This window comes from Ylistrum balloti, unplaced genomic scaffold (genome assembly GCF_031769215.1).
Source record: "Ylistrum balloti isolate Yb309-2 unplaced genomic scaffold, AGI_CSIRO_Ybal_v1 Utg370450, whole genome shotgun sequence".
Classification (NCBI taxonomy): domain Eukaryota; kingdom Metazoa; phylum Mollusca; class Bivalvia; order Pectinida; family Pectinidae; genus Ylistrum; species Ylistrum balloti.
The window spans coordinates 3,719,243-3,863,421 of record NW_026782299.1 but is presented as its reverse complement, the minus strand read 5'-3'; the positions used below and the strand labels follow the sequence as shown (position 1 = coordinate 3,863,421).

The 144,179-nt window shown below is 34.2% G+C and overlaps 8 protein-coding genes across 8 annotated transcripts; 3 read left to right on the top strand and 5 right to left on the bottom strand.

Moving 5' to 3' along the window:
* Nucleotides 1-3,730: 3,730 nt before the first annotated feature.
* LOC132554985 (mucin-5AC-like) lies at nucleotides 3,731-8,914 on the top strand. Its single transcript, XM_060219313.1, has 7 exons — nucleotides 3,731-3,830; nucleotides 4,254-4,468; nucleotides 5,306-5,585; nucleotides 6,120-6,326; nucleotides 6,902-7,159; nucleotides 7,925-8,052; nucleotides 8,687-8,914. Exons 1-7 carry the CDS (start codon nucleotides 3,731-3,733, stop codon nucleotides 8,912-8,914), a joined length of 1,416 nt encoding a protein of 471 aa, XP_060075296.1.
* Nucleotides 8,915-13,158: 4,244 nt separating this feature from the next.
* On the bottom strand, nucleotides 13,159-14,588 carry LOC132554901 (uncharacterized). The gene is made up of 4 exons (XM_060219232.1): nucleotides 14,458-14,588; nucleotides 14,007-14,185; nucleotides 13,669-13,804; nucleotides 13,159-13,411 (listed from the first exon to the last, which is right to left on the bottom strand). Exons 1-4 carry the CDS (start codon nucleotides 14,586-14,588, stop codon nucleotides 13,159-13,161), a joined length of 699 nt encoding a protein of 232 aa, XP_060075215.1.
* Nucleotides 14,589-16,141: 1,553 nt separating this feature from the next.
* LOC132555055 (apolipoprotein D-like) lies at nucleotides 16,142-18,093 on the bottom strand. Its single transcript, XM_060219395.1, has 4 exons — nucleotides 17,980-18,093; nucleotides 17,073-17,197; nucleotides 16,758-16,852; nucleotides 16,142-16,365 (listed from the first exon to the last, which is right to left on the bottom strand). Exons 1-4 carry the CDS (start codon nucleotides 18,091-18,093, stop codon nucleotides 16,142-16,144), a joined length of 558 nt encoding a protein of 185 aa, XP_060075378.1.
* Nucleotides 18,094-20,901: 2,808 nt separating this feature from the next.
* Nucleotides 20,902-23,272, top strand: LOC132555050 (apolipoprotein D-like). The gene is made up of 4 exons (XM_060219391.1): nucleotides 20,902-21,015; nucleotides 21,794-21,918; nucleotides 22,150-22,241; nucleotides 23,049-23,272. Exons 1-4 carry the CDS (start codon nucleotides 20,902-20,904, stop codon nucleotides 23,270-23,272), a joined length of 555 nt encoding a protein of 184 aa, XP_060075374.1.
* Nucleotides 23,273-24,770: 1,498 nt separating this feature from the next.
* Nucleotides 24,771-34,087, bottom strand: LOC132554984 (uncharacterized). Its single transcript, XM_060219312.1, has 12 exons — nucleotides 34,030-34,087; nucleotides 31,263-31,577; nucleotides 30,732-30,863; nucleotides 30,002-30,106; nucleotides 29,535-29,642; nucleotides 28,877-29,094; nucleotides 27,970-28,225; nucleotides 27,563-27,637; nucleotides 26,117-26,176; nucleotides 25,789-25,827; nucleotides 25,185-25,288; nucleotides 24,771-24,788 (listed from the first exon to the last, which is right to left on the bottom strand). The coding sequence occupies exons 1-12, from the start codon at nucleotides 34,085-34,087 to the stop codon at nucleotides 24,771-24,773; spliced, it is 1,488 nt and encodes a 495-aa protein (XP_060075295.1).
* Nucleotides 34,088-45,827: 11,740 nt separating this feature from the next.
* On the bottom strand, nucleotides 45,828-61,002 carry LOC132555014 (terminal nucleotidyltransferase 4A-like). The gene is made up of 11 exons (XM_060219348.1): nucleotides 60,580-61,002; nucleotides 58,393-58,516; nucleotides 58,093-58,139; nucleotides 56,997-57,117; nucleotides 56,436-56,531; nucleotides 53,429-53,569; nucleotides 52,815-53,028; nucleotides 51,951-52,074; nucleotides 51,190-51,447; nucleotides 49,215-49,350; nucleotides 45,828-47,980 (listed from the first exon to the last, which is right to left on the bottom strand). The coding sequence occupies exons 1-11, from the start codon at nucleotides 60,942-60,944 to the stop codon at nucleotides 47,384-47,386; spliced, it is 2,223 nt and encodes a 740-aa protein (XP_060075331.1). The 5' UTR covers nucleotides 60,945-61,002; the 3' UTR covers nucleotides 45,828-47,383.
* A 4,018-nt stretch (nucleotides 61,003-65,020) lies between these two features.
* LOC132554920 (serine/threonine-protein kinase Nek5-like) lies at nucleotides 65,021-65,893 on the bottom strand. The gene has a single exon (XM_060219250.1). It carries the CDS (start codon nucleotides 65,891-65,893, stop codon nucleotides 65,021-65,023), a length of 873 nt encoding a protein of 290 aa, XP_060075233.1.
* Nucleotides 65,894-69,102: 3,209 nt separating this feature from the next.
* LOC132555013 (ankyrin repeat domain-containing protein 27-like) lies at nucleotides 69,103-132,054 on the top strand. The gene is made up of 25 exons (XM_060219347.1): nucleotides 69,103-69,172; nucleotides 70,048-70,228; nucleotides 70,771-70,893; nucleotides 71,305-71,367; nucleotides 71,702-71,795; nucleotides 72,584-72,667; nucleotides 73,055-73,209; nucleotides 73,789-73,845; nucleotides 74,423-74,702; nucleotides 75,211-75,286; nucleotides 76,261-76,326; nucleotides 77,901-77,988; nucleotides 78,759-78,839; nucleotides 79,207-79,396; nucleotides 80,061-80,200; nucleotides 80,696-80,788; nucleotides 81,284-81,392; nucleotides 81,885-82,045; nucleotides 85,086-85,244; nucleotides 86,059-86,181; nucleotides 92,880-93,074; nucleotides 93,244-93,363; nucleotides 100,350-100,511; nucleotides 125,866-125,944; nucleotides 126,811-132,054. The coding sequence occupies exons 2-25, from the start codon at nucleotides 70,127-70,129 to the stop codon at nucleotides 127,734-127,736; spliced, it is 3,726 nt and encodes a 1,241-aa protein (XP_060075330.1). The 5' UTR covers nucleotides 69,103-69,172; nucleotides 70,048-70,126; the 3' UTR covers nucleotides 127,737-132,054.
* The last annotated feature ends 12,125 nt before the right edge of the window (nucleotides 132,055-144,179 follow it).

The following is a 144,179-nucleotide window of genomic DNA, read 5'->3' as shown; positions in this document are numbered from 1 at the left end:
TATCACATCTGGTCAGTGGATTGACTGAAGTTTATCAATATAAGATATACACCAGTGGTAAACCAGCTTGTTTCGACACGAGGGAGAGGATAATGGACAGAGTGACGTTCTACAGTGTCTTTCTAGCCTCTATATATCAAACAGGTAAACAATGATTTATTAACAATTGTTTTATTCATACAACTAAATATAATTTATAAACGTTTAGCATTTATATTAGTTAATAATTTTTCATAAACATTTATCATTTATACAAGTATATTTATGATTTATACAAGTATAATTATCATTTATGTATATTTATGATTTATACAAGTATATTTATCATTTATACAAGTATATTTATCATCTATACAATATTTATTTTTATCAACATTTATTTTATACCATTTATACAAGTATATTGTTCATTTATACAATATTTATCATTTATACAACTATATTTATCATTTATACAACTATATTTATCATTTATACAAGTATATTTATCATTTATACAAGTATATTTATCATTTATACAAGTATATTTATCATTTATACAACTATATTTATCATTTATACAACTATATTTATCATTTATACAACTATGCTTATATTTATCATTTATACAAGTATATCTATCATTTATACAACTATATTTATCATTTATACAACTATATTTATAATTTATACAACTATGTATCATTTATGATTTATACAAGTATATTTATGATTTATACAACTATATTTATCATTTATACAAGTATATTTATCATTTAAACAAGTAAATATTATTCGTAATATTTATCATTTATACAAGTAAATATCACTCATGTCTATCATTATTACAAATAAAGATAATTTATTAATTTCTTTTATGACTGAATTAGTCGTTATTTCGCTAATATTATTTATACATGTAAATATCATCCGTTAACATAAATCATTTAAAGTTAAATCATATATGATAATAATGATATTTTATTTGTAAACATTGATACTAACATTTATTTAATTATTTTGTTATGATTACCACTTTCCCTATTACACATTTCTAAAAGTAACATCAGATTAAAATATTCAAATTATTTACTTGTACACATATTTGTCAAATAAATAGTGACCAATTCAATGTTTATTTTGATGAATTGTTCACAAAAATGAACGAGAAGCTGATATGTTGATAGTTTGTCACACGTATACGTTATGTAGGTGACTCGTAGAGACTTGATCACTCACCGTTATAGAGGCGACGAAATTTGGCCTGCCTTAATGTTTGTTTTTCAAGCAATGCGACACGGTTAATTAACAATTGATCAAATAATGATATTGCTAAACGTATGGTATCATCATATGTGTGTCGTTGTTATAACACCGATACATAAACGGTTTCTATGGAAACATTTGCTTGCTAGGCATTGCTATGTATGTGATTGATATGGCAATGACCCGTGTGTTGGTTGGCTTGATAATGACCTGTGTGTGTAGTTCTTATGCCAATGACCTGTGTGTGTAGTTCCTATGATAGTGACATGTGTGTGTGTGTGGTTTCTATGATAATCGCCCGTGTATGTGGTTACTTTGAAAATGACCCGTGTATGTTGTTGATATGACGATGACCCGTGTGTTTGGTTGCTATGGTAATGGCCTGTGTATGTGGTTAATGTGATATTTCCCCGTGTGTGTGGTTGCTTTGATAATAACCTCTGTGTGTAGTTCCTATGATAATGACATGTGTGTGTGAGGTTTCTTTGATAATCGCCCGTGGTTACTTTGAAAATGGCCCGTGTATGTTGTTGATATGACACTGACCCTTGTATATGGTTGTTACGGTACTGACTCGTGTGTGTGGTTGCTAAGATACTGACCATTGTGTGTGGTTGCTATGGTACTGACTCGTGTGTACTGTTGCTACGATGCAGATATGTATATGATGTTGCTAATGAAACTGATTGTTGTATGCTGTTGACATGAAACTGATAACTCTTTATACGACTAATTTAGCACTGCTTCTTGTGTATGATGTTTGTGATATTAATTTCTAAATATTGGAATGTTAATCTTAATATTTTAATTTAAATACTATTTTCCTGGAATACATAGCGAAAAAACTCTGCACTCTGATGATTTTTAATTGTTTTATTTTCCATCACACAGAAAATATAAAATTCCTGCAGCTATTTCCTAACTTTTAACGAATTTCGTCGTTTTTTAATGTTATTTTTAATGTTCGCCTTGTGCCATATGATTTTGTTGTGTCTTTCCCGGTTTACTCTATGAGAACGTGGCATGCCTTGCATAAGTTCTGAAAGTGTGTAGTGTTTTTAATCGATGGCAATATTCGACGCTGCTGACATTAAGACATTTTTGACATTGTTCTAAATTCATCTGGTTTTATTTCGAATTATAACTTGTGTTTCCCATGTTTTTCCAGACGCCGTTATAAGATGTGGGACATGTCTTCAACCGCCTAATTACGTCAGCAGTTATGTTAGACTAAAATCGCAGTCTATCCATTCAGAGGCTATCATTGAACTTAACATTACAGAAGTTCCGATCAAAGTTGACATCCAGGTTAGACCCATCAGCGGTAACGACACAGCCTATGTCTTTTCGGGACTAGGATCATCCCAACAGGATGATGATAAAAGGGGAGAGTATGGAGGCGTGGTTTACAAGTATAACGAAACAACCGTCAGATTGTATGTACCAAATCGGAACGACAATTCTGGTGATGGTACCGTGATTTTCACAGGTATATTACTGTTGTACTGTTTATGCGTGTTCCATATTCGCTACCCTTATAATCTGTTTAACTGACATTATTCTCATTTGGGAACGTGGCATTACTTTCTTGGTTTGACCAGGATTTATATTTCGTGTGTTGTTGATGAAGCAGAAGATCCTCACCCTTTCAGGAGACCTGGTTTTATTCTCTTGGTACTTTTCAGGAGTCTCCCTGTAAAATCTTTCTTATATATAAATATATATACATGACATCAAGATGTTTCTGGTAATCTGTGATTCTTGTATATTAGCATGCCGTTATGTTTCAGACCACTTGAAACATTTATCTATTACAGGTAATAGCGATGCTTGGTTCGGACCAAAACAGCAGAAAGAGGACGAGGCAGAAGTTCGCGTGAGGGTTTGGACTGAATGTAACTTCCCAGCTGCAGATTACGAGTCGAACTGGTTTCATATGAAAGTGCAAAATGGCAAGTATATAATTATTCATTGTATCTTAAATGGAGAGGGTTCAAACATACACTAGAATAAATCTGCCTTTCTTTCTATACTGTATACAAGATTCGAAGAGAAAGTAAATTGAACTATTTATTAATTCTAGGTACCGACTCGTTCCGAGAAATACGTCATGACCTTGGCTACGCCCCCGACTACGTGACAGTACAAGTATGGAACAATGGCACGAACTGGTATTCAGACGGGATAGGTATGCAGGAAGGAGCGACAGAAATGTACACATAACAGAAACAGTCGGAATATTTTCTGTGTCTGATTAAAATATGTTGCAAAATTTTCATCAAGAAAAACCCTTGAATTCCTTACTTGTCCATAAATGATGTGAACAATATTAATTGATAGGTTTGTTTTGTTTTGATTTATTCGAAACCATTCGCAAATAATGTTCATTACAAAATTACACATGATGGCATTCCATTGGTACTTTATACGTTAGTCCTCAGTTGGTTTCTAACATATTCTATTGGTCTTTTTCTCAGCATCTGGAATGACGCCAAACAATGTAAAGAAAGAGACAGCGTGGGGTGGCGTTGTCTATGCATATAATGACAGATTCGTACGAGTATGGGTACCCGGATTTGACACAGGTAAAGGCTTTGTCTAAGTTCATGTAAATTGTCAATGTCTTAGTCTTTAACTTCCTGTAAAGTATCCTCCTGACAGAAAAAATGACCAAGAATAAAGAGATTAAGATAAACTTATGTCAATTTGAATTCTTCTGTTCATGCCTATTGCGCTTGGCAACGAGAACGAACTATGATTCATTCTACCATTCTGAATGACTTTTAACTTAATCGAAATAAATTTTAAATTGAAATTTAGTCAATGTTTTTGCAACAGCAATGTTTGAATGCATCTACGGTTTATTTATAAGCAAACACTTCACCTTATTCTCTTTGAACTTTTTTCAAATATCTTCGCGTAATCATTTCTTTTGTTGATAATTTTCAATTACTTCTTCTATGTTCAATTTGAATCAAAATGTTATTTCAACATCACGCCTGTTTTAGGGAGAATGTTTAGTGTAGCGGATGGTTGGGGAAGAGGTTCGCAGGAGACGTGGTCAGAAGGTATGGTGAAAGTAAGAGTATGGGGAAATATGCCCGGCGATTCTGTTTATAAATCTACGGCAACGATTGGTCAGATCACAACAGGAAATTTAACGTCACAATTGCATAGCGTTTCCAGAAGTCTAGACATGGATACTGGACTTATCTCTGTAACGGTAATGTTATCATTCCATTTTATTCTTAATCTATAATTATTATGATAGGATCCTGTTTGAATTTCTTGTAAACTCATTATCATTAATTAATTATCTAGATGTATCAACACCAAAATTAATAACAGTTCATCTTCACGTGTCATTTTGTCAACCAAGGATCACCACTTTAATTTCAACGATTGAACTTATGTAACTGAAATTTTGTAATGGAAATAGAATAAGCTACTTCAAGTCTATTACCGCTAATTATTGATAAAGTACTAGATGGATCTTTCTCAAATTTAATATAAATGTTCAACTTGGTCCCTGTTTTATTTTTAAAAAATTGCTTTTGGACTGATCATAACAAAAGGATCGACAGGTGGCCATCTTGGATTTTGACACTTAAATGTTTTGCTATTTCTATAGAGTTGCTGAGATTGTTCTCAAACTTCCTTGGTCCCTAGTTGTGCATTATTGGATTTTGGAACTGAGGAAAAAACTCGCTGACTGTTCATCATCTTTGACTTTTATGATTATACGTTGAGAATCTTTGTTTAAATTCCAAACTGTGTTCCATTTGGTCTCTTGTTACAATCGGTAATCATCCATTTCGTATTGATAGGAAAACAGTCATCAAGTTTTCTTCGTTTATCGAAGTTACCATGTGCTTATTTTGGCGGTCAATACAACATATAATGAAGAACAAACAAGGAAAAAGAGGAATAGAAAGAAAACTAATTAATGAAGATATAATGTTACACAATACGGTGCTCTGCGCTAAGTTCCTTTGGGATCTCTTGTTGAGTGTTCTCATTTAACTTTCTTTAAAGTTCTTCGTTACTTTGTTTTGTGCAGTTGAAGGCTCTTAATGGGAACAACAATGGGTATTCCTTTCCTACCTTGGGTGCCGTACAGAACACAGATCCTAGAGACAAGTTTGGTGGAGTTGTGTACTCATACTCTCCAAACGCTATCCGAATTTGGCATCCCATTGTTCCCGGTGGCGGAAATACGGCACTGTACACTAAAGGATCCATCATATACTTATCTCCGTACTGGGGAGGTGGCAGTTTCTCTCAAGATTCCAAAAATGGATTGGTTGAAGTTCGATTTTGGAACTCCTATACAGGACAATGTGTGTACTGTCGATATTGATAAAATATCTTGTATAATCCTGAGTGGAATTTGTGAAATGGCATTTGCATCCGACAAAAATGTTAAACATTTAAGTTTGTTAACTCAAACACTAGCATGAAATGGTAAAGTATTGCGATCGATAATTACTATTTAAAGTTTTACACGTTCAAATTAAACCTCCTACATTAATGGCAATTTAAGAAATTCGACATTTACATACATAAGGAAAAACAAAGAGAGAGAGAGAGAGAGAGAGAGAGAGAGAGAGAGAGAGAGAGAGAGAGAGAGAGAGAGCGCAAGAGAGAGAGAGAGAGAGAGAGACAGAGAGAGAGAGAGAGAGAGAGAGAGAGAGAGAGAGAGAGAGAGAGAGAGAGAGAGAGAGAGAGAGAGAGAGAGAGACAGAGAGCGAGAGACAGAGAGAGCGAGACAGAGAGAGAGAGAGAGAGAGAGAGAGAGACAGAGAGAGAGTATTATTGATAAGTTAATTTGTTTTGTTTTCACTGTATGAAGACTTTCATGTGAATTATGACAGGTCCGCCTCCAACCACTCCAGCTAAAGCCAGCACGTCCCCCTTTACTGGTACTACATCCAACATGTCTCGTCCTCACTCAACACCTCTCACAACTCGCACGACGAGTCGTTTGACAACGTCTTTCTTACCCATAACATCGGTACCCGTGTTAACATCTACCACCGCAAGGTCAGCAACAGTCACATCGACTTCAACAAAGTCTACTGGTAAATACCACTGATTTACTTTTACTCCCTTTTAGGCGGTGATAAATGTTTCAGGCCTATATCGATCCTTGTTACGACGGAAGAAATGACTTGACATGACCATGTAATTATTTAATTAAAAAGTAATTAAAAAGCAATTAATTTTCGTGAGGGGTAAATTTTGGTTATCATTGTTACTCATAATCCACGAATACATTTGTCCACGAATTGTTAAATCACTGTAAGTATATTTATCGAACGATAATTCTCAACGAAATTAAATGTCCACGAAATGGCAAAATTTTGAAGAACTACGAACATTGAACCCCACGACAATAGATGATTTTACATTGAAGAAAAGAAGTGAAATAGTAGAAATTGCTTGTCCTTATGTTTGGAATCGAAAATGGTAATCAGTAGATCACAAAAAATAAACATAAAGCCCTGGTTACCCAAAATATTGATGTATTCATTATTTGCAGTTGAACTTTGACATCTGAAAAAATTCCAATCTGAGGAAGCTAACGGCTTCATCGTATTTATGTAAAATCCAAAGGGGCGCTTCATTTGTGCTTGCTTATTCTATTTGCAAACAGCGTCAACAAGCAGGACTAGTTTTCACGCACAAAGTTCTAGACATGTCAGCACCGCAATTCCCTCAACCAGAACGAGCTCAGGTGGACATTCGGGAGCGAATTCTAAAACTGTTTCGAGAAGTGTAGGGACTACGACTGGATTCAGAGGATCTAAGGCAACCACTAGCAGCACAATACTCACAGGAACCGGCGGTACAAATTCACAAGCTACAAGAAGTACTTTGAGGGATGGCCAGGATGGACAAGATGACGGAGGCCGTGAGTCTAACATATAACATGTTTCATTGATATTGCCGGAGGTGTTACTTTAGGAACGTGACATTACTTAAATCTGATCTCGATTCACACAGATATCATCTGGCCTTACTCTCCTTTTATTACCGATCTGAGTTATGATAATAGTTTTTCTTATCACTTACATTGTTTACTGTTTTCTGTCATCATTTTCATATTCCAGATTGTCGTTTTTCCGTGAAAAACATTCAAGGCAAAGTGTTTCTATTTATATATATCAGCATTATTTACTTTGTAGAACTATAAATCCCTTGTACCAATTGGTCAGGCTCATTAAATGTCCTGTAGTTATTATTTTTCTTATCTAATATAATATCTACATCGATGTATGTACAATTGTTACGGCAGAAGTGGATCACTTGGCAAAAAACAATACACATTTCGATAAACATCGTACATTTATAGCATAAGATATAGCTTTACATGTCATATTATTTAATAGATGAATATTTGCCATGTAAAGTAAACTTGTAAAACAAAACCGACCGTTTATATGTCTATATCATATAATTAATTATCATGACCGAAAAAATAACAGTACTATGTTAAGCATAACTGAAAGGGAAAACCCCATAACGTTTTAAGTGTTTTATACATTGAAGACACAATCAGAAGACCCCTTCCTTCTTTTTCATTGGGGGTCTGGGTGGAGGGGGGTTGCATTTGTAACTGGCAGCAAGCCTACGTAACTTAGATAAAGTTACAGTTGACAAATCGTTCATTTTCCAGTGTCGCCAGTAGCTACCGGTCTCATCGCAACTGCCAGTATCCTATCTGCCGCTTGTTGTTTGAGCGGGCTGATATTCGGTTTACTAAAGAAGATGAAAAGGAAGCAGAAGGTCGACCCGGAAATCGAGGTGAGAGCTGTTTATTTATCTAGATATCACTGTTATTTCGGACAATCCAAAAGTAGGTGATTTATTTGCTATGTACCAAGTTTCAGTTTCAGGTAATGATTACACACACATATATATATTATCAACTCTGATCACTTCACGATTACAGAACGAAGTGAAATAGAACAACAGTGCTTTGTTTTAGGTTCAATAAATCATGTAGCAGTTTAAATTTGTCTTTTAATTCCCATTATTTCGTAAAAAAGTTTTGTCTGTACGTCCGTCACACAAAGCTTGTCCACAAGATATCTTATAAACGTACGTCCGTCACCCAAAGCTTGTCTACAAGATATCTTATGAACGTCTCCACCAATTTAGTTTATATCACGCTGAACCACTTTCCAAATAAAGGACTTGAGTACAAGCTATCTTAAAACCTTTACAAATCTATTCATAATAACACACCATGGTATCATAACCCCAAGTTCACGTTAAAAAGCCAGGGGTCAGAAACACATACCTGTAAACTGATGCTCCTTTTATATATCATTATATCAAACTTATTCAATTACACCAGCTCCTGTATCTAAAATTTAGTGTAGAAATTGTATATATTTTCAGCAGACCTAATCGCTTTATACATGTTTTGTTACAGAACAATGATGCATTTGGAAGTCAAAAAGCCATTGAAGACAAAGGGAATCCTGCAACAAATAACGGAACTTCTCCAACAGATGACGGAACACACCCATCAAGTACAACAGATAACGGAAATCCTTCGCCGGAGAACGGAAGTCCTCCAACAGGGAACGGAAGTCCTCCAGTTGATACCGGAAGTCCACAAATTGCTACAGATCGCCCACAGACAGCGCGTCCAGAATAGACAGAGTGCCACTGTTAGACACTTGGAAAACATCAATGATTAAATGCCCGGATTTTATGGTAGTACAGATAGTCAGCACAGATTTGTTTTTGCTGCTTGGAATATCATTACGCTCTTCGAAATAAGTAAACATGCTATACAGTTTTCATTTCATTTAGTCACAATAAAATGATTGGTTGTAATTGTAAGTAACAATTCAGGCGAAATATTTGGCATGAAATGAAACCAATTTCGCTTTTATAATCTCTCCACCTCCTGTACATCACTCCCACATATTTTGTCAAATAATTTTATTATGACACATTCAAATTTCTCAGTTAGCGTTTCCAATAGAAGTGTGGGTCCTCCTGAAACAATGAGACCAACGATTTTCTTACTTCCTGTCACTGCTATGTTTTTTTTCCGCTTCACGCGTAGCTACATCCGGTGTGTCGATGATAGACGGTGACGATGACTGCCTAGAATCAAAATTTCGGAAATGAAACGGAGATGTATTTTAATTATTGCTTCATGAAAGACAAATGACAAAGGAAGATAATTCCTGATTTGGACTGTAAAGTCATTTTTTACTGCTTGCTCGCACCGACTGCAGAATTTGGAAATCTTCGATTTTTAGTAAATTTTGATGTGTTTAACATTATCACAGTGGCAAATTGTCTTATGGACGATGTGGATGCTGGACTATTCTACACGTGTGTACTAATCGTGTGTATGGCAGTTGTTGGATTTCTATATGTTGTCTATATCACGCCATACACTTATGTTTGTGATACGGTGTGATAATTAATTAGATATATAAAAAAACAGCTAACATATATTAGTTTATATCGATCTTTGTTGTCTCTACTGTGATGTTTGGACGAATGGTAATAACAAAACCAATGTGTGCAATTTGATTTCTTACAATATAACAATGCTTTACTTTATTCATGACTTTGTGAATATGATGATACAGATTTGAATTAAAATTTGATTGCTATACATATATTTATTGTTATATCCAAACACTTATATATGTGAATGTAAATATAAATAAATACCATGGTTTTGTTTATCAAATTGAATTTAGAAAATCAACTATCTTCCATAGTGAGATGACATTTTGGAAATTCAGTGCAACCCCCTCCCTCCCCTCACTTGATTCAAACGACAGAGCGTGCATAGAGTCTCGTAAGTTTTCGATGAGGTGAAATGCCATGTTTTGTACAATACATTTACGCCTCGTAAATTGCTGATCTTGGTATAGACCGTTTGGTGATAATTGTTCCTGTATATAATTGGATTGTCCCGGCGTTTTGTACGTCATATCAAGTCTTATGTTATGTAATTTGAAACACTACCTGTCCATTTACTTTTACCTTTTACTCTTACCTTGTACCTTATTTTGAATTTACGTGTGTAATTCAAACACACAACATGAAAATTGGTGTGCCTGCAGTCTGTGAAACAGACAGCGTATTTAGGACTACCTTCCTACCTTCATTTAAGCCAGAGTTTTTGTGACATAAAGAACCATGAGAATTTCCATGGTGGTTTTTGTCGAATTATGTCAGATGGAAGTGAAAAACATCACGCTTACATAGACGCAGTTAATTGTTAAACGAAAAAATACAGAAATATGACGGACTTAGATCACGTGTTGCACGTGTTTGTCACATGATCCCTTACACGCCCCTTTGGATATGTACTTTTAATCAGTGACTCCAACGATCTTGGTGCAATTTGTCTGTAGCTGATACCTACTGATAAACGTTCTGAAGATTTATCAGATTTAGATCACTGGTGAAAAAATAGAACAGGTGAACAAGATTTGTTGTTAATATCACTGGAGACATGTACAAAATGTACTCATACAGGTGAAGTCCAACACAAATGATTCCAAGTGACCCGTTATCAGATACTTCATGTACAAATAAAATGAAATCGTCATATATTGGTCATTTTTCATATATGGAATTGAAACTGGTTACATAAATGTATTATAATCATATTAACATGATATCTTTTGATGCCACTAACTTCAATGAGATACATAGTTTGTTGAAGACGATGCTTTCGTGTGTGCTACACAATAGACAGTGTATCACCGACGATCGCGGAAAATTCAACTCTCCCCAACTCAATTTCAACTTCATGAATTATCTTAAAATCTATTTTCTGAAGACGCTTTACGACACCTGTTGACGTTGTAGATAAACACCAAACATACAGCGTAATGAACAAGGAAAGCCAAACAGAAACATCTATGACATTGGGGGACTAGAAAAAACACTTGTTATGGAAGAAAACAACAGTGATTTTATACTAGCTGGTGACTTCAACTGCCCAAACATAAACTGGGAAAAAACAGACGGCGAACCAACAAGCGACAAACAAAGAAGTAGAAAGGAGACTGATTGATAAAATATTACCGATAGCACGACTGCATGAATACCCAGCTAGAGACAACAACCAGCTAGACCTTATCTTCACCACCAACCCTATTCTAGGTAAGAATTCTTCCAACATACTAGGAATTTCAAAACATGTCATGTTGATTACTGATATATATCCTGTACATTTTAGACACAAAACCACATTTTGGAATATAAAAAAACATTGCCATCTAGTTTTTTTAAGTGTACATTTCAAATTTTTTCGATAGATTGGAGGGGTCATTTTCACATTTCATTTATATTTGGTTATTGGGTTGCTATGTTTGTAAATACTCATTGAAACAATTTCTCAATATCATCAGTTGGCTCATAATCATTGGAGTCTTTTACTAAACTAGGTATGAATGAAGATTTGTTTGGGACATAACTTCTTGTAATTATGCCAATAGCTTTTGTTATTATTATTTTTTACATTGATCTAGAACATTCCTGAAAAATGAGATTTTGAAGATCTTATCATAGAAGTTACTGTATTTCTCCATTTACAGTACAATATGTCCCTCATGCCCGTGTTTGTTATGTATTTGTATAGCTACATTTATGTCATCATGCCACAATTCTCGTATTTTCCTTTCCCAAATAAGGATATGCTTATCAACAACAACAAGGACCAAATATTTTTAAGTATGTAAACATGTCTTTTACGTCATAAAAACATACAAAACATGACCACGGTACATTTTCAATATCTGCACCGAAAGGGTCGATTTTTTTGCATAAATCTATACTGAATAATGTTCTTGGTTTTTCAACTTTTTAATTATTAGTTCTTACCGCACTCCCAGGAAAATGGTCACACGGAGGTAAAATAGGATCTTTTGTACGCGATATCTTCTCTGGTTTGGTAGTTCATATATAAACTATACACGGTCCATCATCTTGCTGAACTCTTGTAGCGACTGTTATAAGGTTTGTCATGTCGAAATTTTTACACATACTATAACGATGCTGATTAACGATAAAACGATCCTGTAAACTGTTAATGTAAAAATCTTCCATGACAATAAATAGTTCTTTCAAAATCACAAAACACTTTGTCAAGCACCGTTTCTAGAGATTTCATCCAACTCATGTCTGTGTTTGTAAGCAGTTGTAAACATTAAACCTTACAGGAACTGCCAGAGAATGTTAACAAATAACTGAATACAAAACGGGCCTTGTCAAATAGTGAAGCAGTTATGAATAGACCGAGACTTTCTGTCTTTAAATAAATAAAATAATGACAATATTAATCAAAATATTCCTACAACGTACTCAGAAATCTTGGATTCTTTTCTAAGGAAAGCAAGTTTATTTACCTCACTAAAGTTTACAGGCTTTATGGTTTGATATCTTTAATATATAACAGCGTGTTTCAGTTTCTCCCTCTGCTTCGTCTTAGAAAAATATGTTGAAGAAAACGGCAGGCAATCAAGTCTATGGTTGATAAAATATCATCGCGCGTGCTATCTTTGGGCTTGCATCTCAAGGGTTGCTAGAGCTAGGCTCGCTAACATTCTCTTGAAATTAATCATAATATCCTGGTTTTATACATCGTATACATACTGTGTATTGTTTCAGTAAACGAAAGCAGCAAACATACATGGAACGTTAAAGTTCTTATTTAAAATGTTAACTGTCATATGAAATCATGCGTCAACATTACATTTTTCTGGGATATATGTACAAAAACAATCGATTAATATATATATATATATATTCTTATAACTCCTTCATTGCGACCCTACAATGTCCGACTTATCAATAAGATTGAGTTTTCTGTGGTCATCAATCCAAGTTTAAGAGTTAATAAAAACCTGCTTCCGTTTTTCATAACTTTGATTTCGTGTTTCCATTGTCCAATTGAGTTCGAGGGTATAAATCTTTCTTCATCACTTGAAGCATATCGCGGTCGAGGCCAGTTGGGCCCAAAGCTCCGAGTATCAATTTCTTGGCGGTTTCTATAAGGGTAGATAACTCTCCCACCTCGTCGATCAGACCGAGGCTCTTGGCTTCACTGGCTGGTATTGATCGGGCGAACAGGACTGCCTCTCGTACTGCTTGTTTGTTTTTCATTTTTACACTGTTGAAATAAATAAATAAATAAATAATAGAAATAAATAAATATGGTGATGTATAGCGGAATGTTTCTTCTTAGGCTGTCAAAATAATTAATACATATGCACCTCACCATTTCACGACAGAGAATATAAACAAAACCAGTCATGTTCATCTCCTACATAGTAGACACCTGCACATGTTTAATGTCACAAAAACTTATAAAGATTTGTATAATCCCCCCTACCCGTCCCTCACCGTGTTACATTGTGGATTATTCACCTGAGGACCTCCAGCGTAGCAGGGGGAATGCGCATCCCAACACGTGTTTCATTCATGGAAAACCAGCCTTTTTTGGAATTCATCACAAGGTAGTCATGCGCAATAGCCAAAAAAGCACCACCAGCAAATGCATGGCCTAAAACGAACGAATGATATAAAACGGATACTTTTGCGGAAAAAATATAGAATGATAATGAAATATTAGCAATACTGAAGTAAATAAATAAATGATAATAAAAAAAAAATATAACAAATCAAAAGATATCCCCCCTCAAAAACAAAACAAAACAAACATAAAACAGACTGCCTGGTTAACGGCTGACTTAATTAACACTCACCATTAAGTGCAGCAACTGTCGGGAGTGGAAAATGAAGGATTCTCCAAAACAAACCCTGGATTTCGGTGCGGAAATTCAAATGAACTTCTTTGTTCTGTTTCATCATCCATTCTAAATCTACACCATTGCTGTAGAATTTACCTTCACCAGTTGTTATCAAACCTTTGCAGTTTTTATTTCTGAAAGTTGTAGAATATTTCCAATATCTTAAAATGATTTTTACAAATCATGTGGCGTCTCAAAACTAGAAAATATGTAGATGAGTGTTATACCCTCACTCCAATGCATATAAAATATCATTTTGTAAATGAACTTGCAGAAGTTTACTTATTTGACCCCTCAATATAGATGCTAAAAGCAAGATAAAAATGATTTAAAATGTAAACAGTTTTCGTAAACTTTTCAGCTGATATTGATATAAAAATTACCTCCCCTTATCCACATTGCTTACCTGAGAACCTTATCGAGGTTTTCATTGAGAAGCTGTATAAACTTGCTATTCAAACGATTCTGACCATTTCTCATCGTCAGGATAGCAAATCCATCTTCAGTGAATTCCACAGTAACTTTATCTGTCGACATCACGAATAAATTAGCCTCCAGTCGATCGACTGTAGCTGTCAAATTAACACTGGAGCGGTTACTAAATTTAGTAACACTGTGTTTAAACTTTGAACGGTCATGTGACCGGTGTATAATCGGGGACGTCCATGCCTAGTCACACATAAACTAGGCCTTTTGTCCGGTGTGTTTTCCAGATGAGATATCAGTTATGTATAAAAAGGACTTGATCATTATTTTTATTTCTTTTCGTTTATTTAGGAAGTTATTTATCTGAAAAGAGATTTCTGATATATTCTGATAATTTTCGACTTTAAATTTCAGTTTTCCCCCCTGACAATCAACGTTGTTTTTATATCAAGTACATAACAGGGCTGTATAATCCAAAAAAATTATGTCAGTACATGTATTTGTTTGGACGAAGATAACGTTACGAAATGTTCACGCCGAGAAATTTTACTAATTACAAATAACTGAAATTTAGATAATCAATGGTATTATTTTCTGATTTTTGTTTTGTTTTTTTACCCTTTTCTTTCACCGTTTTCTTTTTTTGAACTTTTCCTATAGTTTGTAGTTCAAGCTGAGAATGAATGTTGATTTTGTTTATGATTTTGTTTCAAACATATTTCTAAACTCAGAAAGCTGAGCTAAGCATGGAGTTGTCTTGGAATGACATTCACGGTCGTCATACATGACAGAGCTTAGCAGACAAACATACCTTATTGCATGCAGTATGATAATAGATAAATACTTTAAAAATCTCTCCCTTTCTTTTCACGTATGAAACATTTACGCCTCCATTAACTCAATATCAACCAAAATCTGTATAAAGTAGGAGAAAGATATGGATATTTTACGTACGGAGATTAAGGTCCAAATCAGTGCCTATATAGAATAACTTTGTTGTTGATATTTTGTAGTTGTATGATTTCTGTTCAATAAATATGGTCACCTTTTATGTACCTTTCGAGAGCAATAGAAAGTAAACCTATTTGTTGTCACAGACGCTAGGTACTTTTATCAATAATCTTATCAATGAAAACCTCCGTGTAGAAACAATGTTTTTTATGATGTATGCTATTTTCGAGGTCAATAACTTTGAAAACGGCAAGATTCATAATTTTGTCTGCTTCTTAATTACATTTGAATTCATGGATACTGTAATTTGCGAATTCGTATTTCCATATTTAGATAAGCATTTAATTTTGACATAAGTATTAAGTACCCGTGGCATTCGTGAGTACGTTTAACCTCCGAAATAAAGTGCCAACAAAGAAATGATTATCTTTTTCTCACAAAATGAGAGCACCACGAAAATGTATGTTTTTTACAGTTTACATAAGACAAAGAACTCTAACAAAAAGTTACTATATTAAAAATTTATTTTATAAATCATAACATTTTTAAAACGTTTCAGTATTTACAGTGCAATAAAAGCAACATGATGAATTTACAGGTATGACGAGAATGTTGAACATCCCGGTTTCCAACATTTCGTGACATTATATATATAGAATGCTTTTGTAATGTTTGAACTATGATAAACAAAATGTCTGTTTTAAAATTTGTGTTTAGCAGTTAGCCTGGTCAGCTTTCACAAAGTGGTTTGTATCAATGTTAAAACTTTTGAAGACATTCATCAACTCGTCAATCTTGGCTTGTGAGAGAGATCGTTCTCTGGACATAATCCATGCTTGTTCTAGATGGCTGATTCCGACGATGTCGATACAAGAGTAGATGAGTGTATATGACGTGTAATCTGTTTTCAGTACCCAGTAGTTTCCGTAAGGCGTATCTGTAGCAGAGCAAAATCATTTTTTTATAGATACGATTTTTGATTTCTCGATTTGTTTTATCGTCAAAAAACTTCATTTAAATGTGTGAACTTTTGAAAAAGGTCGTAAAAATGAAAAAAAAATGTAACGTCGATTTCAAATAAAGGAAGTTTCGTATTGAAAACTATATAATTCACAACAGCAACAAATAAATGAACACGAACACCGATTTTTGTGACATCACTTTCCTTGACATTCGTCCTGTAACGTTAGTATCGACTTCCGGTTTTAGCTAATTAGCAATCAATATAATATTCAATTTATTACATACGTACGATTTCTAGAGAAATTATCAAATCTAACTTTCAGTGATAACGGAAATTATAATTAATGAGGTCAGTAGGTAACTTACGTGCTGCGAATCTAATTTTGAGTTTAGAGGGAGAATTCTGGACATCATTTTGGTAAGCGTCACCGATGGCTATTGAAGGCTTGCCTGATTTAGGACTGTAATAGAGAAAAAAATGTAATATAGCAAATTGTTTTGAGAAATTATAAATTAAAAATATTCCACGGTAGATCAAAAGCGAAAGCCGGATTTTGAGAGAGAGTGAGGGAGAGGGAGTATGTGATGAGTTTAACTCCAATTCATTCCAATCAGAGAACATGAAGTAAAACTACAATTATTGACTCGCTATGATGTTGATCGTGACATTTTTTAACTTACTCGAGTCCCTCATTGTGTACGTATACATGGTTATTGGCTTGAAGAGTGTAGTTGGCGGTGATACATCTCTGTCCGGACTCGTAACTGGTAGGGAATCTGTATAATTCATACCATATCCCAAGATACTGAAAGTAAGATAGTCAGAGTTAACAAAAAATTGATGTAAACACAAGCTTACTTATATATTGGTCTTAATTCAGTAAACAGTTATCACAAAGCCTTTGTCAGTTCATAAGCTCAACAACCGGTTTGAGAGTTTCTCTTAGTGTGTAAAATACTGATTAAGTATGAGGCCAACGGATAGTTTGCTGAATCCTAACACTGAACACTGTTGCCCAAGGAATTGCAGACAGAGGGCACAGTTCGAATAAAAGTGGTTTCAGTTGAAAATGTTTCGGTACAATATTGATACGTGTGATATTTTCAGATATTTAATATCGGTATTTTTAACTCTTTTTTTTTCATTCTTATTATCATAGTAAGAATGGTTGATGGCTTGTATGTGGCAATCCCATCTATCAATATATCTATTTATACAATTAACGATCCTTATATAAAAAATTTCAAATTTAAAGATTTTTCTCCTTTAAACAGTCAAGGAATCGAATAATCCCGCCACACACACAAAAGAAAAAAATAACAAAATATAATTTCGTTATGTTCTTGATAGGTGGGGTATGATTTTCACTGTGGTGGATTGATAAAACCATACGCATGGAAACTGTACACGTGAACTCTATCTATGTGATTCACTGTAAAATTGGGATGAGTTATACTAATTAAAAAGAAATTGAATTCTGGCTCTAAACAGTTTGAAAACTAATTTGGTTTTTTAAATTAGGAATATCGCAAATTCTGCATTGAAAAAAATAGCTGTACCCCGTTACTTGTAAATGATATGACTTACCTGATTGAGGTCAAAACTTTGCTGGGTGGTCACTGTAGGACATCCCCCAAAACTGAATGACTGTGCCGAGGAAAGGGCCACGAACGCGGCCAAAAGGAAAACCTGTCTAAGCATTGTTGTGTTAAAACTCGAGTCCTGGAGAGTGTGCAGTTTTACCGAAATTACGCTCGTCTTATATAGGCGGTGGGTAGTTCCAGTTCACATGTTTTGGAGCGTGTTTCCGAAATTTGAATTATGCAAGTAAGGTTATGAAACATTTTCACCTGAGAATTGTACGTAGACAACCATGATCACATTCCAGTGTTGTCGCCGTGGAGGGCAAGGCTTAAAACCGGACATATGATCGGACAATATTGATAGATTTCGCGAACAAAAGAGCATAACATAGGAACGGTAACAAGATCTTAAGGTGATGAAATAAAGACAAAATTTGTAAGGACAAGGAAATGGCACCGAAACCCATGCCAAGAAAGTGGAAGAAAAATAATATGAGGTATTCTGCAAGGTAATCGTCATTTAAATATTGGTCAATCCTATGGAGCGATGATGCGTTCCATTAGAGAACACGGTAAATAACTATGAAATCACTAGGTATATAAACGAGCATAGGATAATCTGGTCTCGTATTACATAAGGAAATTAAATATTTCCCAATGAGATAATTTAAATTCCATATACTTTTCATCTTAACATTTATCTCTCGAAATACTGTGTTGAGTGACAAATTCGACTGAAATCGTGAGATTGGGAACTAACAATTGAATACAGAATCTACTGCGAGAAATTAACATCATATGTTGAAAAAGTAAGAACGTTACTATCAATAAATGTAAAATACCCATGACAACAGGGAATTTGAAATCTCCTAACACTTATCACCAAGAATTGTGACAGGCTGTCCGCATTTAGTTACGTTGTACGTGGTTGGTAAAAGTCGTGTCCTTGATTTCCAATTTTGATGGGTATATACAATAGACATAGTCAAAAAACGCTATTTATATAGAAGACGTTATCAATATGTCTAACAGTGTTATCGGAGGACTAGACAAGGTATTTTTAACTTGTATTGAAAATATCTTCAATGCATTAATAAAATACCCTTCATCAAATCAACTGACATATTTATAACCAAACATCCTATAATTCAAGGAAAGATGGTTTTTACCATAAATGACGGCATTTTAAGCTTTGTTGTTGTTTTGAATTTGTATTCGTATTTCGTTATCAATGGAGAAAAACCTATATATATATATAAATGAAATTTTGTTGGAAAAAAATAGACATGTTTGTTAAAATGATACTTCGTTTTGCTGTTTTCTTTAAAGATATGGTCAGCAGGTTTCATAAGTGTGACCTAGAAAACAAGGTAACTGATAGGATTCAGCGTGAAGGGTCAAGACCCTTCCGTACATACCGGAGTTGTTGGGTTGTATTAGTAGCACTTTGTAACTTTCTCTAGTTCACGTGTCCTTACGAGTGAGTTTGAACAGTTAATGTTTACAGCATAGTTTGTAGTCATAATACGCTTTTCTGCATCGTAAGATCAAAATTATAAAAAAAATGCCTTACGTCATTGATAGTTCGTTTGATAGATGGACTTAGTGAACAGCCTTGGTCATTTTGAATCTGAATCTGCTTGAAGATCTTGGTGACTACATCACTGAACAGCATACGAGAGACCCGACGCAAGTCATCCAGAGAAATTTGGAGTGAAGCGATTTGCCAAGGACAAAACCATATCAGCACATGCCGTTCCGTTTCTCACCTTTTTAAGAAAAACAAACAGCCAAGGGAGAGGAACGTGGAACAACGTTCCTCTGATCTGTTTTCATAGGCACAATACTCTACAGAATGAACCATCATCAAGATCAATCATTAAGCATGATTCTATATTTCCCCCGAATTTAGAAAAGTAAAGGATTGACTTTCCTAAAGTTATTGTCGATTTCAATATTTCCTTTCGTTTCAAACTACTCAAATACTTTCTGTTGCAAAACAAAACTTATCCATCCCTGAAATCTTAATCGTACACACGCGGAAGCATTGAACGTGTTTCTGTCAATAAAAAAAACTGATCAATTGATTAACGGATAATGTTTGAGTGCACCTCTCCATCTAGATTTCGATTCTAGATTTCTTTTATTCAATTTGGATTTTCTTCATTTGCCTCCAACTTAAAGCATCACTGACGAGTCCTGGAAAGATGAAACAGCTGTATGATGTAGCATCATTGACGAGACCTAGAAGGACGAAACAGCTGTATGATGTAGTATCACTGACGAGTCCTAGAAAGATGAAATAGCTGTATGATGTAGCATCACTGTCGAGTCCTAGAAGGACGAAATGGCTGTATGATGTAGCATCTACTTTATCTTATCTGGATATATATTAAATGGTGCTATTTATTTTATGTCATTCTTCTTTAGTATAAGTGTTTATTTCAATTACAGCTTGATTTCATTGTTGATCCTACATATTAGAAAAACATTTTTGTTAATAAAATGTTTTGATGAAATGATTAACGAATATGGTTACAACAGTGATTGTATGGACAATTTAATCTGAAAGCAGTTAAGTTGAAATTGATTTATGTTTAAATCTTTACACGGTTTTAGGATACTAGTTTCATGTTTTGTCATCACAGTTTCTATTAATCTTATGTTGAACAATACTTTAACCTTTGGCCTGAAACAAACAGACCTAATCTCCCAATAGCGGCAATGACCCCAACTCCGGAATTTACTGGATCCTTATCAGGGACAACATTTCGTAACTGTACGATTTGCGTAAGGCTGGACAAAAATTCACGCGTAAAAACATGTGAAATATCACGGGCAGCCGTGTTATATAAAGACTGAATTTTACGAAAAAAATTCAGATTCTTTCCTCAGTTGAAATTGAAGTGATTACATTTCTACAGTCATGCTTAGACAAGGATTGGTACTCGCTGTCGTTGTTGCTTTCACTTCGGCACAAACTTTCAGTTTTGGACATTGTCCTGTAACGCACACGCAAGATAACTTCGATCTTTCTAGGGTAAGTTTGAAATAACTGGTGTCATTTTATATGTTAGAAAACAAATGGCATAACTATCATTCATTTATCACTGGTTTGATGTTTTTTATTTAACATGATTTTATATTAAATGTAAAGAAATGTTTATAAATTATATGTAGAAGGAAGTGATGAGAACTTGAAACAGAAATAGCATTAAGAATATGATACAAACTACACTGCTGTTCTAATAGATGTAAATCGTGACTTCAGCGAAAAGAAAACTTCAAAAAAGATATCTGTTTTCAATTTTTGGATTTCGATCTACGTTAATATCGAAACGCGTAATAATCTGCAAACATGATTTTTTTTTGAAAAACACAATCAGACGAAATCAGTACTATGATTGTTAATGTCAAAGGGAAAATTATATTTGTTTTATCGTTTTTATGGCACTTCATAAGATACAATGTACGTCGGAAACTGTACTTAACAGACGTACAGCTCAATCATCATTACTATTGTAATATCATGTATTTTTTTGTGGGGTACAAATTTTATGATTCCTAAAACTTTCTATTTGCTGTATTCTTGATTTCTTGAACAAATATATCTAAATAAATCTTCTTATACATGGGCATATGAATTCGTTGAAAATGCTACAATTCGTTAAATAACAGCACCCACGATTTCAACGAAATTAAAAGGAAACACTGTGTATTACATTGTTACTAATTTGAAACTGAAGAAAATAGTCTAAAAGGAAACGTATGCATCTTGTTAACACTATGATATTAATCACGGATTATCAATCTTGCAGTACGTTGGAGACTGGTATGAACTTTACAAATTCCCAGCCAGTTTCGAATCAGGAGAGAAATGTATAGTAGCAAACTACACTCTGACACCAGACAACCATATCAAGATCAAAAACCAAGGAATTGAGTGAGTATACAAGGATTTTAAAATTTAGTCATCATCAAATATGTTATTGAAATGATGGCATGTAGCCTAGCACTATTACTCGTAGATCATTTTGATAAAAATATATCAAACTTGATTTTTAACCAAATGAAATGAATAAAGTAAAAAAAAAATGTGCGTGTTCCTTTGAGATCACTTACCTGATGAATTAAGTAATACATCCACCACTAAGACACATTTCCTTTTCCACAGTCCCAAAACAAGAAACAGCTCAATTGCCTTCGGAGATGCCATCCAAACGGACCCCAATTCACCTGCTAAACTCAAAATCAGATTCGCAGCAAGTGAGTAATTGCGATTTTCTATTTTTCCCCCAGTTTTTATTTAGAGATATAGCAGTACAAGCAAATACAATTATGAATAGATCGAAACCTAATAATTAAAACCACCTTGGATACTTAACGAAAGTGGTCTTCACGGCGATTTGTTCTGGATAGCGAAGATGACCAGGCAGACAGAGTATACTCTCAGTCAGTAAATAAGTTTGTAGGTTTTATAACATTAAACATACCGTAATTAAAACTAAGGTTGCCAGTTTGACACCTGAATACAGTTAACTGATCTGACACCTGGCAGATGTACATAGTGGGATATACATCAGGTAAATTTGTGACTGGTCAGTGGTCGGACAAGCGAGATGAAATTCAGTGCAAAACTAGTCTTAGGGCCTTATTCTAAAGCTGTCTTAATTTCGAAAAGATCTTGATAATGAGATTGTCTGAACAGTGAAGACAAAAACCAAAGATAGAGGTTTTTGTGACGGAAATAAAGTGGTCTTAAGATCGAGGTGGTCTCAATTCCTATGTGATCTTTAAACACAGTTTCATTGTTTACATTGTACAATCTTTGAGATTGCAGGTGGTTGACACTGCTGGTGGACTATTATTTATTCGAATATTAGCACGGTTCAGAACTTCTAAAGTTATCATATATATTAAATTCTGATTTTCCTCAGTAGCAGCATAGGTTTAATAGGTTTTAACATCACTGACGAGTCTTAGAAGGACGGAACAGCTGTATGATGTATAATTTAATTCATTGTTTGACTCTACTATATCTTATTTAAATTTGAATTTAATTTCTCTTTCCAGACACACCATACGGCAATTACTGGGTTCTTAAAACAGACTACACGTCATACACTCTCATTTACTCCTGCACTGATATCATTGGAATCAGCCATCTTGAATTTGCTTGGATTCTTTCCCGACAGAGGTCGCTTCCACAATCGAAGATTGATGAACTCTTTAATGTTTTCAAAAGTTTTAACATTGATACAGGCCATTTCATCCCATGTGATCAAACTGGTTGTTGAACAAATAATTTCATTTAAAATACAAATTTTTGTTTTAATGTAATGCTCTCAAGTGATGTATGTTGATCTCGTTTCTGTTTTTGTCTTTGTTATATTTTTTCTGTAAAGCACAATAAATTTGAATAAAATAATGAAACTTTCACCTGTGTCGACGTTATTTTAAGGAAATGGGTACAGCTGTGGTATTTAAGGATGTCTTGGTGTATGCAAGATAAATTTATGTGTGGAACGTATGTGTTATGGGAAGCTGGGTGGATATTCTAGTGCTACTAAAGTACAGTATACTAACGCAGGCACAAGAAGAACATCCTACGTATCCGATTACGTTATACTAAAAAGTAGATGATCGACTATAATGCTGAAAGTTAAGAAGGAAATGGTCATTACCATTTTAAAAAACTTTGATATGCCTCGGTCAGTGGGTAGAATCTAGTTTTAGTTGCATTTCCTTTATGGTATGAATGTGGTATTTTTTATATTTTACTCTTCCTAAATACAGCAATTACGTTTGCCTCAGAAAACAGGAGTGTAAAGCACATTAAGAGACAAACTTAAATGGATTTGTAACAACACATCCAAGAATTTTAGTTACACAGTTACACTGCAAATCAGAAACTATGGGTTAGGACATCTGATTATATTCTGATAAAATTAGTAACGATTTATCATTGAATATTGAAATATAATGTATCGATAAAAAGAATAAACAAACTCGTAAAAACAAATTTAAAGTCTTTAATTAGTAACTCAAAATGTTTCACATGAGAAAATGAACAAATGGATTAATAGAGAAAATTGAAGTCTATGGGTGAATAATGATATAGTAGAAAATGATGAGAGAATCTGAAAAACATTACACTGCTACCTGTCAACAAATATCTCGATTGCATTCATATACTGCAAAGGTTGTTTTTCGATGGTTGAAATTTTAAAGGTTTTACCAAAAGCTTTCATTGTCTAAATAACTTTTGAAAAAATGATATTTTCAAGGCAATAATTTTTCAGGTGGTTCGAGGATAAATTTTCGTGGATGTCATGAAATAGACTTTAATTTCAATTTTATTTTCAAGGAATCTATTTTCATGGTTTGATCCATTCACCAAAATTGTTAAAAATAAAAACGCTCGAAAAACTACTTTTACGGTATCATGTCATTTTAACGACAGTCGTTATGTGATCTTTAATAATTACAGAGATCAGAATATCAGTAATAGGTAACTGGTATAGTTTTGTGCTATGGCACAACATACATACTATATGATACTGTCTCTAGTCCTAAATGAATTACGTTTTACAAGATGATACCAATTTATAGGAACATAGATTTACATAATACTAAATATTCAAAATATGCAACAACGGGAAAATCAAAAATACATTTTAACAGACAGCATTTCAAATCTGCGTTCATAAATCTGTACAATGTGTATTTGTTGCCAAGTCATAACCGGGTAGAACTCTTCATGAAACATGTTTTCGTCATTTTAACCAAAAATTATTATCCATCGGTTGCATTCTGAAAATTGTAAATAGATTAAAAGAATGAGAAAATACAAACGAAATATCTTATGAAGGATGATAAATTTTGAGACATTCATAAGTGTATAACTGTATTTTTAATGATCTTAACACAAACTTACATGAATTAATATTTTTGCATTTGACCATGTACAACAAAATCATATATATATAAGACCTAAATCTGGGAGAGGCGATACACTAGAGAAAATATGCTGATATATCAACTTCAAAATATCAAATTTTCATATACATAATTTCATATACATCTTTGATTTATCAAGTACTGACCCTACTTTTACACCTTCTTGATAAAGTTATGTATTATTCAGTTACTTCATGTTACAATTCGCCTACCGGTCAAATCAAAGCAAAACATAACTGGTTTCGTTACCTTTTCTCCAATTTTCGCCTTTTTCTTTTTGAAAATGACGCACAAAACCCCAGTAGCCACACCAACCACCACTAACAGGCAGGCTCCAATGATGATTCCTAATACTAGGGAAAAATAAGTAATTGAACTAATTGGAAAACAATCATAATCTTCTACAATATCGCGGTAATAGGTCTGAATTCAAAGTTTAATTATTGCTTTTTGAATTTAAAGCTGCATACAAAACAGAAAGTTTTTGTGAATTAAAATGGTTCCGAGTTGCAATCCCCCATATCAAAGGAAGTAGGTATGCATGTTCGTATCTATAAAAATCTGCCGAATATGAATAACGTCATCATTAACTCAATTTTTACAATATCAGTCTGAATTATGACACTAAGGTAGAAGAAACAAAGACTATTCGTAAAAGATAATTTGAAGGATATTTGCTCCTATCTATTATAAACGATGTCCATGATTTATTGCAGGTATTGCAGATGATTTTACGCAAATGTTGGAAAGCTATTGTACCGTTAAGTGAGTTATGTTCACAGTAATTCAGTACAAACACAACGTGTTGGTTTTATCTTGTCGTTGGTAAGTATAATTTGTTATGATAACATACCTGTACCGCTCATTCCCTGAGATGCTTTTGATGTGTTCGCTGAAATGGGATGCATTTTCGTTATTTTATTACAACTATGAAACCCTCTTTAACTGGTGAAAATAACTGAACACCTCTCAAAAAGTGACGATCACTTATAACTTTTGTCTCTTAAAAGAAGGGAAACGATTATTCAAGGAATAAGGATTCGAAATTTGAATAAGGTTTTAACATTAGAAATACGATCTAGCCGCTATTCATAGAATATTGCAAAATTCTTTTTATTCCAGAGTGAAAACTGTTTATCACTATTAATGTTTTGTTTATAATATAGGGTATCAACATTTACCTTGAGATAAGACTGTGGTATTTCCAATAGTTGTATGGGGATTCATCGAGGGTTGGGTGGCTACAAAAAATTCAATAAAGTAAACCAATTTAACAAAATAAGCCATTTTTGTTTACAACAACCGTTTACTTGAGTCATTTACATAAATCCACTTTTAAACAAATTTATTAGATCATTGCCAGAGCAGAACAGAACAATAATTCAGCCCTTGTGTCGAATTCATACCCTGGCTTTCATAGGACGATGAAAACAGCTGTATCATAATCACAAGGTTTGTCTTTGATACGATACACAAAATACAATCATGATAATATATAACACAGAAGTGCGGTTCAAGTTGATTTTTAAAATGGCATCGATCTACAGGGTAATGTTAAAAACAGTATACAAATGCGCATGGAAGTGGTGAATTTTGAAAATGATGATACATCTTTATACAAACCATAGAAACTAGGTATGAAAATATTTAATAATAAAGAATTCTAGATATTAAAATTTGAATGAGTTAAGATGCATGTGTTATTCGCATATGCTAGAATATTGATCTAGACTATGAAGAATTTTGTATTTTGATGTTCCCGTGAATGTTAAACTGTGCTTTATACAATACCCTAATTAAGTGTAAGATAACCAGATCTTTAAAAAAAACATACATGTGATTTAAAACAATTCATACAGTAGTGCAAATTTCACCTGGTATAGCAATGCAAGTATGTTTTATAAAAAGCAATACATAGTTTACACTCTGTTATGCATATGCATGTAACCCTAATTTGAATCGCGACGTCAATGGTGTTCTGGAGGGAGTTGAAATTTTATACAAGATGAAAAAAGATGCTAAGGAAATAGGTCATGTAAAAGGATTGCTACTAAATGCGAATGTATAGAAAAATTAAATGTCGCCTTCAACTGTGAAAACATACATCATATTAAACAGGGGAACATATATCAGAATCCCCTATATTTTTTCACATGGTGATGATCCTAACAGTAAGGGATTTAATTCACAGCACAGCTTTCCATCTGTGGTTGACTATCATTTCGATTTCATTGAATTACCTGTGGATGAGACAGATGATGACCTGACCCCAATTGTCGATTGGTGAGTAACTGATGATAGTATTGCTGCAATCGAAATGGAAGTCAATTTAATTTGGGTGAATCAGTTCGTTTTGAAAGTTTGACTATTTGTACGAAAATTTTATACATTAATTTTACATTTAATACAATAACTTAATGATCATTGTCTTCATAAAGATATAATTGATATGCATACAATGGGATTTAGGACCAAATTAGAACATGAATTATGATTTAACATACATTGCACCTTGATTAAAAATCATATAGATAAATAAGGCTGATTCGTTGTAAATGTGATATATCATATGTATGATAAAGGACATGATATTTCGTTGTATCGTTGATAATACACCATTTGTTTACCTGGTCGGGATAATGTAGTAGGATTTCCGCCGTCGAGGTGAATGGTAACTGCATGGGATATTGGGGAGGTTGGACCTACGACACCAGTTCAAATTATATTTCTCTTTAGCAATATTAGAACCAGATATATTATCTTCTTACAGTAACAAAGGACGATAGATGATAATAAATTTCCTTTACTGACCATAATTAAACAAAATTCAACCAATTAAAACGAAATAACTATTAACTAATAATTTAAATTATACTGGTTGTTTTAGAATTGGTATCTCAAGATACATGAAATCGTTTTCGTTATATGAAGCATAAAACAATTTACATAATTTAAACTTCTTTCTTCAAAATACCTTGATTTAGAGACATTAAGAATCAAACTATTGAATCGCGACAACAAGAAGTATACATACAGCTACCGGAGTAGGGTTCCCAAAACCGCACTACCATACTGCCATTGTTGGACTTCTGAGTCATTTTACCTCCACCCCAGTTTTGGTTGATGTAAATCAGATACTGGTTGCTATGGTGGACGTGTTGCCATGGATATATAATTCTTGGACCATAAGCGTACACGATTCCGCCAAACGATTGTAAGGGGTCGGAGTTCTGTACCGCTCCCATTCCAGGGAATGAAAATCCGTCGTTAGCGCCATCATTTGCCTTTACCTATAAAAGAAATAAATAGATATAACATTCACTGAATCAATTATTTGAATATAACACTAGTTTTTTTTTTATCATATCATGTTGCGTTATATGGAACAATCTCTCGAATTGAATCACTACAAAATCAATTAATTGCACAAAGTACAGTTGTTTAAAACAAGCTCAAATAAATACATTTGCGAATAAATAAACGGAGCATGTCCCGTGTAGATAATGAGTATTAATGTAGCTTGTAAAACATTACGTACTTGAAAAGAAGCAAAATTATATTGAACCCAATCTGTTGACGATTTCGTTATATACCCTGTTTTTTACTTTTATTTCAAAGAGGTCAAGCATCCCCACCCTCAACACATTCACAAACCGCCAACGCCCACTCCCATCCCCACCCTCAACACATTCACAAACCGCCAACGCCCACTCTCATCCCCACCCTCAACACATTCACAAACCGCCAACGCCCACTCCCATCCCCACCCTCAACACATTCACAAACCGCCAACGCCCACTCCCATCCCCCACCCTCCACAAATTCACAAACCGCCAACGCCCACTCCCATCCCCACCCTCAACACATTCACAAACCGCCAAAGCCCACTCCCACCCCAACCCTCAACACAAACAGAAACTGAACACATGATTAACATTCACCGTAAGGTAAATCATTCCAGTGTCGATGTCCAGCAAGTTTCCTTTTTTCTGCGATGGTTGAAGTAGAGATCTTTTTCTTTTGGTATTACTCAGTTGTGATGCTTTGTAGTATACCAGGTCACCGTTAAAGTGGCTCCATACCCGAACTCTTACAAAGCCTTCATTCCAATATTCCTTTGACCCTCGACCCCAACCATCAGCAGTACTGAACAAGCTTCCTACAGTAGGAAATCCATAAGAAGCATTGCCACACTTTAAACATAGTGTCAAGAATGTGAAAACGTTCAGCCAGACGATACAGAAAAGGAATGAAATGCATTGTACCATGATGAATAATTAATTAAATTTCAATAAATGTACTTAAATTATTATCATATAGTGCAAGACTAAGTATAAGATATTTCAAAAATTCAGTATGTCGACACAAAAACAAAAACAAAAGGAAAATCTGTCATATTATTTCACACGTTCAACAGAAAATATGGGATAGATTTTAGCATTACAATAATATGCAAATGCAGATGAATGTTGGAAGTTAATAACAAGGAAAGGCATGAGATTCGTCACATCGATATTTCTTCTCTGTTCCTTTTAAAACAATATTCCATTATAAGTAATTTTAAATCTGTAGTTAAATGGTACTAGATATTGATTTTACCCGAGTCAAATCCTGGCACCCATATTCTAACATGGCTGTCATTGAATCCGTAAATGACACCTCCCCATGCAGACTGCTGGTTAAGTGATTGAATATTCATTGCAGACCCTGTAAGTAATTTTATTATCTTTTGAATAAGTAGAAAATGTCGATACAGTTGAAGTTTTCGAAAACAACCATTGTTCTAATACAAAGAAAAAAGACTAAAACTGACACTTAGTAAACGAAATCAGCGTGTGTGTTGAATAATTTTGTAGTTTTAGACTTTTATTGTTCCTTAAAACTTTGTGATATCTCTATCGTTTCTATAAATGAGTAAATGTATGAAAAAAAAAAAAAACAATCAAATACCTTAAAGATATGCCATCAGCAGACGACAACCTCTTGATAAAAACTAAGGCAGAAGACAAAAACGATTAAGAACGCATTAAATTTGACAAATTAACATCAAAGAAAAAACACCTTACCAATGCCATCAGAATACCAATTAGAATTCTTGTCTTTTATCTGCACAGAAACATATTCTGGATACGTTCCTAGCCCATGTGGAATTTCTTTAAATGATCTGCTGCCTGAAACAAATATACAACTATGAAAAGTAAAGAGACATAGCGTTTCCCTCGGTTCCGAGTCTATATTGACAAATGAAAATGACCACGGCAAGAAACGAGTAATAATGCTTCAAAACTCAATAACTGAAAATAAATTAATAAATAAAACATTTTAATAAGAGAACGAAGGCGTTCCTTTAGATTGCAATTATGGTATTGTGGTGTAGAAAAATATTATGAAACATTCCCATAGGACTACAGCATACATCAGTTTTCGTCCTTATTAGTGTTGCTAAAGGCTTTAAACTGTGAAACACAAGAGGTTACTTCGGACAATTCAAACTCGAGCACTTAGTATCATTCTCATTGTACTTTTCTAGGAAACTCCGTGTAAATCTTTCTTTTGTTCATATTTTTATTTATTGTATTTCATTATTGCATTTGCATTGTAATTAAAATCCTGTAGACCTGTTGAAATTATCTCTCATTAATTAATGTAAAGACTGACTAAATGAAAATCTACCACGTTAAACCTCTCACTTTAACAGTACCAGTAATCCGAAAGAGTTTTGCCAGCGTTGAAGGTGTCCGAACTATCGAGTGTCTACTTTATACAATTACGGCCGATAATTAATCGTACACTCACCATTATTCACTGATATCGGAAACCAGTCAGAATCGAATTGTGGAGCAGGAAAACTACAATTTGTCCACACTTTTGCCCTCACCTCTGCCCTATTTTCTGTCATAATGAAGGAGCCAGTCCATGTGTTGTTTCCTATACGTAGATTAAGAAATAGATATACTGTAATAATATTTTCCGTTATGTTTGTTGAAATAATCGTGTCTATATGGAAATATCATGAAGTGTCATATTTTTAAAAGGCTATATACTGAGAAAAGTAACTACATCAATTTTTTTCTACATTTAATATATTCATGTTGTTTGTACTTTACTGCCTGTAAATAATATCATTATGCATCTTAATATTTTATTCTTATTATGTAGTTATAAATAAAAGTTTTTTTAATCCTTCACAAGTGTTTCAATAACATTTTGCAATTTTTATTGTGTATCTTAATATTCACTGAAAATAGAATTTTGTCTTCAAGCATTTTTTTTCATTCAATTGAATTCATATGAAAAAAGTCATTAAATTATTTTTTTTATATTTACCTGTATAGATGATTGTTCCAGAGGAGCTATCATCATTTCTATTGGGAACATATAACACAACCGAGATGTCGTTATACTTGTAGACCACGCCCCCGTAAGTACCCGGCTCGTCATCATCTCGTTGGGCGGAGCCAAGTCCCGGAAACACGTAATCAGATGTATTTATAGGTTTTACCTGTACGTCTACTTTAATTGGCACTTCATTTAATCCGTGTTCTACTATTTCTTCAGACTGGTCTGTTTGTGCCTCCATTAAGATGTACGAACTAGTGAAATCTGGAGCTTTAAAACATCCTCCGCAAACACCATCGGCTTCTGTACAAGTGTTTAATTGTAGGTTATTTTATTGTTATTGTTGAACGATAATAACAGTGAAAATTTATCGAGGACATGTACTGTTATACAATACCAAATAGGTAAATTAAGATTTTTGTTTTTAATTATACGTATGAAGATCTTTCAAAGATAGCCAAGAAAAAAATATCCCTTTTAAACGGTTGCAACACAGTAAATCAAGAGCCAAGACACAAAACAAGTAAAAAGATGCCGAGAGGCGAAACACATACAAAACACTGCAGTAAAAGTAATCTGGCGACACCCAAATAAGTTAAGCATCATAATCATTTACAAACGTGCAAAGGCTAATTTAGAAAAGTTTATTTTTCCTTTTCATTAAAGTTAGGAATCACCACATTACACTAGTCAGTGTAAAAATAAAAACACATCGAACTTGGTGAAAACAAGGCTATAATCGTGTGTTTTTTAACAGCGTAGTTTTGGATACCACCGGTAGAAAACCCAAACTTCGAAATTTGCCCCGTCAATCAAATAAGAAGAACAGTGCTAAAAGTGGAAATCATTTGAATGAAAGGATTAATTTTGTAATAGCTGAAGTATATATACAGCTTCAAAAGAATGCAAAACGGAAGTTTTCTTCTTGAACTACACTCGAGTGATGTTAATGACTTTGGACTTGGAGTTCGGGAATACAGAACCGTTTTCATTTCTTAGACAAAATAATTCACATTTCAAACGTTAAATTCGATCAATTAGGGACGGTGTATGGTGCAGTTTAAGACGCAGTTGGGCAAATAGCGGGCGTGTTTATTTTTGACGGATTTGTGTCGACAAGGGTTATCTATCTGTTCTGTATTTTGTTCAATCTTTTCAGAATCCTCACCCCGACAAATGATAACATAAAACACAGCAATAAACATGCGAAAGACACACAGTACATTGAAATATTTTCCTACAAATTCTAACATAGAATTAAGCCATTATCACGTACACGATAGGCTTACCATTTCTATTCGTGTTTACGTGGTGGCATCAGTGATCATAAGGGATCAAACTCAAAGACTGAAAAAAAAAAAAAATTAAAACTCACACAGACACACACCCACACACGAGTGAATAGCAGCCTTAAAGCAAATTTTGAATTAGAAACACTCGTCAGTAATTCTAAGGATCAAACGTTTGATACTTATGAGGCGGTATGGAAAACCCAACTTTAATGAAAGAAATTTCACAATCTATGAAGGAAAATGAAAGAATCCCATAAATCAATAGATTTAGTAATTTACATCGGCTAAAGTCCATCCATTTCGTTCTCAATCAGAATCAATAGTAAGTACTTGAGCACTGGCCTGGTAACCGCTTAACCCATCAAAAGGGGATATTATACCTATCTCGTAGTGAGATATTTAATAATGACACATAAACATAATTCATCTCCAATATAGCGCTGAACGTTCCGCAGTAGTAAGGTCAAAAAGGTCATTTATCAGATCATATGTGTTCTATTATATGTAGCGATGTACTTTATAAGTATAAGTGTTGAATAAGCCCTGAGTTTAACGTTTACGTATTTTAAGAGTTTTGTATTAAAGAAATCTCACTTCTAATATCTCTTGATGTTTAATAAATTCTATGTATAATAGTTCTTATAATAATATCCATTCTTCCTAGATTTTCGATTCCTATACAACTATAACTGACCACTTAGAAGGACTAAATCGCTGTAAGAATTCTTTAAGAATGCGAGATTATTCGTCATCTCTTCAATATAAACTAGTGTACATTATTTAATCAGTATTGCGATTACAACAACGCTTTTGTTAGATATATGCGACTCGGTAAATTTATTACGATCAAAGTTACAGAAGAAGTGCGCTGTCGTCCTAATGGTAAAAGTGTCACGATATAGGTTTTGTTATACATCATATATGTACTGGAATTCTACTGTGTATCAATGTATATAATTATTTTTACATAAGCCGCTACATGCTGTTTGATAAGCCTAATGATTTCAACATCCGTATTTACCATTTCCGAAGAGAAACAGTCCTGCATGCCCAAGCTATCCTATCTAGATGTCGGAGTTGATTCGATAGTCAGGGTCTTGTTCAAGATTTTCAACCAAGATGTTGGCAATTTACAGACTACTACGGCTGGTTTACACCCATTTCATTGGTCATTAGGCAATAAAGGACACAATCAAGAAGGTTCGATTTCTATTAATAGATATCTTGGTATAACCCTACTTTACTGTCAAGAAATTGTAATCGAAAAATCAAATTACAATGAGCAATAAACATCATTTAAGTTCTAAACGTGTGATAAATCTACAAGTCCTTTTCTCATAGAATTTTGATGGGTCTGGGAGAATTTCTACACATACTTTAGTTTTACGTTGTAGGACACATTATTTTTAGCATTAAAGTTCAAAAGGACACATAATAATAAATTGTAGATTGTCATTTCTTACCTGTTAAATATTCCACTGAAAGTGAAAATACGGTAAAAATCCACAGCCACTTTTTCATCGTGTTTCACAAATTTCGACTTATCTGATGTCAATTTTCCGAATACAGTGAGCAACAGTGTCCTTTATGTGTCCCTATCTACCCAGATAAGGAGACATTAACATATAGAGAGGACGTTTGTCCGGGGATATTATATTTTTATCATAAATGATCTGACGATTTATCTTATCGCATATGTACCTCATATGTTTTACAAATCCTTCTGATCTCGCGAGATATTTACTTTAAGAATTAATCTTTTTCTGACTTCGAATTTAAATATTTCGTGAATAATTTGACAAGATTGACAGTTGATCAATTTGAATGCAATAGTTAGAGCAAAAAGCAAGGAGAAATATCGGGAAATGTTCTTGCCTAAAATGTCATGTTTTTTAAAGACATATATTATTTTGTTGGTTCTTGATTTCTCGCTATGACTTTGAAATGTTGATAAAAAATATCCCCTTATACCAAATCTTGTATATCAATAGTGGGCATATAAAGTCCCATCGAAAATAAGGACCCTCGAAAACGGTAAAAAAAGAGTAAAATTTCGATTTATTGCATGATGTTTAGCTCAGCCATGTTGTTCCTATCGGATTAAAAAGCTGGATTGTGTGTAGATGTATATTTTTTGCGTTTTTGTGTTTTTGTTTCATCATCTAAAAATAAAAAAGGAATAAGCGAATTGTTGATGGGATATATGTCTAATCAATGGATTCAGCTAATGTAGAAAATTTTGTCTTTGCGAATTATTAATTTTCGCGATTCAAATATACATTACCATATCCTCCTAGTTGAGCATATCGTCAATGTTACATTATAACACATGTGTTTTATATAATAACTGTGGCAGAAAGAGTATATTTCGCCAAGGACCAGGATAGTACAAGACCTCACAAGTCTGCAAAAATACTGGTGTTTTGATAAGGCAATGATATTGGATTGGGCACGGTCACCTGCATCTAATCTACAATATTATTTACGAAGTCTTTTCCTATACAATATCGAATTTGCTTATCTAAACTTCGCTTTTCTGCATTTAATTTGGCCATTGAAACTGGCATATATAATAACATACCAAGAGAACGATGACTTTGTCCGAGTCGTAATTTCGACACCGAAGATGAATGTTATTTTATTTTGATAAGTAAGAGAATTACCGAAATTAAAGAATGAAATATACAAAACCATTCTATTGGCGAGTTTCTTCCGTGTATAAACTTTTACAATTGCTTAGTGTCGATACCATAAACGATCTTCGTAAACTAGCTAGATAATATTTAAAGCCAATTAAGTACGACCATAAATGGTATACTAATTATCATAGCTCTTATCTATATTAACTAGTCCGTGTGGAAATTATAAGATTATGACGAGTATATACATTGTAGTCATTTCTTGTTTCGTTAATAACACTGTATTTGTTGTTGTCGATATATACATGTAGTTGAATATGATGACATATGCACGACTATTTTTGAATACATATTATGTAATATCATTTGTAAAATTGTATGTTTTCAACAAGTTGATGATGATGAAATAAGCACGACTGATGAATGTATGCTATATTACATTCCATTTGGAAAAATCGTGTGTGTCCAATAAGTCGCTTACGGAATAAAATTGAAATGAAAACGACATTTTGTCAGCGTAGATTGAATCCTTCCCTATAATAAAACCCTGATTTTATCAAATATTTATCTACATTTTTACCGTGACATGTTGTTTAATCTTTGAAATAACTTTCCCATTTTTCACATTTTATATTAATTCGGATAAATAATGCAAAATCGAAATCATTCTATATAAGCATCCATTTGTTGATAGAATCACTCGAACAATTTTAATTTGAACATATGACGTATTCCGTAAATTTCACCTAATGTGTCCAGTATATAATTATAGAAGGTCTTCTCCCGCTTCACTTTCAATAATGGAGATTAATCTGGGTGTGTGGATTTGGCTGGAGATTCAGGAATGCTAACACTACAAAAGATATTGGCATCTACATTATACATAGCGAACTAGATATAAAATCATCAACATTTCACACAGTGTATCAAATTATAATACACATGGCTTACCTGGACATAAGGCTGATTTAGGCGTTCTATATTGAACGGTGTCTGATAAAGACATCAGAACTTTATTAGATACTATATAAGGAGGATGCGTATTGTCATGTGCACGATTTTTATGGGATTTAATTAAAATGTGCAGGGAGATCAGTACAGCTTAGATGTGTTGGCTTTACCAGTTCCATCTATATACTCCAGATGTCTTTACCCGCAGTCAGGTAACCATGCATTGCTCGCCGCAAAGTTTGCTTGCTGGGTTGTTCGTCATTCACAGTCATTTTAAGTCAATTTTGAGGCAGGATCGCCTTGTGATAGCTGGTTGATACTTCAATGAGCAACATAAGGAGGCCCATTGCATGTCATCCAGAGCAGTTAGGTTAAAAGTGTTTTTCTTAAGTAGACAATCGCGTCAGCACACACTGGTCCATTTCTCAGCTCTTTAAAGAGAAACGAAGGGCAGTAACTTTTGGAGATCAGAATGAACTCCCACAGAAATATCGACGGGTAGGGAACGTCCATCCCTACACCTTGTGTTGACCTTTGTAACAACACCAAAGAGCTCCACTCAAACCGAATACATGTTGAAACTCCTGATAACTCATTTATCATTTATATATGTGTCACACAAAAGACTAGTACCTTTAAATTCATAATTAACTACGCTGCAGTCGAAATAAATATATGATTTATTTCTGTCAAACTCTTTATCTCTGAAAATTAACCATTACATGTTAGCTGGGGAGAAGTTGAATTTTATTGATATATAGAAAATTTGTACTATTCATACCATCCATCCCATTTAACTATAAGTGAGGAAAACTTATATTTATGATATACAAGAACAATATCTGCATTTCGATTCTATTTAGCCGAAAAGTTATTTATAAAGAGAGGATTTTATAACGAGTTTCCGTTCCAGATGGGATTTATAAAAGAACTTTCCATACGTTCAGCAAGGAGGTAAAATTAACTAAAAGGTTCCGGAAGCCTTAACGGTCGTCTTAAAATTCAAGAGAAGAGGCAACGGCTTTAAGGCATTGTGACCTTAAAATTTTGCAAAATAATCCTCACATTAGTCTCCCTAAAGCTTTCAAATGCATGCGGCTGTTCAAAAGCCAGTTTTACTGCTAAATGGCTTTATTAGAACTTCTAAGTGCCGTTGACCTTTGAACCCATAACTTTGAAAGATTGCAAAAATAATCTCAGCATTTATCCCTATAACTTTCAAATGAATATGCTAATACAAGAGGCCAAAGGGCCTTAACGGTCACCTGGGGTATGTCCTAGAAATATTCTTGTTAACAAAGAAAGACAACTTGTACTACATTGTACATTAAAATCTTCCAACAGACTATTGGCATATATATGGGATCCAAATGTGCCCCCTCTGTTAGTGGACTTGTTTTTATATGAGACTGAATTAATTGAAGAGCTTATCAAAACAGGTAACAAACAAACAGGTCGCCTTCAGATATATTAATGACGTCGTCATTAAATAACAAGAAATTTATTGACACGTCCATCGTACACATATATGTATATATCCACCAGAACTGGAAATCAAAGGTAGACAGACTCTTCTACAACAGCTACTTATCTCGATCTTTTCCTGTAACGAAACCAAAACTTCTTATTATCGTTCATCCGTGACATCAAATAGGTCAAGGGGAGTTATACAAGGAAACAACACCGTCCTAGTTACCCGTTTCAGGATCACAGAGTTCCTAAGAAGAATGGTCAGGACATATTTGTCCAACAAGTAACTGGGACGGGATGCTGGAGGTTACCTCTATGAATGGCCTTGACTTACTTTTAAAAACATTCCATCCTTGACGTCAGTTGGCAAAATACCCAGACCTATATACTAATAGTTGTTGAATAGACAACAGATGCTATACCATACAACAGCGAAGTGTAAAGATAGCCATTGTATGAAAATAATAACAATAAACACATATGACGTAGTTTTTTTTTTTTTTTTTAAAAAAGAGATTTTATTTGTATAATTTCAAACTATTTTCACCTCCCTACATACTGTCTGAAATTGAACGCATACTTTCATCAACCTTCATATAAGTTGGAGAAGGTTGTCCCTTACCATGTACTCAAGGGGTCAGATTCTATTTAAAGATCACAAAAGCAAACATTGATTTTTGTAGCCCTAATCAACCTTCATTTCATTTAACAGATCTTGGTAAATGTGATCAAACTACAAAATGAAATTCTGTATTTCAACTTAAATGGCCATGCCAAATGTAAAACTTTGTAATGTCAATAATTTGTCAAAAAGGTGATAAAAATCATATCATAATTTAATTGCGATTGCATGTAACATCATATATTTATATATGAAATGTCCAACATGTTCCATAATTTAGAAAATACATGAAAAAATATTTGCATGGACACAATCCCGAACATAAGAATTATTCAACCAAACAAACCTTTGAAAGGTACATAAGAATATTGTGTATTTTGTTAAATAGGTAATATTTCCTACCAACCAGTTCACTGGTGCAGAACTGTCATGGATAAGACATACTATACCTAAATAGACAAAGTGGAAAAAAGGCATTTTGACACATTTTCTTAAATTCTTACATAACACAAAAGCAAGATGATTATAAATATTAAATACATTTCCGCTTAGTTACCTTCTAAGGGAACAAAATAATATTTTGACATTTTTATTGTAGTGTAAGAAATCATTGAGCGAAATGGTTGGCTTGGCCAGTCCAGCACCCTGAATGACATTTAAATACACTGGCAAGGTTAAAATGAATGGTAACTAAAAACAAAACCAAAATACTGGCTAGAGGCACACAGAGGAACAGTATACATCTTTAAAATTGTATTAAAATAATGTAAAACAACATAGTAACAGGTGGCAACTACTAAGACTAACTTCCAATCTTTTTCCTCCACATCATAAAATATTCAGGTGACAATCTCACATCACAGTGATTCTCACGTTTGCATGCCTCTGTGATTACAATGAATAACAATCAAATAAAGTATACTAAATGATCAGTCTCATTAAAAAAATTGCTCAAATGCACCTCCAATAATTTTGTTTGAACAATAATCAAAAGTTTATTTTATAGCTCGGAAAATGGGTTTGTGTCTTGTTGTATGCATGTCATTATAAACACATGTATGACATCTTTTTTTAACACCAACATTTTTCATTTTTAATTTCAGAAGATTTGTGTCTTGCTATAAAAAAATATACTGAGATGTATGTCCACATCAATATGCCAATTTTTCATTTTAGTTAAATTTTGTTTCACAATATCCTAGAACTTAAAAGATACATTATAAAACTATATTCTTTCAGTGATTCTAAGACATCCTGCTGTAGATTCCAGTTATATATATATATCTGAGAAAATAACGATAAACCTGACTGAAGGGGAAACTGAAAATTATTTGAGCTATTTTGTGGGGTATTAAATAAATAGCATGGCTTAAGCTGAGAGAAAACAGTAAGACCTGAGGAAATGCAGAGATGGAAATGACAGGATAGAAAGAAAAGAGTAATCATGAAAAGGGTTTGATTCCCTGGGAAAGTATCAACCTTTTTGTGCAAAATGCAAACAAAACTTTACTGACATGGCATCATATATGATAGGAAACTTTCCAAGACTATTGTTATTATCAGACTCCTACACACTTGTCAATGCAAAAATATCTGTTCTCTTTCTTGCAATACTACCTCCTAAACAACTATATACACCTCACAAAATATGTATCAATAAATAATCCGTACTGGAAGCGTTCAATCTCTATGATAAAAATGATCACTGATTGATGCATGTCCTACAAAACAATCACATTCACTATTACAAGCCTACAATCTCGCAAAACAACCAATCAAGTCTTTTTATGCTCTACTATGTGCTCAATCAAATTCATCATCACATGCTCTACCATACAACCAATCAGAATCGTCAATACAAGTTCTATTAAATAAATGTTGTTTGATCCTTAACTATATAACCAATCAAAGCCTTTGTTGCAAGTTGGTACCTTTGATCACACATTCTATAGTTTTTACCATGGCTACATCTGGAGGCCCAGTTTCTTGAATCTTTGTCTTTTATCTCACAATTAATAGCTGGTCTTACAATAAGCATTACTTAGGAAAGTGGCTCCAAACCCAACAGCACATATCTAGCCAATATGTAGACAGAAAATCTCCTGTCTGATCATTTGATATTTTGCCAAACACTCAGAAATGAACATCGAACATTCATGAAGTAGAATTGCCTAGCAATACTTAACCAATTCCAGGATCAACTCGAGATACCAGATTCTTAAGTGTGCCTTTATCAGATTGTTCATGTAGAGAGCTTAATTCCACACATCCTTCAAAGCAGCATTCACTCTCAAGAGCTCACAAGCCCAACCACTCAAAATGCTACACTTGGATTACATAATAAAAACATGTTATCTAATACAAGACCAGTGTTATTGTATAATCAATGGCAACAATAACAATCATACAATTTAAACATTCACAATATATATATATATATAGATATATGTATAAAAAAACTTTCCTCAAAATGGAACTTTCAACCTTTAAGCCAGCACTGTTTCTGCAAGGCAAATTATGAATTCCATTTTACAGTCAACAACTGAGTTTAGAGACAACATTGCATGTAGACTGTGTCAGACAACCAAGGTGAACAGGGATGCATAAAATATGTCAGAGCTAAGTTCATACTCATTCCAACCTATTTGGCCAAATAACATGTGCTATCACAACTTCTGCATAGAAACATGAGAAAATGTGCAGTACCTTTAATTTGTAAAGACAAGCTCAGAACCAAAGCAGCTGACATCATAACATTATCTTCGAGTAATAGTTTTAACTAAACTTTAGAATTCATTATATTTGCAGATTTCAATAATTCAGTTGGCCTGAATTTTGTCTGGTAATCAAAATCTTTCCAAATATGGATACATTTGTTCAATCATTTTCTCTTCTGGCAAATTTCAAACGAGTTCACTCCACCATCAGAATATATCTGTGATGTGTTTACAATGATTGAAGTGCACACATTTCAATCCACTCCAACAAGAGTGAATAAATATAAATTGTTGCTACTTGTTGATTGTCAAATATTGGCATGTGTTAATAAGTAGAAAAGTCAGTGCTAACAATATCTCAACCATCACCTGATGAACATTAATGACTTTTGCCTTGAATGAAACTGTACCCACAGGGTCTTGTCTATCATTCTAAAGTCCATATTTAAAACATATAGACAGTTGGGTTGGGAATGTGAGCCAAGTCCCTGTGACGGTGTCTATGGTATTAAAACCAAATTTAATCCCATCAATGGCTGACATTTGTTTAGATTAGGAAATTCTCTTATTGTTTGTTGTCAAAACCGCTTTGTGTTGCCCAAGAAGTATAGGCCAAAGTAGCTTCAACTGTTCACCATTGCCTGAACACCTTGAGCAGCACAGCACACCCAAAAATTCTCACAAATTAAGTAGAAGCCTTTTACAATGTAAAAGAAAATGCATTTGGGAGAGTTCAGGTTTAAGTGAACTGAAACATGAACTATAGGAATATAAAGTTCATGAAAAACAAGACTTCGAGGCACAATAAGAAAATAACAATGAGCAAATACAGGATTTCTAGAGACCCGATTTATCATTACTGAATGTAATTCCTCTCATCATAATTCACTACTGATATTACCATCACTGATATTATAATAACTTTTATTTGAACTTCTGACCTGTCCTTACAAAAGTTATCAGCTTTTCACTAATGTAATTACTGCATAAAATAGAACAGTATGGCCCTACCAACCCTTTCTAATTCTATAATTACTACAATACTCAATTTGTGCATGAAAATGGACACAACATGCTAACAACTTAAATACCATCCTAAATGAGATCACAAACTGGACATGTTTATTTCATAATGCCACTTTTTGCCCTCCATACATATAACATACTTTTTCTATTACGTCTAAATGAGAATCTTCTTTAAATGAAAGTTAAAATGTTCGCTGGTATGAGTTCAGGTCAGACCCTTGGTAACAAGACATTCCATCAATGATTTGTAACAGAAAATAAATATCAATAATAGGGGGTTTATCTTCAAATAACAAATATCTCTCCTTTTAGGGAGGGAAGGGTCTGAGGTAAGATGGCTAAGTCATTGACAAAAAGTTTTTACTTATGGAAAACAAATTTCGATCCATCTTTGGGATAGAATCTTGAAATTTTTTTCCCCAAATGCCCATAATTCAGTATTCTTCTAAATGAGTACTGGAAGCTGAGAGTTCGTCTGTTTAACATTTAATACCACAACATATGTCTTTTAAACAAAGATATGAGAACTGTTATACAAAATAAACATGTGATTAGCCAGTCACAGGTGTGAAAATTTGTCTCTGTTCATAAGATTTAAACGCATTTGTTAAAGTTTACTGATTACAAGGTTAATTTCATGCACACGTAAGATGTCCTATACAAAAAACTTAACTTCACACTAGAACTTGCACAACGTATTTACTTAAAGCTTTTAATTTTCAAGAGCACCTAGTGTATAATGTGTTTATAGCACTTGAATGTATTTATCAACATAGTTTTACAATGTTTAAAGACTAAATGGAAAATACCCTGAACAAATTAAACAGGACATTTATAAACAGATTTTTTGATGACGATCCTTTTTTTCAAATATGCAGGTTCCCTGAGAAATAAGTTTAGTACAAAACAGATTAAAGCTTAATGAAGTCTTAATCTCAAAGCTTAATGTAGTCTTAACCACAGCTATTGTAACCTCGAAAAGTCTGCAGGCTGTGTGTGTGTGAGTGTGTGCGTGTGTGTATATGTGTGTTGTCCTGTGGAATAAATGCACAAAATATGGCACAAGCACAAGTAACATTACAGCACTATGTTAAGAAGTTACTTCTCACCAGTATTATCAATCCTTCCTTTAGCATTGATGTTTACGGATGGAGAAAACAGTGAATTTATAATACTGCTGTAATGTATATATATTAGTTGATAATCAAACTTAAGAGCAACAGATTTCTGTTTAAAGAATTGTTTGTGAACTTTAACATTTATGAGTTGATATTGGTAAAAACCATAGGTCTTCTGTTTCACATTGTTGAGTTTGACGGTGTTTTGAGTATCACGGACAAATACTTAAGTGTCTATATATCTAGTCATTGAATTCATTTCAGAAGGAAACTATATGAACACTGGAGTTCTTTTGGAGAAAAAAAAAAACATTAACATATTGAAATTTTAAAATACAGTCAATGTGACCATATATGGAATGTGATTTACCCATGTGATGTTAATGCTATTTCAGCATACCTTTCACAACATTACAATTTTGTCTACCTAGTGTTTCTCTGAACCAAAAAAATATATACATTTAGAATATCACTAAGGATATACCTCTAATGATACAATTCAAATAAATGACAATTATTATACATCTGAGGAAAAAAACCTGGAGCAGTAGCTATATTTCATTTACAGAGAACATCTGATCTTTTGTCTTCTTTCTGTTACAATTATGTCACATACATACAATAAGGCAGTGTATCGAGACGTCACTATAGACATAAATTATCGCAATTACTGCAGTCTGCAATAAAATTAAATATGAACACAATTAAGAAGGGGGGACAAAATCAACAATTCATCACAAAGTATCAACATAAATGTTTTAAACAAAACAGAAGGCAACAACATCATTATGTATCATCAATAAAATTGCAGGTATCACAAAAAATTTACACTTCCTTCATCAGCAATGATCACTGAACAGCTGTCCAGGCTTCAACCTACTCCACTTCTGCATAGGACCTAACACCAGTTCAGTTTAAAATAGTTTTTCTGATTTTTTTTTTTATCTATTTTGTAAATTTCCATTAATCCACCTTTTACCTTTGATAAATATTGAACACAACACAAAAAAGATATAGACATGGCCCTCATTTAGGGTCTTTTACTAATACAGACACATTTTTAAAACCATTTGCTTTCTACTCATCTCCACATAGTTTGTAACAATTCAAACATTTTGCTTCAGGCTTGGGTACATATTTAAATTAAAACAAATATTTTCTTTATTGTCCAAATATCTGCCCACATCAACATTTTATATACCAAGTATCTACGTACAGTAATTGGCACCATTATAATACTAGGCTGGTATACAGCAATGGAGAGAGACATTCAAGAATACATAGCTGACAATAAGTATAAAAAAATCTTCAAATTAAAATATTAATTTTGTGTTTGTACAAGTATACTACACACATTTCTCAAATTGAATTTACAAAAAAAGGGGAAAAAACTTCCCTATTATTTAGTTTCCACATTTGGCCATATTTTCATCAAGACCTTGCTACAAGATTAGCTGTTTGACAATGGAAAGGTCTACAGATTAAATTGTATAAATTAACTCAAATTTAATAACAGGCAATGTATATTTGAATGATATTGTTTGACAAACTGAGTTGAAATTTCATTTCTAAAATGAAATTTTTGTGTCATTTACTTACACATCTCATATTCAAATTAACACCCATCACTCATCACATTTAGATTCATACCTGTGCCACCTGTACTATTAAGAAACAGCATTTTAAAACGGTACATAGCTGACAGAATACAAATATCTCTTTTTTTTATAATATCAATTAGTTTCATGTCAACATTTGCAAATGATATTTTACTGAATTGAATTGCACAAATCATATTTCGTCTGGCAGGAGATCATACAAATTTATAAACATGTTATACAACACAATGAGACATTGCAACACTACTGTGTATTCATAAGCATCGAGATCCTTGTCTTCTTAAGCGTCTTTCATGATGTTTCTTCATCTTAATCAAAAGAAAATACAATTTCCCTTGGTGTTATCATCTATATTATTTATTTAAAACAAAGTACAATGCATTCCCCCCAAACAATGTCATTACATGCAAATCTCATTTCAATTTGTATATATTATTTGCAATTTCCTTTTCATTACCATATTGATACGCACATGTGCACTTTGATTTTTTTTCATTATAAAAAAGCAAATAACTATAAATAGATATCTAACAAATTTTTTGTTAATTTTATCATTTTTCTTTTGTACAAAAATCTTTTCTAAATACATGTTCCATAGTATACTACCTTTGCTTATACATGAGAAGTTGTTCTGCTAGTTGAGAACGACTTCGGTTTTATTTGCAATGCCTCAATCATTTTGACAAAACATTGTCCTGCTTATTTACATGGACTCCAATAAATTCACAACTTGGATATATATAAAGTACACAAACATTTTTTAACTTATTATTTTTATGGAAATTTCAGATTCTTGCATAAAATTCCCAGTTTGAAAACTTAAAAAAAACCAAGTAAAATCATGTTTAAAACCTTTGATAAATTCAAATTGATCAAAATTGAGTCCAGTTGTGGAAAAAAAATCTTAAATTTCAATGACATGTATTGCATTTTTGATAACAGGTAAAACTCATCTGTAGAATGCCTCTTAACACTGCCAAACTAAGTGGTGTCCACAACCCATAGCTAAAATTATTGAATTTTATCAACAGAATCATTAAATATATACATGATCCATGTTATTTTTCCAAATATACAAAATCATAGCCATGTCATCGATGAAACAAAAAAAAAAAAAAAAAACAAAAATCATCCTTATATATATGCTATAGTAAGTACTGAGCTTAATGACCAACTTCATGTAAGTGGATATCCTGCAAACCTTTGAAAATGAAATTTTCAATGGTTTTTCTTTCCGACTTAAAAACTGCCACACCTGTTTTCTTCCTACAGCAGGATATTACATCCAAAATATTTTCAGACTGTAAATACAGAGAAAATATTACCTTTGCAAATTACTTACCTCTCATCAAAATACCAATACCACAAAATTTACAAATCATTCTCTTAAACACTTAAACATACACACGCATCATACGGAACATAAAATGGCTCCAGATACACTCTGTTATCCAATCAGTCAGTACCTGATCCAGTCAACACTGCCGTTCAACAGTCTGATGATTATCAATACATTACTATTCTGAAACAATGCCTTATGGAGTATGATGTCTTCAATATGCTGCCATAAATACATACTGAGTTACTCATGGATACAAGATATGCATAAATAAAATGATTATTGTCTTGGCTGATGTTTTCTCTTTTTTTTCTTTTTTTTTTTAATCTGCGACAACAGCAGAGCCATTTTTTTTTTTTGTTTTTCAAAACATTACACCATGGCGAAATCTTCCCCGTCTAAGGACGAGAACAGATTGTGAACACTAACTTCACATTCTCATGGACACGTGGATTTCACTGTGATATTCAAGGTCTTCATAGAGAAGTTTGTTGAACAAGACACATGCAACTCTGCTCTCAATCTTGCCCAAGTGCTTTATTCTGCAATGGATCCTGTATAAACCAATGTCATATCTATCACGAAAACCAGGATCCTACATCCTTGATCAACGCAGTCGAAGCTTGTATCAATAATTCTGTATCCATGACCATGGGATTTATCAAGAATTTATCTATATAATTTTTTTTTACAATGGTCAGAAGAACTGGAACTCTGTATCTACAATGACAGTGATCATGAAAAATGGGACCCAATATTCATATCCACACTCAATGCAGTCCAGATCTTGTGTCCATACTTGAAGTAGTCACCGGTCAGAAAAACTGGAATTCTGTATCTATGATGATTGTGACCATGAAAAATAAATCTGATATTAATATCCACTCTCAAGGCAGTCCAGATCTTGTGTCCATACTCGAAGCAGCCATTGACCTCAATACTGGCACTTAGTAGTTAGTTTAGGGTTGTAGATTGTTTTTGACAATACCAACAACCAGGCCTGGGAAGTACATATACACTCACAAACACACGTAGATGGGATTGAGAAATAAATGTCAGTTGATTATGTACAGATATCACAAAGTCTTTCGCAGATATCACATGGTTCTGTGAAATACACATGAAGAAATCGCTCAGGAAATTTTCGTGTGAATTCCTTGTTCTCCTCCTGTGCACACATTTTGTTTCTCGAACAAACACATAAACGTGAATCAGCCAAACTTATATATATACGTATACAATATATATACTAGCACATTTTCACACACAAAATACTGTTTTTTTAGTCTTCACACACTCTCTCAAGGAGGCCAGTGTTACCTGGCGCTGTTATTATTTTGGTTGAAATCCCTACGGCCACCATTGCCACCTCTGTTGTAATTGTTACTAGGGCCGCCTGAATGTAACATATGCGCACCCTGACCTTGCCCTATACTGCCGCCACCGACACTGTTTTTGCGGCGCTTGCCTTGAGATCTGCTGTACACTTTGCTGCCCTGGTGCCCGCTGGGGGGATAGCGGTTCCCTTTACCCCCAGGGACGCCACCCTGGGGACCAGATTGACTAGAATGTCCTGTGTGACCCCCGGAGCCAATGTTGTTTTGGGGTGTGTATTTTGGTACGGCCTCCACCACAACCTGTTCATGACTGGGCACTGTAACTGGTGTATTACTGGGCGTACCCCGTGGTGTATAGGAACTGTTGCTGGACCGTGTTGATGACACGCTGCTAGAACTTGCGTCCCGCGACTTGCTGGGACTACCACGTTGCTTGCTGAAGTCTCGGCTTCGTACAAACTCACGGGTGGCGACGACAGTGGAACGGGGACTGGACTTGGTGGTGGTAGAATTGGTGGGCTGGACTGTGGTATTCTGGACAGATTCTTGCTGATGCTGGGGGTCGGGCTCGGAGTCCTAAAACACAAAATAATATTCAATATTCTACTGTTGTTCCTTCAATTAACATTATTTTGACATTCACTATAAAACTTGTTACAATTGTGAAACATTTCACGCCTATTCTTAAACATCTACCCCCAACCCCGGACTCCAAGCTTCAGAGGTACTATACTTAGAACTTAATGGACAATTTTCAGAGAAGAAATGAGCTGTAACCAGAACCATAGATAGAATTGATTTATTTGGAGTCCTGGGGTCAAGTAGATATTTTCCTGGAATAACTGTATAATCTCATAAAGATAAAATACAGAAACAATCAAAGACAGCCCAGACTGAAGAGTCAAGTAGGTGACAGAAAAACGCCTTTTAAACAACATAGAAAATATACTTGCTACCATCTCTAATAATGCTCAATGTAGTTATTTCCGATAGCACAAATACCTGTGGAAATATGAAGTTGTGTCTACCTGGAATACATCTAACTATGGTCAAGATGATCATTAATGTATTATGACACTGAAGGCACATATCACCTCATATGTATCCTGAAATAGGCTGTCAAACGTTTTAAGAAATTTTATTTTCAAACTGTTTTACAAAAACACTTACCAAAATGGATCGCTGATCACATAAATCACAGATGTACAAACAACTATTCGAAAATTGAAACCAGACAAACAGATTCTAAAGATAAGTAAAAATTAAAGGTAAAACCCAAGGCTGTGAAGTGCTGGAGTCAGTTATACTGATCTACCAATACCTAACTAACATGACCAAATGATACAGAGCTAAAATCACCAGTGCTGTCAGTATTAAGACTGTGCAATGTACAGTCATGATAAAAAGTGCTTTATTGACTTGGTATTACACCCAGCAATTCATTTTCGTATTTCTTATCAATGGTTATTATACAATTAAATATAGATCTGCATCTAACATAGAGTTAAAGCATTTTCGAATATTTTATCAACGGTTATTATACCATTAAATATAGATCTGCATCTAACATGGAGTTAAAGCATTTTCGTATATTTTATCAATGGTTATTACACAATTAAATATAGATCTGCCTCTAACATGGAGTTAAAGAAGATACCAGTGAAAATATTGATTCTTCTTTTTCAGAATTGAGGGATGGGGCAGAACCAAGTGGAATCAAAGCCAGGTTTAGAGTACAAGTTCCATTAAATGGCCTATTATGATTACATATGAAGTGAGGTATAACTATCTTGGGTGCTAGTGTACTCACTGTGTCACTTGTGAGACTGGAACTACAACTGTTGTTTGGGGAGGAGGTAGAAGAGGACTGGTAGGGCGAGCTAGAGTCCGACTGCTCAATAGATTCCATAGGACCATCAGAGATCTTCACACTACCACTGCTTTGCCTGTAAAACAAACAGGTTGCTTTAGTAGTTGAATCTTACTTCCCCATCACCGGTCACTATATTGGTAGCTGAATTCAGCTTTATAGACTACAGGCTACTGTTTCACAGCAGTCACCTGTTGGTCTACTCTAAACTGTTAGTATGGTTAAGTTAAGTTTAAACTACAGTAATTCATGTTAATTATACTGATAAATTTGTCTACGATCACAGGTCACCGTAAGAAGCTAAGATACAACCACAAGTCAAAGTAGCAGTTAAACTTGTCCATGACCACCAGTCAAGCATTACAGTGAAACTTGTCAACGACCATCAGTCAAAGTTTACAGCAAATTTGTCCATGACCAAATGTCCAAGTTTGCAGCTGAACGTGTCTACAACCACAAGTCATAATTTGCAGCTAAACTTGTCCACCACCACAAGTTAAAGTTTGAAGCTAAAGCTGTCTACAACGACAAGTCTCCAATCACCAATATTTACATCTTAATTGGCCTTGGAAGAGAAGTTAAAGTCCAAAGCTAACCTAGGATACCTTTGACTACTAATTAACATAAACAACTTAATTTGCTTCTGGGTAATGAGACTGGCAAAGCCTGAAAATACCACAGATAATTATCAATACCTAACTTTCATTGACTCTTTCTCATTTTGAGAAGAAAAAAATCTAAAAATATGTCAAGAATTTCATTTTGTAAAATCAAATTTTGTTTAATTTGTCCAGCATTCCTCCATATGATTACTCCAACTTCCCTATATACTGGTTACAAGATGATAATAATAAAAAAAATGAACATAGGTTTGGAAAAGCTTTAAATTTTGGATTTATTTATTTTTTGCATCCACTTTTATCATATACCTCTACTGTAACTATCATCAAAATACTGAGTCACCAGCCAGTAAGTATTTTGTAAGCCAGACTCGTAACACTGATATCATACTGTTAATTTTTCAAAAATTCATTATTTTCTGCAAGTTCTCAGTCGCTTCTATGAATTTCTGAAAACATCATTGGTGTGTATACTTCACTTTCTACAAAGCAACACCCACAAGTGGGTCTTGCACACTGAGAACAAGGTTGATTAATCATGTTTACCCTTATCTTATTCATTTTTAGGTGTTTGATGGTTCTTTTCTAGAATTTTCAGGTGTTTATGTGTTCATAATGTTTTATTAAAAACTTTTGCCTAATTTATGTATTTCATAATGTCAAAATAATCTGACATTTAACCGTTTCCTCAGCCTTACACCTACAAAGACCAGTCTAGGGAATGTCTGGGCTTGAAATATTCTAACATTTACCACGAAACATTAGTGGGATAGTGGAACTATTTAAAAATCTACATGCTGGATAACAATACCCTTAAAATAAAATGATACATTCCAATTTTTAGTTATAGCCTAGCATACATTTTTGAAGAGAAAGAACAACAAAGATCCTTCAAACCAAAAATCAAAGGAACACGCCCACTGTTAATAACTTACATATCCTGTCAACAAACAAGGATACAGATTAGAATAGGATTACAAATTCAGAACATATGTAGCAATAGCAGAGATTAATTTTTTTCTAATGTGTTTCGAAACTGATTTCATAAGAGAACCCGAGTCAATCCTTGTTAAGGGCGACTTGTGATATATATTTCACAAAATGTGCTGAGGATTCCTTATCTTATGACAATAAGTGTAGAAGCTGTAATCCAAGGTGGAAAAGAAACAATTCCATATCTTGGAGATTTGCATTAAAATAATCTATTATATTAAAGCATAGGAATTAAAGGCCTGTTTTTTAAAACATCCAAAAATTAAATTACAAATAAGCATCTAAGTTAGCTTCCCACTCACCTGTTTTTCGCATCAACTGCCTCTGTACTGTGCTTTGGACTGCTATTGGCCACGCTGGCATAGCTGCGTGTTGTATTGTTGTTGTTTGCGTTGATCACGTTATTGCTGTTGTTGTTTCTGTTGTCATTGCTGCAGGTATGATTGTCATTGCTTGGCTGTGTCATGGGATTGTTGGGGATGAAGATAGGGAAAGTGTCCTTGATCCACTTACGATAGTCTACCACCTCATCTGTTACTCTTACAATCCTACCCAATATACTACAAACAAATATATCAATAATCAGCATATTGTCACATATCACAAAAAGTACAATGTGAAAAAAAAGGAATACAAATTAAGGGGGTTTGACAGAAATATTTATGCATAATAATTTATTAATATGCATTTCATTTAATCAGAAGTCAGAAGTTTTGAGCCATGAGGCAAATCTAATATAATGTGTGTAATAAAGGGTTCTTTGTAGGCACATTTCTATCAAAACCTTTGACATACTATGTGTTATTCTAAGACATTGTTTTTTGTTATTCTGATAATGAGTCAGTATATATTCTAATTTCATTCCAAACCCTAACAGCTTTCAACAGCTCCACCATTTTCTCATTCTTTCCCAAAAGATATGTCAGAATTTTGTAAATACAAAGCTGACTTCCTGTCAGAATTGATAATAAATGTTTATTTTTCAACATAAGTGGGTTAATGACTGTACAAGAATAAAGGATTGTACATTGTAATGTTCATGTTAGAAAATGTGTATTCCTACCTGTGGTTTGGTCCGAGAATATGACTGTTTTGAGGCATCACAGTATAAGTCATGACTAGGTAGGCATATTCAAATGACTGCTTTACTTTCATAGCACCATACGAACTACGACCAATGTCGTTACCTTGAAAAAAAGACAGATTCTTATTAGCCCAGACACCAGTATCATAAACACAGGACTAGAGTTATTCAAGGACTTCTTCAGAGATGCATACCATAAACAATGAGCAACATAGTTCATACTTACCAGACATTTCCTACTATTTGTAAGCTAACAAAGCATTCCAATAGCTGTGTGAACCACTGTATTATACCTATATGCATACCCATATATTACAACATTTAATAACAGGTATATTAGATTCCAATTTGGGTTTTTTTTTATTATTTCAAATGAAAACAATGTTTACCTACTCTCAGTGAGGGGATCCTCTCTATAGATAAGGGTTACCTACCCTCAGTGAGGGGATCCTTTCTATAGATAAGGTTACCTACCCTCAGTGAGGGGATCCTTTCTACAGATAAGGGTTACCTACCCTCAGTGAGGGGATCCTCTCTACAGATAAGGGTTACCTACCCTCATTGAGGGGATCCTCTCTATAGATAAGAGTTACCTACCCTCAGTGAGGGGATCCTCTCTATAGAAAAGAGTTACCTACCCTCAGTGAGGGGATCCTCTCTATAGAAAAGAGTTACCTACCCTCAGTGAGGGGATCCTCTCTACAGATAAGAGTTACCTACCCTCAGTGAGGGGATCCTCTCTATAGATAAGAGTTACCTACCCTCAGTGAGGGGATCCTCTCTACAGATAAGGGTTACCTACCCTCAGTGAGGGGATCCTCTCTATAGATAAGAGTTACCTACCCTCAGTGAGGGGATCCTCTATACAAAGAAGGGATGGCCTGTAGCCGCTATCCATGTTTTTCTGTATCTCCTCCTTCCTGATGTAGGCCCCACCCTTCTTTATCCGTATCCCAGTGTTGATGTAATTGAAGTTCCTTCCATAAAGTTCAAAGAATTCTATCAGCAGCACTCCAAGATTTGCTTCTGGACTAGTGGCATCATAGCGGGGATGAAGCTAAAAAACATGTCAAATTATACATGTGAAATACATTTGCCATTGGCTAATTCTTGACTGTGAGTTTCTACTTGTATATTCAAGAATTGATTCTTTTTCTACATGATGGCACAATTGGTACCTGAAGGTTCCAAGACCTTCAATGCCATTTTATCGTGTATATATTTGAGATGATAAAAATAACACATTATGAAGACACCAGGATTTAGACCTCGAGGAATGAAATATATCAGATTACTACTGTAAATCTGCACAAGCAAAGGGAGTGTGAGCTGTGCACTTGGATTATCAAAGCAGTTGAAATCATTTAAACTATTTTTATATGTAAATGATGAATAGTGTGAAATTTACAAAATACAGTTGTTTAACCAAAGGTAATTGACATGACAGTGACATTTACCTGGAGAAAGCTGACAGTAAGATAGATAAGACTGTAGGAACTGATGCCACCAGTAAACACCTCGTTGAGGTCCCGTTGTAGAAGGAACTGCTTCAGAACCAACACCAGGTACTTCAGGTTGGGAAACTGCTCCATAAATTTCTGGCAAAAAATATATTCATATTAGTCAACATCATATAACAAGCGTGACAAATATACCTATACAACACTAAAATGCATATTATGTGTGATTGGTGCAATTACAAATCAAATTATATGGGTGACTGGTTCATTTGGAGCCCCAAAAAATTCAAATGTGGGGTAAACTTGACACAGAAAATAAGATTTTGTGGGTCAACAATTTAGTTGATTGATTTTTAATGAGATTGAAATTTAATCTTCAATTTATTTTTTCAAATATGCATTTGTTCCCAATCCAAAAGTTCAAGGGATATAACTCATGTTGGTTTTAAAAACTCCCATGGAATGCATGAACTAATGCAACTTCAAAAAAAGGGAAGGATAACTGGAGTATACATGAGGTGGCCACATGGCTTTGCCAATATGGCCTTGAATAATTAATGGGCGTTCATTAGTCCAGCTGATTCATGCTTGTTCGTAATCCAAAATCACATCAATACACTGTAGTGGACTAGCCATAAGCAAGTCTCATTTTTGCCTGGATTTAACATTATGAGAAAATAATGACAACATGTGAAATAAAGTGAAAATGGCATATAAATTGCATTTCTGTCCACATGCAAACTTTTGAGTGTGGCAATATTGTGATTTCCCACCCCCAGTTTTGACACTTCTGTATTTAGTGTGTATATGCAAGCAGAAATAGGAAATATTCACACAGCTTGGGAAAATATACTGACATTTTTATATCAAAATTTGGGGAAAACAGACAATGTTTTTGCTCTGTGAAGCAACATTTATTTGGCTTTGAAAAAAAGGCAACAGAACCAAATTTTGTGCACGTAATGATAACACGGGAAACAAGATAACACAAATTAAAAGATAGACACACAATCATATATATATATTAATACTACAAGTTTAATTTCTATCTATTATTCTAAATTGTTCCATACAATGTATTTAAAAGGAAAACTTCTACCTGAGTACTAGCTTGATGCCTGTTTACCTTGAATGGTTAAAAAAACTGAAATTTGTGATTTGGCCTGTTTCCATGGTAACAGAAAAAGTATTCAAATGGAAACCCTCTCCATACCAAAAGATACTTCTAGCTTAATAAGTGTAAAAAGTTTTGAGCAATTATCTTTAACAGTTTCAGAGCACTGGTCCAGAAAAACTGAATTGTGTGATGAAGGTTATCTGTTTCCATGGTAACAGAAAAAATTTTAGCTTGGGGACTAACCTAATATATACAGAAAGAATTGTGGAGTTAAGTGGAATGGTTTTAAAGTTTTGCCGGGAAAGGAAAATTAACACTAAATTCTGTGTTTTTTGACTAGGTTTCCATTGAAACAGAAAAATATGGAAATGAAATGTTGTCAATAGCAAAAAGTACCACTGGGGCACTAAATTAATATATACAGCAAGTTCTGTAAAGTTGAGCTGAATGGTTTTGAAGTATAGCCCAGAAAAGAGGGACACAAGCATACACACACAGAGCCCAAATTAACAGAGCACAAATGTGTTTCACATTGGGTAATAAAATTTTATTGGGGTTACTTAAAGTAACAAATTTAATTGTGTGAGGATTTGGATTTGGCAAAAGCTCTATTGTATACATGCTTGGGTATTGAACAAATTTTATTGTATGGGTGGCTGGGGTAAAACATAAGGGCCTCCCGACCCCCCATACATTAAATTCTGGCTATGGGTGGCTGGGGTAAAACAATAAGTGCCTCCTGACCCCCTGCAAATTTAATTCTGGCTATGGGTGACTGGGGTAAAACAAGAAGTGCCTCCGGACCCCCCCCCAAAACATTTAATTCTGTAACAGCCCTCACTGAAATCATCGAAACATTGTTCATGATACTATCTTACACATTTCTATTGGTGCCATCAGCATCTGTCACACAAAGATGCATTGCATAGTATTTTATGTTATTTTTACCAAGAAAATCAATACATTAACACCTGGCACACCTTTCATATTCTACTACAATGAAGGTGATTATAAAACTTGTTGTCACAGTAGGATTTCAGTGACAACAAATCTGTTGCTATACCAACAATCTGTAAACTTGAACCGATTTCCAGTTTCTTGACCTTATATCAGGATTATTTTTATAAATATTATCTCTCAGCATGTAATCACAAGCACTGGTAATGAGGCAAAGTTCAATGCAAGTGCAATGTTCTCACTAAATTCTTTAAACAGGTCTTTTGATATTCTAGTATACATGTCAGAAATATATTTTACTTGAAATTTTTGTTAAAAAAAATCAATGAAAGATAATCTAACAGTTTGTGCAGGCAAGCTGTTGTTAATAAAAACAATTGGGAGTATGGCAAATAATTACATACTGATGTATAATGATCACTAATATCACCTTGTTAAATCATATTAGCAACATGTCGTACAGATATCTGCTTAATCCTTTGACAAAATAATTATTCAATTTGAATATCAATGTGCATGCATGCAGCATAAATTGGAGTTTTACTTAACACTGTAAAAGTGACCTGAGCGACTTAAGTTAGTCTTACCCAAGGGTACAATGAAAACACAAGTGTTTCTTAACAGCTTTCTGAGAAACGCAAACTGATCTACGTAAGAATCAAACATTCTGAGTTACATCCCACATTGTAAATAGGGATTTAGGCTTTAACCTTAACATACAACCTTGAAAGTTAGCTCCAGAAGAACACATGATTACCTCTCTAAGGTTTATGAATTTAATTGAGAGCTTCACTCATGGTAAATGTTGGCTGACAGATAAACATATGAATGGTTAGACATTATCAATATTTGTTGACTTTCAGGATTTATGCTTTCTGCAGTGCTAAAATCTAGTGTCATGTTCACATCAACTTTAATAAGTTCTGTTACCTTGATTAGTGCAGCACTTTCCACTGAGTTCTTTGTATTAAAACTGATATCCACTTTAATTTCAGTCTGCAAGTCTGTGAGTTTGACAATAGGGACCTGCAAAAATAAGTATCAATGTATTTACAAATGAACTGACAGTCAAAATCTGCTTCTGAAAGTTGAATAAACCACTGTGGATTCATTTATTTCTGTTGGGTTCAAATTTCATTGTTTCTACAAATTAGACAGTTTCGTGGACGTGAACGTTAGAATTTTCCCTAAGAAAGATGTTTTTACTTGCGTTTTCAGAAGTGTGAGTATTGAATTCCAACGTGATGCCTACAATAACAATTCATATGATGTTTCGCTTCCTTGTCGAAAATTTTTTGAAAATAAATCTCACACAAGCATTTGTCAAAATTACAATGTACTCATATCCAATAAACAATTTCAACATAATCAAAGTTAAAATCAAAGTACTGTAAAAAGTTTACAATACCAAGAAAAGCGAGTGCAGTCCTCAGATGTGTTAGGGTAGATGAACATTTGACGCTGCTGTCAATAAAACAGGTGTGTACTTACGGAGGCCTTGTCCAACACCTTGATGGAGGCGTGGTCAGTATAGCCCTTGTCAAGGAGGGCCTTCTGCAGCATAAACAAGGGAGGAGATTTCCACTTTCCAAACACAACCAGATCTATATCACTGGACAGAAAATAAAACCAATTATTTACATAGCTACTGATTTCAAAAGAAACCCACTTGAAGATCTAATTTCTATTCTTTTCATGGAAAATCTTGAAATATAGTTCATGTCATGTTTCATTTGTAACAAATATCACAGCTTCCTTATAAAATATGAGTTTTCTGAATATATTCATAAGGACTTGAAATGCTCAAATAGTTAATGCCATTTTAAAAGTAATTGTCAAGAAAATTACTCACAGTAATGTGCTTTACTTCTTAAATCTATTTTTTAAACTTTTGTTAAATCTACCATTAACAACATATCCCAGAGTTATCTTTATGCCACCACTCAATAATAGTTATTGGTTCTATGCATGACCAATCTTTTCTCTACTCTTCCATTCTTAGAAAAATATCCAATTGATAAAAGAACTTTTATCACTTCCATGAAAAAATTGTACTTAGCTATTTTTCATTTGATGCAAAATGAACCTTTAGAAAAATGCCACCGAAGTGAACCGAGATCATTTTTTCTTTTTGTCAAACTAGTTAACCAAAAGTCTGATACCAAATTACAAAAAAGACAAACAAACAAAAATAAATAAAGGGAAAAAATGAGAACAAAAACTCATTAACAGAATAGTTTTCAGTATTAATGAATATATCTCAGTCATGTTGAGCACTAATAGTGTACCCCAACACCCTTAAAGAAGGTTAAAAAAAAAAACACCCAAAATTAGTAAAATTCAAGACCAACTTTTACCATAAAATAAAGGTAAATACTCTGCCATAAAAACCCTCCAGTTTCATAACACCAAGAGGAACACTGCTAATAATTTGGCATAGACACTCGGGTTGCAGTCTCTTGAAAGAGTCTAAAATTAAAAACCCACAAACTTCAAATATATGTTATTACTGAAACCAATGTTAGATATCCTCTATATACATATACATCCATTCATTGCATGATCAAATCCTTCAATCTCCTCTAACCTTGTAGGTAGGTATAAGCCGGTCTTGAAGCTGCCAAAAATTTCAACCTGTAAGAGAAATTAATTCTCAATTATCATTATGAACATCACAACAGTGTATTCTTAAGAATTGTCTTTCAATGTGTTATCCGAATACAGTTCCTTACAATAATATAAAATTGTGTATGAAGAGATACATAAACAAAAGATTTGTTCACAATCGAACATGCATACATATATGATTTTGATGTTCTCTTATTGTATTACTTAAAATTATTTGCCAGGAATTTCTCAACCCACACTTTGAAAACATAGGACATACCGAAGCATCTTTCCAAAGGTCTTTGACCACAGACCGTATCCTTTGAACGACCTCTGACCTCATATTTGCTTCCTCCGGTGTAGGAGACATGTACATGAAGAAATCTTTGATTTCTTCATGAAGCCTGTAAAGAAAAAAGATTATTTTTTTCTTACTTAGAAGATCAATTGAAAGGACATATCTGTTGAATGATGCAATTTTAACTCAGCTACAAACTGTATCTAATTTTAAATTTGCGTTGAAAGATGACATTCCCCGAGTGTTTTTCATACAGCCACTAAGTGAAAGTCTTGTCTATACATTGATGATTAGGTCTGCTTATCCCATTACAGGGTCTAAGTTTTCTCGATGAGCAAAGCCATTGACAGCTTGACATTTTAAGTGATCAATTGATGGCTACATATCAAGTAACCTTAGACCAATACTATTCAGAATAAAGAAATATTACAATGTATCTTTACATAGCCTATGTTATTCAATTTTATACATATCAGTATAAATTGGGAAAATATAGTAAAAGCTTTATCTCATATAGCAAAAACACCTACATTTGTCGCAGAGACAAAACCTACAAATATGATGGGTAAAAACAGACAGAAAACATGCAACCAACCAAAAATGTATTAGAAATGAGGTAGATATTCAGGATTTTCCTATTGAATTTTGGTAAAGTAACATACTATGTGTCGGAGGGAAAAAAACCTTTTACAGCAATGACATATAGTGGTCAATAATATAACCTAAACTCCCCCCATGTGAAAATAACAAAAATGGAGCTGTATGACCATGTCAATCAAGTAATACAAAATAAACCTCTAATTCACTGAACATGTCTATAATTCATCTTCCAGGATCAAACAGCTTATCAGTATTAAATCATAAGAATAAAGAATATTTAAAGAATCATTTCTGATTTTCTTTTAGCTCTGTATATCTTGTATATCTGGGTGAAATGATTCAATGTGATTTGATATGCATAATATCTGCTATTCTATTTAATTTTCCATATTGTTTAGCTATTTCAATACACCATTTATCACTTAACAGTCAACCAAACTAGATGATAAACATTACCTTCTGACTGCCATGTCATTAATATTTTTACAATTTTCTTTCTTATTTTTGAAAGCAAAAAAACTTTACATTTTACTTCTTTATCAACTTGTTGGTCAATAGAAAGTAAACATTTTAAACGCACTATACTGATCTTGTTCCAATAAATATTACATAGCAGTTGACTGTAATGTTCCTTTTAAAATCAGGACGAAATATTACTCAAAGCAGCCTTAGTGAATGGTATCATAAATCATATTGTATCTGAGCTACAATGTATCATTAAAGCCCTTATTTTTATGCAATATTTTTCTTTTGGAAAGTCACAGCTGTCTGACATAAATACAAAGGAAATTAGAGCATTATTTCCACAGAGACAGGTAAGATTATCGCAAAAATTTTCTCTTTCAATAAAACACTTAAAAAGATAACTAGAGCTACCAGATTTAAAAAAAAAATTATCTTTGAAATGCAATGTTATTAATTTATTTTTAATGATATCACTGACATTTGATCCAGAGATAGAGTTATGAAACCGGTTTCCCTTTTTAGAAGTCACAAATTATATAATGAAACTAAACTAAAACTGAAAGTGGTTGCATTGGAATCAAATTCTAAGAAAAATACTCACAAAAAATGTTTTTGTATTTAACAGGAATGACTAAGCGGCACGAAAACACATATCTATAAAAGTTTAGCTCCCTGAGACACGTAAAACACATTAAGCTAGCAACACGCGTTATCCGTTTATGTGTGTGTGCTGTGCAACGTGTGTCACCGCGTGTGTCTGGTTTTGGTTTATTGAGGTTAATCAACCAAACAGGCAAACACCAAAACAAATTCATTTTTTAGATATCAAAACACCACTCATATCAATAGGCACACTGGTTTTTACTCACATCACGAATAAGATACCAAATTTTCAAACTTTTGAAAGCCAAATAATCTGTTATTAATCTACGGACGATTTCCCCTATGGTGCCCCGTATTTTTAAAGTTCTTGCACAACACATGTGCACCCATGTTCCGTCTATTGCCAAGTCAATGACGATATAAAGAAACACACAAATAGTACACCTAAACAAATATGCAATTTCGAAGCAATCTATATAACCCATGATTATCTTTACAAACCCAATAACGTCCGGTTGATACTTCTTTTTCTTGGGCTTCCAAGGGGTGAGGCCGCCATCTTCCTTCAACAAATGCTTGTACGACGAATGGTTCAAACCGTATGTACTGGCACGATTGTCTCTCTTTCGTTTGAAACTGTTTTCCTGATTATGAATACTATTCTGTCGATTCGTCGGAGCAGACTTCTGATCAAAATTGTTCGTTATATCCAGAGGAATAAACTCGGCAGGCTTATGATCCAAGTTAGGATTCGAGTTATTGAGAGACATGTTATCAACGCCTATCTGAGCTTCAATTATCCTTGTCCACACATCATGAGCGACACCTAACTGTTCCGGCGGATACCAAGCAATTCTTGGATCCATATAGTCAATTTGAATGAAATATTCAACTCATTCGTTCGTGCCGTTAATTTGCCAGGAAAACTTACTTTAGTGAAGCGGCTGTCACTTTTTTTTTCGAATTTGCAGAGGATGGTTGCCACTGCGCAGGTCCAAAGGAGATTCATGTATTTATCAGAATAACAAAATAAAATTATTAACGAAATGATTTCAAAAATAACACAAAATTTAAGTCTATTAGCAAAAATATGTTCAAGTAGTGTTAATTTTCTTTATCCTAACATTCTAAATCTAAAATATTTCAAAAGTACACAGTTTGCGAAATATAAGCCTTTCATACTTATCGAGTTGCTTTTCGAAGGTAAAAACCACAGTTGTATAAATGAAGCACACTTCACGGGGGAAGCATGTAGCCGGATCCTTTTTGACAGGTCTATAATTGAGGCCCATATGGGGTCTTTTAATACGATTGCTTTCATAATGGTATTTGAATTTGCGATATTTGAATTTTGAAATCTTGGACACCTGCTTTCTACGGGTAAACGATAATACATAGAAAGTAAAATATGGCATGTCCAGGGACATGTGTAGTTTATATATGCGGCATACGTATACTCATTAAGAAAATCTAAAAAGATAGTAAACAAAACTGAAAATGAGATGATATTTAACGGAAATATTAGACAGAAACATATTGATAATTGATAACGACAAAGGTCACAAATACGCCATCAAAAGATAGCACACTACAACCAATATAATGGTATATGCTTATATCTAGTGTTTTTGTATACATACAAATGTACGTGTACATACATTCAGACAGACAGAAAGACAGACATACAGTTGCCTATTGTCATTGAATTACGTAAGGTCTAATGAAAATAACGTAAGAAATTTAAATTAATCAGATTAATAATTGATATGAGCATAGACGATACGTCTCTGATAAGAATACATTCCAAAAGTTTGGAAGAAGCATCTGATAAGGAAGGAACCCTGGATGAACAAGATTTATATATTTATTTCAAAGAAATGTAGAAATTGGGCAAATATTGTATATTTCACCGGCGTGGAATACCTTATTAAATTGAACGGAATCAGATAGATTATTCCGTGCATAGCATCCACGTGTTTATCAAACGGAATTTGATCAGTGTGAGGTGAGGCACCCAGTCACCATTGCATCTGAAATACCATAAAAAGTCACATATTGTATAATTTAGATTCTGATGATAATACAATAATGTGACCGCGTAAAGTTTTGTTTTCGAAAGCAGTTAGTAAATATTCATTTCATCGAGAAAAAAACAACTTTTTTTGAAAACAACTTTAGGTTTTCATGTTTATGTACAATGATCTTAGATTGCCCCCGCTGTGAGGCTTCATGTGGGTGTGTACGTTCAGAAAATACTTTTTCTGTGTTACCATTGCAGCGCATTGGCTTGTCATGGTAAAACTTAGTCTTTTAAGATATTACTGAGCAAAGATTTCGATCGGGTTTGGCACGAGAGTCATCTCTGCAAACTTTCTAACCAGGATTTCGAGGCTTCTTCATAACTGGAGATAAAAGTTGTTCTTGAAATTAGCCTAATATTAATACTGATGTTCTACAAAGTTCCATCCTTGGTCCTCGTTTTTTTCTCATTTGTGACAATTAGGAGAATAAGACCAGATGTTCCAAAAGAGTAATCGTCTTTCGCCTCATCGACGACACCCGCCATATAATAAATCTTGGTCTGTTCAAGTAGTTGAAACTAAGTTATGACATATTTGCAAACGGGAACAAGGGTTGAAAAAAAACCAACAGCTTCACTAACCAGCGTGAAATACGTCCAACTTCACATCGCATACTGATATAGAATACTTCCCAATGAGATCATTACATCGACCGCAAACTTTCCTATAACCCCTGTACTTCTAGAATAGGTGCAAACAATTTGAATTACGATCTTTAAAATACACAAACAGACAATGATAGTGTTAGTCAATTTTGATCCTTACAAAGCTGAAACCCATTTCAAACGTGCTTGGAAATTGCACCCTCCCTCCCTGAATATGAATAATACCAATATTTTTTAACGGTCACGTCACAGAAATCTCGCTATACTTCTTTCCAGTAATTGGTGCTGAAATGATATATTAATCACGGGAACTACCTAATGGAACAGCATACAATTCTGTTATATAAAATGGTTCATGAACTTATCCCAACTCCTTCAGGTCTCAGCTCTCGTGATAACAAAGCTCCTGACCTCAATACTAGTGTTGCTACTAACTTTCGTCTCGGCATCGCTTGTCACACAATTTAATTCGTACATGATTTTTTTCGCATTTCGTAAATTACTGACTCCTAGATTTACTTACCTGACATCACAAAGTGTGACCCCGACCCTTCTACCTCAAAACTCAGACTAAGAAAAACAAAAGTCCCATCTATCTATTATAGTGGTGATAGGATGCGTCGGATTCGGTGTCCAATGCTGGATCAAGGTTAGATTGTAGTTCTCCCAAAATTTTACTCGTTTCATAGAAATCCTAATAATAGTGTTGTATGTATAGAATACTTCTTCCTACGCTTCTTCTTACGATGTGATATTTTTTCTCAACTTCGTTAATCCGCTTGTTTGGAAATGACTATTTACAAAATGCTGCGTTATTCTTGTGCAATTGTGCATTTCAATGAGCTTGGATTCGGGATTTTGAGTTATGTGTCGATACCCCCAATTTTACATGTAAGATTTGTATAAATATGAGTGATGTGACATACATTATTCAAAGTCCCGAAATCGAGCTGCGGTGTTTCTCGCCTCTTGCACTCGAATGCACGGTTCATATGACTATGGGGTTCGAATACTCAGTTTTCATCAAACATTACTTCTATCGATCTTAATGTATTGCAGTGGAATGCTGGGCAACACCCCCAACACCCAACCTAAACATTAATCTGTTACAGGGACTATGAACACAACTAAATAAAACAAAACTTATCATTGTGACGTATAGTGCAATCGTGTCATGATAAGCTTTCCGGTGATATCATTCATACAAGTATTTTATATATATCATATTGTAATGAAAAGGGCTAAAAAAGAGGGGAAAATGTGTCCAATCTGTTTAATCAGCAATAGAATATCTTAAAAAACAAAAATCATGCAATAAAATCTGATTTCCAAATTTCCTTTGAATCATGTTTAGCACCATGGTATGTTGTTGTTATCGTATTTAGATATGATGGTTGTTTGATAAGAAGTAGGTATTAAGAAAAATCTTTAATTCTCAGAAGCAGTGACATATAATAATTATATGTCACTGTCAGAAATTTTATTTAGAAAATATCACTCGGAAGGGAGAGAACGGATTCACGTAATATCAGTTTAGTACTCGTTATAAAATTGTATATATATGAAGTTTGTCAATGTCTTTCTAGTATTAACAAATGTGACAGAACGAAAATATTGAAAATTTCGTATTATAATGAAATGCTAATATTCATTTTAATTGCAAATAAAAATTTAGCACATTACTATCCTGTCATCAGTATAAAACCTATTACATACCAAAATATAATATTACCTAGCGGGAAATGTGTTTGGCTATTGTTTCAATGTGACGTCATAGCTTCATGTCGTCATATGCATTTTTATGTCATGAAATAAATACAATTGTGTGGGGTTTTTTCACGAATGTTTACAAGGGTTACGTTGTAACGTTGAGATTTATGAAACTCGTTAAGATTTTGTTTTTTTTTTTCAATTTGTCCAGCCGGAAGCTCTGTAAAATGGAAAAAATTCTGATGTCCATTTGATATCATCTTAGAATGAAAACCCAAGTAAGATTCCCAACTTCTTAAAAATCCATATCACGGATGCATATGGAAAACAGTGAAGTGAGCGACACAGGTAGCCATTACCTTGAGGTGTGTTTGGAGGAGATGTGGAGATGGATGTTGTTTGTTGTGACCTTATTCAATTGTTTCACTGTTCAACAGTGGCTATATTTTTTCTATAAAGATGACCTTACATGACTCTCAGAAAGTGTTGACGGATATCACACAATATATCACCGTTTCTAGGTCTCTTACAGAATTGAAATTGAAATCACTCATCTACTATGTTTTCAATCAGGAGTCTAGTAGCATGTGCCGAAAGTCTCATCTTTGGCGCATCTCGTGTGCACATATGACTGATGAGCAGGAGATCTTTGATATTTCCGTACACGTTGATCTGTCTCAAAAGGCAGCCTAGACTATAGACATCTGTTGTTTCGTTTGTTCGAAACCCCTTTCGAACTTCCGGTGCCAAATGGCGCAAACGCGCCAGTTTTTCTGATGGGGGATGAAAGGCGCGCCCAGAACGGTAAGAAGCTAGTCCAAAGTCTATGTATTTTAATCTTTGACCTTGCTTACGGGTATACATAACAATATTGTTTGCCTTGATATCGTTGACAAGTATGCGTTTGTCATGGAATTTGTCAAGTCCACGTGCCAGTTGAAACGCTATGCTGATCCAATCAGCTTTGCTTATTTTGTTTTTACTTTGGCGCAAAAATCTATGAAGAGTCTGTCCTTCACCGATAAATTCTTGAATAATACCAAAGCTGTCTTGGTTTCTTGCCTGGTTTGTGAATTCTACAAGTCCAAAACATACCGGTACATATCCGGTGTCGGAAAGATATAACAATTTTCTTGCCTCTTCAATTGCCTCTGTTTTGGATCCATGCTTCTCTGTGAATTCTTTGATACATATTTTCGTGTCTGAACACCGTCCATCCGTGAACCGGATCCGGAACACATCACCAAACGATCCATGGCCCACGTGCACCGGAAGTCCATTTTCTTCGCCGATATTGTAATCAATATGGCGCTGATTGACAAAATGCGGCATTATCAAATCGTAATTGTCATAAAGATGAAGACTCTTGTTAGCAACCACATTTGATATTGATAAACCGCCAAATTTAATGATATCCATGATAGATATTTTTGTGTCTGAAAACAAAAAACAACAAAATCCAATTTTACGACAAATTATTGTTATATGGTCTCGATCCCTGAATTTTAAAGCATAAATGTGGTTTTAAAAATGACAAGTTATCCGCTCTTATATCAAAACAAAATCCTATGACCATTCAACACCATTATCTTTCGCAGAGCCAAATATATTGTAACGGACCGTGTATATGAGGTGTATTACGCTAAACAATATCTACAAAATGTCTTAATCAATCGCAATTTACGGATGGATTCCATGTTCATCTACATATAATCAATATCATTTCCGACATGTAGCAATGTTATACATATCCCTCACTGTATGATGTCGTTATATAATCATCTATACATATTGTACTTTTACACCTAATTACGATACTGTTATGTCCCAAAATGCCTTTTCCAACCATAAGACACAATGCATATCTGACTTAACATGCCAAGACGCGTGCTGTCCAACCATAAGACACAATACTTATCCTTCAGGTACACGGTCACCTTATCTCGATACTGTTACGTCTAAAGATGCTTTGCCCAGTTATCCGTATCTGATATTAACAGTCACGCTCGTAATTCATCAATCTACATGTACATAGTTGTATACTCTGACCTCTGACCCATCAGACATGTAGAATTAACCTCGGGACGAAAACTCGAAAACAGCGAGAACAACTATTGACAGTCATAAATGATGATAATAAAGCTAATAGATATAAATGCTGTCCTCAAAGTTCATACCTGGAATTCATTGTGACCTTGACATTGATCAGGTACGTTAATTATAAGTATTTATGGTATTTTTTTTACGCCGTGGAGCAACACTTTGTCATAACAAAAAAGATTATCTGCTATCGTGACAAACATTTTATATATAAACGATTCAATATGCTGATAGATTCAGGTAAACTTTATAAAATCGTATTTTTGATTGTATTCAAAGGTGCCAGGTTTACAATTGATTAGATCTGAGTAAACAAGTTGCATCTATTCAGATTCGTTATATTGAGAATTTGAATATACAAGATCCAATTAATTATATCTCAGTTGCTAAAATACAGGACATGGTGATTTCTGCTTTGCTGACATACATCCATATTGTGATAATGTAAAAATAAAGAATAGTCTTAAAATGAAACTTACCCGGTACTCGTTGTGTCCTGTCCTTGTGTTCCGTATCCTGATTAAACTGGTCAGTATAGAAAATCAGTTATGCGGACATTTGTATTTCTCTTTAAGTCATGTATGTGGTCATTTGACGGACAGTTGCGACCATATGACAGACTTAATGCATGTACATGCTAATGATGGTCCGATGTTATACATAATTAATATGTGAGGTAAGTAAGGTAGGATGACAGCGCGACCGCGCACTGCTCAATGGTTCTCATGGTGAAGAGAACAATTCAGTACAAATTAAGATATACTAGTACAACCAAAAAATGAAACTGCAGCATACAGGTGCTTTGTCCTTATATGACTTGTATGTAATGCTAAGGGCTTAAAGTTGGAAACCTAGGAGGCGAATTTTGAAGGAGCGGAGAATATTACGCGTATTTCACGACCACAGATAGATTTATAGAGAGGGGAGGCAGCAGGTTTAGCGCTAATTCATGATATTGTTTAAACAAGAAAAAAATAGACGCAGCTATCCAGGCTCTAAATACTAAATTTAATTAGAATTAATCATGTGTTTATCACATGTTTATCAAAAACACGCTGAAATCCTCTACATAATTCAGCTGATTTACATAAATTTCTGTTATAATTTGGTGTAATTTATGTTTTGTTGATATCATAAAATAGAATAATTTTCCCACGTGAGTATTATAGATATCTACATCAGTTTCTGAAGAAAAATGTTAATTATAATTTCATTTAAACAAATTTTATTTGTTAAATATAACAAATGGGATTAGGAACAAGTAATCACAACTTAGAAACGCATTCTCCCAAAAATTACATTTCACATAGATCTACACAAATGTATATGCTTTATTCAAACTTGATTTGCTACATGCATATATTTTAGACGAGAAGAGATAAAAAACAGAAAAGAAATTTAATAAAGGAAGTAAAGAAGAGCGGAAGCGAAGGAGATAGAAACATGTACCAATGAAGTGAAGATATTTACAGAAAACCTATTACTGGTTTAAATAAAAGTATGAAGCAAAATATTTGAATTTAGCACATCGGACAGGTTTTGAGAACCACATGGAAGGACATTAATTGTGACGTTACAACCTGGTATAGAAATTAATTTGATATTTGTTCAATCATTTCTATAAATCTTCATTTTTTCAGTGCAGCTTTTTACATTAAATATGTTAAACTATCCTTGCATATTGATTAGACTTGCATTTAAGTAAAGTGATATTTTGGTATATATTTCTCTCTTCTACGTTTAACTCATTCCTTTTCGCAATTAAATAAATAATGAAATTAATATCCGATGTCGGGGTTACATAATGTACAGGTTCTCTCTGGACGAGGAATACCTAACCGTCTTTCCGTAGCGTGTCCAGGCACAAGGTGATATCATAACCTCGTGTGCGTTGAGAGACCACACCTGTTCACACCTATATAATACAAAGCGTTCTAGGTACAGTGTCCTGGTTGAGCAGTTAACTGAGACAGAAAAGCTACAAATATGTTAACAGATGACATCATCAAGTATTTAAGACGCGCCAATTCCTTCTGGCTGATTCCACGATTCCACACTACTTTTATCGTTGGTTGTAAATGTTGGCTTCATTTCTTCACCCCGTATTCCTTTATAACATAATTCCAACCGAACAATTCATTATTGTTATTATTATTTTTTGGCAGAGTTTTGCAAGTACTTCACATTGGACACATTTGGATGTCTACATTCTGGTTAGCATACTGAATATTTTTTCGCGAAACCAAAGGGAAATAGATATCGAAAACTAGGGATGTGTGTGTATTTATATGTACATTGAAGTTTCCAGCGATATAATATTCGAATTAATATATTGCTAACAAAACTGAAGAGGGGGTTTATTTCTTATCTGTTGCTGTTATAAGTTATTTTTTTCAATATTAGGGACTTATCTTAAACTTATTCACACATTTGTCTGTAGCAACATCCAATATCCGGGTCATGAGTTGTCTACCTTTTATCTCCGTCTTTTCTCTGGAGGAAGGAAAATCATTTTGAGCAGAAAAGAACAAGGTACGATAAGAGAGTAAATACAACACTAACGCCCGTACGGAAGAGGGTGAGACAGCACACAGACACGTAAATATTTACAAACTTATATTCTATGATGTCAAATAAACTCAAAGGTATCGATTTTTCAGACAGGCGTAAATATATTTGTTCGAAGAATTAGAAATGTCATTTAGCGAAAAAAACGCTATGTGTTTCACTGTTTGGCACTCTCGGATTTTTTTCCATTTCTTCCAAGGCCAGTTTTCACGTTTTCAAACACAAACATCATTATCTGTATTGCCTTGGGCATCTATTGACATCATACGGTAACTATTCACTGACAATATGATGTTCATAAACTGGGACTGATTGCCCAAGGAAACTTACTAATAAAATAGTTTCGTTTTCAAATTTTGAACTGAAAAGCGTTAACATACATACAGCAGTATTTTTCCAATAAGAAAATAAACGTTTGTAAATTTAATAAAATTTGAGATATGTTGTATTTGAAGAGTAAATTTATATAAGGAAAATTACACTTTGAGCACGATTTGCTTTCCGTTAGAGAAATTCAGATGATAGTTTGATACTTATTGCACATATTGACTGTGGCTGATGCCCAAAGGAGTCAGGGACCTAATGAATATGATTAAAATTGTCCAATGCAACTTGATTAAATTTTCATTAAGTTGCATTACATATTTGAGTCCTAGACTCATACTTTTCTCATGGGACTCACTTAAACTTTGAGAACCCATTATATTTCTAATAAAATTTTGGAATCAGTACTCTGGAGTCAGCAGAATAAGTCTGACAAAAAATACTGTTTATCATTACTGTAGTTCTAGTTATCTTGTTAACAAGGTAATAGTTTCAGGTGACTATTTAGGCCCATAAACTGGGCCTCTTGCTTTCATGTCCAAATTCAAACAACACTGGATTTTCCATTTTTGATACAATAGGATGCTGAACAGTGTCATGGGTTGACAAGGAAGGGAAATCAATAAACTTAAGACTGGTCACTGTCTCCAGACATCAAGGATGGACAGATATGATGAGGACATTTATGACAACCCCTTCTTTGTCACCCTCACAACAAAGTTTACAGATGTGTATGAGGAGGCCACTAGCAAAAGATGGACAGTAAGTATAAGATCACACTTGTTTTCAATCATGACAAATATCATTAAAATGTAATCTCATATTCTTAAAATTTTACCTTATATGTAAAAGAAAAAATGAATTGATGCATGGAAAAGTCTTTTGAATCTTTTCCTGAATATCTTTACTATTGTCTTATTCATGCTTTGGTTGTTAATCTAGCTAGCAGCAGCTAAAGTCATGTATAAAATATCTTCAGTTTTGAAGTCATTATACAGATCTACAAAGGAATGTCATTTTCATTTTGTAATATATTACAAGTAATAATGATTTAATAAAAACAAAATATTGCTTGATAAATATTACTGTAAGAAAAGCCTTTTAAGTAATTTTCTCAACATATTGAGAAATGTTTATTATAAATGTTTACGATAAACCTTCTGTCAGTCCGAAAACTCTTAACTCTAGACAGAATATGATTGTTTTTATTGAAAAAAAAATCATGTATTTGAACTACAAGCCTATAGGCTTCAGAAAGTTTGGTTTACATTTATAAAGAGATTTTCTTTTTACTGTGTTTTCAGTTGTGTGTTCCCAAGTATTCGTCTGTGGTGAAGGAGTCCAATTTTTCTCGTGAGGACATCATAGAACATGTTGTGTTATCATTAGAGGATGGTGGTGAGGAATTCAAGAGCTGGTCAAACAAGGTATACTAATATTTCCAATTAAAGCTACAACTATATTAAAACTCCAGCATTATATCTGATGATGTTTACCAGAAATTTCATTTTCTTTGCTGTATTATTTCACTTCTCCATTCCAGTACCTTTGCTTTTCTAAGGGTAACCTTGCCACATTTATCTAGTTATAAGCACATTACAATGCTATTTCAATGTCCACTTTCTATGTTTGAGTGAGAGTTAATGTGTTGACTCCTGATGTTACTGGGTAGATAGAATACTCATTGGTTTTTGGGACTGAGGTATTTGAAATTGACCACCATCAGATCTTCAAATGTTAAAGTTAGATGTTCTACCATGGTAGCTTGAAAATCATACTTAATCTCACAGCCTTCTTAGTTAAAATAGACTTAAATGTGAAATTTCATTTATTTTCAGAAATTGACTATCACTAACGGAACTGTTAACATTTTACCAACAAACTCAGAACCAGGAAGAACGGTAAGTAGAACTTAGATGCAGCATCAGCATTAATAGCCTGGAAAGTTAGAAAGAAAAAGAATGAATCAACCTATTTATCTCTTATTATCATGTACAAAAAGGGTAGTTTTTGGGTTTGGCATGGAAGCTGGAGTAGTTTTGAATGTTATATTTGATTAAAGGGTAGTTGAAGTGGAAGTAGCCGTTTTGTGTATCTATGTTAAACATCACTTCTGTTTTAAAATCTAAAATCTAGACATGAAATCAACTTATGTAATAGGCAAAGTGTCGTAATTGTTGTAAGCAAGGTCTAGTTTGAGAAGAAAATAACAGCTAATGCTGTTTTGTTTTCCAGGTTCCAATCTTATTTGAAGAAATATTCTACAACAATAACAATGAGAGTTTCCGGGTTCTGTGTGTCAACTGCCTGCTCAACAGAACTGGTGTGGGTAAGTTATTGTCCTTGTACAATGTGACCACTAGAACAGATGTAAGTAAGTTATTGTCCTTGTACAATGTGACCACTGTCAGAGTCCTTTATGTCAATTGCCTGAACAACATACCTGGTGTGGGTAAGTTATTGTCCTTGTACAATGTGACCACTGTCAGGGTCCTGTATATCAATTGCCTGAACAACATAGCTGGTGTGGGTAAGTTATTGTCCTTGTACAATGTGACCACTGTCAGGGTCCTGTGTGTCAATTGCCTGAACAACAGAAGTGGTGAGGGTAAGTTATTGTCCTTGTACAATGTGACCACCAGAACAGGTGTGGGTGAGTAATTGTCCTTGTACAATATGACCACCAGAACAGGTGTGGGTGAGTAATTGTCATTGTACAATATGACCACCTGAACTGATGTGGGTAAGTTATTGTCCTTGTACAAGATGACCACCAGAACAGGTGACAGTTTGACCACTGTCATGTTCCTGTGTGTCAACTGCCTGCTCTGCAAAACTAGGTTAGTAACTTATTACCCTAATACAGCATGAGTAGGTGTTGGTAAATGTGTAATGTAATTCATCACGTAATGACCTTGTTTTCAGTATTACAGTATTATATTTTGATGCTCTCACAGAAAGAGAATTAGTTAGCTTATCACTAATTTTTGTGTCAGAATTATAAAATGTTTTGTGTTAAACTCCATATTATTCAACTAAATACAACAGGTGCTATCATCACCAAACCTGCTTGACCAGTATGAGCAAACATCTTAGTACATGTTACTTTTGTTTCAGAATCTGGCTATGACCAACAGGAGAAGATCACAAAGCGGCCTACATCATTTGATGAATGCAAAGAACTTTTGTTTGGACATCCAGGTAAGACAATTTCTTAGTGATGTAATTCATTATGCTGGAAACAGAGCTTTGTTTTGTATGAAAATTAATTAATGCATGAGTAATTTAGTACAAATAGATGTTATTTACCAAAAAACAAAGAAAGGGAAGATAACAGTTACCACAAGGTAACCACTCCTATGAAAATGTATTCACAGGATGATAAAAACAGCAGAAAAAAAAGACCAAAAACTTCCAAGATTTTGGTGGGTTTTTTTGCAAGAACATTTAATGAGTAATTTTCAAAATTATTTACATTGCAAGAAGACAATGTGTATCTTTCAACATGTGAATAGGCAGTTTATTTCTTTAATTGAAAAAAATCCTTTGTTTCTTTGAAGAAGTTTAAAAAACAATTTCTTCCTTTAGGTGGACGGAAGACTGAAGAAATGCTCACTAGGCTGCTGGAATCATTTAGTTTATCATACAACAGACTGCGGGGTGAAAGTTTCAGGAGTTTAGTGGATGCTGCCAGTGCCCAGTTTACCAAATCCATGCAGACTGTTCTGAAAGATGCTAATGTAGTGAGTTGATATCATTAATTTATAATTGATCTCTTGTTACATTTAACACAGTAATATCCAAATTTGTGTTTCCTTTAAATTCCTGTATACAGAAACTATATATAAATTATATTTCAATTTCAATTTTAGCAGGACATTTGCCTTTCTATATCTTTTGTGTTTGTAATCACATTGCATTTTCTTATTAGTTGGAATCAGAACAAGCTATGAATTATTTAACATTATGAATGGGTAGTTTGTAATGACTGTAAAATAACACAGTATATTTTCGTATTATCATTTTCATGTAAAAAATAAAACAAAAGAGTTCTCCCACATTTATGATGAAAAAAGGAAATCATTCATGTGTTAAATAAAATACTTGTTTGGTTTTTAGAAAATGAATCTGCATATCTTGTTTGAAAATAACTGCATGAAAATTTAAATGATATTTCCTCAAACAATTGTCTCAGAAAATGTTACGCTTGTTTATGTAAATTACTATGCCTTCATTTTTGTTGGAGAAATACTCCTACTTTATTATAAGAGGAAATTGATATCATATGATATGTAGTGATGTCTTTTTACGTTTGAAAACAGAGACGCACGGCACAGCACAGTCAGACAGACATGGATAATCTAAAGATGGCTGTTGAGGTACGTATGCTCATCTATTTCAAAGCTTGAAAAAGACTTTATAAGCTGTTGATAATGTTTTAAGTAAGCTTATAATGTAAGGTCCCACAATCAGTTTTCATTATGTTCACTGCCATCATCTTACAAAACCCACATGTTTTTTAATTTTCTAGGGTCTATTGATATATTGCTAAACCCATAATAATGACAAAGTCTCAATCAAGAAGTTATGGTGCAGTAACAACTTTGTATAGATAAGATGTTGTCAAAATGATAGTATGTTTGTTGATAAAAAGCCATTTCTAGGTGATATTCCAACCCACACATATTGTCGCCCTGTAGATTTATCAACAAATATGAGTTCATCACTCTGTACCTGACTTTGAATGAGGTGTTATGTTTTTTAAGCCCTGATTCTATTAGAAAACATAAGTATGGTAATGCAAGATAAATGTGTTACCAGGTAATACATTTGAATGGTTTTAAATTATAGATTTTTAGCTGAATACATTTATTACATGAATTTCCATCTTTTCAAAACTTTGACAATTGGTTTTGTTTTCATTCAATGAAAAAATAAATGAATTTCAATTCTTAGACATACATTATGCATGCATTGCATCGCCACCTGTTCCAAACACTGACAGCATGTATGTCGAGTGAAGATTCTGAAGTCAATAAGATGGTACGAAATAGCACAGATGTCAAGCCTCATGACCTTGGTATAAGGTCAGAGTTTGTTCGGAACATTGTATATGCCAAGAAAGAGCTGGTTAGGATCAACAAGTTCAGTACTCCAATGGGGCGCCTCTCTTGTTTGAAACGAGTCGTCACCAACCTAAGCAAGCCGCTATCTCAGAACAATGGGGAAACTAAAGGCAAGTAAATCCTAATATACAAACTACATCATAAAAATAGGTTGAGACACTTTCTATTTTTCAGGAATCCTTATACCTCCCACTTATGTAGGAGGGGTGCATATAGTTATCACTTTACACATGTCTGTGTGTGTGTGTGCATCTGTCTGTCCAACCGTCCTTGATAACCATGTGTACAAGATATCTCATGAATCCATGGACAGATTTCGTTCATATTCACACCATAGCATCATCCTACCAAAGTCTATACCTGATTAGAATTGAGTTGTTATTTTCTATCTTTTGTTTCTGTTTTTGTGTTATATGAGAAAAACTTTTTTTAAGTTAAAAACTGTTTGACCAATTCTTTCCTTATTTCATTCCAATAGAATATATAAAAGCTAAATTGTTGTAAAAAGATGTGGATTTTAATCACTCAAACGATAAATGAAAATGCTTCACTATGAAGTTCTGGCATTTTATAGTAGATCCCTGTTTAACAGCCACATTTTCTTACTGATTTTAACAGATTCCTTGTTAATGACGACAGATGACTTCTTGCCAATCCTCATCTTGTTGGTAGTGAAATCCGAGATTCCTAACTGGTATGTGTGCAAGACAAAGTGATATCAGCTGTTATTGTTTTACAGTAATCATAAAACTAGCTAAGAGTAATCTCTGCTCTCTGTTCAGATCAGAATTTGGGTCTTTATAATGGATGTAACCTTGACAGAAAAAAATTGATCAATAGATCTGTGACCTGTATAAGTTAGAGATTAATAAAAATGATTAACTTCCTTAAGATGAGATAGGGGATCTCAGCCTGAGGGGAAGGTTATTAGGTTGTCAAACATGAGGAGTGCCAAATGTATGACCACTCCCCATGGGTTGATATCTATCTCACCCTAACGGGGGTGAATGATTATTTTCTCTTACCTCGTTTTCCTTGTCTTGAGTGCAAGACCAAGTGTATTGAGTGCAAACAAAAACACCAGGTTGGATATAAATAGTGGTGAGGCCCACACCTCAGACACTTCAGGCCTTTTGTTTTAATCTTACACAAAATATAATTTTAGCGTACATGCCAGTGAAAAATCTCATGTACTTATACTCTTGATACTTTATATATCTTTTTAATGACAACTTGTGGATTAAGATGAGTATTAATCATGATGATAACACAGGATTCTCAGTTTCGAGGATTACTCCAGATCTCAGTAGCAGATGAACTAGTGTATATGTGTGACCTAATAAAGGTAGTTCCATTTCTCGGTCTCGTCATTGTTGCTTGTCTCAACCCTAGGGTAAGACAAGGAAATCGTGCACTGGTAGGTATCAGGCTGACATTTTGTAAAATCTTATTCAAAGTGAAACTCAGGATGAGATCAAACTCGATGTCAGTTGGAAACTTCAAGATAAATTGGATCAAAGATTTGTATGATAGATTGTAATCTTATTAAGTCTATGATTTGCTCAATTCAACAGACAAAATGTAAAAGGTTTTACTGAATTAAGCATGAAAAATTGCTAAGTAATTCAATACTGATATCTTAATCAACTTTCTTTGATGATATTGCAGGACTGCCAATCTGATGTACATGAAATACTTTCACTTCTCAAAGATGACAGAGGATGATGAATACTCGTAGGTATTTGACTATGTACAAGTTACTATACATGGCAGTGACATATTGCTATGGTGTAAGTTACTGTACATGGCAGTGACATGTTGCTATGGTGTAAGTTACTGTACATGGCAGTGACATGTTGCTATGGTGTAAGTTACTGTACATGGCAGTGACATGTTGCTATGGTGTGTTCTTTGGCAAGATACCTTTCTCTCAATGCTCTGGATATCATGTGGCTGTCTTCTGCATGTACATGTGTTCTTTCCATTAGCCATCCGCCGCTTTGAGGAGGTTCTGCCTCAAAATGAAAATGGCTGTTCTAATGACAATAAACCCAGCAAACAAGTAACACAAACTACAGTCAAAAACTTCGTTGTTTCGAAGTTAAATTGACTACAAAAAAAACTTTGATACATTGAGTCTTCGAATCATGCGTGGTTGTTTATATCGACGTTTTCATGTTCATGGCTATATATAGTTGATGACACAATATTTCTATGTGAACAAACACAACAAATACCAAAACACAAGGTTAAATGAAAAGATGCATTTTAACCTTTAAACAAAACATTTTTAATCATGAAAAAGTAAACTTAACTTTAAATAGAAATCAACGGGAAATTGATCTTTTATGTCACTCAGTATATGCATTTTACAAGTTTATCTATAAATGAAACGATGCACAGCATAAAAGTGGACTTCACATGTTACAGTAATTATTTGAGGAGTAATACGTAAAGGTTATAGGCACTATTGAATTTAAAAGAAAGCAAATTATAATGTTTTCTATCAAGAAACAACAGCACTAACATCACACATCTTCAGCTGTAGAAATTACAAGAGTGTTTTGCCGATGTTCTGATAACGGCCAGCTTGAATCTATCGGAGAACGCATGACTGACAGACAAATCACTGTGTTTCTCTTGTCTTAATGCTTAAAACTAGAAAGTGACGCTTAAGGAATAAGTGTTATCATCATACAAGTGATAGGATTTCCTCGGATTGTTTTCCGTAAATTCCGTAAATAATTCCGTAAATAAGACCTAAATAAATGCCATCACCACAGTGACGGTGGTGAACATCACACGATATCCCATAATCTTCCATTAGATAACAAGTAAACAATTAAATTTAAAACAGTCTCCAGTCATTAATTAACCCCTTAACACAAAGCTAATGATAGTGGGCTACCGAAATCCCATTGTCAGGTAGCACTTTTTTTTGAAATGTGTGAAATTTTGCCAAGGGGCGAAAATACCTGTACAGTGTAGGTTAATGTTACGTTGGAATCATGAGGTGTCAATGACTATGTTATCATATGTTACATTCCGTGAAAAAACTTCGTTATATCGAAAAGTTTGATTAATAAGGGGCCAATAAGTAGTAACATATAGGAATAAAATTCGGGACCAGACAAAAACTTCAATACATTGAGAAATTTGATTCATACAAGTTGGATTGTAATTAATTCTGCAAATTCTTATGAATGTAATTAAGAATCAGTCAATGGTGAAAATATTTCATCATCTTCTTCCATATTATTTACCGGTATTTACATTTAGCTTATTCTCTAGTCCTGTTCTTTATTTAGGTTTTACCTGACGACAGTGGAGGCAGCTTTGGAACATATACGCAGTGGGCGCCTCAAGGAAGAGGCCATTAAGGCACACAGAATCATGGTTTGTATGCCATAGAAAATTGTCTGCTGTTTTGTTGTGCATTTGATACTGAAATTTCAAAAAGATATTGTGAATATTTTGACTCATTCAACCCATGTTTATATACATGTACAACTTATAGCAGAACAGAATGTTGTGGTAAAAAAAAAAGAAAAATTCAAATTCTTATTTGTATATTATTCATGTAAGTAGCAAAGTGAAATTAACATTTTGAAAGTGGGAATAACTCAATTAAAAATATCAAGTTTGTGAAAGATTTTATTTTTAAGTCTTTAAATAAGAATATGCCGTAGTGCGGCATCCATCCGTCATCCCCTGTCTGGCATCTGGCATTAACTTTCTTCTCAATAACCGATGGATCAAATGTTTTGATATTTAGGTTGTATGTTCATAGGATGAAGCCCGACAAAGTTTGCTAAAGGAAATAACCTTTAAGTACTTATATTTAAGGTCACAGGGGTCAGATTTGTTAAAAAATTTAAATGACTTCTTATGAACATTTGGCTGGTAGGTTTATAATATGAGGCTTCAACACATTTTGTGAAAAGAAATGACCTTGCCTTATATTAAAGGTCACAGGAGTCAGATTTGTTTAACATTTAAATGACTTCTTATGAACTTAAAGGCCTAGAGGCATGATATTTGGGTGTTATGTATTTACAAGGTGAGTGCTGCAGGCCCATTGAGCTTCTTGTATTTAAGAGGGGAAAAAAAAATCACTTTTATATTTGATGTAATGAATATTCAAATCACTCTAATATTTGATGCAGGGAACGGATACAGCTGACCAAAAAACTGTAGTGGGTCGATCATTGTCAGGCGGAACATCAGTTGTTGACAAATTCTTTCAGGTATTTAATACAATGTCGAGATTAGATTAGGAAATTAACTGAAGAAATTACAAAATTTTACTGGCTTTCCAAGGAATAAATAACAGGAATGAAGACAATTGTATGACATCATTATCTGTTTTAAATAAATATGATTCAGCAAGATAGAAATTAAGAGAGCTTTATAACTTTTGCATGCATAGTATTACATAGTATTAAGTCTGGAGTTCCTAAGGTTTGTGACAAAGAGGGTTGGTACCAATTGGGATATAGATATATCCCTTTCCCTTTAACTTGGATAATATATTTCCATCTTAACAAACAAGCAACAGATGCATTCAGCCTCCTGTTTTAGTTGTTGTTTTATTTTCGTGCTTTCTGTCGCTAGTATGTACAGTTTGGTGACGAGATCGCAGTGACCCAGATGTTGCGACGACCTCATGACTGTCAGGATCAGGTTTCTCTCAAGTTGTGTCACCCATTGTGTAGCTGTGAAAAGTGTGCCAAACTGACCGCACAGCACCGCACTGATGTCAACCTTGTTACTGCATACACACGTGATGATCGTGGTTATACAGGTACAGATGTTTAATAGTCAGCTTGCTACAATTCCTTTGTTTTGATTTTTTAAATTCTGGAGTTGGAAAAGGAATTCACCTAAACTTATGACTGCAAATAAGTTACCTTGTTTTCCTACAACTAAAAGAGTATAAAAAGCTTGCTTTTCTGATGTGATTTGATTTAAAAATCAATGCATAAAAATTAATTGTATTCAAATATCAGTGAACAGCATATTAGCAAAACAAAGTTTTAGGGTTATTTAGATGGATATTTCTAGATATTGCAAATGATTCAAAAGATTATATAAAAACTCCAAAGAGAGAGCCAACGCCTGTAGTTTAGAGTTCAGTGATGTTCAGTCATCCTCCGCTTGGATACCTAAAGGTATGCAGGGCATCCCACAGGGAGAAATAGAAATCTAGGGAGGTGGTAGCACACAACAAGTCAGGGATGGTAAGTTTTAGGTAAAGTAAACCTAAAACTTACCATCCCCGACTTGTTGTGTCCTACTACCTCCCTAGAAAAGATTATATAGGTATAGCACAGATGTACTTCTTTCATAAATCTTATTTTTGGAGTCAGAATTTTTTACTTTGTATTTGTACAAAGAATGCTCTCTATTTGATTAATTGACATTTAAAAGAGATTGACGTTATTTGCTGTTTTTACTTTTTACTTAAGCTCTCCACATTGCGGCCTTAAATGGTCAGGCACACCTAATAGATGTGCTGATAAAGCATGGAGCAGTTGTAAACGCCAGTGACTACCTCAGCTACACGCCCTTACATCTGGCCTGCCAGAAAGGTCACCAAAACATCATTGTAAGTTGTAGGTCAAAAGGTCAAGGTTTGTAGTGGGTGTAACATGTTGTTGTAAGCTCATGAGTTCAAGGTTGCTTGATTAAAATATGCCAGACTTGCAGTTCACATGCAGCATTTTTAATTATATTCTGTTTGTACAGCAGACAAATAACAAGTGCCAGGGTGGAAAATGATGTGCTAGTGTGTAGAGACAGGCAAAGTCTCTTGCTTGAATGTAACAGAACATGCTTGTGTGATCTTGATGCGGGCAAACAGCAAACCTGGCACTTCATAATTGAGTGCTCTGAACGGCACAGGGAATCATTTTGCAATAACTAACACATTTGTACCTGTTTTTGGGAACACATTTCTCAGCAATATATATACAAAAAATCTAAATAATTAACATCTAAGATTGAAGGTTATATATAATGTGAATGCAATACCTAAAGATGAATGATATTAGAATTAATTTTGAACAAAATAAACTCTGATCTTTACTGATGATTTTGACAGTTATTGTTGGTGCACTTCAATGCTGACTGTACCCAGACAGACGGGGAAGGTAACACACCATTACATCTGTGTGTGGACAATGGACATGAAGATGCAAGTATTATATTCAGGGCTCTCACACCCCATTTTGGGACTGGGGCCCGGGGCCCGGGGCCCTTAGAATTGGGAAAAATAATGGTGTTTTCCTAGAATTGGGAAAACTTGGGGTCTAAATTGGGAAAAAAAGATACTATTTTGCATAGGGAATGGGGCCGATATATTCGGCCCCAAATCTGGCAGATCGAGAGCCCTGATATAGGATGTATATTTCACAGCAATCATGAAACAACATTTTTCCATCCTCAAACGTAACAAAAATAAAAATCACCAAGGTGAAGCCAACAGATAATAAATAAAAATTACTATACATACTCTAATTTATGAAGTACCTTTAAAGAAACACATTTTAAAATACAGTTGTATTTAGAAATAGAAAACAGTAAAAAAAATTACTTTCAGCATCTAAATGCCTTTAAAACCTTCTAACATTTTGTGAAAACTCAAATTTGAATCTCTTACATACTGAATATTTATTTTTTTATTTGTTAGTGTGTGAAGGCAATGGTATTTCTGGAACAGGCCAAAACCAAACTGGACGTCAACTCCCAGAATGTCCGTGGTGACACAGCACTTCATCTGGCAGCTAAATGGGGTTATGGTGAGGATATTGTTCAGAATATTGTTTGCTAAGAAGATCAAGTGAGGTTTATGAAAAAAGGATTGTGAATTATGTGGGAAAACATTGTTTAAGGAATGTCTACATCATGATAAAAGTTTTTAGATGGAATCATATCGTTCACATTAATTATACAAGTGAGTTAAGGATTTGTGAATTCTTGCTCTTTATACCATTGACTTCTTTGTCTGCAATATTATAAGGATATTTAAGGTAAAGGTGAACTCATGTAAAAGTGATATGTCTTGGTTAGCCTGAATTTAAGACTAAGGAATTGAAATTTGTTTTAAGTAGTCAACCACTATCCTACCACCGCACTGCTCCCAATATCTTTGAATAGTTAATATGTACTAAACATTTTACATAATTGATGTTGATTTTAAATGTTCAGTTCTGCAAGTTCTAAAAAGAGTTGTCTTTCTTATGTCATTCTCCAGCACAAAATTTATCTCTTGTGTTTAATTAAACATCCAGAGAACATTGTGAACATCCTACTCGAGAATGATGCCCAACCAAGCTTGAGAAACAGGAAGAAGCAGACACCCTTTAACATTGCTCAGAGTTCTAAAGTCCAGGAATTTCTCAAAATGGCTGCCACCATGCCCAAACTGGAAGTGAATAAGAACAGAACAAAAGTAAGTTCTGACTTCAGCAGGATTGGTCAGTTCTACTGGTCAGTTTTACTGGTCAGTGCTACATAGTTAAGATCTCACCAGTTTTTTCTAAAAGTTCTAAAAGAATTTGTTATCGTAAATAATCGGCATAGAATTTAATGTGCATAGTTTAAGAGAAGCTGCTGTGATTCACTTTCTTATGAAGTCATGGAAAACTGCATCACTTTCAACAGTTATTTATGTTACATGACCGCAACTTCAAATGTAAACATTAGGAATTCAGTTTACTTTCTATGAGATGAATTTAGTACTAATTGTTCATGTCACAAGGCCATTTAAGTTCATTACTCTCAAATTTTGATCACATTTTTAATATATAAAGGACAGTGTTATGAAGACAAAACCAAACCAATCATAGTCGTTTTCATCCTAACAATATATTGCACTTTAATTCATTTACCCAAGATTCTAATTGTAAATTGAACTACATCTGTATTTCAAATCATCCAATTTAAAATGATCCTTTATGAAATATTGACGAAATAAGCAATATATATATCGCATGCCAGGGCCCTTGATAAACATATTCATAGCCAGTATAAGTTTAGATGTTGTTTTACATTTGTGTATGTCCAATAAAGTTACTTATTTCAGAGTGTAGTAGACTATAAGATTGTTTGTCTTCTGTTTCAGAGTATGGTAGACTATGAGATTGTGTGTCTTCTGTTTCAGAGTATGGTAGACTATGAGATTGTGTGTATTCTGTTTCAGAGTATGGTAGACTCTGAGACTGTGTGTATTCTGTTTCAGAGTATGGTAGACTATGAGATTGGGTGTCTTCTGTTACAGAGTATGGTAGACTATGAGATTGTGTGTCTTCTGTTTCAGAGTATGGTAGACTATGAGATTGTGTGTATTCTGTTTCAGAGTATGGTAGACTATGAGATTGTGTGTATTCTGTTTCAGAGTATGGTAGACTATGAGATTGTGTGTATTCTGTTTCAGAGTATGGTAGACTAAGATTGTTTGTATTCTGTTACAGAGTATGGTAGACTATGAGATTGTGTGTATTCTGTTTCAGAGTATGGTAGACTATGAGATTGTGTGTATTCTGTTTCAGAGTATGGTAGACTATGAGATTGTGTGTATTCTGTTTCAGAGTATGGTAGACTATGAGATTGTGTGTCTTCTGTTTCAGAGTATGGTAGACTATGAGATTGTGTGTATTCTGTTTCAGAGTATGGTAGACTATGAGATTGTGTGTATTCTGTTTCAGAGTATGGTAGACTATGAGATTGTGTGTATTCTGTTTCAGAGTATGGTAGACTATGAGATTGTGTGTATTCTGTTTCAGAGTATGGTAGACTATGAGATTGTGTGTATTCTGTTTCAGAGTATGGTAGACTATGAGATTGTGTGTATTCTGTTTCAGAGTATGGTAGACTATGAGATTGTGTGTATTCTGTTTCAGAGTATGGTAGACTATGAGATTGTGTGTATTCTGTTACAGAGTATGGTAGACTATGATATTGTGTGTATTCTGTTTCAGAGTATATAGACTATGAGATTGTGTGTCTTCTGTTTCAGAGTATGGTAGACTATGAGATTGTGTGTATTCTGTTTCAGAGTATGGTAGACTATGAGATTGTGTGTATTCTGTTTCAGAGTATGGTAGACTATGAGATTGTGTGTTTTCTGTTTCAGAGTATGGTAGACTATGAGATTGTGTGTATTCTGTTTCAGAGTATGGTAGACTATGAGATTGTGTGTATTCTGTTTCAGAGTATGGTAGACTATGAGATTGTGTGTATTCTGTTTCAGAGTATGGTAGACTTTGTGTGTATTCTGTTTCAGAGTATGGTAGAATATGATATTGTTTGTATTCTGTTTCAGAGTATGGTAGACTATGAGATTGTGTGTATTCTGTTTCAGAGTATGGTAGACTAAGATTGTTTGTATTCTGTTACAGAGTATGGTAGACTATGAGATTGTGTGTATTCTGTTTCAGAGTATGGTAGACTATGAGATTGTGTGTATTCTGTTTCAGAGTATGGTAGACTATGAGATTGTGTGTATTCTGTTTCAGAGTATGGTAGACTATGAGATTGTGTGTATTCTGTTTCAGAGTATGGTAGACTATGAGATTGTGTGTATTCTGTTTCAGAGTATGGTAGACTATGAGATTGTGTGTATTCTGTTTCAGAGTATGGTAGACTATGAGATTGTGTGTCTTCTGTTTCAGAGTATGGTAGACTATGAGATTGTGTGTCTTCTGTTTCAGAGTATGGTAGACTATGAGATTGTGTGTTTTCTGTTACAGAGTATGGTAGACTATGAGATTGTGTGTTTTCTGTTACAGAGTATGGTAGACTATGAGATTGTGTGTTTTCTGTTACAGAGTATGGTAGACTATGAGATTGTGTGTTTTCTGTTACAGAGTATGGTAGACTATGAGATTGTGTGTATTCTGTTACAGAGTATGGTAGACTATGAGATTGTGTGTTTTCTGTTACAGAGTATGGTAGACTATGAGATTGTGTGTTTTCTGTTACAGAGTATGGTAGACTATGAGATTGTTTGTCCTCTGTTACAGAGTATGGTAGACTATGAGATTGTGTGTATTCTGTTACAGAGTATGGTAGACTATGAGATTGTGTGTTTTCTGTTTCAGAGTATGGTAGACTATGAGATTGTGTGTTTTCTGTTACAGAGTATGGTAGACTATGAGATTGTGTGTTTTCTGTTACAGAGTATGGTAGACTATGAGATTGTGTGTTTTCTGTTACAGAGTATGGTAGACTATGAGATTGTGTGTCTTCTGTTACAGAGTATGGTAGACTATGAGATTGTGTGTATTCTGTTACAGAGTATGGTAGACTATGAGATTGTGTGTTTTCTGTTACAGAGTATGGTAGACTATGAGATTGTTTGTCCTCTGTTTCAGAGTATGGTATACTATGAGATTGTGTGTCTTCTGTTACAGAGTATGGTAGACTATGAGATTGTGTGTATTCTGTTACAGAGTATGGTAGACTATGAGATTGTGTGTCTTCTGTTACAGAGTATGGTAGACTATGAGATTGTTGTTAAGAAAGAAGTGGCTTTGGAAGCTCCTCAGCCCCAGACCCCAATTACCCATGTAGTTACCTCCCTTGACCAAGAAGAGAATCGACAGATGGAAAAACTGTACAATGCTATCAGTGATGGGGATCTACCAATGGTATTACTCATAATGCTTAGATCTTTATAATGTTTCTATTTTTGTCTTCCTATTGCTCCAACGTAGCGATAAAAATATTATCAAATATTTTAATATTCTTCTTGAAAAGCATGTTTAGTCAAACCTGTATATAAAGGCCATTTAAGACAACACAGAAAAATGCAAGTGTCCCTTTCATACAGGTTCAAGTAATATGAACTGTATGACATGGGAACCCTTAACCACTTGCCTTCTTAAGGCAGGTTTACAGTATTTCTGTTATAATATTTTCAAACACATTGTCATTCAAAATTTGAAGAAAAAGTTTTGTGATTGACTGATTTTAAGTCAAGACAAAACTTTATGATAATCACCATCTGAAAATTTCATTTCAAGACTTCTTCATCTGTCATATCATGGTGATATTGAACGAGCTTGTTTATTTGTTTGTAATGTATTGATTTCTTACCTGTGTTGTAATGTTTGTGGAACAACCTGAGAACAAACTGAAAAGATTGCTTGATATTGTCTATCTTACAATCTTGTAATGTGTACCAGGAACAGAGAGGCACAGAGAGGACAAATTTAAGATGGGGGCAAAACTTTGTTGCACTTCTTCTTGAATAAAATTCTGAGAGGGTGAAATGAACATGAGATGAATTTGTGTATCATCATACAAGGGTAGAAATAACCTAGGGTGGAAGTAACCCAGTATACAGTATTACCTGTGTAATTTTTATTGTACTTCTGAATTTTAAAATGCATGACATGTAAAACAGTATAGAGCCGGAAATGGGATTTTGATATTATGTAAATAGTTGTTTTAACCGTTCAGGTGAAGTTCCACCTTGGCTGGAATGACTTTGATGATGAAGATGATTTTGAGGTTTCACCTGCAGTTGGTGTGGAGCTCTGTCATCCGCTCTGTCAGTGTGCTAAATGTCTCCCCATACAGAAGGTAAGACCACTGCCAATCTGTCAGTGTGCTAAATGTCTCCCCATACAGAAGGTAAGTCCACTGCTACCCTGTCATTGTGCTAAATGTCTCCCCATACAGGAGGTAGACCACTGCTACTCTGTCAATGTGCTAAATGTCTCCCCATACAGTAGGTAAGACCACTGCTACCCTGTCATTGTGCTAAATGTCTCCCCATACAGGAGGTAGACCACTGCTACTCTGTCAGTGTGCTAAATGTCCCCATACAGAAGGTAAGACCACTCTGTCGGTGTGCTAAATGTCTCCCCATACAGAAGGTAAGACCACGGCTACCCTGTCAATGTGCTAAATGTCTCCCCATACAGTAGGTAAGACCACTGCTACCCTGTCATTGTGCTAAATGTCTCCCCATACAGGAGGTAGACCACTGCTACTCTGTCAGTGTGCTAAATGTCCCCATACAGAAGGTAAGACCACTCTGTCGGTGTGCTAAATGTCTCCCCATACAGAAGGTAAGACCACTGCTACCCTGTCAGTGTGCTAAATGTCTTCCCATACAGAAGGTAAGACCACTGCTATTCTGTCAGTGTGCTAAATGTCCCCATACAGAAGGTAAGACCACTCTGTCGGTGTGCTAAATGTCTCCCCATACAGAAGGTAAGACCACTGCTATTCTGTCAGTGTGCTAAATGTCCCCATACAGAAGGTAAGACCACTCTGTCGGTGTGCTAAATGTCTCCCCATACAGAAGGTAAGACCACTGCCGCTCTGTCAGTGTGCTAAATGTCTCCCCATACAGAAGGTAAGACCACTGCTACCCTGTCAGTGTGCTAAATGTCTTCCCATACAGAAGGTAAAACCACTGCTATTCTGTCAGTGTGCTAAATGTCTCCCCATACAGAAGGTAAGGCCACTGCTATTCTGTCAGTTAGCTAAATGTCTCCCCATACAGAAGGTAAGACCACTGCCGCTCTGTCAGTGTGCTAAATGTCTCCCCATACAGAAGGTAAGACCACTCTGTCGGTGTGCTAAATGTCTCCCCATACAGAAGGTAAGACCACTGCTATTCTGTCAGTGTGCTAAATGTCTCCCCATACAGAAGGTAAGACCACTGCTATTCTGTCAGTGTGCTTAATGTCTCCCCATACAGAAGGTAAGACCACTGCCGCTCTGTCAGTGTGCTAAATGTCTCCCCATACAGAAGGTAAGACCACTGCACGATTCATCAACTTCAGTGATATGTAGGAGATTTGTAACAGAGGTATCTCTATAGACAATTTTCTAAACCAGATTTTTCAACCTCGCATTGAACTTTTATTTCTGCCCACTGTTAAATTCTCCCTAAAGGTAAAAGAAACATTTATGTCAGCTTAAACGTTTATCTTTCTATGTCTTTGCAAGAGATTTCCCTTGAATATAAGGGTCATACAGCAGAGCTTTGGACTTTGCCCCCTTCAGTTGAAGATTCCAGTTACGCAGACATAGGCATGATCTCTACATTAAGAGTAGTGTGAATGTCTCAGAAAGCTGTGTCTAGTGCTGTCGTGGTTATGTCCTTGCACAAGACTTATAACCCTCAGTGAGATTGCCTCTAGCTACTACGAATAAAAATAAAACATGAAATCAATTTCAAATTGAATGACTTTTCAGAAATGATATACAAGCTGATATCTACTGGTAACCAACATCCTTCAATACAAGGATGGATAAAAGTATGCCATACTTCCGAATCCTTCAGTCATTTTCTAAGTGAAATACTACTTATACCTGCTATTTCAAGAAAATTATCATCATTAAAGTGATGACTTTATTATCAGAGAAATGATTGAGATGCAATAATCTTGTCTTTATAAAAGTGAGTGTTTTTGGGTTCTGACTGTATCAAGGCCTTCATTCCTGTTTTAAGAAAATCATTGTCACAATCTGATGGATATCCATGATTTTGTCCTATTTCTAGTGTGATTATTCCTTTTACATCCTGTTTCAGGGTATGGAAGATCTATGTCGATATATTAAGTGTAAAAGGATTCTTTTTCAGAAAATTATAAACACTTCCTTATAAGGAAATGCAGTATTGATATTGATTATGTCTATGACATTTCAACATTTATGCTTGAGCTGTGTTTCCGCTGTTTTTATCCTAATCTTGGTTACATAATGCAAATGTGTGCTATTTTTATGTATCATAGAACTACTTTTTATTTCATTTTTTATATTAACTATTTCACAGCCTCTGTTTTATGTGAGTAGATATTTTGTATCTCTCTCCAATTCATATGCTATACCCTTATATACAGCAGCTGTAAAATGATTGTTACAATCAGGTGCATAAAAATACACTGATAAATGGTCAAAAACTTTAAATTGCATGAAAGATTATCATTGAGAAAAAACATATCCTAAGTTAAAGGAAAAAGTAACTTCTGGAAATGAATTTTGATGATTTTTTTCAAATTAATCATTTTTGTAGTTTTTATTCCTTCATCAAAAACAAAGTTCTTAAAAAAAATCAGTGAATTTGATAAACAATTTCACATCCCCTCCCTCTTATTGGCGGGCAGACATTTATAATAAATCTTTATTTAAAGGTTAACTTCAAAAATACTTTCGTTGAATTTGTATTTCAGGGTTCTTAGGTCGGGTTAATTGTTACTATTTATAGAAATTTGTCAGACATTGATGCCAATGAAGGAAAGGCTGAACCCCATTTATGTCTTACAAACATTCATGTCATGACATGTATATAAAAATGATTTTAAACTAGTTTTAACTAGATTAATAAGAATGATTAAGTACTTCATATTCACTTCACTTTTAATTAAAATATATTCATAAAGACTAATATGAATATAATTCCCTTAATTCACATTGTTCTGATGTATGATATATTATATTTAAAATATATACATTGTACAATCATTATTGCTTTTTCACATTTAATACCTCCTTATTACTTTGATGCTTTCAAAAATCCATCACAAGAAGTCTTGAAAGAAAAAGAAAATACTATTCACATATTGTATGCATTTTATATTATTGTGATGAAAATCTGTTTGGAAGTCATTTTTTTTATGATATTTGTCACATTAATTGTTTAAGATAATTTGATATTGTGATATTATCGGCAGTAAGTTTGAGTCACTGGAATTTGACTGTGGATATCAGAATAGCAAAGAAACATGACTGGAAGTGTATAAAACATACACAATCAATAACAAGATCTGTGTTTTTACCTTGATGTCCCTTTAATAGTTTCAAAACATAATTTTAAAAGAATTAATGAAGTATCTTTTTAGTAAAAAAGATAGAGAGACTTCATAATTTTCTGTAACTTTCATATTGTAATGTTAGATTGTTTCTCAAGCCATTGACAAGCATTTTCTGGTAATTGCAACATTTCAGTTTTAACAATAATGTTGGAGTTGTGAGGCTAGGCATTCCCAAAGTTTAAAAAAAAATCTTTTAAAATATTTTTGGGAATGACCAGAACAATATGGAGATGTGCCACCCCCCCCCCCTCTGTACCAGAGAGTTTTCCCCCTTTTATACAGAAAATAAATCCAATATTGTCTGGCTATTCATTTTGAGAAATAGCTGCTTTCTGAGCATCAAATTGACTTGAAATTTTTATCACACCTTCATTGAACAGTACCATTTAATATGAAACATGGTTTCTTTTTCTTGTTTTGTTTTTCTGAAATTTTGGTTGTCCTGGTAACTGAAAATAGGTTTTAATATAAATGGTCATTGCCCCTTAGTCATTCAACAGATTTTATTATTTAGCTATGTTCAATTGGTATAACCAATTAAAACCTATATTAGGATACATTAGGTGTTTCAGTTACTAGTTACACAATCCTGGCCTCTGATTGTCTTTCAACCATTTTTGACTTTTCAAATGGAGTTTGGACCATATGGTCCAAATTTAGTAAATAATCTTTGCATATTTGTTGGAAGGGGTGGTTGGTATTAGTAAGTTCAGGATGACGGTTCTAGTTCAACCAGCTTTTATCATGATCCCTCACTACTAAAATAATACTGCAATAAAATGTTTCCATTGCTAACATTATTTGTAAACTTTGCAAATGGATACCTACTTAAATATCCCGCTTGCTTATGACATATGTTTTAGCTTGGACAAAGAGCTTCATTCAAAACAATGCTTGATATTGTCAGGGTTATTTTTTAGTAATTGCACTTTTTTTTTTTTTTTTTTTATAAAATCCAGATACAATTTGTTTTACATCATTAAAATCATTAATTTTAGAGGAGGATGTATGCCATTGAGTCTTGTGAACTGTCATAATTAGTACAAGCACATTTATAGAGCTATATTTATTCACAAAATCAAATGTTTACGAATCAGGGGTTTTTTGAAAATCATGAAAATTGATCCTCACTAACATATATGGTTTTACATTGTGACTGTGTTGATATGTTGTTAATAGATAATGTGTGTGTCAGCTAGCCATACAGCTCAGGTTTATTTAATATAATCAGAGATTTGCAAATTTGTGACCTTGTTCCAGTAGACGTAGCTTTCAAAAGATGTAAATTCCAACAGGGGTCAATTACTGTAATATTTCATTCTGCAGATATTTATCCACTTAGGCTTAGTTTTATCTTTCCTTGTTGTTATCCCCAGTCGGAGGGATATTCAAAAGGGTTCCGTCTGTTTGTCCTTCCATCCATCCTTCTGTCCATCCTTCCATCTGTCCAGATGATGCTTTCTGCATCTTTTGAAGGACTGGAAGGATTTCAAAGAAACTTTGTTGGTACACTTGTACACTAAATCTCTTGCCCAAATTTGATTAACAGCAAATTCAGTGAATATTTAATTAGGCTGCTGTGACCTGATTGGCTGATTTCTTTCATCACTTTATGGGAAATCTGTCTGCACATTATCTTATGATGATATGATAAGATCTGTAGGAAACTTGCTTTGTAGACTTATTACATTATTCCTTGTTCAGGTTCGATTATTGGCAAATTCTATGCACATTTTATGTGGCTACTGGGATCTTCGGGCACTCTTACTGAATGCTTTTACGCATGCTATCTTTTGAAGGAAGAAATGAATTATTTGCTTGGTAGACTTGTTACCTTACAAATTCTGTGTGTGTTTAACAAGCTTACTGGGACCTGTTTCTTGTTTTCCTTGTTAATATATATTTTACAAATGAACATGGCGGGGGATCGTGATGACTGTGTCCTAGTTGTTACTTGAACTGATTTAAATTAGGTTAAAAAAACCTGATGACATACATTCTTTAGACCATCCTTTAAAAAGACCACTTGTGTAAAGAAAAAAGAAATGGTGTACATAAATCAATTCCATTGTTTGCTTAATCATGACCGACTGTGTTAAGATATCCAACTATTAGGAGTCAACATGCAATAAAAGATCACCTGAATTAAGGGACCACCTCTATTACGAGGGTTCTCTTTTAAAAGATCTCACAAGATGCTAGCTTTATAGAGTTCAGCCATTAATGAAAAGATCACCTTTATGAAGAAACCACTTGTATTAACAGACTGCCCCTGTTGAGAAACCATTCAACGAACCTCCAGAGAGTGGTCTTAGCATATAGATGTAACAATTTTTCTTTTAAAGAGATGTTCCATCCCAATTGCAAAATTTCTGGCTGTTCTGTATCATTTATGAACCCATTTTAATGACTTTAAAAGCTATGGTTATCATCTCTCTCCTTTGGACAGTTTGGATCGATGAAATTGGCCAAACTGTCAAAATAGAACGCATCAGAAAATCTGGAACTGAAAGGTCACCAGAACATAGATATTATGCAGAGTATTGGATAAATACACAAGTGTGTATGGGCTTCACTTCTGCTCGGGGTACAGTTTTATTACTTCATTTTCTCTTGATTTTATGATTTACACAAATATTTTATTCTGTACAGCTTATAACAATTCAAACCTGTTATGACACAATCAGGGCTGCACAAATGTTTGTAGATTGATCTAGCAAGATATGTAATAATTTCTGCAAAATAAACATCCTATGTTTGTTTTAATGGTAAATTGAGGTGTACAATTTCCATTAGTACGTGGATGATTTTGTACAGTTTTCTTTATAATATCCCATAAAATCCTGACTTGTAATGAATATCCGTTTATTTTAAAACATACTCAGCAAAAGCAGTTTACTCTTATTATGTACATGCATTGAAAAAAGCACATGGATCTGATGGTGTGTGATAAAATAGCACTGTATATCCTTCAATGATATTCATATATATGTAAATGGAATCAAACTTATGTATGACTCTTTGGAATACCAACATTAATTTTATGAACATATTTATAAAAGCAGACTGTAATAATGTTTTAATAGCTGTCAGTACATGTGATGATGAGTTTCATGTACAGAAAATTTTGCAGAAATTCCTACAATCTGTCTCCCATGAGTTTTGATGATAATTTGAATATTTTGACCAGAGTTCAAAGGCAGATAATTTGTACCATTGTATAACTCTTCATTGACTTAGTTCAATCAAAATATAATTGTTTATTGTAAAAGTAATCCCTTGTTGTTTATTTAAAATTTAATCCCCTGTTTATTTAAAATCAAATCACTTGTTTATTTGAAATTTTATCCCTTGTTTATTTTAAATGAAACCTATTGACACTGTAAATATAATTCCTTGTTGGTATGATCCTAGCATTTCTTGACAAAGTTGTGATTTGTATTTTCCTAGATGTCAAGCTCGGGAAGGAACGGTATCCATATCAACACCCAGGATAAAGCCGGCTACTCTCCACTGCTTCGTGCCGTTTTATGTGGGAACTTGGAATTTATCAAACTGTTCCTGAGGAGAGGTGCCAGTGTCAATTGTCATACAATAAAGGACATCACTCCTCTCCACCTTGCCTGTTTCCTTGGTTATAATGAGGTAAGAAGTTCATCTACTGATTGGTTGTCTTGTATTTCGTTACCAGCTGATTGGTTGTTTTGTATTTTGTGATTTGCTGATTGGTTGTTTTGTGCTGTCCTGTATTTATAATCAGCTGATTGGTTGCCTTGCACTTTGTCATTTGACATCCTCACATTTTCATTTTTAGATTGCCAAGGTGCTAGTCAAGAATGGTGCCCAGACCGATTTAAGGGACTTAGCCGGAGATACCCCTGTTCATATATGTTGTGCTAAAGGCAACCTTACACTCCTCAACTTTCTAGTGCAGGTAAGTTGTGATTATATTACTTCTACAGAAATGTCAATCATTTTTCTAAGGCAACCATCCTTTGGTGACCTGTATCCTAAATTTAATTCAGATAGGCAAGTGACAAATAAAATCAGTGTTGCTGCAGTTATTCAGGTCATGTCATCCTTCTGTCAGAGTTTCTCCTTTAATTGATTTGAGTAAAGCAATTATGTCTTACCAAAGGGAAGTATGGCCTGAACAGGACTTAGAGGCTAAAGGGGTTATGAAAATAAGTTTGGTGTTGCCCATGCCAAGCGCTGAAATCAAGTCTATTTGAAGGTATGTCATATATCCTTGTATTTAAGAATGTCATATTACAACAGTCATAAAACAAGTTATTTCAATTTATATTAATCAGAAGTATGAAATTGATCCCTCTCATTAGCCTGGATGGAAGTGTGCAAGGGGTTTCACTGTAGGAGGATACCGGAGTACCCAGGGAAACCTCATGTGGTTGGGCATGTGGCACCATTACTTTACTTTCATGTCCATTCAGAGAGTTAAAACCTGTCTGTCTAGATGAAGGGATGTGTGTTACAAGTGCCCCACCCTTAAGAATAAATTGTCATCAATTTTCTTGGTTGAAAAGATTCTGAAGCAGGTATAGAATCAGATTGATGTATCTCGTAGATCTATTTGATTTATCAACCTGAAATTTCAATTGTTTTTTTGTTACTGCCTAGCACAAAATCTTTGCTATGGGAAAATATTTGTTGTTTTCGTAGTTATAGACCAACCTTAAAAATAGATATATTACCAATTAGGCTTCAGATGATAGAATTATGAGTGCCTCTGTGGGACATACACAAAAGGTTTTACTCAAAGTGACATCCTGAGCTTAAACCATGAAAGAAATTACCAACAAACGTTTTGTAATAGATATACATTAAATGCCAAATTCATGGTAGCATGAATTTGCTTTCAGCACAACTTAGTGTACTCCTGTTTTCTAATTGTCATATTCCCTATCAAACATAGTTTTAATGTATCATGTGATATCATTTGGTTTGATTGGTTGGAATGGTTACATCTGTCTTTGCTAAATAAATCATACAATTTATACCTTAAATTACTTGAATTATTTGTCGATGTTTGTGGATCAGAAAGTTTCTATATCATGAGAATAAAAAAATTTACAGAAAAAATCTTGGTTCTTGTTGTGTTAAGTTCTTATTTTACTTGTCACTTTCAATATTGAACTGTACGTACCTACACAGGTTTTGATACTGATAAGAAGGTCAAATTTCCAATTCATTAAGAACACCTTTTAGTTAAGATATTTGAAGAATAGTGGGCCGTGGGATTAAACTTGCACTGGTGTTACCAGTGTCTCCCTTCAAGCTAGAGATTCTTGGCAAGTTTTCTTGTCCCTGTGTTATCACAGCTTGTACCTATATTTTGACACCACTATTATGAGCTAATGGACTGTTCAGACTTCCCTTTTGTGGTCCGCCATATGTTGTTAAATAGTTCTTAGTTGCTTCTCAGACTTCAATCCAGGCTAAGATGCAGAAATTTGATTGGTTGAGAGGTCAGGTTTTGCGACCATACCATATTTGCAGGGAAGTGCAGGTTGCTAACGTAGATGGCATTGACTAATTTTGATATAGTGGCTTAGCAAAACATCAGGTAAAGATCTGATAGATGAATGAGGTAAGATGTAAAAGTTACCTCCCTTCCACCATGTCATTCAATGAAGTCAGTGTAAGCTGGTTGCACCAGAAATCTTCACCATGTAACCTTAATTATGTAAAAAAGGATCAGTGAAAGTAAGTTCTAGGATCATGGTTGTTGTCAAGGCTATTTATAGAGAACATACCTAATAAGGACAAAACACATTAGTTAAAAAAATCTTCTGTTGCTTTAATACATAAATAAAACTATATTACTTAATCACTGAACCGAAAAATGGTTTGTCTTGAGATCTGGTTCTTTTGATATGAACAACATTCTAAATTGGTGAGTTTCGCTTTGGTTACTGGTAATTCTTGGCACTTAATAAGCCAAAATGGTTGTGTTTGTTGGGTTCATTGGGCCATAAACAGCCAGTCATTTTGAGGCGGTGTCTCCTTGTAGTTACTGGTAGCTAAACCACTGAACAAAATAAGGGAGGCCTGTTGTATGCTACCCAGAGCAATTAGGGTAAAGCGTCTTGCTGAAGGACACAACCACATCAGCACAGACTAATCTGTTTTTCAGCTTCCTGAGAAACACAAACTGCCATGGATGGTGAGCATCCAAACAGGCGCAGTGGCTTTTCATCTGAGATTATATATGCTAATGCTGTAATCAACTGAGCTATGGTGGCCCCCAAAGCCAGAATGTTACTACATCCCAAATATCCTGATTTACAGTACAACTTACACCAATCAGTTTAATGCTTATTCTACCTCAAAGTTAGTAAAAGAAAGTATGTAGTAAAAACTTGTACAACAGGGGTCACACCAGCAAGTTGTACACCTATTTAGATTTTGGTAGTCATTGGTCAAGAGTAAAGGTTAAAGGTCAAACTTCAGTATTTTTTTTTTAAAATAAAAAGCATATGTATTAGAATGTATGAACTCCTAGACACAATTTAACATGACACCCTCAAGTTCTAAATCTGATTAAACTTTGGTGGTGATTGGAAAGGGTTGGAAGTCAAAAGTAACACTTGACTCTTTTTGAAATAAAATGCTTGTGCACTAGATATCTCATGAACCCCTGTATTTATAAAGAAATAAAAGATTGGGGAGTGGGTAGATATATATCTATATGAACACTTGCTCACTTTGTTTTTATAAGACAAGGAAGAAATATTAATGCCGCTAGGATTAATCAATGGACTGAAAGGCTAACCCTGGGAAAGGTTTCCTAACAATATTATTGATGTCTCATTTAACATTCAAGATAATTATTATACATTTATTTATAAATATGTAATGTAGGACTTTGTTTTGATGGTCCTTAAGAATTACTATTATTGGAGATGAGGATAATACCTAAAGATCTTCTAATACTTAAAATTAGTGTATCTACAGTTACTGTTGTAATTAACTCTGTAACCCTTGTAATGCTCATTATCATTATATATGGGTAATAGTCTCTCTCTCTTGTAGTGATATCATGTTATGAATAAAGGACACTTTGGTATAATGCTATCATATCCCATACTGGGCTTGACAGTAGGTTACACGGAGGTCGCTTGAAAATGTTTGATTCCCTATGCTGTTTAAGATGATTGCTGTAACTGGAACACATAGTTGATAAAAGACAAGTTGGAAATGAAACCTGATGATGTTACTAGATGATGAAAATGCCATCACAGCATTGACTTATTGGTTTGTGGTAAGGATAACAGCCATCACTTATTGGTGTGTGGTTGAGATAACAGACATCACTTATTGGTTTTTGGTTTGAATAACAGCCATCACTTATTGGTTTGTGGTTGAGATAACAGACATCACTTATTGGTTTTTGGTTTGAATAACAGTCACTTATTGGTGTGTGGTTGAGATAACAGCCGTCACTTATTGGTGTGTGGTTGGGATAACAGCCATCACTCATTGGTGTGTGGTTGGGATAACAGCCATCACTTATTGGTTTGTAGTTGAGATAACAGCCATCACTTATTGGTTTGTAGTTGGGATAACAGCCATCACTTATTGGTTTGTGGTTGAGATAACAGCCATCACTTATTGGTTTGTGGTTGAGATAACAGCCATCACTTATTGGTTTGTGGTTGGGATAACAGCCATCACTTATTGGTTTGTGGTTGAGATAACAGCCGTCACTTATTGGTTTGTGGTTGGGATAACAGCCATCACTTATTGGTTTGTTGGGATAACAGCCATCACTTATTGGTTTGTAGTTGGGATAACAGCCATCACTTATTGGTGTGTGGTTGGGATAACAGCCATCACTTATTGGTTTGTGGTTTGGATAATAGCCATGAGTTATTGGTTTGTGGTTGGGATAACTGCCATCACTTATTGGTTTGTGGTTGGGATATCAGCCATCACTTATTGGTTTGTGGTTGGGATAACAGCCATCACTCATTGGTTTGTGGTTGGGATAACTGCCATCACTTATTGGTTTGTGGTTGGGATAACAGCCATCACTCATTGGTTTGTGGTTGGGATAACAGCCATCACTTATTGGTTTGTGGTTGGGATAACAGCCATCACTTATTGGTGTGTGGTTGGGATAACAGCCATCACTTATTGGTGTGTGGTTGGGATAACAGCCATCACTTATTGGTTTGTGGTTGGGATAATAGCCATGAGTTATTGGTTTGTGGTTGAGATAACAACCATCACTTATTGGTTTGTGGTTGGGATAACAGCCATCACTCATTGGTTTGTGGTTGGGATAACAGCCGTCACTCATTGGTTTGTGGTTGGGATATCAGCCATCACTTATTGGTTTGTGGTTGAGATAACAACCATCACTTATTGGTTTGTGGTTGGGATAACAACCATCACTTATTGGTTTGTGATTGAGATAACAACCATCACTTATTGGTTTGTGGTTGGGATAACAACCATCACTTATTGGTTTGTGGTTGAGATAACAACCATCACTTATTGGTTTGTGGTTGGGATAACAACCATCACTTATTGGTTTGTGATTGAGATAACAGCCATCACTTATTGGTTTGTGGTTGGGATAACAGCACTCATTCCATCACTCATGATCGCCATTGTTGAAGTTGCCATAGAACAGACTACTACTCGTTAGTATTCTCTTGGTGGGGTTACTGTAGAGAGAACAGAACTTAAATTGTGTTTCTGTGTTTCTGTGTTTCTGTTGAGTTGAGCATTCTCTGTTGTAAGTCAGGTGGAACTTTCATTGCTATGTCTGGTCATGTACAAGATGTGTGTAAGTTCAAACCCAGTGTCATTCAATGCTTGTATGACATTATCAAAACATGCCAAAATCAATTTATTAAAGAACAGAAGTAGAAGATCAGCAGAGTTAGCAAACCTTTTTATTGGTTCAGATTTTTGATGATAAATGTGCAGTGTACTCTACGAACAGGTGCTTTGAACAGATCAAATATGGTACGTTATTGAGGTTTAATTGTAGCAAGGTTAATGATTAACAAATTGGATAAATAGGTACAGTTTTTCACTATAAACAAATGTCATGATGCATTGAGCTTCAGAATATATATTCAACTTACCGCGGTATCAATCTTATTAAAGAACGGTGCAGAGCAGGAAAGAATTTACCTGCTGTATCTAACTGCATGTCATAAGAGGTGTGGCACCCCCTGCTGGTAAGGGGTTGTTCCTCCGATGTTTTCTGTGTGAATGGCCAAGAATACAGACTGCTGTATTCTACTGCAGGATCGTAAGATTCAACTAAAAGTGGGCCCATCGCTGGGTTTTCTGCCAAGGGAGCTTATGAGAAACAAACAAATCTGCTGTTCCCATTGCGACACTTAGTTTTTTTTAATCTTTACTTTGCTATGTCCTCTTTCATTCTGTGCCTTGTTTTCTTCTGTTGTCTCTTTGACACATATCTTCATATGACAATGCATGGATATTTAATCTGTAAATAAACAACTCTTTTGAAGAAATCAATATTCTCTGGACCATGATTTTTCAATTATACATTTATTTTCATTTATCAATTTTAAATCTGAATGTTCCTTCAATTTGCTTAAAAATCTAACAAACAGGAGAAGGAAAAGAAACAGAATTAAAACATATTTTGTAAAAATTGTAACATGTTCCTCACTGGATTCTGGAAACATTCATGAGTACATTTCTTTGTGTGTAATTGAATACCAATATCCGAGGTCTTTAGCTGTGAGCCTTTATTGACTTAAAGAGTTCAGATCTAGTGCTGTTGGGGAATTGTACTTTTAAGTAGAGATGATTAAATTCATTGTCAATAAATAGGATGATGACATGTACTTTGGATCATTCTGAATAAAGAAATCAGGTTAGAAAAGAAAAAAGGCAGTTTGATAAATTTTATTTGGTGTTGATTAAGAGCGTCACAGGCTTGTTCCTACATGTAATACATTTGTCTAAATGTTTTGATCAGAGTAGGATTAGAAGATAAGACAATTTCAAGACATAGATAATGTTTCATTGGTATTTAATTAACACATGATTGCATGAATAGCATTGAACAGACTGCCTGTTTGTTGTGCTGCCTTGGAGTACAGACCTAACACAAATGATCTGATATTACAAGAAGCAGAGTTCTCCAACAAATTCAAATTTCATTACATGATGGCTGTCATGAAAACATTTCTAAATCAATGAAATTCACCGTGATCGTAGAGACCATGTATTGAAAAAATACTGGTTATTCAATAAAAACATTTATTTGTTTGGAATCGGAACTTCTCAGAATAGAAATTTTGTATAAATTTCTGACAAAGGATGAAAAAGCTGGTTAGTGTTAACACAGAGAGAACTTTTAAACAATTTCTTGTTTTCTTTCCCAAATCAATAGCAGTTCAATCACTTTTGTGAAACTGCATAAAGAAATACTGTATTGGTGGAACAATAAGCCCATGTCTGGTAATAAGCCCACCCTAACCTATTTCAGTTGCAGTAGAAATGCCAGCATTCAATAAAATGTAATTAACCTGTACTAATACCACCCCAAATTAGCCCCATAATTAAAGGGAACATTACTTCTTTGGTTTAGTTGGTTGAGTTGGTAGAGTTGTGCGTAAATTGAGACTGAAGTTTGATGTCTGATGAAGTAATTGGAGACCCATGTCTTTAACTGTTTATAATTTCACCATATAGTTTTTATTGAAATAAAAAAGAGAGCTGCATGGTATATGAAGGAATGGATCTGCAGAAGTCATTGTTCTAAAACAGATCTGTAGGAAATATATTATGGGTCAAAAGTCAGTCTTTTCATGCTAGTGTTAGAGAGCATTTGGTCTCATGGAAATTTGTCTTCTGTTACAACAGGACTGCCACTAATTTTTTAAACTCCGTTTGTGGTTGTAGAATTCAGCTGACATCACTCTGTCAAACCTGCATGGTAATACACCCCTCCATTTGGCTGCTGCTCAGGAGAAACTGGACATTGTCAAGCGTCTGGTCAGTCTTGGAGCGAAGGTGACTGAAGTTAACAAGGACAACCATACTCCAGTACAGCTAGCTGTCAAGGTATGTCTCCTTTGTCACTGCTGTCCAGTACAACTAGCTGTCAAGGTAGGTCTCCTTTGTCACTGTCGTCCAGTACAGCTAGCTGTCAAGGTAGGTCTCCTTTGTCACTGTCGTCCAGTACAGCTAGCTGTCAAGGTAGGTCTCCTTTGTCACTGCCGTCCAGTACAACTAGCTGTCAAGGTAGGTCTCCTCACTGCCATCCAGTACAACTAGCTGTCAAGGTAGGTCTCCTTTGTCACTGCCGTCCAGTACAACTAGCTGTCAAGGTAGGTCTCCTTTGTCACTGCCGTCCAGTACAACTAGCTGTCAAGGTAGGTCTCCTCACTGCCATCCAGTACAACTAGCTGTCAAGGTGGGTCTCCTTTGTCACTGCCGTCCAGTACAACTAATTGTCAATTTAGTTTTCTTTGGTCATCACCATCTTTGAGGTTGTACAGCACATGGATTTCATTCAGAGTAGGGGATGTAACAAAATGGAGAAACATCTTGATTTGTCAAAAAAGAATCAGTTAATATTTCTGACAACACTGGTGGTACCTTTTAACGATATCTTCCTTCAAATAATTTTTTAAAAAAATGCTGATCATTTTGAATTGACAGAGGGTTTGAATACCTACTTTGATATAGATTGAAAATGTGAAAAAAATTGCAGATATTCACAAGGTTGGAAATAACTTTTCTTCTGGAAAGTTATTATGGTCATGGTCATTTTGCATAGTTAAATTTACTGCTGGCTGGATCACTGTGCTTGCTATTTTTTCTCTCTTTTTTTGCCCACCATCAAATCGCAATGCATCCGTGTTCTGTCCGTCCATCCGTGCGTTGAGAATTTTGGTTATCACTATTTCTTGAATTGCATATGTAGGTTCCTCTTGGTCACTAGTTGTGCCAAATGGATTTTGGCCTGATCAAAAAAACAAAATGGCCGAAAGGCAGCCATTTTGGATTTTTACTTGGAAAGTTTGGTATTGCTATTTCTTGAGAAGCACAGGATGGATCTTTCTTAAATTTCACATGTAGGTTCCCCCTGGTCTCTAATTGTGCCCATTTGATTTTGGGTCTGATCAGAAAAACAAACTGGCCGAAAGGTGGCCATTTTGGATTTTGACTTTGAAAGTTTGTTATTGCCATTTCTTAAAAATTGCTTGATGGATCTTTCTTAGATTCAGATGTAGGTTCCCCTTAGTCCCTAGTTGTGCCAATTTGACTTTGGGACTGATTAGAATAGTGAAATGGCTGACAGACGGACATCGTAGATTTTGACTGTGAAAGTTGTTTCACTATTTCTTGAGAATTACAGCATAGATCTTTCATGTGTATGCTTTCTTTGATCACTAGTGGTGCTTGTTTGATTTTGGTACTTATCAGAAAAAATAAAATGGCCCACAAGCGACCATCTTGGATTTTGACTTTGAAAATTTGTTACCACTTTTTCTTGAGATCTACTCTTTTCACATTTCTTATAAGTTTCCTTTAGGTCCCTAGTTGTGCCTGTTTGAGTTTGGGACTGATCAGAAAAACAAAATGGCCAAAGAAGTACTGAATGGATATCTCTCAAATTTCATACCTTTGTTCCCTTTTGTCTCTCTTTGTGCTCATTTGATTTTGGGACTGATCAGAAGAAACAAAATGGCTTTCACCTGGCCAGTTTGGATTTGGCAGGTAAAGATTATCATTACTATTTATGAAAATGAACATTCAAATGTCTTATGAATAAGACGAAAAACAGAAAAGAGAAAAAGAGGCAAAAGATCCAACATTTAAAGAGCACATAAAGATCGAACGATGGTGGGCGCCAAGATCCCTCTAGAATCTCTTGTTCCTTTTGTTGGTGTGTATGTTGCTGTTTTATTGGAAGTAATTTTTGAACATCTGGGATTGTGAACATTGCTCTTTTTTTGGTTCAGGCCTTTATTCCTCCCAGGGATGGAATTCTCTTTTCTGGATTTTATTTGGATGAGTTTGGCCAGATTTCTGTACATGGTTTTTGGCTAAGTTCAATTCAAATCAACCTTAGTTAGTTCACCTTTTCCGTAGGTGGAAGGAGTGGAGCCCCGTCGGAAAGTTTTGCAAATCTTTTAAAATTCTACTCTTCCTGTAGAAATGATTTGATTTTGCCCAAGTATAGCCTGAAGTATTCTTGGATGAAGGGGAATCATTTGTGTATAATCAAAGATTCCGGCTCCTGTGGCTTGAGGGATGGGGCCCATATGGGGAAATGTAAGGTTTTTTTTAAAAATCCTTCTTGCATACAAGGATATTGTCCAAGTTTGGTCTGAATCAATTTTTATCAATAGTGAAGCTGATTTCTACTTGACCACAAGGCTGAGATGAAATAGGAAAATTATTTCAGAAATTATTTGTCATATTTGAAATTCTTTTTAAATTTGAATAAATAGTTGAATTAGTCAGGTGAGCGATGCAGACAGGCCCATTGGGCCTCTTATATTCATAATTAGCACCAGTTACAATACATGCATACATTTACATTAATATGATGTAGCTGTAGTAATATCATCAGACACCTGTAGATATCCAGTCTTAACTAGCTTGATAATGTCAAACCGTTTGACCTTTGTTAGTATGTAACTGGGTGGGGTGTCCAGTGCTGGAGGTGTTCAGCAGTATACTTCAGACTGATAGCACTGTGAAATCAGCTTCATTTCCACACTACTACAAGGAGGCTTTCACAAATATATCACGGGCTCTTAAAAACATTTGCACCGTTAACACATGCATTCACCTCAGATAATATAAGGGAGGGTGTCCTTGATTGACATTCAATGTTGATTAAACTTTAAACACACATATATTCATGGGTCTCATATTTCATATGATGTGGGGATGCTTAATTGTGTGGGTAAAGAGATTTTATGAAATTAATTGGTACTAAAAATAGAAGTAAATTCTTTAAAAGCTGATTGATTTGTGAACATGTGAATTTTTTGATAATGAATACCCACTGATTCAATGACACACTGCCTTCAAACAATAACACTTTTGCAGAATATCCATAATATTTAAGTTTTTGAATGGTGTGAAAACATCCTGTTTAATCACATCCTTGCTGTATGTGTAAACACACCCAAGAGTGATGACATCTTCAGTGTAACTGACTGTGCTAACAGGTCATCAGGAGCACTCTAGGATGTGAAGTTATATTGTTGAAGCGTCCAAACAACCTGTCTGAGTAGAGGGTACAGTTGTCCTGGTGACAATATCACCACAGAAATCAGGTCAGATTATTGTGTGAAAATAGAACGTCCAGTTATATGACCAGATCTGTGAGTGGCGTGAATGTTTGAATAAGGATGAAAGACCTGAATACTTATTAGATTTTGTTGTGTTTTATGTGAAAAAAAGGGTCATTGGAAAGTAGAGTAAGGTATTTAGCACTGCAGATTTTATAAGAGTCCTGCACTGTATGTGAGGTTTATACCATATTTATTCTAATTAAGTTCCTGTTCTTAGTAAATGCCTTTTGAAATGTACCAATATGTTTATTTTCTTAATATTCTAATCCGAGCAGAAAATCTTGTGTGGTCAAATCTCACTCTGTTACAAACTCAAACTATGTAGGCTTGCATTTTGCTTTCCAAAGAGAGGGCATATAGTTGTTGCTTTATCCATCAGTTTGTCTATCCATCATAATTTTGTTTGGACTGTAACACAAAAACTACAAAGAGGTATCAGGTAGATAGATCTCAACAAGGAGAAGTGCAGTGCAGTGCAACAGAACCATCACTATCTTTGGCATAATTTAGGAGTCATTGCCCTTTGTTACTTTTCATATTAAAATTTTGTTTGGAGCATTACACTAAAACTGTAAGAGGCATCAACATGAAACTTCATACGTACATGAAGCTAAATCTCAACAAGGAGAAGTGCAATGGACCAGAACCATCACTCTTTTTTTGAATGATTAAGGAGTTATATCCCTTTGTTATATTTCATACTTAATTTTGTCCCGTTTAGGGAGCATAACCCATCTCTGACAGCCCTTGTTAGATTTAAATACTGTTATTACACTCTATTGATTTTAGTATCAATTGAGGCTTGCTAATTCCATTGTATCTTCTCCATTCTATTCAATTATACTTCTGTGAAATTTGGACATTTCCAAGTAAGAAGATTATATTTTTGAAGGGATACATATTGGAATTACTTACAGTTTACAAATAAAATTAAGTGCATGTATTTAATTTTGAATTTAACAAGGCATCAGGTAAGAATGTTCTCAACATTAACCAGCTCCACAAAATAAGTAGGTAATATACCTCTACTGCTTGCCGACCAGTTTCACCAGTATATAAGTATATTACCTGTTTATTTTGTAAAGCTGGTTGATATTGAGAACACTCTTACCTGATGTCTTGTTATTGTAACCATTGAATGACTCTCTGTATACCTCGTGATATCTATTTTCCAGCGATTTACTACCTAAGGACCCTTCCTATATATTTGACTGGTGTTGGCTCATTCCCCACCCCCCACCCTTTTAATTTTGAATTTGAATTAAATTTTGTCCTATAATTCTTCGTAATGCTTTGAATCTTGAATATCTATGAAAAACCAGCTTACCTTATTCATCCTTTGCTTTATTTGCATTCAAACAGGAAAATTTTCAAACCCCAAATGCTTTACTAACCCAAAAGCACTTCTTATTGGTCAAAACTGCAAAAGTTATACCATCACTAGGAGATCACTGCAGTGATGATATAGAAGTTTTTACCAAATTAAATGTAATGAATAGTTTTGGAAATACCATGAGTGCCTTATAAAATGATGAAACCCACATTGATTGTACCTTATAGTTTTTTAATCAATAGTTAAATGAGATTTGATTAGTATAGTAGTTAGTAATCATGAGATTATTAAACTACTGTTAATGAGAAATTGTTGATGTCTAGTTATGACAATTGTATAAAAAGATAAAAAAAACACATTTTTGCTGATTAGAATTAGTGTAACCTACCTTCCTGCCATGCTCATCATGTGTATAAAATCATAATTAGAGATCTTCAGTATAATTATTTGATAGTCTTTATGAAAGCTGCTATTTATTACCACAGTCTGATTGAATGATCCATTTCTTACATCTAAATTGTATCAAAGGATTTTTATGGTGATGACTGTGTTAAGAATTGTTATATTTTTGACAAAGAGATGAAGATTGATTAGAACCAAGGTGTGTAATGATGTTGATGTTTATAATTTACTTACTACTGTGTGTCTTTTTGTTTATTTCATATCCATGAGCTTATCGATCTTGTAAACTTGGAACTCTGAATAGCAGTTTTTATTTTCTAGTTTTTACTAGAAATGTTTATGAAAATATAAAAAATCAAGCGTTTGAATTAAAAGGCTCACAATATTTGATATAAACTGAGAATAGAAAATAATTTTTTTTTCAAAGATTCAAGTTAAACTTGTTTAGGCATTATGAATCTTCCTGTTCTTTTCCATTAAGTATCTTAGTCTCAAAGGACACAGCTAGATGCTTTATGCTGTCTGTTATCCAAAATGTTGTCAGTTAAAAAAAATGTTCTAAAATTGATAGAAGTTTAAAAATATTACATATATATAGTCTTTAGGAGATAAATCTCCCATCCATTTACATGTTGACTTTTAGTGTTATCTAGAACTATTTTTTAGAAACAATGTACATTAAATTACTGTAAAGTTGATAAAGTACAATTATATCATGATGGGCCCTACTGTTTTATTACTACTATGGTGGTCTTTCATTTTTTTGTTTCTTTTTGTGGGGAATGGAGACTCCTGAAGTTAAAATGTTTTATTTTCCAATAACATGAGGATCATTAACCAGTTGTTATGTACGGGGGTATATTATCTTTATGAGATAACCTTGGATGTAATAGCATTAGCTACTTTCATTGTTATGTCATAGTAGCTGGTAATAAACAGTAACTTGTTGTGTCTTGGGGAAGACTTCTTTTTTATAAACATAATGTAGGAATATGTAGGGAAAACAAAATTTAAAAGAATGAATAAAAAATCTATGGCTTCTGTCTTGAAAAAATTCATACCAGAGATTTCAAACTGAGATTTTTTTCCAGTTTGAACCTATTTTGCAATTAAGATAAAATTTTGGAGGGATGTTAAGGGAACATTATATCTAAATAAGATGTTTTTATTTACATCCTGTACAAAAGTGGCAGCTATTATGCAGATTTCTTTAGAGGTATTAATCTGAAAACTAACTGGAATAATCCTGAGATGGTTCTGCCTAAGTGTTGTTGTAATGTTTTGGATCACACTGGATAAATCCACCGATGATTGGCTGGTCCCAAATTGTCCTGTCCCTGAAAGGTTGAACAAAAGACACACAAGTGATTAGTACCTTTCAATAGAGTTTAGTTTTAGATACAATAGAGCCAATCTATTAATCAAATTTCATCAAACAGCTGTTTTTTCCATCTTAGACTCATCAAGGAAGCTATTGGCCTAAAATATGAAGCCTAGGAGGTGTTTGAGGAAATTCCAAACTGACCAGAATAAAAGTCAAAATCAAGATAGGGATGTTAACTCACCTCATAATTCAATTAACTTTATAACTTCCCCCATTCCATCAGAGCAATTTTATTGAACTATAACTTGGTGATGATGTTAAAGAACTTCATCAGTGAACGAATTCAAGTCAGTGAATTTTTTTCTTTTATATTAAAATTGACCTTTGTCCATGCTTCAGTCCAAGGGGTTGTTCTTGGCCTACAAAACTCTGTATACATATCAGATTACTGACATAGTTGTGCTTTTTGCTATTGGTGAGAATTCATCTTTTATATCTTCTTTGTTACCATGAACTTAATGTAATAAGTGACAAATTTGCTGTTTATTGAAGCTAAAATGTTCTTGCTTCAACTCCAACAAATCTTTGAATGTATATCTGGCTAATGGCCTTGCTATGGCCTTTGCTATTGGTGACTTTTCGTTTTAGATACTTATTCCTCTGAAATCAGACCTTGGCTGCTTGTAAACCACTAAACAGATCTGTTGTTGAAGATATTTCATTCTTGATATTTTCCTTGTTACCATAGAAACAATGTCAGAAATACAAAATTTACACATTTGCAAGATTTTTTGGGGTAACAACTTTGAATCTGTTCAGCTGATCTCTAAGAGACTTTAACATAAACTTTTTGATGGTTATTCAACAGCTGGGCTCTGGGGACAATATGCCAGGTATGGTGGCTCCTTGTTTAACTTTAATTTAATTGCTCCTACTTTCTTTAATATTGTTACGGTCTGGTTAATCAGGTCAGTGAATCTGTTATTAAATCAAACTTTTGTGTGAAATCTAATTGATTCCTTAGGAATGTAGAATTCACATTAACTAGATATATAGAGGTGCTCAGCTGTATTAACTGTTAGAGAATATAGGGGCTAAATTATCTAGAACTTTCAATAAAATCTAATATTGCAAAATCAGATATTTTTGAGGGGCTAAATTTTTATGTTTTTTTAGAAAATAACTATTTTATGAACACTTTATTACATGGATATAGGTCAATAAATCTTCTTATACAATATGTACCTATATTAACAATTTGTTTACCTATGAATTTCACAATATAAGTCTACATTTAGGCACTGTGATCATCATGTCTTATACAATATATACCTAAATGTTTATAGTTTGTGTACATACAAATTTCACATCATAAGTCAACATTGTGGCACTGTGATCATCATGTCTTATACAATATATACCTAAATGTTTATAGTTTGTGTTCATACAAATTTCATATCATAAGTCAACATTGTGTGTACATACAAATTTCACAATATAAGTCAACATGCAATATATACAAATGTTTATAGTTTGTGTTCATACACAATATAAGCTTTCATCATCAAGTCTTATACAATATATACCTAAATGTTTATAGTTTGTGTTCATACAAATTTCATATCATAAGTCAACATTGTGGCACTGTGATCATCAAGTCTTATACAATATATACCTAAATGTTTATAGTTTGTGTACATACAAATTTCACAATATAAGTCAACATTGTGGCACTGTGATCATCAAGTCTTATACAATATATACCTAAATGTTTATAGTTTGTGTACGTACAAATTTCACGTTATAAGTCAACATTGTGGCACTGTGAACCTCATGTCTTTAAGGAAGAAGTTATTAAATTGTTTCCTCCCAGCACTTTCCTAAAATCATATTAAGGAATAATTAGTGACTTGATATGAATTAATCTAGAATGAATGAAAGACGAGTGTGTCAGTGGAATAGCCATCAATAGGACGTTGACAAACTGTCTGCTAGCTGTAAGGCGCTATCAGGCATCGTGTCTTCATACCAAAAGTACAGTGAGGTTTATCAAGTGCAGGGTGACGATGAGTGTAGTGAGACTGACCGTAAAAGGAGTTTAATCACTTCCATTATATGCTTATGGCTTCATTTGCTATTACATATAAGTGCCATCTAAGAACTATATATATCTGATTGACTTGTCTATAGACCCTTGGAGGAAGAAAAATTCAGTATCAATATAATATCTCTTCAGATTGTTGATTTTTCTTCTATGTCGCATGGTTATTGGCGATATTTTGTTGACCATGTCCGTGTTATAGTGCCCTTAGATAATTCTATAAACTCAATGTTTTGTATTTACCATAAATAGCAAAATAATTACATTTGATAGACAAGAAAGAATGTTTAAATGAAATCTTATATAGATACTCCAAGTCCATTGAAAAAACAATGGTAAGTTTTCACCTGTTAGCCTCAATGTGTCTAAGAAGAGATGTAAAACCAAGCATTACTTTACACAGTAATGTTATTTAAATACAAACTACCCCAGATGGAAAATGGTGTATAAAAGTGAGTAGTCGGATTAGCAAAATTTGTTTTTGTTTAGTTTATGATGCTGTTGTAAAATTCTACAGATAATTGAAAATAATTATAAAAGAAACCCCCAAAAACAAAGAACAAAACCCCAAAAAACAGACACAGTAGGTATGTTTAGGGTAATATTTTCACCCAAATATATAGCAACATAACAACATATACAGCTGTCCTTGTAAGGTAGAAGGTAAATTCAATATCTTTTCCTAAGTGATAAGTGATGATAAAGATTAACATTATATATATGAGGGGTTGGTCTTAATTATGTCTTTCCCTAAGTGATAAGTGATGTTAAAGATTAACATTATATATATGAGGGGTTTGCCTTAATTTTGTCTTTCCCTAAGTGATAATTGATGGTAAAGATTAACATTATATATATGAGGGGTTGGTCTTAATTATGAAGGTTTTGGGGTTCAGTGCTGAATTTACACAGCTACAAGCCCTGTGTATGGAAAGAAGTCCATCCATATCTATGACTGTATAATCATCAGTGAACTCTATATCATTGTCCGGCCCGTCACTTTGCAGATTGCAGGCTGCGGTGACAGAGTGGTTGAGGTGTCTGGCTGTCTCTATCATTAATATCTCTCTATGATAAAGCATTAAAACACAGACTTTCTTATTAACAACTGCCAAATTTTCCTTCTTAGTGTATAGGTTGGTTCTCGATTCCATGGAATTCTCAGACTGGGGTTTTCAAAGCAGGTAGTGGCTACAATTATATTTAAAGTTATGGCCCTTTAATTTTTTACTGAAAATTTGGTGGAAATTAGGAATCGGAGAGGGTTTGATACTTCATTTGTTTCTCTTCTATATTCACAAAGGAGAGAATGATACTGTTATTCTGGTTTTGATCTGCTGAACTTGTTGTTCTGGCAATTGACTGTTTCTGAGTTGATGTCAATTTTGCAGAGATTACTCCAATACCTAAATGAGTAATATACAGGCCTCCTGGACCTCTTGTTTCTGAACTTAGGATGCCTGATGTAGTTTTCTCAACATTTTAGATATTAGCAGATAGATAAATATGCTTCAGTGCTTTGATCTGTTTACAAACCAGACTGGAAGCTGTTCTTTATTGGTGTTCTGTTTGCTGTTTGATGTACTCTGTGTGTTCATGTCATTTAGTGTGCTCTGTCACTTAAGTACAAAAATAACAACTTTAACCCCTTTTCTTTATTTGGTTTAGGGATTTTTTTATTTCATCTTTTGGACTTTGCTGACTTTATCCATGTTTCTACCAATGAAGTTATGAAATTATACAAGTTTCATTTCGGGCTGTACAATTGAAGGTAATGTCTTTTGTCTTATCTGAACTCAGTTAAGTTGGCTTCATTTTTAATGTTGACCTAGATATATGTACTAGGTCAGGAAAGTGTTTCAGGAGACAAATCAGAATTTTCTGAATGAAAATGTGACAGTAGTCCAGTCATTGCTCAATCCAGCCATATAAGTCTAAAAAGATTGTAACCTGAGTATTTTAATGTATTTGCATGCTATACTGACAATGACATACAGAGAATAGATGGAACCTGTGTGTTAGGATATTGAGATCAAGCTTTGAATGCATAACCTTCTCCTCCACTTCTGGCCTTGGAGAAAAGTTCTAAATTCTGTCCTGTCTATTTGTCTGTCAAATAAGCTCCTTCTTTAGTTTTAACTGGGTTGACTTCATATTAGTATAAATTGAAACTGTGTACCTCCCATTTTCATGGTGTTTTAAGGGATTATGGCTATAACTTTTCAAAATGCCATACATCAGGTTAAAATGATGTGATATCTCGTTGCTCGTGAGAGGTCAGAGTGTTGCTTGGCTTTACCTAATAAGACACTATTACACAGGTCACAGCTGTATTCATCTAGAAATGTTCAAAATTATTATAAAGTGAAATGTTCCTTTCATATAAAGTTATTTTTTATGTAATGATGTATAACAGCAATAACTGAAGCTTTGTTTTCTTTCTTTTTTTAATTTATTTTGAAAAGGAAGCAAAATTTGGACAGGAATGTAAATGACCTTGTATCAAGTATCAGGAAATATTTTAGAAGTGCAATATTGGCGATAATGCTATTTAGATTATGATGTAACAGAATTTAACGAAAACAAAATCGTGGCCAAAACCCTTGAATAGAGTTCTGCCCCTTTGCTATTTCATGTGTAAGTAAAACTTTATATATGATATTGCTGAAGGGGAACTGGTCATCCACAGTAGGCTCTTGTTTGAATGTCTGTAACATGAATTACAATGCAATAGAATTTCTTGATTAACAAGTAACTGGATGATTCTATAGTTTATTGAATCTGTTAACAACTCCATGGAGTTCCCCAAGCTTTCTGTAATGAAGTTATAACCCAAATTTCTTTATTATGGAAGCTAAATAGATTTTTGTGATATTTATCTTGTTTGTTCCCATTACTTGTAACAAAACACTCTATTACAGATCTTACCACCACCAAAAAATTGTCAAGATTCAGTGCTCACCTGATTAGGGTTTGAAAAGCCATTGACAAATCTATTTAAGATGAAATGAATGTGTCCGTTTTTCTTTTATCAAATGTGTTATACGCCCTTTGACGTCCCAGAGGGAGTCACAATGACACAGGATTTTAGTACTTGTTATATCAGTAATGAAATAACATTTTCCCCCACTAGAGTAAGTCATGGCAGCTTTGGCAGTGTAGTGATAGGATTTGTCATGACCTTATAATGACCTTGTAGATTGTATCTAAACTGTTTAGACATGAATCTGATAATCAGGTCTATGACTGTAGTGTGTTCGAGGGAATTCATGATCTGTATTCCCACTGTAATTCACACTTCATTTTTTTTAGTCCACCATCATCAGATAATGGGCTGTTCATATCGCCCTACATCCCTCATCCATCTGTCACTTATCTGTTCATCCAATTGTAAACAATTTTTGTTAACACTATTTCTTGAGAAATACTGAAAGGATCTTGCCAGTTTTATTTTGGGACTGATCAGAAAAATGAAATGATGGACAGGTGGCCATCTTGGTTTTTTTAATGAAATTTGTTATGGCTTTTTCTTGAGAAGTACTGGTTGGATCTCGCTCAAATTTCATATGTAGGTTCCCCTTGGTCCCTATTTTTTTTTTATTGTGGGACTGATCAGAAAAACAAAATGGCTGAGAGACTACCATCTTTGATTTTGACTTTGAAAGTTTGTTATCACTATTTCTTCATAGATCTTTTTCAAATGTCATGTGTAGGTTCCCCTTGATCTTTGATTGTGCACATTTGATTTTGGAGCTGTTTAGAAAAACAAAATGGCTGACAGGTGGCCATCTTTGATTTTGCCAAGTAAAGTTTGGTATTGCCATTTCTTAAAATTTGCTTGATGGATCTTTCTCAAATTTCATACGTAGTTTCCCATTTCTCCCTAGTTTTGCCCGTTTTATTTTTTGATTAATAAAAAAACATAAAACAAAATGGTGACCATCTCGAATTTAGTAGATCACATTGCTCTTTCTGCAAAGGAATGTTGAAATTTCTTATCATTTAGCGCAAAAGCCAGAGAAGAAAAGAAAAAAGAAATGAAGGGAAAGATCAAACAATGGTATGTGCCAAGATTAATCTGGGATCTCTTGTTTAAGTTTAAAAATTCGATAACTGCTGAAGTAGAAATGAGAATATTTCAATACATGTAAGATCCACCAACTCATATATCTGATTCAGTGTCAGGGGATAGGCTTTATTACAGGACACTAAAATATAGCATGTGATAGTAATTCTGCTGAAAACCTTTCAATATGGGCGGGCTTATTTCCAGGCATAGGCAAGTAATGTTCCTTCTTAAAATGTCATCTTCGGGAAAGTGGTAAAGAGCCGAACATATTTGGGGTGAAATATATGTATGCTGAGGAAACAACTTGTAGATTCTCACCAGGAACTTAAAAAAAAATAAGAGCTCTCAAATATTTTTCCTGTTTAATGTTTCATTTTTGGACAGATTTCTCAGCATTTCCTGTGTAAACATCTCATAAGATTCATAATGATTCTTTATTTTTTCTGTGAAGGCAACGAAAGGTCACAGATATTCACTATCCCAATTTGCCATTGTCTACCCGTCTTACAATGTAATTTGGTCATAAGCCTTATCAGTAAAGTGTCTTTGACTCCAATTTTTCCGGTAGATTAAGATTGTTTAAGTTTGCGTAAAGACTAGACTGACGGATTTCTGACTTTTCCCCTTTCAGAGAGTTGGATTTCTGAATTGAATTTATTTTCTCATATATCATATACCCTTCAACTCAGCCTCACAATCATCTTTATTGATTAATGGTGTATAATTACGTTTCTGTAATTGGCTTATATAGAGTCATTGAATAAGGTCGTCTAACTCAGACTATACTGTCAATGACGATGTAGATGATACCTTGGAGAAAAGTTTGACATCATCATCCATCATCATTTAACTCCTAATGATTTCTCTGAACTACTCGATTGGGAGATGTTTATAAGATAGAAAATATTTGATGAGATCAATAAATCTCATTATTTATCTCATTTCCTGTATTCTCTAGAATATCATATTTTGTGACAAAATTCTTGATTGTCTGTAATATGCACAACACAAGCGAGACGAAATACTTTAATCTCTCGCAGACAAGAGAATTAATTTCATCCGTCTGTATGTCCAATTGTAATAAATATTTCAGAAAAAGATAATTTTTTTTACCACTTTGTGCAAATATTATTTCCGTAATGGCTTGTCTAATGTATAATCCCGTTATAATTGTTAGATTGTTCTCAATCAATTTACCTGAGACTTCATTGTGTTAAATTCTGTTCCATTTAGCCCTCTGGTTGTCTGATTGACATTTGCGCCTGTCACTTTACGAGCTGCACTTGACCACAGAGTACCAAAATACATGGCATATACATGACCCTATAGCCAAAGATCAGCCTTTAAAAGATACTGCAATGTGTATCTCTGAGATTTTTGGTCATTATCACTGGTTTACTTTACAGAAAGTCTCTCTTATCCATCACATCTGTTTCCATTTTGTTGCATGATATCTTACCTGTCAATAGATCTGAACATTTTCCACTACTGTTTAGTTCCTTTAAGTATTAACCACATTTGGTGTAAATCTTTGTTATAATCCTCAGATGAATTGATACTTATATTGATACTATATGGCCATTATATTAAAATATTTCCAACTTTTAAAGTGTGAGCATGGCAGACCCAATGGACCTCTTAGTATTTTGCAAGTCTTAGGTTACCAATACCTGCCTTGGAAGTCTTCTTTGTCACTTACCTTGGAAGGTTTCACTTTCGACAGTCTTGGAAGGCTTCACTTTCATCTGCTTGAAAGTATTCACTTGGAAGTTGGTTTTTTCAACTGCCATGGAAATGTTCATTTTCACTTGTTTTTGAAGAATTTATTTTCATCACTTTCAGTTGAAAATCTTGATTTATCAGATGTCCCTTGGAGGTCTTCATTTATTTTCATAGAGACCTTAGGCTTTTAACTTTTGTCCGTCTGAGAGATCATAAATCAGAAAAGTTTTGTGCAGATCTTACTGCAATTGTGAAGTCAGCTCTTCAGATAATGATTTTTTCCCCCAGTAATTTAAAAAAAAAAAGCATAGGCACAGGTCAAGGTAAATTGTCACCACAAGTGCAAGTGTTGTCTCCCTTTAATCAGAAAAATTTCTTGTAGCTAATCCCTGCTGACATCTGTTGTCTCAGATTTATGTCAATCTAGACTTACATGTCACAGTACTGTAAGGCAGGATGTTGATATAGTACAGTATGGTCTGCCATTTCTACTCAAAATTCCTCTCGTTAAAACTAAAGACAATCTGTCAACATTTCCATGCTGGATAACAAGTCTACAGCTTAGATGTATACGTGATATCAATTATAATAATGAAACAGTTTGATGAATCAGTAATTTAAAAAGAGATTTGTATCTGTTTTGTTGACTAATCTTTAATGATTTTGTATAAGTTGTGATTATTTTTTGATAAATCAAGTCTGAAGATTCATCAAAGGATGTAATGTTGTTTTCTAAAGGATGTTGTGTTTTATGTTCTGACGTCTAAAGAACACTGATTAAGAATCATTAAATTGAGCAATTAAAACTGATGTGAGCTGTTTAGTTAAGATATATAACGACAAATATGACTTAATGTTATATAGCATGCACACAAAGCAATGCTGATATTGTGAACAGATAAAGGTTTACCTTATTCATTCAGCAATAAGCCCATGTGTGGCAGTAAACCCATATAGACATTTGGTTCTTCTGTTATAAGCCCACCTATGTGTAGTGTTTTACAGTAAAATTGTTTAAAACACCATTTCATTGTCCTGTAATAAGCCCACTTGTGTGTAGTGTTTTACAGTAAAATTATATAACAACACAATCTCATTGTCCTGTAAAAAGCCCAGAGATGTGTAGTGTTTTACAGAAAAAGGATACAAAACACCATTTTATTGTCCTGTAATAAGCCCACCCCTCAACTTTGCATTAAATGTACAGTAAAACAAGGATAAGTCAAAGTCGACGAGACCAAATGAAATATTCGACTCATCTGATGGTCCGTGGTTCTATGAACGGTGACGTTGTGTATCAAAGATCAATTCTATTTTCATCAGTTGTTTACTGAATACGTGTCTCAAAGCATGACATGATAGTATTGAATAAGTAATACACAAATTAAACATGTTATACTTTTATACACTAACAATATCTTTTACTTAAATAAACAGTTATTAGTACGAATAAAAAACACAAAATGTAATGTGAAATTGAATTCCAGCATATGCAAGGATACCCACTCACATAGCTTAGTGAAATTTATACGTAAAGTAATATAAACATTGTACTCACATTTATATCCTTAAGAATAACAAGTCCCATCAACAATGATTAAAAATAAAACTCAATAAATATGTACTCATGTACATTTTACATTAATATAACATTGACAGTACCGATGTTGGTCACGAAAAGTCGAAAGTCTGCGGCAACGTCGCTGAAGCATGACTTTACAGGTACAGCTTCGTACGAGGGTAACTGTAAAATAGAATAAAATAAAACTTTTTTATATGTACATGTATATCCAGGAAAATGTGTTAAAAATCGTAAACAAATGTGTCAGTGACAAACTGGTATTCTTTTAATCTTCATTGGTGCGGCAGTTTAGTTATCACTTGTTTTTCCTATTGGCAGCCATGCCCATAAAATGTAAACAAAACACAGTAGATTTACGGTTAACAGTCTAAAGTGAATTTTGTTTTACCTGGTATGTGAGACAAGGTGATGCTTGAATGTTCAACACAAAAATGGACCAGAAATTATATTCGACCTGAATGCAGTATTCGACTCAACAGTGTTCGTATCATCTGTGTTTAATTTACTAAGATAAAGAAGAGAGAAAATCAGAACTGAACAAAACATTGGACCTATGTATTCAAGTCAAGCTTGTTTGACACAAGTGAGTTTTACTCTAATGTATTGGACGCCTGGGTTTATTGTGGGATATACGGTAATACAGTATAAACGTAACATTTTTTACTATGTACTAAATTTGACACGTGTTATATTCTCATGGGTTAAAAATTTGCTTTACATGGCAGAAAGTTTAAAATCAAAAGGGTGGCTTTTGTGGCAGGACTACATAATACTGTATAGTCATCTGTTTTCAAAATCTGCCTTCTTCCCATGAAAACAATTAGAAAGCTGTAAAACCCTTTTAAAATCTGAAACTGGTCTTCGATATCTGATTAAAAATGATTTTGATATCATGAATATGATCTTGTTGAAACCTAAATAGTTTTACAGATGTATTGTTAATTGCTTCAGTCTCAAGATTGTCCTTGAAAAAATTGAACCATTGATAATTAGTGATACATTGATAATGCTGTTAATGTTGCTGATGATTTTTTGAGCTCATGTTATGAAAAATATCAGATAGAGATTAAAGAGGTGTTCAGATTCTTCTTAAAGGATATTGTAAATGAATCAGCCTTTTGAGACTTAAATAGAAATTTGTGTCAATGATTTGGTCTCAACATATCAATAACCAAGTCAGTATTGGCAATTTTAAAGATTCTGGGATTGCTTTGAGTCGGGTCAAGACCTCTGATTTGCAACAGTCATTAACATTTAAATTCTGAAAGGATTTCTATGTATACAGAAATTCAATAGGATATTTTTTTATTTCCGTCTGCCTAATTTCTACATAATGTTGCTAAGATATAGGCATTGAAAATCAGCCTTGACATCACACTCCCAATGATAACATAATGTGCACAATGTCATTTGAAATACAAGTGAATAAGTTTGTTAATTGAAATCTAACAGGGAAGGGCCTTTTTTGCTATCCTTGTAGTTTTATCAGGATGGCTAATTAAGATTGCTACCAACCTGAGTATTTGCGCTGTTATGATGATCAATTTATTCTATCTATTGATGCCAGGATTTATGATATTTTTGTCTTCCTGTTTTACAGTTTCGATTCTTTCAATTCCATAGAGATTACACTCTGTCAAAAGTTCAAGGTAGTGTTATGTGGTTTAGGGGCATGAAGAATTAAAATGGCCCAGAGACTTGAAATTAGACTTTCTAATACATTAAACAAATTTGATTAAATCTAAGGCTGTCAAACAGCTTGATTGTTGCCAATTGTTGAAATGTGGAGTTGTCCGTTAGGTGTCTGGGTTACAGAGCTCCTGGTATGACTTCAGACAATCTTTTATCAAACCTGTATATAGAAATCAGGATGTTGGTCAGGAAAAGATCAAATTCTGATTCTCTCACAGACAGGCCCTCTTATTAACCCAGACTGAATTGTCAGTTAGGAACAACTAGGGTAACATAAAATCTATATAATGTTTTTTTTTTTTACATCAAAGGAAATTCTGCTATTATCTTATCATATGTTCTAAATATCTGAAATCAGACAGAAAGGTAAATTTTATGGTGTATAAAAAGCTATATACTACAGACTAGGCAAGGTTGTCCTTTGAATTAATTTTGATGCTGCGCTAAAATTATCCTAGTGTCTGATATCTTTTGCCGGAATAGAATGATTAACAAATGGTATTTCATTGTCCTGTGATCAATCAAAACTTTTCCATATGAACCAGAATTTCTAGAAATTTAACAATTCATTCATTTGACCAACTTACCTCCATTATATAAAAGACCATAATGTCATGGACAGGTTCAAATTTTAGGGTCAAGATCAAGGTCATAGTTAATATTTTTAGCCCACTAGCATCAGACAGTGGGCTGTTCACATCAACCTGCATCAGTGGTTCGTTGTACATCCATTGTCGGTCGTCTTTCCCTAAGAAGTTCCTGTTGTTGCTATTTCTTGAGAAGTACGGAATGGATCTTGTCAAATTTCATATGAAGATTCCCTTTGGCCCCTGGTTGTGCTTTTTCATTGTGGGTCATATCAGAAAAACAAAATGACTGCTAGATAACCATCTTGGATTTTGGCTATGAAATTTTATCATTATTTCTTGAGAAATGGATTTTTCTTAAAATCATTATCAGGTTCTCTTGGTTTCTGGGTGTCCCCTTTAGATTTTTGGACTGATCAGGAAAACAAATTTGCTGACAGGCAGCCATCTTTGATTTGACAGTTAGTGAATATTATTGCTTTCCTAAGAGGAAATTTCAGTTAATAAAGAGCAAGTAAGGAATGACAGGAGAAAGGAATGGAAAAGGTCAAATTTTTAAAGAACAAATGAAGATCAAACAGTGCTATGTGCCAAGATCCCTTTGGAAATTCCTTGTCAGCATTTTAGCAGCATCATGCGTCGTTCTTTGAGGGACTTTGATCAAACTTCAAATATTTGCTTATTTTCTGCAGTCTTTATTGTACATCACTTATTTTTGAATCATGACGGGGTTGTATCACTTGCAATGCCTTGTTTATTCTGTAGAACATCTTGGCTGATATTTCAGAATCACAGACTTAAAACTTGATAATATACATGTTCATTATGACATGGCCAGGCAGTGTGTGACCTATTAAATGACATCCAGATGACTTCTAGTTGATGTTGTAGTCTACCTGTATGTTATTCATGTTATTGAGTTGACTATAAGGATGGAAAGGTGAAGTTTGTATGGTCACATGGGCTGGAGCTCCTGGGTCTATTTACATGTAACCTAGGCATATACACACCTATGTATAAGTGCATGGTAGATTAATTCTCTCCTGAACTGAAACAGTAATTTAAAACTTGCACACAAGAACATCATGTTTACACCTTGAGGTATTTGTGAGGATTTTGGTCACATGGGCTGAAGCTGTAGGTTCCGTTCATCCACCACACAGACTCTATAGGTAGTTGTGAGATATGTGGTAACATGGGGTAAAACTCAACAGACAGGAATTCACCACCAGACACATATATCATGTCAAGGCGCTACTCCAAAGTAGGGATATGTCTCGTCCATTTACAAGTAAAGTCGTTCATGAATATTTAAAATCACAACTGATTGTGTTCTCGGTGATTGACTACATCACCCCAGAGGTCATGTTTTGTCGAAAATGTCAGGCATTGGACCTCGGAGATTAGTCACCTAAAATAGCTATATAATTCCTCTGTAGGCTCTTCGTCAATGTGATCGCAAACTCAAAAGTTGACAACAAATATGTGTATTTAGATGTTTTACGTCTGTACTTGTCCAGTCCTCCAGCACTTTGCTCTGGTAGAATTACTGTAGTGGGACACTGATTCATTAGATCAATTGACTGTATCCATTGGTTATCATCATAGAATCACACAGAATATCATTATGTACTCTTAGCTGGTTGAAGAATGTGCAATAAAGGTAACTAATTTAGCCAATCTTGTTATAGCACATTATCTTCTAGGTAAATTGAATAGCAATAATGAACTCATTCATTACAGTTATTGCTTTATAGATGATATTTGAAAACTATCTATTGTATTTAGATAGATTTCATTGTCTTGTAACCTCTCTTACCTACTGTTAAATCATACATTTTTCTTGCAGCCCAATTTTTTTTTATGTTTTCCAAAAAAATCTATTTCATAGAGAAACAGAACTCACAAAATCAATTAAAATAAATCCCCCATGAATTTACTGGTTTTATAACATGTGCATATCTGTAGAATTATTTAAATTTTATAGTCTTATGATAAGCCCGACCCCTGATTGAGAGTGTAGAGGTCAATAGTGTTAAGGCATCAGGTGCATATTAAAGAATGAAGATGTTATGTCCAGTCATTGCATGTGTGAGATAGATTAACACATGCATGATCCATTAAATAGATAATAAGGTTTGCTTGACAGAGTTAGCCAATCTGTGTAATTATCTAGGAAAAAAACGTATAACTTGTGTGTTAACTCACTGACCAAAGTGTACAGGGATTGTCCTTTTGTTTCAGGACATTCACCTAATTGCTGTGGGGTCATGAATATTTCAATTTGACTGAAACTGTGTTAAATGATAAATGAGGCAGATTGGAAATTGGTCAAGTTTATGGGCTAGTCAGGTAATCTCCCCAATCACACTGGGCCATGAATATTTCACTTGTCTCGGTCCTGCATCGTGATGGACAGCAAATAGCTACCAATGTCCATTTCAAGGTGTACATCCTCTTAGCTGTTGGATGTCCAGTCGTTTGGAAAAGCAGAAACCGTCAGACAAATCCCAGTCATTGCAGTTAAGGAAACATTGGCCAGTGTTTGATTTGGAAATACTTTATTCAGCACAGCAGTGTCAAATTCACCCCTTAACAATGAACGTCGTGTTTTAGTTTTTTACATTCAATATTCCTCTCCACAGACATAACAGGGTTATTATACTGTACTGTAAATCCATTAGATTTTGTGAATACTTTATTTTGCCAACATGACTTTAAATTTGTGAACAATGAGCTATTAGAGTCTTCAAGATTCTGATATTGGTAACCAAATCGTAGAAATCATTGCAAAAGATTTGAATTCCCAATTGTCTCTCCTTGCACATAAATGTGAAAATAAATCCCACTTGAAATATAAATGATTTGCAGGAATCACTTTTTGTGTGAATCCATAAGTCAGTCGGGTCCTTGAAAGCCTGGTTTACAACATAACTCATTGTACCTACGTACACTAGAGCATCAATCCACCAAGGCCTACACCCTATTAGATTTTAGAGGTCATTAGTCAAGATTAAAACCTAATAGATTGATCAGGGAAAAAAAATAAGTTATGTGGAGATTGTGGAGTACATCTGTAAGCCTTAGATTGATGGGCTGAAAGGCAACCAAGTTTATATAAACAATAAAAACCTTGTGAGTAAGCATATATCAGTTGTGTTCTGTCTGCCCCAGTGCTGGGACTGAAGGACAGGTTCTTAAACTGTCCAAATACATGAAGACCTCAGGTGTTCGTTAAGGCCTATGGGGCTCTTGTTAGCTTACCTGGCCCAAAGAGTCAAGTGAGCGATAGGGATACTTTGGCATCTGTCATCTGGGGGAGGAAGTGGTGGGTGGGGGATCTCTTGTTTAGAAATATCAGAAGTATCAGTTGAATCGTAAAGTTTCTGTTCGTTGTTTTAAAGTAAAGAAATATTAATTATCAGATGAACATAGACAAATACTTCTTTGATTAAAGCTGATATCTTGAGGGAAAACCTTAATGAAGAAAGCAGTAAGACATCTCAATGTCTTGATAGGATCTATCTTTATGATAATGGATGGACACTCTATGATCAGACTCCGAGCATTCATAGATATACTGTTTGTAATTATGTAATGCTTGATCTTTGTAATTGGAGAGCTCCTACAGGTTGGTATTCTGTTAAGAATTTTGTCTTCAGTTTTATATGTTTTGATCCTTAAGCAAAATGACGAATTTGTAAAGCTTTTATACAAATTATACACACAGAAAACTATCCTGATATCCTGAACACAACAGATTGTTTGTGCATACAGAACCAATATGAGTCTTTTGCCTGGCAAAAGTTTGCTACAGCATCCATGCTGTCTACTACTAGCATAAATTCTCAGAACAAATTTTTCCATGGTAGCATAGAAAATCATGTATTTCCAAAAGGTGCTTGAATTAAAAAAGTATTATTATGAAAAAAAAAAATTGTATTGACTGTCAAGAAAATTAACATTATGAAAAATGTCTGGACTAGCAAGGAAACACTTCTATAAAACATGTCTGGACTAGCAAGAAAACACTATTATAAAACATGTCTGGACTAGCACAGAAACACTATTATAAAACATGTCTGGACGAGCAAGGAAACACTATTATAAAACATGTCTGGACGAGCAAGGAAACACTATTATAAAACATGTCTGGACTAGCAAGGAAACACTATTATAAAACATGTCTGGACGAGCAAGGAAACACTATTATAAAACATGTCTGGACTAGCAAGGAAACACTACCATAAAACATGTCTGGACTAGCACAGAAAAACTATTATAAAACATGTCTGGACGAGCAAGGAAACACTATTATAAAACATGTCTGGATGAGCAAGGAAACACTACCATAAAACATGTCTGGACTAGCACAGAACTAAAAACTATTATAAAACATGTCTGGACTAGCACAGAAACACTAGTTTGGAAACACTATTATAAAACATGTCAGGACGAGCAAGGAAACACTATTATAAAACACTTTTGGACTAGCACAGAAACACTATTATAAAACATGTTTGGACTAGCACAGAAACACTATTATAAAACATGTTTGGACTAGCACAGAAACACTATTATAAAACATGTTTGGACTAGCAAGGAAACACTGTTTTAAACAATTCCTGGACTATTTAGGACATGCTATTATGAGAAAGTGTCCAGACTATTACAAAATAATCCACTGGTGTTCTTTATTTATCCATCAATAAAGTTTGTGTCCAGTAATTTATTACACTTAAACTGTTGATGAAGGTCTTTGTGCCCTGAGTTTATTGCAGGATAGATATGTCACTAACAAAGAAATCTAAAGGTTCCATTGTACACTGAGAAGATATCTCATTCTGTGAGACTTCTGTTAAAACTATATACTGGGGTAAGACAAGCAAAATTCCTCCCTTAACGCGGAAACAAAGTGAGTGTACTTGCCATATTTCTCTTTATGTAAAAGGTCTTATTCCCTAGATAGATCATGCATGTGTTCTCCGCAGGAAATATCACCATCTATTTTACACTACAACACTAACACTGTAGATAATTATATATATTCCTGTAAATTTGCATGGAAATGGAGAATTGGTGTAATTATGTAACAGAAAACACCTTTGGTAATTTGTTCTGTTAGATATAGTTAAGTCTTCAATTTTTTTTTTCACATTACCTTTGAATTTTTGTAGGATGATGGTAGGAAACAAGAGGAAAAGAATTAAAACTCAGCCCACCTTTTAGCATTAAACTAAATTGCAGCATATGGCAAAATATTGGAGCTTGTTGCAAAACATTAAACATGTTTCCATTATCAGTCCCCTATGGAAATCAATGGCGCTGTGAACTTTCAATAAGTCCTTAGACCATTCTTCACTCTTTTACAACATGAAGAGTTAACTGGATTTAACCTATTTGATTAGAAAAACAACTTATTTTACAATGGGAAGCAAATCATAAAATATCGACGCGAGGATGGGCAAGAGTTATCAGCTGTAAAATCTAAATGTTGTGTTATGTTTACAATCCTCAAAGGCATTCCTTTACACTGATTTCCACTCAACCTTATTTGTTGTATTAGAAGGCTTTATGGTGTGTGTCAGTTTCAGCAATATATCAGAAGTAATATTACTTTATGGACAAGACCTGTGCGTGATGGGACATTCACACATTGCCTCCCCTTAATTATAGCAAAAAAACATAATAATTCTAAAGAAATTTTTTTTATAGAAAGTTTTTAAAATTTTGAAAAAATTCTTTTTGCGACAGGTTAACTTTTTGTCTAGTTAGTGAATTGCTTGTAAAATAGATCTAGATTTAGCAATGATAAGCTGATGAGGCATTGCTCTGATACCAAACCGTCAGTAAAGCAAGGTCATCGTCAAGCCTATGTTGACTAGGTTCAATATTTTAATCTTGTTGGGTGACTGTGCCACGGTCTGGAGACGACAGCATAGTATTATCACGGGACCAATTATATTGCATTGTTAGTGCTCATTATAGGGAATACCAAGGAGACCGTGTCCCCATTCTCCGGGGAAAACCCATATAACTTGCATGCTTGACTTTCTTAGTGTGGTCCGTTTTATCTGTCTGGTGTTGTCATCATGACCCAAGGTGAAGGTCAGACATCTTGCCTCCTGTAAACCAGTATGGAATCATTTCATGGAAATTAGGAGGGATTTTCGATAGTTGAACTATGTTAAATTTTTTCAGTGGTTTTTATATTTCTTTTGATGTGAACTGTTACCTTTTGCAGTGATATTTAAAAGATGATTGCATACTGTAATTCCATCTGTCTGTCTCTTTGTAGTATGAAGACCTGTGTATACCAGACTTTCAGTTGTTTGTGCCCCTTGTCTGTCCACACATCTACCTATTCTGAGCTACAGTAATGGATTAAACCTAGAGCAATATATCTTAACCTGACTTACTCTAATCTAAAATTCTCTTCATTCTGACAAATTCATTTTGTCTCAGCAATTACCTCCGGGTATTTTGAATCTTTGTAATGCACAATTCTCTTCAAAGGAGTAAAATTAATCTGGTTTGGAGAAGAATCAAACTTAAGTAGATACATTGTCATGTATTTTAGGGATTTTCACAAACTGGTGACATTATCCACCTTATCTCATTAACGACTGTATGTATTAAATTCATCATTGGATATGTTATGTAAGGTTACAAATAAATAACATTTCTCAGGAAACATTTTTTTTTGTAAAATCCAATATTCAAAGTTCAAATTGAAAATTTTGTGAAACAAAGTTTGAAAAACTTTTCCACAAGTTCCACAAGGTCTAGAATCTTGATATTTCACATGTAAGATTTAGGGGTCATTTGCTATCAGATTTTATGATATGAATAACCCTCTTTTGAGGTCACAGGTCAATTTATTGATGGTGATGATATTTAGTAATTTGTATATTGTGTTCAATTACTGTTGAAAGTAGTAAGAATTTAATGTGTCAAATGTCTACTACAGGTTTTCGGAAGGGGTCACATGAAGAAAGTTCTCATGTAACACAAATAAATAACCTGAAGTTGTACAGTCTAGGGTCTAAATATGTAATATATAAATCGAATGATTGACTATCATGTTTGTGAAAATGGTTGACCTTTAGGTAAGAGGTTGAATTATAGGTGAAAAGCCTGTCAGATTGATGGCCAACAATTTTCATCTCTGTTGAAAAGCTGTAGTGCCTTGTTTGTTTACCTGTCCAATGTTAAGGTACATTTGTGCAAATTATTCATAAATAAAAACAAGGAAATAAACAAAAAGTCCACTTTTGTATGTTTGTAGAACCCTGAGATTGAATCCTTACTTGCCAAGTGTGTACTCAAACAGTCACCTGTAGAGGACAAGCAATCTGGCTCGCAAAGTAAGAATCTATTTGTAGTAAAATGAAGTATCCTTCAAATATACATCCTTATGTGTCACCAATTCCTGTGTATCTTTCAATTGTGTCATCAATTATGTGTGTTGTTTAAATTACATCAATTCATGTATGTCTTTTAAATTTCGTCAATTCATGCCTGTCTGTCAAGTGTCATCAATTCATGTGTGTCTTTTAAATGTCGCCTATTCATGTGTGTCTTTTAAATGTCGCCTATTCATGTGTGTCATTTATATGTCACCAATTCATGTGTGTCTTTTAAATGTCGCCAATTCATGTGTGTCTTTTAAATGTCATCAATTCATGTATGTCTTTTAAATGTCACCAACTCATGTGTGCCTTTTAAATGTCATCAATTCATGTGTGCCTATAACCTATCATCCTTGTCATTTTGTTGTGTTTCTTTAAAACATCTTATCAATGATTGTACATGTATGCTTTCAAATGTATCATCAATTCTTTTGTTCCTTTGACATATATCATCATTGTTCTTTTGTGCTTTTTAAATATGCCATCATTTTTTGTGTGCCTTTAAGATGTTAAATGATAATAAACATCAGTTTATTGATATTGTGAGCTTGATCTCCTATCAACATTTAACATAAATAATAAAAAAAAAACTGAAAACCTGAGGTAACAAATGATAAATGGTATACTTTTTGCAAATTTTAGAGTGTTTTCACAATCTAGTAATTATTTTACATAAATTTAGTATACATATTATCAATAAAATGGTTTTAAGCAGGCAACAGGATACCTAAAAAAATGTCTTCAACTATGAATTATTTTCACGTTGCTGTTTTGCCTTTATCTGTGACATCTTGTTAATGTTTTTCCGCCTTTGTCAACAGATTCCCCTGTATCCATCCATGATCTTTTCTCAGCCTTTGAAGCCAAGGATTTAGGAATGCTGAACACCTTGAATCAGGCTATCCGTGAATTTGATGCCCGAGTGAGTCTCAAATCCACAATAGTTCGAGATGACTCCGATAAAGCAGTTACTATGCTTCGACAGCAACATTCCATTAGGAGGTTTGACCTGCGAGATCTCAAGCATGTCCAGTCCCTGGACCGTAGTGACCCTTTGTATATCTTTAATCGACTTTCAGTTAGTGAGATGAAGTCAGACAATAAAGCAGAGGATGGAAATCACAGTGCTGATGGTGCTTGTAACAAGGGTGCCAGGGATAGAAGTCAGGGTCTTGAAGGAGCTTCAAGTATAATAGAATCATCATCAGATGAAAGTTTGGAAGTGAAAGATATATCTTTAGAAAGAAATAACATCCAGGAAAATTTCCTAGTTACATCTGACAAATCTGTTTCAGAAATAGAAAACGAGGATGTGTTTGATAATGGTGCAGACAATGAGGTGGTAAGTGAATGCCTCGGTCAACCTGATCATTCCAGTCAGTTTGTTGAAGGCGCATTAGTTACACTTACTGATGACGTACAAGTGGTCAAAGATCTATCAGGTTTGACCTATACTGAAGAAACCTGTGAGGAGAGGTCAAGCACTTCAACAACACAGATTATAGAATCAGAACACTCACATATTACAGACGAAGCAAAAGTCATGGAAAAATCAAGCATTTCCATGACACAGACAACTGAATCAGAACTGTCTCAAATTACAGGAAAAAGAGAAGTCAAAGACAATAACACAGTGTGCCTTATGAATGAAGAGAGTTCAACTGAGTATGAATCTGAAGGGGACATTTTTGAAGAGATGGAGAGGAATAAAATGAGATCTCCTCAGCTAGCCAGCAAGGCAGTGTAATCTTGTGATAAGTTCTGTAGATAGAGTATTCGTATGCATTATAGTCATTGTAATATGCTTGATGGATTTTCAATATTTTAGATTTGAGCTTTGAAGTACTGTAAAATCATGTATTTTCATGGGAATCAATTTTTGTGGTTTTCCAAAAATTACTTCTTGATGGACTTTTGATTTGTGGATAAATATAGCTAAATAAATCTACTTAATTTTAACATTCATTAACATATGAATTCAGATCTAGAGTACCCACGATTTCAATGAAAATCCCCCGAATATTGGTGATTTTACAGTATTTCACAATGTTAAAAATTCGCTTGACATGTACTAAAAAGTATTAAAAATATTAAAACGTAATTTGCTGACACAAAATAATTGAAGACTACAAATTATTTTGTTGATAAAATGTAATTTTTATTCTGAGGCTGGCTTGTATTCTTAACATCAGATTCTATATCATCTTCCTACTGTTTACAGCTTTGTGTCAAATGAGGTTCTACTGCACATGATATACATGCACTATACTTTATTCCTGCTTAATTTGACATCAAACCAGTATTAATTTAATATGATTGTTTATATACATGATTGAATTGATAAGGCCTTTTGAAAATAAAACATGAACACTATTACTCCTGAAAAGATTATCAAATGTCGGGTTTCAGTAAAAACACATTTTCAAGACTCCATTTTTAATTGATTGATATATGCAATAAAATTGTAAAAGGACTAAATCTTGATTTTGAATAACTTTCAATGGTGAGTCTTAAAATGTGTATACCATGCAATGGTTTGTTTTCTTCATTGAAGAAAAAATGAACGGAAAAAAATGCATGAGACCATGTTTAAATACTGTTATATAGTACAGTACAGCTATTTGAAAAGATAATGAGTTAACATAGTGGTGCTTTGTTAAATATAATTAAACAAAAATCACTGTTAATGCTATGTTTGTTACAAACAAAAGTTACACCCTCCAAGCTGCTGGGCAGATTTCACTTTTGCATCAAAACATCTAGATGAGCAGAATTTAACATTACCCTTTGGTGAGGGGCATAGGGTCTTTTGGTCCCTTGGTGTTGGTTAGGTATGTTATATTTTTTCATCTGTTTTAATCAATTGGTACTTAAGAAATTGTTGTCAAGGTCTTGAGAGCTAATTAATGGCAATTTAATTGGTAATAGCAAAAGTTGAAAAAGATTGGAATGCTAATTAATTAGAAATTTAACAATTACTAATTAAGTATTTAAGTGCTAATTATTGACATTTCAGCCAATAATATTGTTCATTAAGGTAAAATACCTGGCAGTTATAACATGTACTAGAAAAAGTTTTGAGTGCTAATTAATGACAATTTAATGGACACTTGAAAAGTCATGTGTGCTAAATGAATAACAATTTAACTGATACTAAAAACATTTGAGTGCTAATTAATGGTAATTAATTATAACTTAGAAACAGTTGTGAGTGCTTAATGATAATAATTTAACCCATACTAGTTAATATATCAGTGTTAGTTAATGAGTACTTGATTACTCTGGTGCTGGTAAAAAAACAGATTTATCAATTAACATTGAAGATTCAATCAATGAAAAGTTATTTTAAGACAATTAAAATTTAAACTCTATATATTTAACTAGAATTTGCAACACAGTAAAATTTGGCATTCTTTGAAGTGATATACCCAGGTATGTGCAATGCTGTGATAAAAGATATCTGCTTTGTATAACACAATGACACAAACATGTTTTTGTTACCTACTCAATGATGTTCAACTCTTAATTTTTGAAAATAACACTATTTGTAAATTTTGAAATTTGAAAGTCCCTGTATATAACTCATTACTGGTTACTTACCATATGAAGGATAATGCAATGTAGGAATCAATTTCCTGTAAATTAACACTATGATTCAGATCACTATATTAATATCGCTCTGTGTTCATGGTCCGTGGTCTGTTGTCCATCCGTCCATAAACAATTTTTGTTATTGCTATTTCTTGAAAAGTCCTCGGTTGATCTTTCTCAAATTGCATATGTAGCTTCCCTTAACTTTGAAAGTTTGTTATTGCTATTTCTTAAGAAGTCCTTGATGGAACTTTCTCAGATTCTATATATAGGTTTCCCCTTGGTCTGTAGTTGTGCCTATGTAAAATTGAGCTGATCAGAAAAAAACAAAACTGCCAAAAGGTGGCCATCTTGGATTTTGACTTTGAAAGTTTGTTATCGCTATTTCTTGAGAAGTACTGGATGGCTCTTTCTTAAATTCACATGTAGGTCCTCCTTGGTCTCTAGTTGTGCCAATTTGATTTTTGGAATGATCAAAAAAACAAAATGGCCGACAGGCAACCATCTTGGATTTTGTTATTGCTATTTCTGCTGATGTACTGAATGGATATCTCTCAAGTTTCATATGTATGTTCCCTTTGATCTCTCCTTGTGCTCATTTGCTTTTGGGACTGATCAGAAGAAACAAAATGGCTTCCAGGTGGTCATTTTGGATTTGGCAGTTAAAGATTATCATTTATTTCTGCAAAGGAATGTTCAAATGTCTTATCATTAAAAGCAAAACCAGAGAAGAGAAAAAGAGGCAAAATTTCCAATATTTAAAGAGCATATAAAGATCAACAATGGTGGGCGCCAAGATCGCTTTGGGATCTTTTGTTTTATTGTATGGACATACCAAAGAATAAATGTCATCACCCAATCAGATATTATTGTCAAAGTGTATTGTAACACTTCGTTTTGATTGCTATTCTTATGCACCTCTGGAGATTTACAGTTGGCAAAGGATATAGCTATTATAATATTATATGTAATGATATATGTTTACCTTTCCCCAATCTTTGGGATAGGTCGGAGAACATATGTAAAAGGAAAGACCGCCACCATCATTGAAGAACATGAGCTAGGAATTCAAATCTCAAACACTTGATATTAAACACTTCTGTAACAATACTGTTTGTTAGTCTGCAATATCATTTACCAGGTGATTTTATGTACAACATCGTCACTGTATGATCATAACTAGGCTGTTACAAGAAGGTACAGATTTGACAATGGGATATAGCTATATGAAAAACTTATTGTTTTATGAGCATGTTTGCTATTAGAATAAGTGCTCAGCACACTGATTATTAGAACATGAGAAATATTAAGAGAGGTGAATTGAATATCCTGAAATCTTACACACCTGACAAACTTTGAATAACACTTTGACTTGATTTAAAGAAAGTTTATCATTTGTTTAATGGGTTTTGTGTCTGTTACAATTATATTTCTGCAAACAAGATAAGAACACAAATTCTCTGACCAAATTGTTGCTAAACTGGGATGAATTATGAATTTTACTGATTGTGCAATTTTTAAAATTGACTCGAAAATGTGATCTAATTAAAAATTACTGAATATAGCCCTATATGTGATATTTCAAAATTCTGAAACTCTTGAATTTTATTTTCAATCTGGACTTGCCTGAAAATTGCCCATTATGTGATATTTTAACTTTGCTGAAGCAGATGTGTTATTTTCTATCTGAGAAATGTCTACATATGTGTCATTTTGATTACTTTTCTAAAATGAATTGATTAAATATACTTGATAATGATGTTTTCTTGTAGGTTTTGGTAAGATTTCCATACATACAATTGAATATTGTTCAACGTTATTGATGAATAACTTAATTATTAAATGTCAAGTTGTACAGTAAAATGTGATGATAATTTCCATTTTCCGTCCATATCACAATAAATTATGTCATTGACGTGTACAGCATGTAGATTAGTCAATATTGTGATATGTGTTTAAAAAACAACAACAGAATTCCTCATCTTTATAGACAATGTCATTTTAAAGAGAATGGTTTCTTTTTGAATTTTCAAACTTTCCATGTTTACACTTAGCTTTATTTTGAAAATATTCTCAATTTTTCAAGTGTTGATTAAATAAGAAAGATTTCATGTTTATTGATGGCCTTACAATTTTTGTTATGAGATGATTCAGATGAAGTAATTTGGATTGAAATCATTTGCTTCAAAATTAGTAGATCTCATTGTGTAATCTATTTATGATACACAGAATGTTCTCAAAGAGTATAAAATGTTGCAATATTGTCATATTCATTGTGAAACTTGTCTGATAACGTTGTTGCTCCCTAAACAATACTGTGATTTTTCGAGGTTCTGCTATAATGTAGCATACAGGTGGTTTTAATATAAAGCGGAAGAGATCATCGACACAATTGGTACCTATTGTTATCATACTGTTAGCCTATAGTATTTTTTTGTTACATTTATGTGATATTAAAACAGTTACCACAGTAATGACGAGATTTGTGTTGAATTCTGTTTTCAAGGATGGTACAAAAGAAAAATAGAGACACATTTCAATTCAAATTTACAATTAAATATAGTAGAGTTGAACAGAGAATTAAATTGCTTTATACCTCCTTTGGCTAGTCAGTCTTGCTCAAGTCCTAAAGTGTTGAATTTAAGAGTCGACTGGGGAAAGATCAGAGTTAAAGGAAAATGTAAAAAAAAAAAAAAAAAAACCTGAAAAGGAAATAGAGCAATAAACCTGAAACCTGCATAATATGCCAGATTTCATCATGTCATAAATTTGAAAGGACTCCTTTTAAGACTTTAAATACTTCAGAATTGATATCAGCTTACATATACTCTGGAGTAGATTACAACATCAACTGCAGATAAGAATTATCAGCCATACTAAAGTAGAGATTTACATACCGACCAGTGTTTATTTATCACAGAAGTATTCACGACTAGAAAGTCTGCAGGTGCATGTAGGTGTGTCAGCTCTATTGATGTATTACACATACAGTCAAAGCAAGAAAACTTTGCAAATTTTGTGATTTTTAACTTGTTAATGGGTTTTGTTTTCCCCAATGAAGTTAGTTTTAAGCCAACTAGTATCAAATGGTGGGTTATTCAAATGGCTCTAAACAAAATGGCCGATAGGCAGCATTCTTGGATTTTGACTTTGCAAGTACGTTTTCACTATTTCATGAGAAGTGCTAGATGGATCTTTCTTAAATTTCATAAGTTGGTTCCCCTTTGTCCCTTATTGTGCCCATTTGATTTTGTGTTTGATCAGAAAAACAACATGGCCTACAGATGGCTATTTTGGATTTTGACTTTGAAAGTTTGTTATCACTATTTCATAAGAAGCACTGGGTGGATCTTTCAAATTTCCTATGTAGGTTGCCCTTTATCCCTAGTTGTGCCCATTTAATTTTGGGTCTGATCAGGAAAACAAAAAGGCTGACAGGTGACCATCTTGGACTTAATTTCGAAAGTTTATTATCGCTATTTCTTGAGAATTGCTGCATAGATCTTTCTCAAATTTCATGTATAGATTCCTCTTGGTTCCTAGTTGTGCCTGTTTTGGTTTGGAACTGATCAGTAGAAAAAGGTGGACAACAGGCAACCATCTTGGATTTTATCGAGTAAGGATTGTTATCTCTATTATTTCTCAGAAAGACTGAGTACTGGATGATCTCTCTCAAATTTCATAAGTGTGTTCCCGTTGGTCTCTACATGTGCCCGTTTGGTTTTTGGACTGATCAGAAAAACAAAATGGCTGACAGACGGCCATCTTGTATGTTTTTAATGAAATTTGTTATCGCTATTTCTTGAAAAGTACTTGATGGATCCTTCTCTCAGATTTCAATTGCATGTTTCCCTTGGGCTCTAGTTTTACCCATTTGATTTTGGGACTAATCAGAAAAACAAGATGGCTGACAGACAACCATCTTGGATTTTGATTTTTCAGGTTTGTTATCGCTATTTCTTGAGCAATACTGCGTAAATCTTTCTAAGATTTCATGTTAATTTTTTCTCGGTCCCTAGATGTAACTGTCTGATTTTGGGATTATAAAAAAAAAATAAAACAGTCGACAGGCAGCCATTTTGGATTACATCTAGTAAAGATTGTTATCCTTCTTTCTTAAAAACTTCTGAATGGATCTCCCTCAAATTTCATGATTATGTTTCTAGGCAACTATTTTGGCTTTGGCAGGTAAAGATTATATCTATTTCTACAATATTCAGATTTCTGATCATTTAGAACAAAAACAGGGGGGGGGGGGGGGGGGGGTAAAGATCCAACTTTCAAAGAGCAAATGAAGATCAAACAATAGTGGTCGCCAATATCCATCTAGGATCTCCTGGTTTTCTTTTTACTTGATATATCTAGTTGTTGAAAAGGCCATGCCTTTTTATTTTCACCCTTTTAACTTCGACAAGAGTATGAGATTTACCTTTAAAGAATTCAGTACATCAATTTGTCCATCTGATGATTAAAGCAGCGACATGCCTACCTTAGTATTTGCAAATCAAAAGGGGAGAAAAAAGTACTAAAACTAATTTTTTAATCAGCTTAAGTAGTTAGGAACATGATTCGAGCAATCCAACACTTTTGGTTTTATCAAAGACATACAGGGGTGACACGCACTTTATATGATACATTACTGGGATTAGTGACCTAAAGTTCTTAATTGACTGAGTCAATCAGGTCACGTCACGAGAACGGTGTTTAACGCACGAAAACACAAGACAGCATTACACATAGGGAAAACGATAACAGATTGCAAGGACAAATAAAACGTTGGCCCATTTTATATGAAAACTCATTAATGTTATCTCGGACTTAAAAACGACGAAGACTACTTGGCAACCTCCGAGAAAATCGGATGTGAAAAAGTACCTGTATTATAGTAATGTTCAAGGAAGAATTAATGTTACTTTATTCACGGTCTGAAAGCTGAAGCTTTGTCACCTACAAATACACATAGATGTATGTGATATTCTGTTAATAGCCTGGAAAGTAAGCTGCCTTTCCCGAAATAACTGAATCCATTCACCGCCAGGACAGAAACCTATATAAGGAATCTGGCCATGTAGATGAATTCTTGTTCAGCATTTGTCAAGTTGTTTACTGGTCAAAAAAGCCTTAATGCCTGGAAAGTACTGAAGCACCTGTCAAACATAGTATTCGTAAATAAGAAAAGTTGCGATGTGTTGTTGCTCAGAATGAGGAACATTTGAGTAGCGTTCAAGTCTCATTCGTTAACGTCATACTGTTGGTAAATGTCAATGTATGAAGCTTAGGAGTGAGTATGTAGAATTAGTAATCAATAGGTATACAGAATCACAGTGATTGTACTGAGGTAATTGATGCGGGGATGTAGATAGTACCAGCATCTTAGGACAAATACGCAGAAAACGAATAGTACATACTATAATTACAATGTACTTTTAATTAAAAAAAAAAAAAAAAATTACCGACATGTTAAAATCTTATCCTCAAAATCATTCAAATCTTTTCAAAAGATGAAACAAACGAAAGATTTTCACTATCCTTGGGTAAATAATGATCGAGGAACAAGTACAATGACAAAGTACACCAGGTGTTTCGAAAGAGTAAGTGTCTTTTAGTTCAGCTACGTCATTCACCATGCAAATCTTGATAAATCCAAGTAAGTAATGTCACGCTCTTAAATGGGAAGCAAATTTATAATGCTACAGTGTTAATTGATTCTGTATACTGATAATGTTCCTGTAAGTATTTCACTTTCCTAAATAATCTTTGTTGGATATGCTACTGAGAGCGAAACCATCATACTTACTTAAACCACGCAAATTCTTATTGATGGAGCTCTTTGCTACGATTGCGTAAAACTGCAAAGCTTTTCAAATTTTAACTTAGAACATGAAACGATTTTAGGACGAGTATGGTTTTAAAAGCTCTAAAGCTTCTTCCTTTTTACCAACAACTAGGTTTGGCGTTATAAATCTCCGTATAGATGTGTGCAGATGTATCAAGATTACAGCGTAGTATTCCTTGGAAAAGGTAATGTCTAACGATGAAGTGTAGCAGGGTGTTGATTTAGTTCCATTGTAAGTAAAAACGTACCGATACCACCATAAGAAATATAGATTTTAAGTTTCAAAGATGCCAAGCTTTGAATGCTTCTAATGCATTCTTGCTAAAAACAGCATTAGAATGAAAAATTATTAAGAGGGAAGGTATATTTCTTTTTACTTTATAACTTATAAATTAAGATTATTTCATGTCTTTGGTACATGATAGTATACAAGACCTACACCTTTTAATATGAATAGAATCTGATACACAACATACAACCAAATCAATTGAATTTTTTTAAGTATCATATCTTACTGGTCAGGGAAGAGGAAATGCTTCTATTAATGTTTTTCGAAATGTATTTATAATTAAACTTGCAATGGGAAATCAGACAGATCCGTAACTATCTTAAAATTTTTACCTTGTGCTTCAATCGTGAAGATAAAAAATATCTTCCCTTACAGAAATACGCGTAAACTTCAATTTGAAGCTGTATTTACTCTCTCAACATTATGAAAGTATAACGACCGATGGTAAATTAAATACATTGTGGTACCGCTAGCGTGTTTAAAGATAAGCTGTAGTTAGGGACCATTCCCCCATATCTAAGAGATTGGGATTAATTTTTTTCGCTGGTTTAAAGGACAGCTGATAGAAAAGAACTTAGCAGAACCGGAAGTGCTGTATTATGTGAAAAAAGGCCGTACTGAAAGAGGCATTACCAAAGCTTAGATTAAAGTTTGATTTTTTTTATTTACAAATACGTCATCAGATCACCAAAACATGTTTCTTGACAAAGAAGAATGACTAAGATATTCTGAAATAACCACCACGCTCCTGGAACAAAACTTGTGCCCATCGTCTCATACCATTAACAAGACGTCGAAGCTTGTTCTGAGGAAACTTTTGCCAATTCTGAATCTGAAAAGTGGCTCTCATCAGTCCAGTAGACTCTTTGCCAAAACCTAATATTCCATATCCGGTGAGCACGTGCCCATTGCAGTGTTGCTTGTTTGTGCCTTCCAGCGAGAGCGTACTAGTCTATTGTTTATTTACGGGCTACTGTCCTCTGAGCCTGTTAGCAGTGGTGAATAAGGTTCGCTTGGCCTTTCTACTTGAAGTCTATTTGCTCTATCTGTAGCCTTTCGAGGTCTGGCAGACCTGGGACGCTCGTCAATATGTTCGACTTGGTTAAGACTTAAGACGCTGCATAATTGAGAAATAACAAAATGGCAGACATGGAAATATGCAGCTTCTTGTCTGTATGTCATACAACCTTGAACTATTACACAGGCTTGTCATCTTTCAACATTTGTCAATTTTCGGTGTGCCATTTTTAAACACAGCATGAGCACATGTATGATTTACCAGTATTACACGCACAACGCTGCCTTACGTGTCAAAATAAAGTTGTGTTAAAGTACAGAGTATCCCAGTTTGATACGGTTTATCGTTAAAACAAAAGGAGACACTGCTATGAGTACAAAAAGGTTCATCTTGATAAGGAATTGTTTTAAGGAAAATTATGTTTTTATTCACTTTTTCATACTTAAATTGATGGTCCTGAACTTGTATGTTTTATGGGAAGGCCACGACTTGGTTGTGACCGGTGCCTCCGAGTCATTGGAAAGACACTAAATGTATACAGATCTTCTGTAAATTGGATCAATTTTGAAGGTTTATCAGAATGATCTTCGATAATTTAATTCTGCAAAATGGAAGCTACATATTCTACATCTCTTTTACTAACGAATCAGCAAAAAATACTAAAGGAATATTTTAAGTGTTTTTCTGTATCAAAATATATCTTAAAAAATATTGAACGTTTCCTATATTCTTTCAGTGAAAATGAAATAGATTACAGTGATTTTGGAACAAATTCTCGTGTCCCTGTAGAGAAATTCAGATATAGTTCCACCTCTAAACCAAGCAAAACATTTGCATTTCATCATATAACAGACAAATTACTGACATTAAAGGCATATTTTCTTCTGATAGAAAACCCAATTGTTGTAATAACTAACAAGTGTTTGTAACAACAGATGTTTTTTGTGACTTTCACATCTGAATTGTTTCTGGTTCAGGTATTTAATGTTTTTATTTACAGCTTTGTCCGCACTACATAAACTTTTGAAATGCTATCTTTATGGGGTATACATTGCCTCTCACTAGTATTAATCAAGGCGACGCTTGGACAACACCTGCCTCTACGTATACCCATCAGCGTGGCAGACAAGCATTCGACCTTGTGGAATTATCCGGGCTTTTTGAGCCACGGAATTGGTGACAGAGTTCTCATTGTCAACAGGAGACTAATTTTATCAGATATACATAATTGAATAACAACATGACGTCATATTTTGGGTTAGATTGAAGTATTTTAGCTCACGTCAACAAAATGAAGGAGGGTTTATCAATGTTATAAATACATCGTCGGCATTGACGTTCCGATCAGGTTTAAAAGAGTGATATAAAATGTTTGATGATTTTAAGGTGATGATAACACTGTAAAATACAGCTGCTGGAACTTTTTTTTACATTTTGTGTTGAAACAAATTCTAAATTTACAAATTCTTATGTGAAATGGTTCAAAAATGAGTTTAAGAAGTTATGATTTATTTTCGTGTAACTGTGGGTACGAAAACGCGCCATCAAGCAAATGTATAAGACGGATAGGTAACGGATGACCTTATTCTATCATATGCTTGATCTAAATTCAGGTTAAAATCGCTTTTAACAAAAAAGATATCTTGCCTTTATTTATTTATTTATTTTTGGAGAGTTGGCTCTTTGGTCATATTAATATTATGTTATTTTTTATGTTCAAGACTTCAAATAATTTCTGACATATGGATTCTCAGTTCCGGAAGTCTCAAAAACATGGCCTCGTTTTGAATTGATAAACATTGTCTTTTCTTTCTCATGGCGTTTGGATGTCTTTGTTTTTGCAATATACCAATATACTCACTGGACTTATTTAAGTTTTCTTTCTTTCAGTTTTGAGATATCAGATTAAAAAGAATACTATTCGATGTAAAATATAAATTATGTAGGCAACTATCATATTCAGTCCCTTTTGTAAATCTTGAATCGTATTTAGAGTTATGTTTGTACCACGTACTTCAGCACGTGCAGCTCCAGTAAATTGATCTTTATGTGATTATATCAGCGTAGGTTCCAATCATCAGCAACATCCCAGTCTATACCCTTGTTAACATTAATATTTCCCAGGATACTTTACTTATATATGAAATATTGTCTGTACTCTTCCATTATAACGCTATAAAATTCCTGTACTTGTTTGTGAATATATTTATCTTAAAGGGACCGAATTGTTAGATTTCGTTATTTTTTTCCCATGCGTTTAATTTCGGGCAAAACATTGTAATACTTAATTTCGACTCTTCACAAAATTATAACACTCTCTGAGAGAAGTTGGTAAAAACAGTCAGCTTCAAACTATCGCTAGTCGACACTCGATGTTGTGCCTACTATCTATCGCTGTTTTGAACGGAGATAGCCGAATTCATCACATGACCTTTCGTAGCCTCGTTTTAGCCCGCCAATTTGATATGTTGTCTTAATATGTGTAATTATGGAATTAGCCTAAACTTAATTTGCCAGTCATGTTTCAATTCTTACTTTGTAAAAATGACCTTTTGTTTCATGCTATACGCGTGACAGAGCGATGTCAATGAATTTAAATTAATCTTAATCTGAAATTGCATGCACAAAGACATTGTTTACTCTCTCCTAACGATAATGGTATGAATTAGTGTTTGGTCGCTTCTATTTTATCTTAATTTTTTGACGTTGTTAATGAAATAGTTGAAAATATTAACAGAAAGTGCAGAGTAACAAATATTTAAATGTTGTAATGCTTTTTATCAGTTATGAGATGAATATCTAACCATTTAGTCCCTTTAATAAATGTACCACTGCGCGATGATAAATACAGTTTATACCAACACGTGGATAAACCAGGGCATGTTACACATTAAAGAATGTAATCTGACAACTTATCCGTAAATAAAATCTACATTATAAGGTCGGTTTCTCCATGTGCATGTACAACTATCTTATTATGTACCTATATACTTTATTATTGTACTTACTATATATCTATGCTTAATTATACCAAATGTTATGTTATATGTTATAATATTCTATACTCTCTGCACTCTTCAGTTCAGAGGTAATATAGGGAATTAAAAACAACTCATATCTAATTTGCACGCGACTACATTTCAAACACATGATCAGTACTCGGATTGTAATTTTATAGCTGCCACCAGCATTCCTTTTTAGTTGAACCACTCTGTCAATATGTGAATGGTATAACATTTTAGGAGATGGTTTTACATAAGCTTTAAGCTTGTTACCAAATCCTCTTAGTTAAGATTTGAATTATATGTATATCTAAATGTTAAACATTGAATAAAATATTGTTTAAACTAAATAAAATCTACATACTACTGTTTACATCATTGCTTCATTTATTACATCACATATACTAAGTAATGGGTTTAACGGTTTTTTGAAATTTAAATCGTTACATTAAACGTCATTAACATTTGGTTTTATTAAACCTCAAATTATACTTATTTTCATGTCCAAATTAAATAGCATTAGATTAAAAGGATCACGTTGAATCAATTACATAAGATATTTGGATATATTTAAAAAATATCCGGTATATCCATTAGGTAAAAAGTTTTGCTACCTCATTAATAAGATAGAAAAGTTCATAATGCAACATTTATATATCTTGTTGAAACAATTCACACAAAGGGATATGTAAAATTGTCTTTTAAATGTAACGGCTATTAATTGTAACGTTTCAGGCATCGTTGGATTTCTATTTTTTAAAGTTAAATGATCCACTTTAGAGAAGATAACGAAAAACTTACAATTGTTATGTGCTTCATATACTGTGTTTAATTGATCCCTACAAAATTTGAAGAATTAATTTACTGAAAACAACAGCTTCTGTTTACCACAACGAATAAATTCTAAGCTGCATCATGGATATACCAATCAACGAGCAACACAGTTATTGAAGTAAGCAATGCAAATTTGTTTTGTCTCATGTCCTTAGAGATACTTGTCAGCTTTCACTCTGTCATAAACAGATGTAGGTACAAATACAAATATGTTAATAAAATTGTAATTCAGACTCAATATCGATCAAACGAGGAGAAAGTATTAAAAGAAGACCATGTGGTCTGGAAGGATAAGCATATTCGGCTTCATCGATGACATCTGCCATGTAAGAGTACGTCATGTTGATGGAACTTATGTCACGTTTTTAAATGAGAACAAGGTTAACACAAACGAAACCATCACCATTTTAACTTACATCAAATAGGTCTAACTGTTTATCGCGCAAGAAATTATAATTTTACCCGATGAGATCAAAATTCGGGCATGACTATGTTAAATATCACACAGAATATGTCATTAAATAGGGTTTCTGTTTCACATTTCGTTGACTACACAGACGAACGACCAGTGTGAAGCGTATTTGCACTGACGTATACAGTGAACGAGATGGTAATGTGTTAACAGGTTAGTATCTTATGTACACTTAGCTGGAAAATTGCAATAAGATTAGAGTGAGAACAGGTCGAATCGGTAGTGACCATCTCTACGTACAAGCGATTGTAACAATATAGAACAATATCTATTTTTAAGGACGTTGAAAAATGACCAGTTTTGCTCCCCTATAAATGACTTCTAAGGGTTGAGTTAATATGTTTGTATTTAACTGTCGTTTTTCTGTTGCTTCTGCTATGAGCTGTACGGAACCTTCCCAATTAATCAGTTGAAGGTTTCCTGTTACATTGCTGAAGTGAACTTACCACAACCATCGGATCCGAAATTTCCCTCTAGATACAGAAAACGTTGTTCCTTGTAGCTTACCATTTATCCTTAGATAAGTACTTCACAAACATTTGAAGAGTGTTTTGCGCCAATGTTTAGTCGCATTGGTGACACCCGCATAAACCTATCAACATGCTTGACAAACAGCAAAATTTATCAAATCATGCAGGCTTCCGGAATGTGCATCGAGGGCTCTACACAGTATACCCAACCCGCCGTACAATCACGAGGAGTACAAGTTCAGTAAAACCATTACCAAATATGAACAAAAGAAAAAAATTAAATAGACTCCTGGAAAAGTACAAGGAGACAATAAGACAATGTGTTCGACCCGCTTTGTAAATCTTGGTCAATCCAAGTATGAAATGTCATGCACTCAAATGAGAACAATGCATACAACATCAGAGCCAATTGGCAAACTAACGAGCATCAAACACGTCCACCTTCATACCACACAAAGAAATAGGGTACTTCTTAATGAGAGCACTATGATGACCGTAAAACTTCCTCATAATTTTCATCAACCTGCTTCTTGTGAAACCTGGTGAAAAGCTGTCCATGTTGGTTTCTTTGAAAGAAAAGATTGATATAAGCTGCTGATGTAGAAGCCTCTGCTGTGCCCTTGATTTCCAATTGTGGTGGATATATACGATGTACGTGGTGTATGAATCTCTTGTTATTTAAAGACAGGACGTCATCAATATATTTGAAAGTGAAATTGGAGGACTTTGCAAAATCTTTGTGACTTGTTCTGCTTAACTCTTCGATAAATTCGGCCTCGTATGAATTCAGAAAGAAGTCAGCCAACAGAGGGACAAAGTAAGTTCCCACGTATGCCAGTAGTCTGTTGAAAGACCTTACCACCAATCTCTGCGAAAATGTTGTCAACAGGAAACTCAATCAGTTTTACGATTTCGTCCTCCGTATATTTCTCCTTTTATTCGGAGGTATTTTTTCACGAAATACTTTGGGAATATGAAGCCGGAAATTGTGATGCCTAAATCTTTCTCTTTCTTTCTGCAAAATCAAATGAACACTGGATTCCTAACTTTAAAATCTAATTATTCATGATAAATTTACTACATCCGAATCCCATTTGTTGATGACTGTTAATACTCACAGACATGTAGTGACGCTGGAATTTATCGATAAATCATCCTTTAAATCGGGTTTGAAGTGGTTATATTGCGAATTATATATCAAACAACAAAACTAGGTGATATCCAATAAATGTTGTTGTAAGGATGTATTTATTCATTTTGTTTGCTTTAAAAATGATGAAAATATATTCGAAAATCAGGATAACATGTACTTCTTTTAACTACATGAACGCATTGACCTTCATTTGCACGCGATGACCCCGGGACGTGTTCACCATAATGTCATTATGATTTGACATTTGTATTTGTTGATACGAAAGCGTGGCTACAAATTCGTGATCGAGTAGAAATGTCGTTGTTAAGACACCGGCAGAGCAATATCCTGACCGCAGAAGCACAAGAGACCGGAAGTCCGGCGTGATGTTTTCTCTGGTCTTTGAGTCCAAGTCGTGATGACAGTGGGCTAAGATAAACCCCAGTCTGTCTGTGAATATGTTTGTAACATGCATGCATGTTGACACTTTTCACAGTTAGAATTCAGTATTTTTTCCTCTAAGAAATACACAGCATGTCGTGGTAAAAATAAATCCTATCTAACAATATTTTATGTTTCCCTCGAGAGAGATTTTATTAGAGTACATTTTTTTCATGTAATACTTAACACTTATTTGATTACCTCAACATATGAGTCCATGTACGGGCGCGATGGCGGAGAGGTTAGTGCGTCTCACCGATATAACTAGAGTCTTCCATCTCTAAATCGCAAATTCGAAGTCTAGTCGGGCAGTCACCGAGTACTGGCCGCAGGTCGGCAGGTCTTTTTTTCTCCAGGAATTCCGCCTTTTCTCTCCCACCCAAAACTAACAAGTTACCCTGGGTGTTAACAGTATATAAAACAACATTGAATCTAATATCACGCCATGTTTACTTTCGGATATTCACTTTTTGATTAGTCTTAATAGCTCCAATTACCACTAATGGTAGAAACTGGCCCATTTCGGTCATGTTGCGGTTCGTTGTATATTGATATGCCATCCCTTCCTATTCTTCTCAAAAAAAATTTTTTTTCAGGATTTGCCACCCAGTCGTTGCTACATATGTATGTCAGTCATTGTCAGTTAAAAAAAAAAAAACCTTCTCAAAACTCCAAAACACATCGTCTAATCATTGTATCCGTTATAAACCCGCACGTGTTTTATCTAAAGGTGTTTACAATCTTTTACTGATGCAATCTAGGTACTTATTATGTTTGATATTAAACTATACTTGATATTACTGTCAGAGGGTATGGACCTAAATCCGGGTCCAGTATCATTGTCATCACTTCTAACGAATCAAGTTTATTTTCATCCATGTACTTAATGGAGAAAATTTCTTTGCTTTCAAAAACATTCTTCTCTTTTATCGATTTAAATATCCAGTCTAGCCAAAAATGGAAACTCGAAACTCGTCTACATTTTGAACGTATTCGTCACTATTATTGTTTTTCATCGAAACTTGGCTAAAAGACTGCGAATGAACCCAATAGTGAGGCTTGCCTGGTAGTCGTGTTTCTTATTATGTATAGAAGGAGCTATCAA

Excerpts from the sequence above, each read along its gene's own strand:
- LOC132555050 (XM_060219391.1), top strand. The coding sequence starts at position 20,902 with ATGCTTAGACAAGGATTGGTACTCGCTGTCGTTGTTGCTTTCACTTCG. Across the intron at positions 21,016-21,793 it reads ATAACTTCGATCTTTCTAGG|TACGTTGGAGACTGGTATGA; the intron begins GTAAGTTTGAAA and ends TCAATCTTGCAG. Across the intron at positions 22,242-23,048 it reads CAAAATCAGATTCGCAGCAA|ACACACCATACGGCAATTAC; the intron begins GTGAGTAATTGC and ends TTCTCTTTCCAG.
- LOC132554920 (XM_060219250.1), bottom strand. The coding sequence starts at position 65,893 with ATGGATATCATTAAATTTGGCGGTTTATCAATATCAAATGTGGTTGCT.
- LOC132554985 (XM_060219313.1), top strand. The coding sequence starts at position 3,731 with ATGACGCCAAACAATGTAAAGAAAGAGACAGCGTGGGGTGGCGTTGTC. Across the intron at positions 3,831-4,253 it reads GGTACCCGGATTTGACACAG|GGAGAATGTTTAGTGTAGCG; the intron begins GTAAAGGCTTTG and ends CGCCTGTTTTAG. Across the intron at positions 7,160-7,924 it reads TGGACAAGATGACGGAGGCC|TGTCGCCAGTAGCTACCGGT; the intron begins GTGAGTCTAACA and ends TTCATTTTCCAG.
- LOC132554901 (XM_060219232.1), bottom strand. The coding sequence starts at position 14,588 with ATGTCGACAGATAAAGTTACTGTGGAATTCACTGAAGATGGATTTGCT. Across the intron at positions 14,186-14,457 it reads AACCTCGATAAGGTTCTCAG|AAATAAAAACTGCAAAGGTT; the intron begins GTAAGCAATGTG and ends TACAACTTTCAG. Across the intron at positions 13,805-14,006 it reads GACAGTTGCTGCACTTAATG|GCCATGCATTTGCTGGTGGT; the intron begins GTGAGTGTTAAT and ends CGTTCGTTTTAG.
- LOC132555055 (XM_060219395.1), bottom strand. The coding sequence starts at position 18,093 with ATGCTTAGACAGGTTTTCCTTTTGGCCGCGTTCGTGGCCCTTTCCTCG. Across the intron at positions 16,853-17,072 it reads GTACACAATGAGGGACTCGA|TCCTAAATCAGGCAAGCCTT; the intron begins GTAAGTTAAAAA and ends TCTCTATTACAG. Across the intron at positions 16,366-16,757 it reads CAAAATTAGATTCGCAGCAC|ATACGCCTTACGGAAACTAC; the intron begins GTAAGTTACCTA and ends GCTCTGCTACAG.
- LOC132555014 (XM_060219348.1), bottom strand. The coding sequence starts at position 60,944 with ATGGATCCAAGAATTGCTTGGTATCCGCCGGAACAGTTAGGTGTCGCT. Across the intron at positions 52,075-52,814 it reads AGAGGATCCCCTCACTGAGG|GTAACGACATTGGTCGTAGT; the intron begins GTAGGTAACTCT and ends CTTTTTTTCAAG. Across the intron at positions 51,448-51,950 it reads ATTCTCGGACCAAACCACAG|TATATTGGGTAGGATTGTAA; the intron begins GTAGGAATACAC and ends ATTTGTTTGTAG.
- LOC132555013 (XM_060219347.1), top strand. The coding sequence starts at position 70,127 with ATGGACAGATATGATGAGGACATTTATGACAACCCCTTCTTTGTCACC. Across the intron at positions 72,668-73,054 it reads ACTTTTGTTTGGACATCCAG|GTGGACGGAAGACTGAAGAA; the intron begins GTAAGACAATTT and ends TTCTTCCTTTAG. Across the intron at positions 86,182-92,879 it reads AATGTCTCCCCATACAGAAG|ATGTCAAGCTCGGGAAGGAA; the intron begins GTAAGACCACTG and ends GTATTTTCCTAG.
- LOC132554984 (XM_060219312.1), bottom strand. The coding sequence starts at position 34,087 with ATGAAAAAGTGGCTGTGGATTTTTACCGTATTTTCACTTTCAGTGGAA. Across the intron at positions 30,107-30,731 it reads TCCGATATCAGTGAATAATG|GCAGCAGATCATTTAAAGAA; the intron begins GTGAGTGTACGA and ends TATTTGTTTCAG. Across the intron at positions 29,095-29,534 it reads GGTGCCAGGATTTGACTCGG|GAAGCTTGTTCAGTACTGCT; the intron begins GTAAAATCAATA and ends TTCCTACTGTAG.